The sequence below is a fragment of the Pararge aegeria genome, chromosome 5, assembly GCF_905163445.1.
Source record: "Pararge aegeria chromosome 5, ilParAegt1.1, whole genome shotgun sequence".
Lineage (NCBI taxonomy): Eukaryota > Metazoa > Arthropoda > Insecta > Lepidoptera > Nymphalidae > Pararge > Pararge aegeria.
Window position 1 is genome coordinate 17,040,457 of NC_053184.1, and position 109,992 is coordinate 17,150,448.

At 36.5% G+C, this 109,992-nt stretch overlaps 3 protein-coding genes across 5 annotated transcripts; 2 read left to right on the forward strand and 1 right to left on the reverse strand.

Annotated features, from left to right (window-relative positions):
- The first annotated feature begins 7,806 nt into the window (after positions 1–7,806).
- Positions 7,807–59,734, forward strand: LOC120623775 (nose resistant to fluoxetine protein 6-like). Its single transcript, XM_039889999.1, has 12 exons — positions 7,807–8,189; positions 20,489–20,700; positions 31,884–32,077; positions 33,097–33,361; positions 34,763–34,923; positions 43,394–43,562; positions 47,957–48,150; positions 51,938–52,067; positions 52,630–52,819; positions 54,366–54,508; positions 57,684–57,780; positions 59,539–59,734. The coding sequence occupies exons 1-12, from the start codon at positions 7,883–7,885 to the stop codon at positions 59,568–59,570; spliced, it is 2,094 nt and encodes a 697-aa protein (XP_039745933.1). The 5' UTR covers positions 7,807–7,882; the 3' UTR covers positions 59,571–59,734.
- A 1,228-nt stretch (positions 59,735–60,962) lies between these two features.
- Positions 60,963–80,449, reverse strand: LOC120623794. 3 transcript variants are annotated; one of them, XM_039890036.1, is made up of 8 exons: positions 80,327–80,449; positions 74,184–74,716; positions 67,748–67,941; positions 66,649–66,805; positions 65,750–65,915; positions 65,011–65,198; positions 63,909–64,091; positions 60,963–61,805 (listed from the first exon to the last, which is right to left on the reverse strand). In XM_039890036.1, exons 2-8 carry the CDS (start codon positions 74,343–74,345, stop codon positions 61,632–61,634), a joined length of 1,224 nt encoding a protein of 407 aa, XP_039745970.1. In that variant the 5' UTR covers positions 74,346–74,716; positions 80,327–80,449; the 3' UTR covers positions 60,963–61,631. The 3 variants fall into 3 exon arrangements, with proteins under 3 accessions (XP_039745970.1, XP_039745972.1, XP_039745971.1); XM_039890038.1 differs by having other exon boundaries at positions 74,184–74,320; positions 80,327–80,437; XM_039890037.1 differs by having other exon boundaries at positions 74,184–74,711; positions 80,327–80,437.
- Positions 80,450–90,856: 10,407 nt separating this feature from the next.
- Positions 90,857–97,682, forward strand: LOC120623686 (TNF receptor-associated factor 6-like). The gene is made up of 7 exons (XM_039889858.1): positions 90,857–91,421; positions 91,808–91,959; positions 92,335–92,456; positions 93,156–93,349; positions 93,630–93,790; positions 95,037–95,291; positions 96,416–97,682. Exons 1-7 carry the CDS (start codon positions 91,380–91,382, stop codon positions 96,741–96,743), a joined length of 1,254 nt encoding a protein of 417 aa, XP_039745792.1. The 5' UTR covers positions 90,857–91,379; the 3' UTR covers positions 96,744–97,682.
- The last annotated feature ends 12,310 nt before the right edge of the window (positions 97,683–109,992 follow it).

Here is a 109,992-nt window from a genome sequence, read left to right on the forward strand (position 1 = left end):
GATTTACCATTATGTCCGTGTCCTCGAAGGAGGCACCCTCGGGTCGACGCCCCCTACTTCCCCCCGATGTCCGAGCCCTGGGGCTCCTTTCAATGCGAACTCTCGCGCTCGACCCACTCCCCCGGCGACGCCGTAGCAACCCCTCAAGTTGTTATCGGCAAGTGACCATCCGAAAATTGATTTATTTTAAGCGGGAATCTACAAGAGTATAGAATTTGAAACCCATACATAATACTCGAAATACTTATTTAAACACACGCTCTTGTAAGAGTATAACGAAGTGGTTTCTATAGACGGTGGTATCCAATAGACGTCTTACACTTGTTGTTCCTTTTAGGATTAATACAGCTCCTGGGTGAATTAAAATAACTTTTAGAGCCAAAGTAACGATAACAGTTTAAGCCCTTAAAATAACGACCTATTCGATAAACTCTGCGCCGGCCTTTTTTTGGTTAATTAATTCGTGCGCAATGGCTTACATTATTCTTTATTAAAATTTAAATTTATAACGCGGCTCTTTGCAAATTGAGTTTGCTCGTTGCTGGTTTTATTTTTCTCGATCTCTCTGGCCCAGTGGTGAGGACTATGGTCTTATAAGTGGGAGGTCACGGGTTCGACCCCCGTGCCCTGATTTACGTATATCGCGTCTATACCCTAATCAATGTCTATACGTGACTATATCGCTTATAGACACTGATTAGGGGTACCTTTGAGCTAAATAATATATCTATAATAATACTTCACAGGCTATATATACTTATCTGTGAAACCAAAAACCTAATAGTGTTGAAAAAGGATGTTCCATTAACTATAGGTGTATTACATAAAGGTGAAATTATAAGGACATACACAGTTTTCGGTATCGATCTATACCGCAGCTTTCACAGGTTAGGATTTATACGTATACGTCACTTTCTGAGTATGTAACAACTTATCTATTGATTTCTCAGTCCATTTTCCAGTGAGCACGATCCAAATAGTTAGTTAAGATAACAGTGTACGAAGTAACTTTTGATTCCGTATTAAGAAGCACATTTAAAGTTGTTATTACGCGTTTTATTGCAGAGCGAGTTTTGCGTTACGCTCATGACGATTGTTGGTTCGGACACTTCAACCTACCTACCTAACCTAACCTAACTGTTTGAGTAAACCATTGTCATAGTTTTACTGAAAGAAACCAGATTAACTCATAACATCAAATGCAAAATTAAAATCATGTGACTCTTGTCACTTCATCAGGTACACGTCGCGTAGCGTAGGTAATATGCGAGTGTCGGTCTTTTATCTTCAATAGGGTTGTCATTGTATGGAAAAATAAATATGCTTCTTTTGATTAATTATTTTTACAGGGTTATTCCTTATAAAATATCCTTGCATATCCTTCAATATTATTTCGTGATTCTGTTACACGTTGTATGGACCATCGGTTTACCTGACCGATTTCGCATCGGTGGTTAATCTCCAGAAACATTTTTACAACTACGCTGGAGATAATATAGTGCACAAGTGTGTGCACAAACACCGGTGCACTCTCTTTTCCCTTACTCTCATAGTCCGATGAGACAGAAGATCCAATACGACCGGAAAGATATCAAGCAAGGAAACGACAGCTTAACGTGTTCTCAGAGGCACCGGGGAATTACCGCCAATTTTCAAAATCCGGGCTGCTACTAAGAGCTTCTTAATAGACAAACCCAAGACTTACTGGCCTGACCTGGGATCGTTCCCGGGTCAGGCCAGTAACCCAGAACCACGTAATCTGCAGTCGAACATGATCACCACTAGACCAATTAGTACATATAGATATCCGGGTATAGTAAAAGGGGGAAACTAAAACTGCTAAAACTAGTTTTAAAGGTTTAAGTGTGTTTATTTGACATTTAAACTTAGAATTGTGATATAATAACTAATACAATGATTTAATATAACACTATAAATCTCAGAACATTATTTTGTATAATTGATAACGATTAAGATTATTATCAATGTAATTTCATGTTTAAATTTTGCATGTTTATGTAGATATAACTTTATATCCTAAATACCAATAACTAACTCATATTTAGCTAAATTTATATTTCATTTCATTTCATTTAATAAGCTTAACTACGACGATACCCCTAAACACAAACCATAATTAAAATAGAGTTTCTACTTGATAAATTTAATAATAATAACCTTTATTATTAAGTATCTAAATACTTGGACCTTGCTCACGAAATTACCGCCATGTGGAAAGTTGAGTCGACCGTTATTGTCCCGATCGGCGTTTCAGTCAATGGTCTTCTCACGAAAAGCTTCGACCAACATATTAAGAAGCTTTCGCTTGATTGTTGGATCAAGGGTCGGATTCAGAAGGCAGTAGTCCTTGAAACAGCGCGTATTGTAAGGATGTTCCTCACTCTGGAGCCCTGACCGCCGGTTGCTTGGGCATTCAAAAGCCCCGCAAGCGGAGGGTGGATGTTTTTTTTATAGCGTTTTTTATTTTTTAAGCATTGTTAATGAAAAAGAATAAATGATAGAAGTACAAAAATAACCTTTATTAAACATCTTACAAAATATATATTGAAGGTTACAAAAATAATAATATGAAAGTTATCCTAATCTGAAGTTACTAAGGAGTTCGAAGAGGCGAGAAATAAATTACGCGGAGATGCAGAGCGTCTTACGAAGGTAAATTTGGTGCGCCAAATGTTGGAGAGTACAGATGGGTAGAGTAGGGGTGCAACAATGCTTCAGAACATTATGCGAAAACCAGTATAGGACTAATGAGATCGGCAAAAGGCAGACGAAGTCTGATCAGACAGCCGACTTCCTGAAGACAAGCGTATTGCGGTTCCGGGTACCACATCACGTCGTCTAAAACTCCGTTGCGCGGATATTGAAAGACAAATGGGGAAAAAATAGCGAAGCCATCCTGTAGAAGCTGTTTGCTTTTCCGGGATAAAAAGAAGTCTATGAGCTATGCCAGACTATATTGTAGGTATCTCTGCCAAATTTTAGCCAAATCGGTTCATTCGTAGTGGCGTTTAATAAAAAATTTCATCCCATATCCCGGAGGAAACTTATTGTTTATCGGGATAAAAAGTATCCTGTATGTTGACCCGGGATATCAGCTACCACTGTACCAAATTTTATTTAAATCCATTCTGTAGTTTTCACGTGATGCCCGGACAGACAGACAGACAAAAATTAATAAAAATCTGTTTTGGACTCAGTATCGATTATAAAGCTTCCCCCGGTCAAAATTTTCAAAATATATTAAATGTACAGAAATCTTCCAGTTACAGTTTTATTATAAGTATCTTCTTCCATGTAAAACGCTGCCTCTCTTTCTTTCTTTTATCTTGTCTGGGACACCATTCGGTTATATCCTTAGCCCATTTTTCTTTGTTGCTCCTCTGGAAGGCTTTGGCCGTGGCTAGTTACCACCCTACCGACAAAGACGTGCCGCTAAGCGATTTAGTGTTTAGGTTCGATGTCGCGTAGAAACCGATTACCCTGACAGGTTAGCCCGCTGCCATATTAGACTGCATAGTCACTTACCACCAGGTGAGACTGCCGTGAAGGGCTAACTTGTAGTGGAATAAAAAAATCAACGCGATAATTATAGCCAACCCCTAAATAAAATTGCCATGCCCTCCATCTTTTTGTAAGTGTGTTTATTCACTGTCCCATAGATTATTTGGGTTCAATAGACCACATATATAGTGCATTGTTATGTCTACAACGTATCCACGGGTAAGATATTATTTCCAAGTGTATTTATAGTCTCATACTTCAGTCCATTAGCGAGAGACTTTTGCTAACTTGGAAGCGAGTTTAGCTGGTTTGCCAGACGATACAAGTACGCTAGGCAAGTTTAAGTGTATTTCAGATTGTTAATATAATAAAACGATGCACCAACACTTGCCAACATCTTTAGCATGTTGGATACACCGGTTTTCATCTTAAAAGGTTAAGGTCAGTATTATTTTGACGTTTTATATAAACTCTTACTCAGAACAAAGTAGTAGAAGAAGCGGTATTTCTGAAAGAGAGAAGAGTAAAGAAAATAAATGCAATATGTGAGAATGGAACGACACAAGAAGGAGAAGAGAATTGAACGCTGGTTCTGTCAGAATTTTCATATAACCTCAGAGCGTGTATAAAATTATGAATTTAAATTTAGAACCAAACATTTCGAATCACAAAAGATTGTATTGACCCCCCACGCAAAAACGACGGGTTTTTATAAGTTTGACGGGGCTGTGTGTGGCATCGTAACTTCCGAACGGATAAACCGATTTTGATTTTGTTTTATTCGTTTGAAAGGTGTATTCATTCGTAGGAGTTTTAATATGGAACTCAATGTTGCCTAGCAGAAATCGCTACTAAGCGATAAGGCCGCCTTTTGTATTCTACTTCGCTCTTTGCTTCTTTCCATTCTCTTCGCTAATTTCTATTCTTCTATTTATTTTCCTTACTTTATACAGTACAGCACCCGTTAAAAGAAAATGAATGGTGACATTCTCATATGCCGTCACCACACGGCATCTATACATATAGGTACAGAAATTTATAACAATATATTATTCGTCTTGATTCGAAGTCGTTGGGTTTATATCCTTCATCATTACCGATTTGTATAGGTAATATTACCTATATATATCGCTAACATAAAGCCCGGGATCTAGGGCGCCCAAATCACGATTAAAAAATAAAAAACTTAGGATACAGAAGCCCGGTTGACTCACACTCGCATTATATGCATATTTGAGATTTCAAGTAATTTATCTAAAACGCTGAAGACAGGGACGCCACTGTCTAGTTGCTGCCCCGGTACGAACAAATCATATATCCCTGGTAACACTACGTAGTACGTATTAATATAAGTGCGTGAAAATAAAGGCTCCAGCTTCGAGTACCCGAGTAGTCATTTTAATTCCAGAACCCTAGCTCGAAACAATAATATACTTGAGATTGCATTCAAACGCATGACAAAAAGTCAGTTAAAGAATTCACCCGCTTAATGATTCGATCATTAACCATGCAACGCACAGTTCCCACATCAGCACTCTATGAATGAAATACGATGTGATGCAATTTAATACCATACATTATTACAAACGTCTGCAATTAGCGTTTATATGAAGAAAATTGCTATTTTCAGTAAAACATTCATAAAAAAACCAAATGAACTAATTTGGGCAGGAATGCTCTAAATCGTCTAAGTCGTGTCTATAATGATTTTGCTTTCGCAAATAGCAATATTGATCTATTATGTCAAAGGCCGAATGGTTTTAAACGTGCTATTATTTCTGCTTTGTCAAGCAATCCGGACTGCACTTTTGGATTATAATTTTTAGTTTTATTTTTTTAGTTTTCTTATTGTAATATTGCTTTTTTTTACTTCCTGTATTTTTATTCTAGTTTGTAGTGTTAATATGGGTAATGTTGTGTGCACCTTTAAGTGGCTAGTCCCCTGGCTAGTGGCTAGTAGCTGGTAGTCCCTAGTGGGTACCCTGTGCATACCTCTATGCACGCCACTGCTAGTCACACTGATTAGAAACAAAATATTTGTAATTTTCCATAATTATGTATTGTAAACAAGCTGTCGGTGTTCCTTTAACAAATACATAATAATAAAATAAAATTTAAACTGCCTATTTCATAATACTCAGTTTAGTTTTTTTGGCTACAGGTTAGCCCTCGACTGCAATCTCACCTGTACTGACTGTGCAAAATGATTTTACACAGTTTGTCAAATCTAAATCCCCAGAGTTCTGTCGTAAAGGTATAAATGAACTTCAGTTCAGGCAGCAAAGTATGGATAATGACGGTAAATATTATTAGGATTGCTATCCCCAGCAGCACGCACTCAGGTTTTATCTAATCATTTTATGCATACTGTGCCAAAAAATCCGAGCGTGCTGTGGTCGGTGACTGCCGAGTAGCATTCTGATCTTTACGGACTATAGCGGGGCACATAAGGCGCGTGGGTGAAGTTTGATTTTTTATTTGCTTTATACCCCCTCTTAACTGATAATGCAGTTTAATATAGTACGGGCTAACCTGTTAGAGCTATGGCAGTTACATTAGACCCTAATCGGTTTCTACGCGACATCGTACCGGAACGCTACATCGCTTACGCACGTCTTTGTCGGTAGTATGGTAACTAGTCACGGCTGATGTCTCAAACTAGACCAGGGGATCCCTTCCGGGGATCGAACCCGGGGTCTCCCACTTAAAACCACAGCGCTCACCTGCGCCAGGCAGGTCGTCAAAGGCATAGCTTAAAAACCGGAAAACCTACAAATATGATAGGTACTTATACCTCACAACAGACAAAAGGTCAGATAATTAGAAAACAATAAATTTAAATTGCTTTAAAGTCCAAAGGAGTTGGTTACCATCAAAACTACAGGTGAAGCGTATAAAAACGGACGAAGATTACGGGAAACAACTAGTTTATGTATAGTAGGTACTTAATATAGTATATATTAATCGTAGTAATTAGTGAACAGTGTGATTGCTCGCATTGTTAAATTGATATTAAATTATTGTGATGATCGACACGCTGTGACCCCATTAATTTGTTATCCTGACACGGATAAAATTTATAAAAAAAACCTCGTGAGAAACGGCACGTAGAACCTATTCGTGTTACATAACAAGTTATCATATTGTTATATAGATATAGATTATTGTTATATATTGAAGATGTGATAGCCTAATGGGTAAGACTTCAACTTCGCTTTCGGTAGGGCTAGTCAGAATCCCAGCACTTCTAACTTTTCTAAGTTAAGTGCGTTTTAAGCAATAAAGCTACCTGAAAGTTCTCCATAATGTTTTAAAAGGTGTGTGGAGTCCACCAATCTACTCTGGCATCGTGGTGGACTACAGCCCTATAAGCTCATGTGGGGGGAAACCCTGTAGTGGGCCGGTAATAGGTTGATATGTTGAAGATGATCATGAAAACTAAGTAAACTTACTAACTTAATTTAATTAGTTTCCAACAGATCATTTTTTAAACGATTAACAATTAATATGGAAGTTTAACAAAAAGGATCTTACCTAACATCATTATCATCGCTGCAGCCTTTTAAAGTCACAGGCACAGGCGTTTAGAGCTACAGACCCACTACGCACTACGCTACAGATCCAATAAAAAAAAATTCAACAGAAAAACACATTACCTTACAATTTATGAGATGACCCGGGATTCGAGCCCTGGTCCTCGTGATCCGTAGTTAAACATCGTAACGACTAGGCCAATGGGGACTTAATTCAAGGCTAATTTTAATTATTCAGAAAAAAAAATCATTATTAAAAAAGGGCGGTTCTAAATTTGTTTGCTTTTTCTAAACCTACGACCTCAAAATCAATTTAAAACGGTAATTAATCTATAATTATAAAAAGTTACTGCTAGGTACTCGTTAAATCTGTAAAGTATAGCGCTATTTTTAGACCTATCAATTTTGTATAGCTTAGAGAATTGTCTACTACAGATTTATTGGCACCAGTGTTAAATTAAATATTGGATAATGTGATTACAAACTCAACGAAACAAAATCAGTAGTAGTTACAAAAAGTAAGGTTACACCAAAAATGTATTCGATATTTTGGCATTGTTATCTCAGAAGCACCAGACTTAATTTGAACTATTTTCGGTTTCAACGTATTAACATTTTTACCATACCAATTTATATTATACCCAAGGATTTTTTTCGTAAATAAGTAGGTAGGTTTTTAAAAAAGACCAAAATTACCCAACCCATTGTGTCGCAGCGATGTATCGGACAGATGTCAGTGCCATAGGGTTATTGTTCAAGTGCGATGCTGATGTTTATACGTGTTAATACTAAGTTGGCGCTTACGAGGCATCATTGCTGTTGCAAACATGGCTACGCGCGCCGGCGTGCTCGTATGCTTAACCGGGCTTCTGTGTTGCGCTTGCGCAGCTCGCGAGTGTATCGAACTTACGATCGATGACAATATCCTTGCGGACTCCATTTTCAATGGGACAATATTGAAAGTTACCGCGAAAAATGAGAGTTACGATGAAAGTGCTAGGTTCAACGTTTTGGGACTATGGGACAAGTTTCCGAGGATCATGGTGCCGGTCAATGGGACCAGTGAACAGTGTCGGAGGGATAGTCGGCTGTTTTTGGATAGCCTTGATCAGCTGGAGTTATGGGCGTTACGAAGTAAATATCTTTTCTTTTATTTAGGATAATTGACAGATGGCGTAAAAGTTATGAATTTATACAGGTTTAGTTGTTTGATTGATTTGTCCTATACTATAAATTTGTTAAATAATTACCAACTAATAAAATTGTCTAGAACCGTTAAAAACAATGTCGCGTAAATGAACAAACTACTGAAACACTAATTTCACTTTAGAAGTAATTAGGGCATTAATTGAAGGATTACATATTTTGTTACCTCCCGTTAAAAACACTAGGTCGTCGAAAACTCTTATGTTATGTTTTTTAAATTCGTTTGGTCGCCTACCTTTAAAATTAGCAAAGTGTTCCAATGCGTTGTTTAAACACTGCACTTACAATATAATTACAGATTTATTTTTACATAAAATTAACTCCGACTGACATAATTTATAAAATAAATAGTTACTAATTGAACCGTTGTAAAAATACCCTATTTTTATTTGCCCTTCTAACGAATGATTAAATCATTTGTTATTCGTTCACGAATTGAAAAGTATCACTCTGGTATAGCCCTCACAAAATCTGTAAAACTCCCAAGATGCGTATTAAATATGCGGAGTTACCAAGACAATTATATTTTAAATTGTTACGGTGTTTTCATACATTTTCAATTTAATTCAATTCTCGCTTTTATGGCGTGTTGCTGTACCAAATAAGTACATTTTACTACATACATTTTAATAACCATGAATACTTCAATTACTTCAATGTCCAATTTTGTTTTTCGATTACTTTGGGATAGGCAAAGGTCGACAGTCGTACAGCCTATTCAGTCGTATACTCACATTTATCTTAGAATACGTAAAATTTCTTAAAGCATAGGTTTTTTTACTACAAGTTAACCATTAACTGCAATCTCATCTTCTAGTAAGTGATAATGCAGTCTATGATGGAAGCGGGATAACCTGTTGGGGCAAATAGCCCTGCAAATATTTGTTTCTACAGGACGTCGTCATCATACCGATACGCTAAATTGTTTGGTTGTACATAGTATAATGAAAACCGAAATAATACTTTACAGACTTTAGAGGTGCATTATAAACTGTCTCTGAGACTAATCTATGAAACTGAAAACCTAATAGTTTATCAATAAACCACTACCATAGTCTTTACTGAGAGAAATCAGATACAAATAATGTGTCATTAGTAAAATACATGTAATTTTGTTGGTAGTCCTAGTATAAATAAATAAATAAAATAAATGGAAATAACCCTAACATCATATGCAAAATTAAAACCATGTGACTACTGTCACTTTATAAGGTACGCGTAGCGTAGGTACTATGCGCGTGATGGTCTTTTTTTTCAATAAAGTTGTCATATGTAAACACTTCGAATGTTTTGAATTCGTTTGAACGGAAAAATAAGTATGCTTCTTTTGATTTAATATTTTTTCAAGGGTGATTGCTTATGAAATATACTTATGTATCCTTCAATATTATTTCATAATTCTGTTTAACGTAAAATTTTCAAAATGTCATAAGATAAATAGCTTTTATTTATTCTTTTAAATAATTGTTTTATAAATATAACCTAAAATAAACTTTTTAAAGCTAAATAAAATCAAAAACGTCTTCGAAACTACACATAGGGAAGACACTGTCTCTAGTTACACGTTGTATAATATACAAAACCCTATACCAAGTTCAATGAATTATAATATAATAATAATAATAATAATTGGAAACATTTGGTGTTGTCCTTTAATTAGTTCCATCCAACATCGCCGAAAAATTACCCATTATATACTATATTTCAACTTAAAAATAATCATTCAAATGCTCAGATTAGACATACATTTGTTTTTTATCGTAAACAGTATATTTTGAACCATAATTTTTTATGCTGGTACATAACTCGTTTTTGTTTTTTTAAACCAATTAAGTACCTATCTTCTATTTTTACGCTTGTGCCATCAAACTTTTTTAAAAACAAACCTTCAGTACGTACCTTCATACCTACCTGTTTGCCGGCCGGTTTCGAATTCCAAGGGAATTAATAATATATCTTGCGTTATAACAATAGCCATAATAAAAATACGTTCGTCATAAGATTTAGATTTTCCTTGAAATCTTCCATTTTAATTTATCTATATCAGATTTTTTTTAAATCATTTAACTCAATTATCTTTAATTCTTATTATTATTTTTTTTTTTATTTTGAATCGCATAAACCTGTGGATGATCCTTTAAATCTCATATTTTTTAAATCTCAACCGCCAAATTCCGTGCTTGGTTACACGAGGTCGCTGGCTCGAATTCCGAATAATAAATAGGTGGGCAAGAATCGGATTAAAGCTTACTCAAAAAATTGTAATACCAGAATTAAGACCAGGGTTGTCAAATCATATACTTGGGAGAGCTATTTAAGCCAAGTCCTGGCTATTATAATTATTTGAATCCCACCAAACCGTGTTGGAGCAGTAGAGGTTTAAAGATCCTACGTAGACGGCCAATGTCTATGTGATGAACATGAATGTTTTTCATTGTCTTTATCAGTATATAATAATAATAATAATATCTTATTACAGAAAAACGTCTACATTTGTATACGTTTTTCTTATTATTATTGTATTATGAAGAGATAGATTCGTGTGAAACCCTGTCTCCTGCGGTAGTTTAAACTATGTTACAGGAGGCAGTGTCTTCCCTATATCTATGGTCTTGATAACAAACGTTTGACAAATTAACAGACGGGATAGAATAAATAAAAAAAGAATGATATAAATTCTTGAGGCGTGGGTGTGCGCGTGTATGTATGTGTGTGTGTGCGCGTGTGTTTGTGGGTAAATTATGTTTGTAAAATAGGTAAATATTTATCAGTTATCTTAGTACCCATATCACAAGTTTCACTTACTTTGGCGATAGATGGCGATGTGTGTACTGTCGTAATATATTTATTATTATTATGTGCGAGGAGGCCTGTGTAAAGTCGTACTGGATTAATAAGCTGGACCATGATGAGTTGTATATGCCTGTATCTACTCTCGTATCGTAAAATTCGACTTCAAAGCGAGTTTATGTTGATTACTGACATACTTTTCAAACACTTGTAAGTAACATATTAAATCAATGCATGTCCCAAACGAACTTTAAAATATAATCATATACCTAAAACACTTTTCCTTTAATAAAACTGATAATAGGTTTTTTTTTTTTAATTACGATACAGCTAATCAAAAAAGTTAATGTCACCAAAGAGATTCCATAATTTGTAGTTTAAAGAAACGCTTATTCGCGGGGCACGTTATTTAAATTATAAAAAAAAAAATTACCGACATGATGACTAATTTTGATTCAATTAATTAAATATCTTATTTTCTCATAAAAAGAGCTATCTGCCAATTATCTTTGTTCATAGCTAAAGAATAATAATATTAGTATTTGGTTACACAAAACTGAGCATATAGTTTGAAATTAATTAAAACTTGTTAAACGCAAACAACAAATGCAGATAGAATAAGTGCCGTGCGGCTTTTCACGTGTCATGGCGGATCGCTAGATTTTGCAGTTTTATATTACCAAATACTTACCTGGGGCAGTTAACAAAGACTCTAATCTGTCTATAATATATTATTAGAGAACACAAACACATCTTTATATATATTATATTTCTTGTGTGCGTGTGTATGTCACTGAACTCCTCCTAAACGGCCGGACCGATTTGAATGAATTTTTCGGGATGCGTTTGGGTGCGTGTGGGTCATCTCCAAGCGGCCAATCGGCCGGTCGGGGGTACGGGCCTCCAGGCAACGCCTCCTTACCCGGGTCATATTCACAGGGCAGCTATGCTGCCCTGGTATTTGTTGTTTTAGCCCCTGTCTAGGGGCTAGGGCCCGCCATCATTGGCTTTGGGCCTGTTGGTTTGTCGTGTCCGTGAAATGTCAGCGTCACTGTCAGCGTAGTCGTCGTCGGCGCGCGCGGGGGTTATTAATTCCGATGGGCCTTGAGTCATCGATGTCACCATTTGTGCCTCCGCGTTGTCGCGCTGGCGGGGGTGATTGGAGGAGCTCTCGAGGTAGTGGACGCCCTGTTATAGGTCTGTCCAACGCTGGGGCTATTCCGTGGAGGTGTTCGCACGGCCCGTAGTCTGCGTGAGCGAACATGCGGCGTGCGATTGTGCGGACGAAATCCTCCACGGTAGGCGTCCTGGTGTCTCGATGGATGACGTCATTTCTGACGTACCTTGGAGCTCCTACAATCAGGCGCAGGCACTTGTTCTGCTGAACCTGTAGCCGGTCTTTTTGGTGGGCCGAGCAGAGGGCAAACTACGTTACGAGTACGTGAGGCGTGAGCGGATATATGCTCCGTAGATCCTCAGTTTGGTCCTTATTGGAAGTCTGGAACTTAGGACTTGGTGCAACATCGACGTTTGGGTGGCACCCTGGATGGTTTAGATTCACAAATCAGCCCGACAGATGGCGCTGGGGTCCGCTAGTATTGTATACAAATGTCTTCACCTATATATTTTTTTATGTAGGTACTATTTATTAGCGCGGGATTTTTTTTTCAATTTTTATTTGTTTATCTATTTTGAACAACAATCTCTATGTCGACATCGTCCTAAGACAGAAAATTTGGAAAATACTCGACCTGACATCAATTTATTTTTTTGTTTTAAGAAAATACCCAAGAAGAGTCCGTCACTTCTTTTGGCTGCATTTATACACGCATGTGGTGGAGAGTGGCTAGTTTTATTGTTATTGATTGTTGTTCTTATGTTTATGTTTACTCACTAAAATAATTGTATTTTTTTCGTACTAAATCTAATGTAACTTTTATTTTGTTTATTAAGAAGTATAGTATATACGTAATTTTGTCATTTTTCATCATATCAACCCATTACCGGTCCACTGCAGTGCACGGGTCTCCTTCCACATTGAAAAGGCGTTAAGGCCGTAGTCCACCACGCTTGACCAGTGCGGGTTGGTGGACTTCACACTCGTTTGAGAACCTTATGGAGAACTCTCAGGGATGCAGGTTTCCTTCACTGTTGATGCAAGTGATATTTTAATTGCTTAAAACTCACATAACTTATATATATTCTACTTCTTTCTGTTTTTCATATGTTTCTGTTTTTATTATTTTTTATATCTGTTAATGTTGTGGTATACAAAAAAAGAGTTTAATAAATATTAAATAACTTAGAAAAGTTAGAGGTGCGTCATGGGATTCGAACTCGCCCCCCGGCACGTGAAGTCGAAGTCCTAACCACTGGGCTATCACCGTTTGTCATTTTTATTTCGTAACAATTGCATAATCTACTGTATTACAACTGTATTTTTTTGTTTAGTAATCAAATGGGAGTCGAATTTTTCAATCGGTTTCCAATTTGCTCCAGTCGCTTAAAAATGTTCTGAACATATAGAAGATTATATGTCACGATCTCGAATTAAATTATTGAAGGTCACCTTTTTTAGTCATTGGTGCCAATTGTTATCATGTTAATGACCTACTGCTAAGCTTTAGCTCTTCTTTAAGGCTGCTCATAAAAAAAGGCCAAAATGGTACGGCATCCATGTAGTACCTAATAACTGAAAAATAATTATAAATCTACATTAAATAATTAATTTGGTTTTGCACGCCTCATAAGCGAAGCGTTTAATAAAGAATAAAAAATGACAGTTTAAGTTTGAGAATCACTCGGTGTGTGTAAACTGACTGTAATACCCACCATTACTCTCAGTTTACACACACCGACTACCGAGTGATTCTCCAAATTAAAATGACACTTTTTTATTCTTTATTGCTTTTATTAGTGAATATAAAAAGACAATTGTTGAGAAAAAACACTATTTTTAACACTCATGGTATTTTTAAATCTCTTTTTATTATTTAAACTAATTTAAAAAATGTTAACAAAGTTCTGTCTTGGACGTCCGTGTTTCTGTTTGTGCGGATCCCGTATCTTGTGGTCACGATAACGAGCGAAACTAACTACTTCACTTATCAAGTTGGTTTTTTTATAGGTTTGAGTGTTTTGTGGAATATAAGCCTATTACTTTTAACGGTATAATTAGATGTAGTTTAATTATTATTTACAAATAATCTCCTAGATTTTCCAACTATTAGTTATTATACTCGACCATTTTGGTCATACATCTTCATTTTTCTAGAAATCTTTTACGGTTCAGGCCATTGAACTTTGGAACGCTCTGCCGCTAGATATTCGTGAGGACTATCAGCACCTTTAATAAACGACTGAAGGATCACTATTTGTCTATTTCTGTCAAACATTGATATAATAACGAGTAGAAAAAATCATGATAAGGGCCATGATTTTTTCTCCTGTTACTTTTATGCTCGTTTCACTAAACCTAGGCATAGCCTAAATTATTATTATTTATTTATTCAAACAAAAATATAACATATTTTTTAGGTTCTTCGACTTGTCAGGGTACTGCATTCCTCTTAAATTACATATTAGGTACTTAAATACTAAAATAAAACTAAACAACAGTCATCATGCTCGCAACGTAGGTAGGTATGCGAGAAAACATATTGTTGGTATATTGTTGGTATTGTTGGTTGGTTGGGTGTTCTGCAACTTAAATAGTATCAGAACATATTGCGTAGTTCGAAAAAGTAAGCAAATGAATAGCCAACGACTTAGGCGATGTCTATAGAAAAAATCGTTTCGCTTAAGTGATATATACCTAATGGTTAACGGTTCAGGAATACTTAGGGATCTACTTAGATTTTGCGTTACGTATTTAGGCATTGCCTTGTTCTTCGTTAGAAAAAACCGGCATAATAGTTGTAATTACGAGCATTCTTTAGGTATAATTATATGCGCTTTAACCCCAAAGTAAGCGTATCTTGTGTTATGGGTACTAAGATGACTGATGAATATTTTTATGAATAATACCTATACCTAAATACTTATAACATACATATAAACACCCAGACACTGAAAAACGTAAATGTTCATCACACAAACATTGTCCAGTTGAGGGAATCGAACCCATGGCCTTCAGAAAGCAGGGTCGCTGCCCGCTTCGCCAATCGGCCGTCTTATAATAATACCTTTCATGGTATTATTTGTGAAAAAGTATAGCACTATTTTGGGCAGCGATTTTAGAGACCGCCCTGTAATGGGCCGGTAAAGATGATGATAGGAAATATACATGAATGAAACCGTTTATTAGAGGAAATAAATATGGCGTAATCTAAAATAATATATTCTATGCAAGAGGAGACAAATGTGCGTCACAATGCTAACATAGCTGATCTGATCCACCGCACATCAAAAAGTGCATTGAAACTTAGACGGATGGTCAAACAGACACGGTTAAAAAACTGATTAAAATAAGCCCTCTGCCCTTAAATAAATAAGTACGAGAATTAACACCTCTATTGCAAAAGAACCAATGCTTTTTCTGGATTTATTTGAATTATAATGATGATCAATTTTTAACTTAACTTATACACCATGTTTGTCTGTTTGAAAGTGTGTCAAGGTCTCTGCAGTAACCTATTCGATTCATTTTTATTTGTGTTTATTGTACACATGTAAGATTTGCTATCTAATTGGCGACAACACGAAAATATTCCTTTGAAATTCAAAGCCTCTTATTGTTATAAGCTACTTAAGTAAGAGCCTGTTCGGTCTTGTATTTACGTGTACGACTGCAGATCACGAAATCTGAGGTTCAATTAGTCGGGCCAAAAATGTATGGGTATTTAATATTTTTTGACGAGAAAGTGGTAAATCACTGAATTCAAATCGGGTGGGCAGCGTTCGGAAAGCTTCGCGAATCTGCTCATCCGAAAATCTTCATTGTCTGAAGACCGAATTTTTCGAACGGTGCTTGTTGCGTTTTTGTTTTTAAAGCATATTTTTAAGTTTTATATTCATGTAAAAAATCAGGTGTAGTTTAAAAAAAAACATTTTAAATTAAGTTTTGTTTAGATGCAGTCCTTAAATGTTTTAAACTTGCGATAAATTCTACATTAATCTCGCGGACTATTTCGTAGGTAATAATGAGTAGGGACTTTTAGGGATTTTTTTTTTCATCATCAATAGTTTTCTGAGCTCTCGCCAAGTAATGAAATACTTTGCTGCTTTGGGTTACATTATTCAAATCTTCTAAAGTCTACAATTTTTTTTACATAAATTATAGCCTATGTTACTTCGTGATAGTTTAGCTTGCTTTTGGCCAAGAATCGGTTAGAATGGGTCAAGAACTTACAAAGCCTACAATGGGTACAAAAAAAACAAACAAAATAATTATTCCTCTTCGTAATATGAGTATAGAAAGGTTCTATATAAGGTATTAATATACTGTAGGATAAATAAATGTTTGACGTACTTTAGCTGCGTTGAAAGATGACACTGTAAGCAAGTTCACTTAATGAATGCTATCAATATTATCCTGAATGATTAACACTAGTTCAATCGAAATTGGCATTGAAATGTGTTAAGGCACGTGTAGAAAAGATCACGTAGTTAAGATCAAGCCACACTACGAGCACTGAAAGCCTTGCCGAAATGAGGGATGGCGCTCTTTAACGACTAAATATATTATTTTGATATAAACCCCCAATACTTAACCGTTTTTAAGCGATCGCAGGAATCATACCTAGGACATCGTTATTAAATAGGCGTCGGCTACAGACTCGTCAAGTTTAATACAGTTATACAAATAAAATAAAATCTAAAACGTCTTCGAAACCACCGCAGCGAGGCACAGTTCCTAAGATGCTGGCAAGCGGCAGTATTGCCCCTTTGGATGGCCAAACTAATTCGTTGGCCAAGGTAACTGGCCGCTCTAGGATCACCGGTAGACTCGATAACCCTTTGCGATAATTCTTTGAAAAGAGCTCGTGCCTCCGGACCCTACGGTCCCAAAGTCTCTACTCCAAAAGGTACAAAAATGAAGCTGCTATCCAGGTTGTCATATTTACGCTTCTTATTTATTACCTAGAATAAATATTATTTATTTCTTATCAAGATAAATTAAATATATCATTAAAGTTTATTATTTTGTCACGCTTCAAAAATAACCTGAATGGGCACTAAAGGGTCCGAATTCATTACAATAGGCAAGGTACCTGCTAAAATCTAAAAAAAAAATGCAGAACAAAAAAAGCTTTGTTAAGTTAAAAGTGTATAAGTGCGTCGCGATTAGTAGACTAATACTGTAAGTTTCCATTACTTTAATTAATATAACATGAATATGGTAGTAAAACTATATATACTTATATGTATATTATGAGTCTGTGTCTGTCACTGATTGTTTCTGATTTTGATGTAGTTTTTTTTTTTGATAGGTAAATTAATCGGGAGTGTTCCTAGTAGAAGTAAAAAAACAAACACATTTTCATATTTATAATATTAGTTAGGATCATCGTATCAACTAAAGGATTATAATGCGATTATAATCGTTTAAGCCCACCATCCCGCATAGGCGTAGCGTAGAGGGTCAATGCCTTAAAAACGAGACTGACTACCAGGAAACTGGTGGTTATAATGATGATGATGAGGCCAATGTACCATTCACAACCGACGAGTATGGGCCTGCCACCGTAAAAACTGCATGAACCCATCGTATTCTATCTTTGTAAAAACCACAAAAGTAATTTTTGAGATAAATTAATCTATTCAAACGGTACATGTAATATCGGTACTTATTTAGTTTATTTTACCTGTGCGTAATTGAAATAATAATGATATTTAAACATTTTTTTAAACCAATACAAGTTAGCCCTGCAATCTCACGTGAGCTATGATCACTCTAAGATAGTAACGGGCTAACCTGTTAGGGGTATGGTAGTTATAGTAAACCCATACCTCTAGTCAGCTTGTAAGCCATCTCGCACCGTAACGCTAAATCGCTTAGCGGCACGTTTTTGTCGGGTTTTTTGGTAACTATCCACAGCCAAAGCCAGACCAGGCCAGGCCATAAAAATCCTAAATTTATAAATTCCCCTGCTGAAAATCGAACAGGGGACCTCCTTCTTAAAACTACAGCGCTAATCGTTACTACCCAACGACAAACACCCAACATCACGATGTCGCGAAGAAAAGTTTCGGGATATGGGTTTGAAATAACTGCCATACTCACAGGTTAGTCCGCTACCATCTTAGACTGAATCATCACTTACCACCAGGTTGAGCTAGCAGTCAAGGGGTAACTTGCATTAGAAAAAAAGAAAACAAAAAACTCAGAACCCTAAGCGACAACTCAAGGAAAAAAAAATCTTGAAACAAAAGAGTCTGTCTCAATGTATGTTTATTCTGTGCACAGAGTGTAAACGAAGTCAACCACTCAAGTCACGCCAATCTCGACAGTCAGCTGGTCGCATTACGCATTCAGAGCTCACTCGCTAGAATTTCACCATCGACGTAATAAGGTTCAATGTTAGCGTGCAACGTTCAAAAACTTGTTCGAACGTTATTGGATGCGCGATCGTAACCTTGACTTTCATGGTTTTCTTTGTCTGCACGGGTTTGCATACACGCATACCTTTTGGAAATTTAGTAGTGGCAGAGCTTTTTGTGACAGAGCTCGTCCCAGGCAGTTTAACCGGCATGCACCATTTCTTTATTCCGAATGGTAATTACGTAAATAGCAACTGGCTTGCAACGGGCGTAAATCTCGCGATCTTTGCTGTCGAACGTCACTTTTGCATACCAAAAAAACACAAAAGTGACGTTTGATAGCAAAGATTGCAAGATTCACGCATGTCGCAATCTAGTCGTGAGATACGTAATCTCCCTGCCGGTTTGAAGAGCGTGGTTGCCGATATAATTACAGGCACATGAGGTTTAACTAGGCCTGCATTTACGCATACCGTTTGGAAAGTAAGTAGTGGTAGAACTGTTTGTGACAGAACCCGTCCGTGATGGTAATACCGCAAAGCAGCATTACTGTTCCGATCTGAAACGCGTGGTTGCCGATGTAATTACAGGCACATGAGGTTTAACTAGGCCTGCATTTACGCATACCGTTTGGAAAGTAAGTAGTGGTAGAACTGTTTGTGACAGAACCCGTCCGTGATGGTAATACCGCAAAGCAGCATTACTGTTCCGGTCTGAAGAGCGTGGTTGCCGGTGTAATTACAGGCCAATGAGGCTTGACACCTACGTCTTCGGTTGCTGGACACGGGGCAACACTTTGCAGGACGTGTTCCTTACTTGTCTTGTGAAGTGTTACTCTATTTATAAGCGATGATTTTCCACTTGAAAACAGATGGGTCAACGGCTTGGTCGGTCAATTATTAATCTTCAAAAAAACTGACCCATTTGACTTATATACAATGTTCTCAAAGGCGTGTGCGGTCCACCAATCCGCACTCAAAGTCAAAGTCAAAATCAAAAATATCTTTATTCAAGTAGGCCCATAGGTGGCACTTTTGATGCGTACATAAGAATTAAACGGTAGTGAGATGATGGCGATAACAACATTCGTAAACTTAAAACTAAAGCTACGAGGGTTCCAAACGCGTCCTGGTCTAAGAAGAAGCCCACAACAAACTTAGCCGGGGTTTTTTTTTTGATATCACCATCTCACAATTTCATTTAAAATTATTAGAAGAGCAACCTGATTAGAGCAATAATTTACTCCCAAGCTTTTTTATCGTTTACGTAGTCCTTTATACGATTATAGGACTTCTCTATAAGCTTACGTTTAATACAAACTTTGAACTTTTTAAGAGACATCTCCAAGATGTCAATGGGTCAACTCGTCCTGTGGACTACGTTCTTAACCCTTCTAGTTCTAAGAGAACCCCTTCTCTTTCAATGGGCCCGTAATGGGTTGATAATAATGATGATGATGTCTTACGTCCCTAAAATAGGGAACATAATTCTGAAACAAGTACGCCAATAATATTAAAATAATACTGCTTTATCAACGTTATTAACTTCCATGAAAGACTGATTTAACTCAAATATCATGAAGGCGTTCTGCAACTCACTCATAATTTAGCCAAACAAACTTGGAAAAAGATAACAAAGAACTGCTCTGCGTTCACGCAAGAACATCTACTATCCCAATATTATCTACGGCAAAGACGCACATTTTAACTGTTCTTGTTGTTTTCCTGAAACTCCTCCGTTTTATTTTACTCCCACCCCCATGAATCATATCTAAAACTCTCGCAGTACACACAAGTAGTTCCAAAACAAGATTGACCTTTTATCTTTAATCTTATAAGAGTGCTTTTGTTGACTCATCTCACAACAAGACAACGAAGCGAGTTTGGATTAAAATGGGCAAACTTTGTCGTAGTTCTTAAGATAAGCTATAATCTAATCGCAAATATTTGTTCCAGTGTTCGACGCAACGGCCAAGCCTCCGTCCGGCATACTAAGCGGCAATGGCAACCAATACGGGGACTTCGACGAATGTTTGGGAATCGATGGAGCGGTGCGCGGAAAATATTGTTTGGCGTCACTGCAAGTTAATATTGGCGGAGAAATGGGACACGACCATTTGGACTATTTGATACATAGCGGGCATTATATCAGAAGCAATGTCACAGATGTAAGTATAAAGGATATTTGTCGATAAAGTGTGACCGGAAAAACAACTTCAGTTATAACGTAGATGTTACGCAGTAGTGCCCTGAGTAACAATATTTTTTTTTTTTTTCAGTAATAAATACTACTTACAGTAAGATAAATAACATACATACCGTTAAACTGTAGAACAGTTGTTGACGGAATCGACTCTTATAATATAGCGTAGTAATAAATTATTACATGCTAAAAGGATTTCGACTTATAAGTAGGTAGATAGTATATAAAATAGTTACGCTACTAGCATATACAGGTCCCTCATAAAAACAGCTCTAAGCCTATTTTTTGGCTCCTTTTTGAAGACTTACTGTCTACTATACTTAACGACACAAATGCAAAGACATATTTTGTGTTCCTAAACTTATTAACACTAGCGGACCCGCGCGACTTCGGCCGCGAATTACTTAAAAAAATAGTCGTTTGGACATACGACTATTTTTATATATTTTTATTATATATAAATGATTCCGAGATTTCAATATAATTGAATCCTAGCTAGATCGATTAACCGCCCCCGAAACCCCCCTGTATACAAAATTTCATGAAAATCGTTGGACCCGATTCTGAGATTCTAATTTTATATATACAAGGTATAAGATAAGATAAGATAACATGCGTGCCCTATAAGCCTATAACCTAAGACGATCTCACATCAGTAAGCGCAGCGTTTGTCGACTCGACCCTCAACGAGGTGAGTAGACGAAATCAGGCGAGTCGATGGAATCCGCTAGAAACCAGCGACCCAAGACTATTGACTTAGCCCCCGTGCCTTGAAGACTTATGTCTCTGTCGTTAGTGACCGTCTTCTTGATATCGTGATGATAGTTTAAGCCTTTCTTAAAATACGTTCTGAACAAAAGTTTTTTGAACTCCGCACACACAATGTGACGGTCGCAATTATTCTGTCTAGTAAGTCCATAAGAGGGGCGGCTTAGCTTCGAATTTCTAGATATTGTGGACACTGTTTTAAGTTCCGATACTGAGTAGGTGTCTTTTTTTTATTCCTCTACAAGTTAGTCCTTGACTGCAAACTCACCTGGTGGTAAGTGATGATGCATTCTAAAATGGTAGCGAGCTAACCTGTTAGGGAGTATGGTAGTCATACCCCTAATCGGTTTCTACGCGACATCGCACCGGAACACTAAATCGCTTAGCGGCACGTCTTTACTAGCCAAGGCCAAAGCCTCCCACCAGACCAGACCAGAGACAATTAAGAAATTATAAATTCGCAAATTGTCTCCACCGGGAATCGAACCCAGTGTCTAGCGTTCAATTTTTAATAACAACCAGCTTCTAGTATATCGAGGCCTCAAGTCTACTAGTGCAATTTTGTCTCAATGGACGATCAATTATATCAAAGTACTAATTTAAAAAAAACTGTATATTAAAAGAAGTATATCGTGAACAATCAACCGTTCACGTTTTTTTTCGTAAATTATTAATTAAATACTCGGGCGCGTTATCTTGTGTTATAATAGTAGTAATTTTGAAATATTAGGATAATATCTTCGCTTCTAAATCACAAAGGAAAAAAAAATGTATGTAGTTGGCTGCTTGGAATGGCTTAGTTAGTATACACATTTCGTCATGATCTCATTCATCGAATACAACTACATAAATAGGGTTTCGTGCCAAGAGGATAAAAATGGAAACCTCATGGTTTATCCTCCCTACTTTATCCGTCCGTCCAGACAAACAGACATACTTGACGTTTCAAAAGTTCTTATATAGTAAGCCTATTTGAGATAAATGAATTTTGAATTTTGATGTGAAATTTAGAACAGTTTATAATACTTTTCTGTGACAGAACTTGTCTAGGGAAGCCTTAGCGTCAGGTTGATGGAGACACAGGATTCTCTAGGAAGTTATCAAAATCATATCGATCCATTACCGGCCCACAACAGGGCACAGGTCTCCTCCCACAATAAGAAGGGGTTAAGGCCGTAGTGTACCACGCTCAGTGGCGTGCATTGAGGGTATGCAAAGGGTATGGAGATGACATAAAATGAAGAAAATCTCTAGTACAAGTTATAAAACACTTAAGGATAGGCATTGTAAGAGTTAGAAAAGCCTGCCCGTATTTATAAGGATTTTTTTCAATATAGGTATATTTATCCACGTTTACCTGAGCTAGCAACCAAAAGCTAATCACGATAATATAAATAACACAGTTACTATTCGTTCATGAAACATTTGGCAACAAAGCTAGTTTGGACAGTGCATAATATATCTATTAAACAATCCGTTCGGATGTGCAGCCCATTCCAATAGATCATACCGATTGTATTATAAGTACTTAGTGTTATGGCCGCATAATTATTTCATTTATGACGTCCTATACCGTGTTCTTAAGAGCGTGACATGAGCCAATCCAAACTGAGAATGATACGTTCCTAACGAAAATGCGGTCTAAAATATGCTATTCGCGAGAACTTCTTTTAAATCGAAATAAAATCTTATCACAGAATTAAGAATGTACAGAAAACGTTACAATGTTTACACGAATAATATTGAAGCTCAATAACCACTCCACTTAAGTAGCGTCTCCCCAACAGGCTGTTAGTCACATCATTCCATTAAGAAGTTAACAGTATTTAACCTCTAATTTTCTAATTGTTCACCATAAAATGGGGAGATGGAAAAGTTTGCGAGCTAGCAACACGGATGTGTTTCCACTGTTTTTGGACGCAATGACGTCCTATACCGTGTTCTTAAGAGCGTGCCATGAGCGAATCCGAACTTAAAATGATTCGTACCAAACGAAAATGCGATCTAAATTATGCTACTCGGGAACACGAGCTGAGAAAGTCACATTGCACTGCACATAATGGCTTAATGAAGGTTATGTATGTTCTTAATTCTGAGAATCTAATCGATCTGGGCTAGTAGGTAATAATACTGCCATGCTGCCAAGGCAGCATTGGTGTGTTTCAGCATTGCTGAGTTCCAATCTAACTGCAAGACTGACTACAATTTACTATCAGACATAAATCAACAATGCCTGTTATATGTTATTAGTATTCCATACTCATATTTGGTGTTCACAGTCGTTCAATACTAACTGGTAGATCATTGTGATGGGTCTACGCACAAGAACCTTATTTGTTGTCATGCAGACGGACATCCTAATGAATTATTTAAGAATTGGGTCGTCCCGATGACTAAAGGTACAGCAAAATTCTTTAGACAGTCAAATTTACACAGTAATCTGGTATAAGCGATATCGAATAATGGGCATCTACAGCTGTACATATGTGTTTTCGATGGGTATAACGATTTACAGATTGAAAGATCGTGTACTGCGTTTCTAACATTTCTCTCTCCATCGCCCGCTGAGTGATTCTGAGCCTTCTTATGAGGCCCATATCAAGGCTTATACCATACTTATGCAGGGGAAATAAATGCATCACAATAAGTCAAATTATTATAGTTAGACTAATTGTGATGTATTTATTTGTGTGATAGTCCTAAAACGCAAGGTCACAAAACAATAAGATCTTAGTGAAATGCACACTTTTCTTCATTAGAAACGCATATTTCTTTTTGATAGTCGTTTGCTAAATTTCACCATTCGGAATCAAAATAGGGTATATGACCTCAAGCGTCCGGTGAGACTTAGCATTTCACGTGGGTAATGTTACGTTAGCTTACGTGATCTGGTTAAAGACCTGAGAGGATAAACACACAGAAGGTCAAAGACAGCAGTAGTTAATAAAACTAATCCGGTTCAACGTGATGCAGGGATTCCTCGGAGTTTAAATGTCGGGAAATTCACCCACATTTTCCACTTAATTCTAAGTCCCCTGTAATATTACGGTGGCAACTATCTCGTATTATTATTACTCATGGGTCTTAAACTCAATTTATAAAGCTTTTCATTTAATTTGGAAAAACGACAGTTTTTTTTTATTATTTTTCTGTTTTTGAGACGGTATGTTTCCCACGTGGTCCAATTTTCATCCGGGCAAGATCTGTAGAAGGAATCTGGAGAAATTGAGGGAACTCTTCAAATATTATAGGTAGTAGTTACCTAAGCACTATTTGGTCAATGATCACGGATGGTCTCAGGAACTACACAATAAATAATAACTACACAATAATATAAGTATTATAGTAGTACACAATAATATGTATTTAATATAACATATATATTATTTTAACCCCTGTGCCCATCCTCGGAGGGTTGATAAAACTGAGAAAAATGTCTAGAAATGTGCGGGCAATGTGACGCGGTATGTCAGAGAATGGAAGTTTATAAAGGATAAATTTATGTACCAGAAGTTTTACACGGAGTTCACGATGAACAGTTGAGAATACTGTATAAAACCACAAGATGCTAATTTACCGTTTAACTTGCTGAGTAAAAAACCGAATTAAGAAACAACTCAGATCCTTGAAATTGGGTTATATTCATAAAAAACTCATAACAACGTGTTCAACAACTATGTTCAACATAGTTTTTTTTATTCAAATAAACCTATAGGCAATAGACAATTTATAAGCGGATGTAATTTTTTTCCATTGTAGTGATATAGAAAAACAAATAAATAAATATATTACGACAACACACATCGCCACCTAGCCTCAAAGTAAGCGTAGCTTGTGTTATGGGCACTAAGATAACCGATTAATAATTTATGATTAACTAGCTGTTGCCCGAGACTTCGTCTGCGTTTGATTTTGTTTTTTGATGTGGCATTAAATTTAGTTGTAGATCTAAAAAAAAAATATCGCTATTCAGTATGGCTATGCCTTAAATGAGGTGTTTGCTTCTGTCCGTTTAGGAGTTCTGTCCTCTGGGCAAAATTAAACACATTTTATAACCTCTATAGTACAAAAATAATAATTCAAATCGGTTATAATTTGTCGGAGTTATGGTGTAAAATAGTCAAACACTCATCCCCTCTGCCAAAAGAACCGAGCTTTATGTCAAGATAAAAAGTATCCTATATTACTTCTAACACTTCCAATAATATGTGTACAAAGTTTCATGAGGATCGGTTAAGTAGTTATTGCGTGAAAGCGTAACAAACAAAGTTACATTGACAAATATAATATTAAAAGGGATAGGGATAGGGATATACATAAATACTTATAATATACAGATTAACACCCAGACACAGAAAACATTCATGTTTATTACACAAAAATTTCCCGGTGGTGAAAATCGAACCCACGGCCTGGCACTCGCAAAGCAGGGTCACTGCCAATCAGCCGCCAAGAGATGATGGTGATAACTGAGCTCGCTGGTTAAAAGCTGGAGCTATGAGTACTTTGAGGAAAAAAACGGACACCGAACATATATTTTCACATAGGTATTTTCTTGGGAATGAAAATGCGAGGAAAGGAAAAAATTACATTATCACCATTATCGTTATCAGCCCATTGAGCTGCTCTTCAAATTGAGTTGTGAGATCAGTCGGTGAAAAATCCTACGTTACTGGTATCTTCTTGAATTCCAAATAGGTATTTCTGGTCCACTCTCTCATATAGTCAATCCACTTCTTCCTCTGTCTCCAAAACACTTTCCCTATAATTCTGCCTTCAAGGGTCTATAGGTGACCGAAAAACGTAACCTTCCTTTGTTTGACGGTTGTCACCAATACTTGAGCATTTGCTCCACGATATTTCAAACATGCCTCATAGTTACCAAATCTCAAATCGACGATTATAAATAAAAATTTAACAAAAAGTATACAATTTGGCGGCCTTATCGCTACATAGCGATCTCTTCCTGGTAACCAATACGTTAAACACAGCTCAAGAAGAGAGAGAGAGAGCAGTGATATTTTATTTGCTAAAATTTAAAACGCAGATATTTCTGAAAAGTAAAAGTTGAATGCCGGGCATCGAACTCTGTCCCCCCAAGGCTCTGGCCACCAGGTTATCCCCACGTTGTACATGAACTAAATAATTATATTCAACTCACAAATGCTTAATCTGTAATGTACATCATTAGTTGTTTTAGCATGTCTTGGAATTGTATGCTAATGAACATAAGTCTTCCGCGGACGAGATGTGGATGAGATTTTATCGACTGAGATTATACCATTACCTAGTAGGTATAGTTACAAGCGGTCATTGTCTTCTTAATGCAAGAGTTTTTTGTTCTATGAAACAACTAGTGAGCTCTTAACTGCAATCTCACTAGGTAAGATGATGGAAGTGGGCTAACCTTAACCGGTTAGGAAGTCGTATCGTAGTCGTAAACCAATACCCCTAATCCGCTTCAACACGGCATCGTACCGGAACCCTAGATCAATTGTCGGTACGGCCAAAGCCACTCACCAGACGAGACCAGAGAAAATTCTGATATTATAAATTCCCAATTTCCCCTGCCGAGGATTTTGAAAACTTTGGGAATGGGGACATTTAACAATAATAAATTGTTAAATGTCCCCATATACAGACAAAGCCAATATTCGATACGTATAAAATTTACAAAATTAAACAATATACATTACAGGCTTATATCAAATGTAAATAAAACAGAATACAATAGAAATATATCGATAGCATGTCATCATTAAAATAACAACTTAATTATTGCAAAAATAAAACTAAAAATCCCTACTTCCCTATCCATACTAATATTATAAATGTCAATGTAAGTTTGTTTGTTACGCTTTCACGTAAAAACTACTAAACCGATCCTCATGAAACTTTGTACACATATTCTTGGAAGTGTTAGTAGTAATATAGGATACTTTTTATCCCGACATTAAGCTCGGTTCCTTTGGGAGAGGGGGATGAAAGTGTTTGAAGACTTTACTCCATAACTCCGACAAATTATAACCGATTTAAATAATAATTTTTGTACTATAGACGTTATAATATGTGTTTAATTTTGCCCAAACTTTGCGTAGATCTGAATGTGGTTGGAGATAGAGGACAGAACTCCTCAGCGGAAAGCAGCAAACCCCTCATTTAAGGCTTAGCGATACTGAATACTTGAATTTTTTTTAGAACTACAACTAAATTGAATGCCACATCAAAAAACAAAATCAAACGAAGACGAAGTCGCGGGCAACAGATAGTATTAGTATAAATTTAAATATCTCGATATTTCAGCTAAAAACATAACTTCAAAGATGAATTTGTCACAATTTAATCATCATCATCATATCAACCCTTTACAACACACTACAAGGCTGTTTCACGCTACCCAAATGCGGATAGGTTGGCTCAGTGGCGTGCACTGCATACATGCATAAAACCACTGCATACTACGCTTCAGAGTCTATCAGGGTTTTGGAAACAATAGAATCAAACTAAGATATCGATTCTTGACTAAGCAGTAGCGGTGTGTATATTTCACAAGTGTAATAAAACATTGCTTCACCAAAAAACCTTGTAAACCCGTAGTGCTTTTTTTCGTTGTTTCATATTAAATAAATAAATAATAAATAAATATACTACGACAATACACACACCGCCATCTAGCCCCAAAGTAAGCGTAGCTTGTGTTATGGGTACTAAGATGACTGATGAATATTTTTATGAATAATATACATAAATACTTATAATACATATAAACACCCAGACACTGACAAACATTCATGCTAATCACACAAACATTTTCCAGTTGTGGGAATCGAACCCACGGCCCTCGGCTCAGAAAGCAGGGTTGCTGCAAACTGCGCCAATCGGCTGTCAAATAAATAAAAAGCAATATTGTTGCTTTTTAATGCATACCCTGGTCAAAAACTCTTTGCACGAATCTTTAAGGACGTTATGAAGAATTCTCAGGCACACTGGTAGCTAGCGATGTTATCCTCCACCGTTGAAGCAACTGATATTTAAATGCTTAAATTGAAAACACACATAACTCCGAAAAGTAGAGGTGCATGCCGGGGACGGAACTCTGTCCCCCCGAAAGAGGACCGAAGCCATAACCTCAAGGCTATCACTGCTTCATTGATACGCAATTGAATACTACACTAAAACTGTTAGAATTATATCACTACAGTTCCATTTTTGATTAATTCGAGTTGGTCATATCCTAGTATCATTTGAAGCTGCTTCCACTCAAATACGCTTTGTCATAATGAGCGTTTAATTCTTTAGTTAAGGTGAAATATTATTATCGAGTTTTTTAAACAGAAGAGAATCTTTTGTTATGTCATGATTACGATTAAAACTTCGCACCACATGGTGACGACTAAAGATGAATCGCTTGTTGGTAAGGCCAGAGCCTTCCACCAGACGAGACCAGAAAAAAAAATTCAGATTCAGATTTTCTGTATTGAAAATTTTCAACTTGGTTATATTTTTGTTTGTTGAAATTTTAACTCTCTGCCAGCTTTATTATGCATGAGATACAGGCCACTGGCAGAATGTCGTATTAGTAATATTCTCGTTGGTTAGGATGCGGATCTTTAAAAAGGCGCAGGCAGAATTTTAATAGCGTGTACATATCTCATATCTTTAAACGAGCAATTTTTGTATATATATAAATGGAATCCCGGAATATGCTTTAACGATTTTCATGAAATTATCATATATTTTCAATTATAATTATTTCATATTATTATTATTTTATTAATTATAATTATTATACAGGGGGTTTCGGGGGCGATAAATCGATCTGGCTAGGATTCATTTTTAGAAAATGTCATTTTATTTGTGTCTTCCGGTAATATAACCTATTTGGTGCAGACGAAGTTGCACGGGTAAGCTAGTAACATTAATTATGGCACCACCGAATTAAGAACATACAGAAACCGTGTACACGACTAATATTGAAGCATCAAAAAACCACTACTTTGGTAGTGTTTCTAAAACATGCGGTTAGTCACTTCATTTAGCAGTTGGCAGTAATTATTTTACCTCCAGTGTCCCTCAAAAAAAAAAAAGTTTTTGACCTTTTTCGTTTCGTTTGCGTTTTCTCTGTTTTTGGACACAGACTGAATGAGGATTCTGTATTTTCTTAATTCCGTGAATGGCAATATTTAAGCGAATTTTAGGTCAAGCCCGCAATTAAGAACTGAGGACCTCGTGAACCGTAGTTGAACATGCTAACCACCAGACCAACGTTATGTTTGTTATAAAGGATAGGTATAACTTTTGTGTCAGCAAATAAATAAATATAAGCCGCATAAAACGAGAGCCGTGCTCAAACTTGTATCATCTGGATCTTGATCACGCAAATTCCAAGGTCCGACCATTCGTTAATATTCCGTGGAGGAGCTCAACCGTCCACATTGTCAGCTTATTTGGTCCCTGACTTTATTTCAATTACAATTCTTATTGTGTAATACAATGGCCCTTGACCGAAGCGGGGGACTGAGTGCAGCTGTTTACTGGAAGGCTTGCACTGAATGCAATTCCCACTCCATCCTAATTTGTACTACAAAGCACAAAGGAGATGTTAATTACGGGTGTGCGAAGTCGAAGTTTTGAACCTACTATCGAATAATCTTCAATAAAATAAAATAAACCCGTCTGCGATATCTGATATCTTTATTAAATTCATTGAAGAACTGAAAAGATAGAAACAAGTTTTTTTTGAAAAATCTTATTTGACTTATACTCCAATTAAACTATGTGGGATAGGAAAGTTTTAATTTACCGGTATCTCAGAGTAAATAACCTGTCAAATATAGCTCTTTGTTTTTCCAGCTAAGTTATTGAACGATTTTTAAAGAACATGAATACATAAATTTACTATTAATATTTCTAAACATAAATTGGTGGTTTATACCACGATAAAAAAAAACATCTGTCGCTTTTGTCAGCCGCAGTCCTAGAGTGGAGACCCCGAAAAAGCAATCGTAATGTGGGACGCCCTGCAGCACGAATGAGGAAGGCGGAGGACCGGGTATGATGCAGTGGCGTGCATAGAGGGTATACACAGAGTATGCAGATGATATAAAATCAAAATTCAAAATTCATTTATTTCAAGTAGGCCTAATATAAGCACTTTTGAAACGTCAAGTCTGTCTGTTTGTAGTGACGCTACCACCAGTTCGGAAGGCAGATTCTCCCGAGAAGAAGCCGGCAAGAAACTCAGCAAAAATGAAGATAATCTCCAGTACGAGTAATAAATACTTTAGGGTAGGCTTGTTATCACTCTTAAAATGACAAGTTACGTTTTACGTTTTTTTCTCCTTACGTTTTTTAAAACTCGTACTAGAGATTTCATCATTTTATTTCATCTGCATACCCGGTGCATAAGGGTCTATGTACGCCACTGACGTGAAGGCGCTTCTTGATAAAGGTCTATGTTCAGTATTGGACGTCCGCAGGCTGAAATGATGAATGCTAAGCGACATTGAATTAAACGGTTTCACTACTTAACCGATTGAATATCGGAACCTTAACTTAAATCTTAACTATAGTAGGCCAACGGTGAAGGAAAACGCTGACCCAGTGCGGATTGGTGGACTACAGATGCCTTTGAGAACATTACGTAGAACTCTCAGGCATGCAGTGGCGTGCATAGAGGATATGTACAGGGTTTCCACTAAGCGAGCCGATGATATAAAATCCCTACTAATATTATAAATGTGAATGTAAGTTTGTTTGTTACCCTTTCACGCGAAAACTACTAAATCGATTTTCATGAAACTTTTGATACATATTCTTGGAGGTATTAGAAATAATATAGTATAGGTTTCATTGAAAAAAAAATTATGTAAGAAAAAATCTCAAAATCTCATTTATTACTATAGGTGTAGACTATGTAGCAGAACGCTGCCTCCCAAAATAACGCGGGCGAAGCCGCAGGGCACATCTAGTATATAATAAAGATAAAATAGGCATGGTAAAAGTTATAAAAAGCCTACCCTTAAGTTTTTATAACTCGTTTTGGAGATTTTCTTCATTTTACGTGACCTGCGTGCCCTGTGCATACCCTCTATGCACGATACTGCATGCCTGAGAGTTCTACGTAATGTTCTCAAAGGCGTCTGAAGTCCACCAATCCGCACTGGGCCAGCGTGGTGAACTACGTCTTAACCCCTTTTCATTGTGGAAGGAGACCCGTGCTCTGTGGGCCGTTAATGGGTCGATAGGATGATACTAGGCTACGATTAATGACAAAAATCGGTTGGAAATATGTACAAGAGTCTTAGCGCGGCTATCTTTGTACCATACATTTTGTTCCTTCACGAATAAAAACTTATTAAATAGGCTATATCTTTCCAGATGGGCCATCGACTTCCGAGGTATTCCAGTATTCTGTGGGGGGTATGTATACCAAGTACATGCAGCAGCTTCGATTTGGAAGACGAGCTGTCATATAAACTGTCAGATCTGGGTATCTCTGTGAGAGTTCAAAACACTATGTGCACCATCAAGGACGTGAAAAGACCATATTCTTTTGGAAAAACGTTGTCAATGTAAGTACTGGCGAAGTGCGGGTTGGTGGATTCAAAATCGGTCCAATCATTGTGGCGTAATAGAGGAACGAACATTCAAACATACTAACTTTCATAGTTATACATATATAGTTATTTCATTGACATGTTGTTCTGAATATTTAATCAAAAAATCTGGGCATATCCGCCATACTGCAAAAAATATGTTCGCGGAAAAAAAATTGTTTATCATTTGACTTAAGATTTTTGCGCATTTATTTGCAAAATAAATTTATCAATGCTATTGTGACCGAGATTTTTTTTTGTTTCACTACAAGTTATCCTTAACTGCAATCTCACCTGTTAGTTAGTGATGATGCAGTCTAAGTTGGCAGCGGTCTAACCTGTTAGGGCGTATGGTAGTCATACCCCTAATCCGCATCGGAACACTAAATCACTTCGCGGCACGTCTGTGTCGGTAGAGTGGTAACTAGCTAGGGCGAAAGCCGTCCACCAGATCAGATCAGAGAAAATTAAGAAATTATAACTTCCTTAATTAAGAAGGCTCAGAGTCACTCAGCGGGCGATGGAAAGAGCTATGTTAGGAGTATCTCTACGTGATCAAACAAGAAACGAGGAGAAGCTTAGAAGAACTAGAGTTACCGACATAGCTCAACGAGTCGTGAAGCTAAAGTGGGAATGGGCGGGGCACATAGCTCGGAGAACCGATGAACGTTGGGGTTCCAAGTAATTGGAGTGGCAACCCTGCACCAGTAAGCGCAGCGTTGGTCTGCTCCCAACCAGGTGGACAAACGATATCAAATGAGTCGAGGGGAGGCGCTGGATACAAGCAGCCCAGAATCGTGGAGTTTGGAACGCCCTACAAAAGACCCATGTCCAGCAGTGGACGGTTCAGTTGATTTGATGATGATGACGATGATGATGAAATTACCAAATTACGGGGAATCAAACCCGGGACCTCCTACTTAAATTCACAGCGCTCACCGTTGCGCCAGGGAGGTCGTCGAATGCTTTTTTTAAGTCCGTTATTTCTGTTTCAGCACTTTTTTTTTAGCAATTATCCTATTGTTGAGTTTGGGGACAATGCTAGACGACGGAAAGGAAGGCGGAACAAACTTCGAGAAACTTCTCAACGCGTTTTCTTTGAAACGCAATTTGAGAAAAGTATTCGACTTGACAGACTCCCCGAGCAGAGTTCAAGGAGTTGACGCGTTCCGGGGACTAAATGCTTTTGCTCTGCTCGTTGCGCATAAATCCATGGCGATGGCTCACAATCCTTATGTGAACAAGACTAGCTACTCTGAGGTATGTAATTCCCATGGCACGATATATTTCTCCCAACGTAAAAGTTGCTCTCAACTTTGCAAACTACCTATGAATCCGATAGTGTCCATAGACGTATAACGGATGCGCTAACGTCCGCAATTATTAAAAAAAAAAATCTATACCAAAATCTTCGAATTGCAGACTGAATATAATTGTGTTATCCTTTTCCTACTTCTCTCTGTAGTTGAGGATACTAAATTTAAACTGACATCTGAAGATTTTGAATTAGATTTATTACTACCCTCGGGCGTAATATAACTTCACTAGTTGTTGCCCGCGACTTCGTCTGCGTTTGATTTTGTTTTTTGATGTGGCATTACATTTAGTTGTAGTTCTAAAAAAAATTAAAGTATTCAGTATCGCTAAGCCTTAAATGAGGGGTTTGCTGCTGTCCGCTGAGGAGTTCTGTCCTCTATCTCCAACCACATTCAGATCTACACAAAGTTTGGGCAAAATTAAAGACATATTATAACCTCTATAGTACAAAAATAATGATTTAAATCGCTTATAATTTGTCGGAGTTATGGTGTAAAATCTTCAAACACTTTCATCTCCCTCTCCCAAAGAAACCGAAAAAATTAAATAAATTAATTAGTTAAGAAAACATTTAAACATATTTCAAAGAATAAAGCAACTTGCGACTTGGTTTTCTGTCCAATGAATACTGGAGAAGACTGAAATCCAGCGCACTGCATGAGACTTAATTTGAAACCATTGTCTATATTTTCAAGGCATTGTTTCATGAATAGATAATTGTACTCGCAATAGTGTATGGCGATGAAGGTTTATTAATATTATCATCATCATCACCCCATTACCAGCCCACTACTGGGCACGGGTCTCATTTAAATTGCTTAAATAAAAACGCACATAACTCCAAAAAGTCACTAGTGCGTGCCTGAGCTCGAACTCGGTCTCCACGAAAGGGTAAGCCAAAGCCTTACCCAAGGCTATCACCGCTTCGCATTAATATATTTATTGTTAAATACAGTCCCACAAAATCTTCCACCCGAAGAGTTCCATCAATTTACGCTGTACCTAGTACCTAAGTCCAAACGAACGTAAAGAGATTCCAACCTATAACATCAACTCAATAATTATCGCATAACTAAATACCTCTTAAAAGCACACGCAAATCAAGCCGGAACTAAAGTCACACCTCCATCTCAAACACTCACTGTAGTTAGTAATAAAAGGTACTCATATTTCCGGCTATTACTGCTGTTTTAAACCACCTTGACCCTCTTAAGCCTTTATACCATCGTAAAAATGCGTCGGTATGCTTCAAATTAAAAACACGTATATTGTTAGGCTTCAAAACCATCACCGTACACCATTTGAACCTTTTATGAGTGGTGTAAAGAGTTTAATAATCCTCAGGTATTCGGGATGCCATGGGCAGTCATCGGCCGTTCAGCAATAGTTTACACGGACAGCTTTCTGTACCTCAGCGGATTTCTGAACGCGCACAACCTTCTTCAGGAGTTAGAGAGAAAAGGTACCATTGATATGAAGAGCAGACTGCTGACAAGATGGTTCAGGTGAGTGTAGAAGCCAGTAGTTTTTAACCAAAACAGAACATAGACAATATATGCGTTTATGGTTTGTGACTAGAACATAGACAATAAATGCGTCTATGGTTTGTGACTGTGGTTTTGTAGATTACTTCATCATCTTCGTTAACAATCCAAAGCTTACACACCCTTTCTAACATTATTGCGAAACTGATTTTGTTTGTTCGAACTAAACATATTACCCGCGTCGTAGTCGGCAATGAATTTTTGATTTCTCATTTAATAAAATAAACCGGGGTCGCCTAAGCCTATCTCCAGCAGGTTCCGGGCAAATGCTAAACTTCAAAATTGGTTTCATGGTTTATATGTTACCATGTCATACACAGATACAGAATTCACACTTATTTTTTTGTTAACTACATCTGAATTATAATAGCGACTGAAACAAAATAATATTTAAAAAATCATGAAATCATCTTCATTTGAAAATAATGTTAGTTATTAGTAGATCGGTCATGAATTCTAGCAGGCCTATCTGCAGCAGCCGCCAGGCAAATTTACAACCTAGTATAAGTTTTTATAATAAATTACAACAAAAAGAAATACACAAAACTATTGTAAAACAGACCTTAAGATTGTAACAACATCTTACAACGGATGTTGGTTGAGACATAAGGTATAGAAGCAATACTTATTTCAGAAAATTAAGAAATTGGACTTAAAAGTGATGTCATAAAATGCACCAAATTGAAATAAACATTGACCTTTAAAAATTGACGAAAATCTTAATTAAAAAAATCTAATTTTGTAATATCGTTGAATCATCTTTGAAGTCATTAAGAAATCCCCGTATCTTAAATGCGCACGTGTTGTTTAGGTATTTCTATAATCTAATTGCCTTTTAATGACTATAAAATGATACTTTATATTTAGTGCGAGGGCAAATCTTAGGCCGTAAATCCGTAGACTATAGCGAAGGTAATAAAGCGTTATATGGAAGCTTCTATGATTTGGTTGCTGGTTTGTTCCTTTAAGGGTTCCGAAAAAATTGGAACCAAAATATGTTGTCTTTCTTTCTGTCCGTCCGTCTATCCATCTGTACGTTTGAGTTTAACCGCACTCAATCTTAGAGATTGCTTGAGGTGCTTACTAAGTTTAAACATGAAATCAATCGGAGATGTGGTTTTAGAACTGCAATAAAAAGATAAAGGCTTTTCGTATGTCCGTACAAAAATCGACGGTTGTATCCCAAAACCTACAACAGACAAAAGTTTATCTAAATTCTTTCTTTATCTTCGGTTGAAAAGTTACCTAGGTCATAATTAATTAAAACACCTAGGTTAGCATGTTAGTGCCGTAAATCGGCACCTAGCTTTGGGTATGAATAAAATATTCGAACTCAATCTTTTTACTATGCACCCCGCTGTCCAATATAAGTCATGCAGCAACGGAACAAAGAATACATATGATTTTTTAATACTGTACAATATTCAGGGTAATTTTCGAACGTAAGCAATGTTTTAATAAAGGATTTAGCGAGCAGTTAAAAATTATGTTTTATAACATAAAACATTATAGTTTTTACTACAATAAATCGATTAGGAAATTCCCATAAAAAGTCCTTATTTATATAAACGCAAGGTCACTCGCTCGGGGCATTCGAAACGTAAGTTCATTAAACCTTTATGAATACCTACATAGTGTTTAATATGAGACTTGTAGTGTTGCTCACACTTTATGTATTTGATGTGGGAATCACAACAAAAAAATCATAAATTAAGAATTTATTGTAGATAACAAATCCTAACCACCTCTGAAAGCATTGCCAAGTTTTATAAGTAAAGTATTTATAGAAACCACAACGCACTCAGTATGTTTAAAGGAAAAATTAAACCAAATTATTTATCTTTATTTTGTTGAGAAGTAGATAAATTTTCGTTCTCTTATGATAAAGAATAAAGAATTTGCATGGTAACAAATTAAAAAATTTGAAAGTGATTTGATGATAATTTTGTCCTTTTACAAAAAACCAAATTAATTCTCACATTTTGAAGATTAATAATTTTTTTTCAAAGTTTAGAAGTAAGTAACCTCAGTTTTACGTTTTTTAAATTTTTTAAAGAGCTTTCTTTACGGTTTTAAGAAAGTTGTATTCATTGAAACGCGCGTCTAATGCGCGGTAAAATATCGTAGTGCGCGGACATAGATCTCGCACAGGCTTCGTGAGAGATCTAATCTAAATTGTCAGATGGATACAATAACGGGATTATATCCTTCGGTACATCAGTGGGACGCACTTAACCGTGAACGATAAACCCATGCATGCGGGATTATTGCAAGGAATTGAAACTAAAGTACTTAATTGAGCTATGTTCTCGGGATATATGGGCTGCTTTGGGCTGCATAGCAGCTGAGAAATGGAGTAGGAATACTGAACAATTAAACAATTTCAATCGCAAGACCGATAAGTGGCGGTATAACCACTTCAATTTGGCTAGACTGAGTAAATGTCACAGACCGGTGTCGGGCAGCAGCGACGCCGGTGCGATAAGTCTAGCCCTGCAATGACCAACCCGCCTGCCCAGCTTGGTCACTATCGGTCAAATCTTTGTGAGATGGAGAAAAGGAAGCCACAGCCCCTAGTCCTCGACAGCCCCGCTATTCCTGGCTCTGGCAGCGGTTATGGTATCAGCGGGGCAGGGGTGTCAAGAATCTCCGGACGGATGACATCAGGCGAGTCGCTGGGAGCCGCTGGAGGCAAGCGGTCCAGGACCGTGTATTGTGGAACTCCCTACAAAAGACCTATGTCCAGCAGTGGACGTCGATTGGTTGACATGATGATGATGAATCGCAAGACGTGCCGCTAAGCGATCCAGAGTCCCGGTACGATGACGCGTAGAAACCGATCAGGGGCATGGGTATAATTTAGCTGCCACATTCCTAACAGGGTAGCCCGCTACCATCAGATGAGATTGCAGTCAAGGGCTTACGTATAGTTAGCATGTTCAACGAATCAATTCCTGGCTGGGGTCCTGTATTGTTAGCAAGCTCTCTTAGCAAAATATCGTCAAGTCCAGCTTGGCTGTGAACCCTTGCTAGTAGTTAAAGCTTTTTTTACTAGCTGTAATAACTAGAAATACCTTTTTAGTACTAGTTTGGTAAGATAGGTCTCGAAAGTATTTAATTTGTTTGGTTTTTTGTTACTTATGTTCTTGACGGTTTGATTTTCTACATATACAGTTTGCATTATATGTTACTTTGTAACCTGGAACAATACTGGGTATCGTACTGTAGGATTTAAAATTTAAAGATACGTAATTTTTAGTTACACAAAATGTTGTACGACTTTACATACATAGCAATATTAATATGAAATACATATGATATTTTCGGTGAAAGAATATAACTAAAATTAAGTCTCAACAATGCATTTTTACCGCACCTTACAGTAACCGCAAAACCGCAACAGTTAACACGCGGCGATTTAAAGCAACCGATAATTTAATAGGATGCAATAGAATATAATTTATTGCGCAGTTTTGTATTATGAAAGTTGTGGTTTGCGGTGGCGAGAAAAAACGACAGTTAGTTCCTTGAATCACAAAAAACGCTTGCGGTTATTCAGTAGTGCGAGCAATAAATATATGAGTTATCAATAAAGCATGACAGATGAATCGTATATTTTATGTAAACACTCGATAACTCAAGACCAACGGGAGGTAATAATTTTATGTTAACATTGTTTATTTATTATAAGCATCGTTGTATATTGTGGTGAATTACGTGTATCGCCTTTTTTTTTTTTATTGTTATAACTGACGGATCAAGCAGATGGTCCACCTGATAGTAAGTGTAAAACCTTCGCCCATAAATAGAGTAACACTTCGCAGGGCAGGCGAGGAACACGTTTTTTTTTTTTTTTTTTTTTTTTTAAAGTATATAGACAAGTGCTTGACTGCAATCACACCTGATGGTAAATGATGATGCAGCCTAAGATGAAGCGCGCTTGCCTAGAAGATGCCTATTCACTCTTGATTTGAAGGTACCCAGATTATAGGTATCAGGGAAGACGGAAGATGGGAGGGCATTCCAGGCCTTTGCGGTGCGGATCAGAAAGGAAGAAGCAAAACGCTTCGTACGTGTTGATGGTATTTCAACCACGTAACGGTGCAGATTCTTTCGGTGCCTCGCAGTTCGATGGTAGAAAGGAGATGGTTTGACCAAATCGAATAGCTCCTGAGCACACTCTCCGAAATGTATCTTGTAGAAAACAGCCAGACAAGCAACCTTGCGCCGGTGTTCAAGGCTTTGAAGTCTACTGACTACAAGGTCGTTGCCAATGAGTCTCCTAGCACGACGATCCACCGAATCCAAAGCATCGAGCTGGTACTTGGCAGAGCCATCCCATAAATGGCTGCAGTACTCCATGCACGACCGAACCTGAGCTTGGTACAGGGTTAGAAGCTGTTCTGGCGTGAAGTAGCGCTTAACTTTGTTGAGGATGCCAAGTTTTTTGCCAGCAGTTTTAGCTTTGGACTCGATGCATTGTCCAAAGTTTAGATTGGACGAAATGCTGATACCTAGGAGCTCAATACTATTCGTGATTGGCACAGATACATTTCGGAAAGTCGGAGTTAGGGGGAACGGACTCCGTTTGGCGGAAAACAAACACGCTTGGATTTTGGAAGCATTAAACTGTACCAGATTAGTGTCACCCCAATCGGACACCTCGCTTAAGGCCAGATTAACGCGTTCCACCAAGGCCTCTCTGAGCACAAGAGTTTCTTCTCCACTAGCTCGTGGACTGGACATGTATCTAACCGTCACAGTGCTGTCATCTGCATACCCAAAGATGCCGGGTTTTAACAGATCATTTATATGCAGCAGGAAGAGCGTAGCGGAAAGAACCGATCCCTGAGGGACACCAGCGTTGATGGCCATTAGGTCAGACGAGGACCCATCGACGACAACCCGAAAAAATCGTCCACTCAAGAAATCAGCGATCCAGTTGCAAAAACTAATGGGTAACCCGTAGGCTGGAAGCTTGTGCAGAAGACTTTCATGCCAGACACGGTCAAAAGCTTTCGATACATCGAGTGAAACGGCGAGCGCTTCACCGTGCTTATCCATGGCTTCACCCCAGATGTGCGTGGCATACACTAAAAGATCCCCTGTTGACCGATTTCGTCGAAAACCGTACTGACGGTCTGACAGGAGTTCGTTGTTTTCTAGGTATGCCAGAAGTCTGTTATTAAGTACACGCTCCAGACTTTTACATAATAAAGAGGTGATAGCAATTGGTCTGTAGTTAGATGGGCCGGCACGGCTACCCTTTTTTGGAACAGGTTGCACGTTGGCAATCTTCCAAGCTTTCGGGACCTGAGTGGTTTTAAGGGAGAGGCGGTATAAACGTGTTAGAATAGGAGACAATTCGGGAGCACAGGTTTTAAGAACCACTGCTGGAATACCGTCTGGACCACTGGCTTTATTCACATCCAGATTGCGGAGCACTTTTAAAACCTCACACTGTCGAATGCGTATCTCTGGCATGACAGAGTCACAAAAAGGTATGGTTGGTGGTGAGGCACTTCCTGAATCTAGCTGTGAATTAGCTGCAAACAGAGATCCTAAGAGGTTAGCTTTATCTGTTGCAGTAAAAGCCAGAGACCCGTCAGGTTTCAAAAGGGGTGGCAGCGAAGGACGGCAAAAATTCGTTTCGATGGACTTCGAAAGGGACCAAAAAGCTTTACTACCACGTGGATAAGAAGCTAATTTTGCCCCGATACGTATGGTGCGACTAAAACGAGCTCTTTTTAGTACCTTCTTGTAGGACTTGGCGGCTGAGTTAAAAGCTCTCTTCTTGGCGGTGATATCCGGAGCTTTTTTTGAACGGGCTTCAGCCCACGCTGCAAACGCTGTATCTTTATGCGCCTCGGCTTGGGCACACTCAGCGTTATACCACCGTGGAACCCTGCCATCGAGTGATACGTCAGCGAATGGAATAAAGTATTCCATGGCTTGCATTATGACCTCCGATAAAGCTTTTTCACTGCTCGACGGATCATTAGACGAGAAGCATACTTGCCGCCAAGGAAAAGATGCAAAAAAATGCCGCATCTCGTCCCAATCTGCTGACTTGTATCGCCACACCCGTCTGATTCCAGTAGAACCGGAGTCCAGGGGGTGATAGTTTGACACTGACCTAACCAAACAGTGATCAGAAGTGCCCAAGGGAGCTCTAACTGATACTGAAAAACGGTCTGGGTCGGTAGTCAGCAGAAGGTCTAGGCAATTAGGTGTGTGGCCGTCGATATCAGGTACCCGTGTTGCCTCTTGGACTAGCTGAGAGAGATCTAGCGATAAGGCAAATTTAAGCGCCTCTCTCCCGGCGTGGTCGGTGTTCTGGTATGGGAATAGCCAGTCCTGGTGGTGAGCGTTAAAGTCACCCAGAAAAACCATTTGGGCAGTCGGATACCGACGCTGTACGGTGTCAGCCGTTTCACTGAGATACTGAAACATCCGCGTCGTCTCCTGGTCACCACTATGTGAGCGATAAGTACAGGCGTAAACAATCTGATCCGTACCTGTATCCAATAGACACCACATGATTGAGAAGTTGGGTACCTCCAAGTTACGGAGACGCCGGCAACAGACGTCATTACGTGCGAACATACAGACCCCGGCACGAGGTTTAAAATTATGCTCAAGTGAATACCCTGGGTACTGAAGATACGCTACATCTGTTGGAACCCCAATTTGTGTCTCCGTAAGAAAAAGTAAATGCGGCCTCTCAGTCTCCAGATGATGGTGGACTGCACAGAGATTAGAGTGTATTCCTCTTATATTTGAGAAATGCACTTTTAAGGAGAGGAGGTGCAACCGCTGTGTATACTTACTTTTCTTCATTTTGCGTGTCATTTGATGTAAAGGGTGAATAGGAAAAGGGATGGCAGTTGTACGAGGCGCGACGTTTGTAGACTCCTCAATCCACGAAGATACCACACTAAAAGGAAGACTCGACTGGAGACTGCGGGGACGCCCGAACCCCCCTGGGAATCACCATCGGGCCCTCTCTCTGGTCGTCAACCAGCACGATGGAAGCCATCCCAGGATTTTTCGCTAGTTGGCGGGGCAGCCTTTCATAGGTGACGAACCTATTAGTTGGGCCCCCTACTACCTGCGGTCGGCCAGCGGTGCACCGTGCTTCGGATCCCGCTAGCCTCCAAATCGAGGCGTCCAGTGTAGTTACCCCGTGGATCGGATCCTGTCATTAAACGCAACGCAACTGTACATACCCATCCCCTTTAGATAAGCTACTACGAGCATCGTTCCGGAACACGACAAATCGCATCAGTCAACTGACACAATCAGTCATTTTGCGGCGCGGTTTTGCTCGCAGGGTGGTAATTCTAGCCACGGCCGAAGCCTACCACCTAAGAAAATGATACTCGTTTAGCACCACCCAGGGGCCATGTGTAGGGTAACAAGGGTTAAAACCTAATTTCGGTAATTCCTACGGACGCGAGTACCAACGACCCCCAAACGTCCACACGTCTTGCAACGTGCCGTCATGTGTCCACAACCTGAGGCGTAGGTGTTAAGCCTCATGTGCCTGAAACCACACCGTCATCAAGGTCCTTTTAGACCGGCAGGGTGGTTACGTATCTGGCCCTTTCAGACCGGCAGGGTGGTTACGTATCTGGCCCTTTCAGACCGGCAGGGTGGTTACGTATCTGGCCCTTTCAGACCGGCAGGGTGGTTACGTATCTGGCCCTCTCAGACTGGCAGGGTAGTTACGTATCTGGCCCTTTCAGACCGGCAGGGTGGTTACGTATCTGGCCCTTTCAGACCGGCAGGGTGGTTACGTATCTGGCCCTTTCAGACCGGCAGGGTGGTTAAGTATCTGGCGACAGGCTTCCGACAGGCGTTAATCTTGCTATCGCCGCTGTCAAACGTCACTTTTCCATACAATAAATAAACAAAAGTGACTTCGGGGTGGTCAATAACAAAAAATTGCATATAATACAGGTCGTTCGAAAAGAGTAGTCTGCAAACATTTTGTACAAATAGAAGCCAGACTTAGGAACCAAAGGAGATATTGTGTCATATACCGCGTTCTTAGAACCAACACACAAGAACTCATCAAACCTTTTTATTTTTGGCCCACTGCAAGTTAATTAGCCATCTTTAATTAGTTAGCTGTAATGCAATTATACCTGTAAGTACATAAAAATGCAGGCTAAGGTCAGGTTCGATGCAGGATATCATCGGTCAACTTACGCACTTATAATGTTATCAAGTTCTGACCGCACTTTTGCAGATTTTTTCATACAAAAGTTTGTATGAATTTAGATTTCTTGCAGCAATAAGACCATCTTTGCATGCCTATTTTTTTTGCTACGTTCCGTTTTGCGTGCAATAAAATGTTCTTCATCATCTTCACTTGAAACTTCTATTCATTCTCAAGTTAGTTTTTAATGAACACTTTTTTTTCTAGACTGTTCCCGATGTTTCTAAGTTTAATGCTGTTTTGCACCTACATCCTTCCTGACGTCAATAATGGCCCCCAGTGGAACTTAGTGGTGGAGGAGCACAGTCGAGTCTGTGAAAAGAACATGTGGAAGAGTTTCCTATTCATACACAATTACTTCGGCTTTGAGGAGATGGTGAGTTTTTCAACCTAATATGATCTATACCTACTACCTTTATTTTCTTTTTTTAACTCCAAAGTTAGCCCATGAATACTATCGCGGGAGGTTGACAAAAACTTTTTTTCCCGGAACTTATCGATGGACTTGTCGATAACCCCTCTTAACAGTTATAAAGCTTGATTAGATTTTAGATCTACAATCTAAAGTTTATTTAAAAAGAAAATGGAATTTTGTTTCGCACTAAAAACATTTAGACCGTATTCCTATTACATTTTTACCTTCATATAATTAATATTAAAATAAACACATTTTTACTATATTTGAAGGTAGAATAACCTGTTTTTAAAAAAAACAACATGTTAGATCTATGAACGCTTACACCTAACGGTGATGGTGATAACTGCATTCGTTAACTTAAAACTAAAACTAGGAGGGTTCCAAACGCGCACTGGTCTAAGAAGACCCGACATCAAATTTAGACGAAAAAAACTTAGCCGGGACAACATAACATACATTTTAACGGTACCCATCAATAAAATACTCATAATTTGACTAGTAATTGCATTGCTGAACGATTATGTCGCCAAGATTTTCAGCGAATTTCAAACGTAATGCATACAGCTTGGTTAAGTTTATAAGCGATTTAAAGAATTATATTTTTAGGAGTCACTTTTACGCTGACCTTCCGAAAATCTAGCGAATTGAATTCACCAAGTACAAGAATGCTATTTATTATCTAACAATACACTTCATTGAACAATACCTACTCATTGAGTAGTAATTATTGAAATAGTTCCCATGGCGTTATATAACTAATGCCGCGTTGCATGTATGTCACCCAGATATTAAACACTAGAAAATACTTGTGAGTTTGCCCACTTGGAAACGGTTTAAGAGACTCACAGAGTTTATTAAAAGTTATAATAGTATACTCGGCACAGCTCGGAGTACCGATGGACGTTAGGAAATCAAAGTGCTGGAATGGCGACCGTCTTCGCCGGCGAAGACTCTGTGTTTGTTGCGTGTGTGTACTCTGAACATTCATTTTTGGAAGTTGTATATATAGGCATTCTTTGTGAACACTTCGCTAGCGCGATGCAGGATTTTTGTGGCGCCATCTAGTTCTGTAATGTGGCGACCGCTTCGACTATATATAACTATATAGTATGCAGGACCTTGGAATTTAGAAACGAAAATATTGCCGTTTTAGGCAAATTGTATGCTTTGTTATAACAAATTACCGAAATAATTCTCTGAGATGTCTCTCAATAAATTCAAAATTTATATAAAACGTAAGCTTATAGAAATATTGGCTGTGAATTGCTCTCTTTCATAGCTAAATATTAATTGACTGTGATGATGGTGATAACAAAAAAGAATAACCCGACTAAGTTTGTTGTTAGCGCGTTAGAAGGCGCGAGTTTGGATAGCTTTAAGGTAATGAACGTAGTTATCACCATCACCTCACAATTCTAAACATCAGAATGCTTCATAAGTGCCTGTGATAGGCGTACGTGAATAAAGATTTTTAAATCTGAATATAATTTGATATGATACGATTCCCCAGGTTATTTTGGACCAAAAGCCAAAAGCTTAAACAATGTGTTCAAACACATTTTTATAAATCGTGATTGCTTTAAAATTGATGAAATTCTTAAAGACAAGGCTGCTTGGAAGCAGGCTTCGCTCTCATCTCTCAAAAGATAGAAAATTTAAAACATTGTAAACTATAAAATTATGTTGAAAAAGAGCAATCTGCTGAGTTTCCTGCCGGCTCTTCTCGGTGGAATCTGCCTTCCGAACCGGTGGTAGTCACTACAAGCAGACTGACTTGACGTTTCAAAAGTGCTTATAAACTGGGCCTTCATGAATAAAGAATTTTTGGATCTGATAAACAGTTGTGCATCAGACATGACCGTTGAATCTTGTTATATATACATATTTTTTGTAATGAAGATATGCTACTATGCGAAGTGCACGTTTTTGCTGAACTCGCACTTTGGAGATCATTGTGTTCAAGTCAGTGCGCCCCAATTACTGATATGAGATGAATGAATGTAGGTTAAGTGATACGGTAAGATATCTCGGTAATTAATGCATCATCTAACCTGCCACAGTTCAAATTCTCTTTCTTCTATATTTTTATTCTTGAAAGACTACGATAATCTTGAATGATAGAGAGGAAAGTATGCTATCACCTCATCTTCATCATCATCAATATCACTTCAATCGATTGACGTCGACGTTTGTAGGGTGTTCCAAAGCCACGGTCCGGGGCCGCTTAATGTCGGCTACGAGAAACTCGTTTAATGTCCTCTGTCAACCACGTTGGACCGACCAACGCTACGAGTGCCTGTACACGGTCGCCATTCCATATAATAGATCTTTTGGTCCCAACGTCCATCGGTTCTCTGAGCTATGTGCCCGGCCCATTGCCAGTAGCTAGAATGAAGAATATAGTCGAGTCGTAGTTCTGAATCAAGGCTGTGGGTTCGAGTCCCACAACTGAATCGGTTTTCAGTGTCTGGGTGCTTATTTGCATATTATAAGTATGTATGTTATCTGTCATCTTAGTACCCATAACACTATCTACGCTTACTTTGGGGCTAGATGGCGGTGTGTGTATTCGAAATTCTAACCACTGGGCTATCACCGCTTCACTATAATAATAAATTCTATCGGCTAATCCAAAGCAAGGTCCATCGAATGCATTAGTGTGGTTGTAATCAGGTACCAGGCTCCCATGAATATTAAAGATAATACGATTTTGTATTATAATTCCCTAAGCAAGGGATCAAAATAATATTTAGTAAATACCGCATCGTCAGGGAGCAAATCTCAACAAAAGGTATCGGGTGCGCCTCCCACAAGGGTATTTTACTGGGTCAAGCTAACCTAACCCCTTAACCCTAAATATTTCATTTCACATTATTTTCGGAGATTATTTATCGTCTACTCGGGAAAACTCTCAGTGTAATCTATACTCCATAGCGGTCTCTATATTAAAGGCATATCAATGACGTAAATTAGTATCTAGGTTTTTTTTTAAATTTAATTTATCAGCGATATGACTATATACAGGCCTTTTTCTCTCATAAGAGATAATGTTATAGTGCGTAGAACTACTATCTATGACGCGGTATTACAATATTGTTTCAACACTGATCCAATGAGTCTTGGTGGGCTGATGGTCAGTGGCGAGCACTTCATACACGCACAAAAGCACTGCCTACCCAAATTATTTTATATAGCTTATATTAGAGAGAAATTGTATGCAATGTATCTGCTTTATGCGTACCCTTGACTCGTTGACGTTGACTTTAACTCTGACTATAAGCGGTATCTTGCGACTTCGTCCGAGTATAAGTCAACCTTAAAAGATAGACGTATGCTGTCTACGTAGTTTTTTAAAACTTTGAAAGGGGAATAACTTTGTCATACATGATTTTATCGATAATTTAACCGTTTACGCAGCGGAAGCTCTCAAAAGAAAAAAAAACTCCGATTTGTAACATTCAGGATTAGTGCTATGCTTCTATTGATCTTAGCGTGATTATATATAGCCTGAAGGCTTCCTCGATAAATAGGCTATCGAACACTGAAATAACTTTTAAAATCGAACCCGTAGTTCCTGAGAACATCGCTTTCAAAACAAACAAACTCTTCCGCTACAACATATCTTCAGGCAACATCAGGTGATTTTTCTAATCTAATATTATGTGATGTTGCCTTAAGGTGTGCATAGGTCTTTCCTCACATAAAGATAGCCTGACTTTTGAGTTGATGATGATTATTTATAAAAAGCATGACTAGTATAAAACGTAAAAGTGTCCCCTTTTTTATTTAAATTTCTATTAAACGTCGCTTGGTTAGGGTGAGAAGGAAGGAAAACCAACAAACAAATAGACAAACGCACTTTCACTTTTAAAATATTTGTAAGGATTATATAATAATTATCGTGCGTTTGAAATGCAGTTAGCTGGTAATTTTTACTTGAAGGGAACACAATTCGTTCCTTGATTTGACCAGTAGTGAAATCAATAGTTTTTATTTTATTGTTTACCCGTAAATGTTTTTTCATATGGTGTGGTCACGCATAGGCGGGACTTACAGCAATTATAGGACAACAATTTGTCACACCCGAACACTAATTCCTACTTACTATAATAATACTATCCTAAATCAATCGACATTAATGTATTTTTATATCTTATTTGCATTAATATGTGATATATATTTATTTATTGCACCACCAATCTCTTTTCTACGTTTTTTTATGTAGGGATAAGGCCACCAAATTGTACTCTCTTGCTCTAAGTTTATATCTCTGTATATACTTTTTTCTTTGGTGTACAATAAGTGTATTCATTCATTCATTAAACGTCAAAAAATGTGCTTTAACTTCTCAGTGCTTAACCCACACACACCAAATCGGCATGGACATGCAACTCTACGTGGCCACGCTGCCTCTCATGTTAGTGCTGTGGAAGTTCAGGACCCTGGGATTAACCCTGATACTGGGCGTCGCCACAGCGTCTACTATTCTCAGATACCTCGCGATCCAGTGGTACGACATCAGCATGTTCGTGTATTATGGAATTTCGTAAGTATTCAATTGCAACGCATTTTTTATCTTCTCCTCGATTTCAGAGATTGTCTGTCAAAAATGATAGCACGTGGATGACCAAATTTTGTTTTTATCAGTTTTGCATTGCCTGAAAAAACGAATAAAACTAAGTTTTCCAAAAATGAAACCTAGAACAATATAGCGCCCCGTAACCCCTGCACACTAAATTTCAGGATAATTGTTGGAGCCGTTTCTGAGATTCAGATAAATATATGTTGATACATATATACAAGAATTACTAGTTTAAAGGTATTAGATAGATAGGTATTTTTGCAGTTAGGCCCAAAGGAAACAATCCATATTCGAGTGGTAATTTTGCTTAAGTCGATAAATACAATTTTATGACGCAATTACTCTACACCACGTACTTAGTGTTTGTATTCTCCTCTTTATGAAAACTTCATGAGACATTAACTTCAAAAATTACCTTTATAATATGAGAACCGACCAAAATCAGTTCTGTAAACAGGACCATTATAAAGCTTTAATAAATAAATGGTAACATCACAGATGCTACAACAAATATTGTCTCACGTGTCGCTGGTCTCTGCCAACATGTCCGGCAAATATCATATAATTAATTCACTAAATCCTAAATCACAACATACTATACAAACAATGTAATCGGTCGGAATGTTCAGTCCGTAAAAATAATACACAAATCAAAATAATTCCTATTTGTTTTGTTTTATAAAACGATAATAAAGAGAATAAAGCGAGCGTCACTTCGTCTTTGTTTCTGCGTGCTTGGCGGCGTATAAGTTTGCGTCCTGCGTGCAAACAACCACGAGACATTCTCTAACCCGTTCTTCTTATGTTCTGTTTTTAAATTTGTTATGATTGATGCAAACACTCGTGAATACACAGAGCAACACTTCCCAGGACATGCAATGAACTCTTCCTGCTACCCTGTTTACATCAATTTAATGTATTGAGCCTCATGGGCCCGTAATTACACCGGCAACCACGCCCTTCAAACCGGAAGACAGCAATACTGCTTCGCGTCAGAAATAGTGGTAAAACTTCCCCGGACGAGATCTGTCACTGAAACTTTAGTACTACTCTTGCTCGAATGTACGCTTCTTGTGATTGGTCTATCGCTGGGGGGCAACCTTTCACACCGCTTATGACGCAAGTTTGACGCCGCTATTTAGCGCTCGCTTTATCCTCTTTGTTATCATTTTATCAAACAAAACAAAGTAAGCTTAACATTCTAAAAACAATAGATACGTTCAAAAACGACTACAGTTGAGATCTATCGAGCTTTAACTTTTCAGAGTTATGCGAATTACAGGTGAAGGTAAATATAGTGTGAGAACCTGCATGCCGGGAAGCTCTTCATAACGTTTTCAAAAGCGTGGGAATTCTACCAAACCGCACTAGGCCAGCGTAGTGGACAACGGAACGGAATAATTGACTTTTTGATCCCTGTAGGTGGACCCGGTAAAGGGTGTATAATGGTGAATCTTTGATTTGGAATTTATAGACGTATCATGCTAAGTCTAGAAGAATCTTTTTACTAAAAAGAAACAAATGAATCAGAATAATAAACGTTATATTATTATATATCTATATGTAGGTATATATGCAAATATATATGTTCATTTATATGCACCACCTCTCTCTTCTTGAGCTGTGTTTAACGCCTTTGGTTGCCTGGAAGAGATCGCTATGTAGCGATAAGGCCGCCATATTGTATACTTTCTGTTAAATTTTTATTTATAATTTTACTGTGTTTTTATTTGGTTTAAAATAAAAGTGTATTCATTCATTCATTCAATCATAATACTAGCGAACCCCAGCGCCATCTGTCGGGCTGATTTGTGACCTAAACCATCCAGGGTGCCACCCAAACGCACAAAAAAAAATCATGCAAATCGGTCCAGCTTTTTAGGAAGAGTTCAGAGACATACACACGTACAGTTAAATTATATATATAAAGATTTATCCCATAAATAGTTTGCTTGTTTTTAAATATAAAATTATGACGAATAAACGCTTTCATTGCTAGTGGTTTCTTACTGATCAACTTTTCTGCCGCCATCGCAGACGCAGTGTAGACGCCTTCTGTGTGTCCTGCACCACAGAATTAAGAATATAGATACGTGTATACGGACACGACTAACATTGAAGAACCAAAAACCAATCCACTTAGTAGTACTTCTCGAACAGGCAGTTAGTCACTTCATTTTATCAGTAGACAGTATTATTTTAACCTCTAATGTTCTAAACGTTTACCATGAAATGGGGAAAATTAAAAAAAAAGTTTGAGAGCTAGCAACTTTCCACGGGTGTGAAGTGAGATGTGCGCGGGGCGTTTTTACTGTTTTTGTACAAAATGCACTGCATGTAATAATGTTATAATGGCTGAATGAATGTTCTATATGTTCTTAATTCTGTGGTTTTCACTTAACTCTATACTCATTTCCGTTTTGCGGGTATTTACGCCCTCAAAAATATCGAACTCTGTTTTTATAACAATTATGAATTTCGTTTTTGCGATACTTGAAGTATATCTTTTTATACCTATTATCGAGAGTGAACACAAATTATTACTAATATTTTAATAAGAGTTAAGAGTTAAATACCATATTGTTGACCGAGAGCGTCCGGGTCCAATTATTTATTATATTTGTACAAAAAACTAATATTTGAGTCATGAGGATTAGTTTGTTAACACAACGTGCTAGTAGAATAAAATAAACAGTGGCGTTGCTTGTATTATTTATCTATCTTGTGGTTATACCTTAAACATAGTATTTACTGAGTAACTTTTGGGTTATACCGCAATACGTAGGTATTATAATGAAAATGTTAAATAGCAATATGAATCCGACTTTGACCAACTGTGACAAAGTTAGTGAAGGTATTTTTGGTTGGTACTTTTGTATCTACGAGTATGTATGAGTTCCTGATCGGTTTAAATTTGAAACTATGTTTTTATATACAACGTGTAAATGAAAACCGAAATAATACTTCACATGCTTTAGAGGTACTGTTTCTGAGAGTTATCTGGTAAACCGAAAACCTAATAATAACCGAAAGACTAAACTACAGGATTTTCCTACGATCACCACGCTGGTAGTAGTAGCACAGAGGACACTGCTGCCCGCTCTCCGTTATATTCCCGTAGTCGCCTCATACGTGACCCACGAGACAACTGTATTCTCAACGGCCACCACCACACGGCAGTCCGTCCCTTCATACTTCAACAAATAACAAAATAAACAAAAGTTAAAAAAATGGGTCCCATTTTCCCATGGGTAAACACGTTTTTCTCAAGTATTCAAATAACATTAGAAAAAACAATATGCAAAATATCACATTTATGAACTAAATGAACTAAAAAAACTTTAATTTCAACAAAAACAAATGTAACATTATTTTTGTTGAAATTATTTTTTTTTTTCTCTAGAAAATTAATAAGAAAATCCATTAATGTTCTCTCGGTTAAATTTCGAACATATAGCGCGACAACAGTGTTGTATGAATATTAGTATGTTTTTATAGTCTACGTTTTTTTTAATTGCCAGGATTGCTTTTAATTTCTGATCTTCTTTAAAAGAACTGCCGCTTGGTAACGTTACGATTGAATACTCATTGGTCGCGCGGTTGAATCTATACTCTTCAAGCAATTGTCTCACTTTCGGACCTCGACAACACTGTAATATTGCTTTAGCGTTTTGGCTTCTCTTTAATAACGCAGGAACCCTTCATGTGCAAGTTCAGGTCACAAATAATATTTGTATTTTTTAATTTTCAGAGTTCAGAAACTACTGGACGCAGCGAGGTATTCATACATTCTGCCGACGCATCGCGCCACAATATATTTAATCGGTGTTATTATGGCATATTTCATTAAATCCAAACAATCCCGCATTAATCTCAGTAACGTGAGTATATTAGAGTGGTTTAATTTTTAAATAATATCCTATTGAATTTACCATTATTTACCTATTTATTCATTAACTGCCTTGTTAGTGTTTCATTTCATATATTTATTTGAGGTTCTTTTAACAGGCCTTGTTATTTACTCACCATGTATATGGCTAATCTGTGTAAAGCCTGAAGGAAAAGGCTGTTGTTGTATTTTTAGATATGCCCTCTGTGTCGCTGTTCGGACAGGCAAAGATCATAGACTGTACAGCCTATTCAGTCGTATAATTTATTCTTGAATATTTCCTGTGGATTGCCGGGTGTTGCCGAAAATTGTTACACTCAATTATTCGCTTAAAGAAAATATGACGCTTTGCGACTGACTACATGAGTGGATTAAAAATTGTATAATATAATTAAAAACGACCAATTTTAGTGGTTCAAAATCTATTTCATGTTGTCAAGTAGTTATTGTCACTTTGTATCCAGAAATTCTCTATAAAACCCAGAGTTTTACTGTGAAATCTATAAGATGGTCGTAACTGGAAATCTATAGTAACACTACTCTTACATTTCCAGACCCAAGTGAGACTAGTCTGGGCAGTATGCTTCGCGTTGGGTGCGTTCACGATCGTCAGCCCGTACCAGCAGGGCCTCGAGGGCTACCAATACGAGCATTTTGACGCGGCTATGTTCGCCGCCTTCACGCCGATACTGTGGGGCTTGTTCATGTGCATCGCCCATTGGTGCATTTGTAATGATTATGCTGGTAAGAATAATAAATAAATAATAAATATACTACGACAATACACACATCGCCATCTAGCCCCAAAGTAAGCGTAGCTTGTGTTATTGGTACTAAGATAGCTGATGAATATTTTTATGAATATAATACTTTATAATATACATATAAACACCCAGACACTGAAAAACAATCATGTTCATATCACAAACATTTTCCAGTTGTGGGAATCGAACCCACTGCCTTGGACTCAGAAAGCAGGGTCGCTGCCCACTGCGCGATTCGGCCGTCAAAGAATATTTGCTATGTTATTATATCAGTAAAATATTGAATTAATAATATTTTTTTAATTGTTTGTCTTGCGGAAAATAGTAAATTTATAAATTAAAATGCAATTAAAAAATTCAGAACCGGCAGTATTTGATCCTGCGGCTTTCCGGCGGAAATTTAGTGCACAACCAAAAAACTTTTTTTTTTTGGTTGTGCAATAAATTTCTACCAAAGGCGGACTTAATGCTAAAGCATTTTCTACCAGCCAACCTACGGACGTGCGAGAAAAACGAGTTGCCAAAAACTTTAGGAGGAGAACATAATAAATACGTATAATATATGCATAATATATATATATATCTTATATCTTTAAACGAGCAATTCTTGTATATATTTAATTGGAATCTCGGACTCGGCTCCAGCGATTTTCATGAAATTTAGTATACAGGGGGTTTCGGGGGCGATAAATCGACCTAGCTAGGATTCATTTTTAGAAAATGTAATTTTATTTGTGTATTCCGGTAATAACCGATTTGGTGCAACGAAGTTGCACGGGTCAGCTAGTATATATTTATATATACAATTTATAGACATAAGTGTACATGAATGTGACCGTGTATATAATATGTCGAGTTTTTCATACATTAATATGACTATACCCCTTCTATGGCCTCAAGCAGTGGCGTGCACTTCATACATGCACAAAAGCACTGCATAACCAAATTATTTTATATATAACTCTTGTTAGAGGGCAATTTTCACATTTTATGCCATGTACCTGCTTTATGCATACCCTGGTCAAAAACCCTGTGCACGCCACTGGCCTCAAGGTGTAGACACAAATTTCATCCGTACCTCGAAGCCTGGTATAATTATACCAGAGCTTAAACGGTCACTTTCAAATTATAACACAATCTCCAGTGCTCCCTCAAATTTACGATTTGGAGTTATTTAAGTACCTCCCCGGCGGAAGTCGTGATAGCGCATTAAGCAGGAGCTCGACTTCACTTTCGGGGGGCCGAGTTCGAATCCCAGCACCGAGCACACACCTCTAACTTTTCTATGTGCGTATTAAGTAAATAAAATATCACTTGCTTCAAAGTTGAAGGAAATCGCCGTGAGGAAACCTGCATACCAGAGAGTTCTACATAATGTTCTCAAAGGTATGTGGAGTACACCAATCAACACTGGGCCAGCGTGGTGGACTACGGCCTTAACCCGATTATGATGACGACTATTTTCCAAACAGTCTGCATTAGCATAAAAGTATTTTTGATCCTAAGAAAATTAATTGTGTTGTCAGGTATAGGCACGTGGTTTGTTGAGTCGTTGATGTTCAAGTTCTTCAACAAGATCGCGTACGGCGTGTACCTCACCCAGTTCCCCATCTTCTTCTACAACGTGGGCGTGCAGAGACATTCGGAACACTACACGCCACTGTTACTGGTAAGTTTTAACTTCTTTTTTGAAAGAAGAATGAATGAGCTGACGAAAGAATGAATGTCAATTACACTACACCAAAGATAAATAAAATTTGACGAAGAGGAAAACTGTATATAATTAGGCGGCATTATCGAATTCGCCAAATACATCCTACTATCCTACTTACCTACCTATCCTATCGTAAAGCTAGCATAGACAAGAGACTTTTTTTTAATCTCTATATCCACTAACGAGGGATTAAATTTACTTGTTTCCCTGCCAAAGTATAGCAACACGGAACAGAGTTTACCTCCGTTTAATATGACACTCAAAGAGTTTTGAAATCTTCCACGTTTTTCTGAAGAATGCATCTTATATTTAATCCATATTTGAGGGCAATAGAACTAAATGAAAACACAACCAATAGTATATTTATAATAATAAAAGCCGTTGCCCGCGGCTTTGTAAGCGGTTTTTGGTTTTTCATGAATCCTGCGGGAACCGTACATTTTCTCGGGATAATAAGCCCATGTGTAATTCTAGGGTATAAACTATCTCCAATCCAAAATTCATACAAATTGGTTCAGTAGTTTCTGCGTGAAAGAGTTACAAACATCCACCCAACCAAACATACCAACTTTCGCACAATATTATATTATTAAGATAGTAGGATGTATCTGGCGAGTTTTTCTGAGGATATTGTACATAAAACTATTAGACAGTTTTATAAATATAATCATCTGCAAACTATTAGCTTGCGAGACACAGGTCTCCTCTTTCACCAAGGATACGCTGATCCAAGGCAGCTTGGGCAGCATTAAAGATTAGATACACTATACACATCAACCGACTACGGTTTAAAGTACGCATTATGAAAATTAAGCTTAATTTGCTATCCTCAAGAGATGTTGACTTTACAATGAATAATTGTTAAGACTTAACAATTATTCTTTGTAAAACCTCCTGTTACTCCGGTTTCGGAGCGAAACGTGCGCAGAGGGTACAGCAGTAGCCGAAGATCTGTTTGGTGTAGAGTATAAGGATTGTAGAAATTTATTTATATTTTAGCTTTTCAAGGGAAACAAACAGTAATATTTTTATATCACATAAACCAATGAAGTTTCCACAACTTAATTAAATCAAAACAAAAAAGGAAAACAAAAACTTTAAAGCTTATAATACTTATTTTGCCATAATAAATTTCCTAAAAGTGCCAATTTCGACATGAAAAATGTCGCAGTCTCACAATATTTGCTGTTGAAAGCATTGAACGCACGAGAAAAAAAGTTATTTGCCGAATACCTTGTCTTCCATCTAGCCCACGCAAAGGGAGGTTTACGCCTTGCATTTAACCTACGACATGCAAAATTGATATTACTCAGAAGAAGTGTAATATATTAATTTATAAATTACACCATACAGATTCTCCTGCTTTTCGCGGGGTATAGCAAATTAAGCTTAATTTTCATAATATATCATGGATTTCTGCAAATTAACGCCAGCTTCTATACAAAATTTAAAGTAGGTACCTAATCTTCGAAGTGCGGAAGTTAACAATGCAGATATACCAACTAAAACCTTTTTTAACCGGCCTCTATAAATATTTTAACCTTCGATCAATAATGATCGAAGTTTAACTTGAACGAGGACAAGAGCATTTTTGTAAAAAAAACATATAATTGAATTACGACTCAAGGCCCACTTAAGAAAACGTTCACACTTTGGATAAGTGGACAAAATCTTAAAAATCTCCCTTTTCACTAAATGATACTTGTAATAGTGGTTACAGCCGACATGCATGTATAAATTAAACAAAAGCATACCTCCATAATATAATATGAAAATCAAGCTTAATTTGCTATACTCCGCGAACAGCAGAAGAATCTGTTGAATCTGGTGTATCATCGGCCATGTACCCTCCACGCACGTTTCGCTCCGAAACCGGAGCATCCTCAGGAGATGTGGACTTTACAATGAATAATTGTCACTTAACAATTATTCATTGTAAAGTCAGTCATGCTGTTCGCGGAGTATAGCAAATTAAGCTTGATTTTCACAATATAAAAGCATACCTTTGACGACCTAACTCATGGCGCAGAGGTGAGCAAGTGGTTTTAAGTGAGATTTCCCGGGTACATCCCCGGCGGAAGCAATTTGCAAATTAATCATTTCTGAATTTTCTCTGATCTGGCCTAGCGGAAGGCTTTGGTAACCACCATACCGACAAAGATGTGCCACAAAGCGATTTGGCGTTCGGGTAACATTTAGCGTAGAAACCGATCGGGAATATGGGTTTAATATAACTGCCATACCCCTAACAGGTTAGCCTGCCAGCATCTTACGCTGCATCATTTCTTACCAGCTGGTGAGTTGCAGTCTAGGGCAAACTTGTAGTAAGAAAACTAAATTGACCTATTAACCAGGACAGGTCGGGACTTTCCTTTTCGTTTGGTTTCCCGTAATGCTCAGGTCCCAGGTTATTACTAAACATCATCATACTCCGCCTAATAACTCGCGGGACACGTACTTCTTTAAACGAGATACGGAATTAGACCATTGACCCACCCCGCTGCTACAATATGGAATTGAGGGCTTAACAGATCAAATCATTTTCATTTCACGAAACCTCTTTGAACGCGTAAACAATGTACCCACATTTTAGAATACTTCTTGCAAATAAATTTTTTTATTTATTTATTTATCTTTATATATATATATATATCAATATATATATTATATAGGTATACATTGCAAAATACCTATGTGTAATTGTAAAACAATCCAATTGTCAATTGACTACTGAACTAGTATAAACTGTGTTTCAGTAGTCAGCCTCCCCCAATTATACAGGTAAAATTACACAACGAGCAAATAGTGAGAAATTTTAACAATTAAAAATTTAAAATAAAATTTATAATTTCTTGTGTGCGTGTATATGTCACTGAACTTCTCCTGAACAGCTAGACCGATTTGAGTGAGTTTTTAGGTATTCATTTGGGTGGCGCCCTGGATGGTTTAGATTCACATCTGATAGCTGGCGCCCGACAGATGGCGCTGGGGTCCGCTAGTTTATTTATAACAATAGATCCTCTTGTAAGATAGAAGTGTCTTGTTCTGAGCAGTGGGAAATGTAAACGTGGATGATGAAAGATGATGAACGAGGATCCTTTTTAAAATTACTTATGTTATTTAATTTCAGTTCCACGTCCCAGAAATGGCGGCAGTGTTTCTAATATCAATTTTGGCCACAGTAGCAATCGAAATGCCATTCAACCAAGTGTATAGGATATATTTTGGTAAGTATTGTCCTTATTTATTTATTTTATTTATACTCTTTATTTGCACACAAATAAAAATACAAAAAAAGAATAAAAGAAAACACAGACAGAAGAAGTATACAAAAGGCGGCCTTATCGCTTTGTAGCGATCTCTTCCAGGCAACCTTAGGATAAGGAAATAAATATAGCTCGGATGATCTAGGGACATTGGGGTCCCACGGAGCTGGAGTGGCGACCTCAAAGGTGGTTCATCAATAGCCTATAACAGTCTACTGCTGGACTAAACACCTCTCGCAAGGAAGGGTTTGCCCATAATCACCACGCTTGACAGGTGGGGTTGGTGGTCACAGTATACAACATGTAACCGAATTACGTTACGAATAAATAATTTTGAAGGATGCATAAGTATATCATCCTTATGCATCCTTATAAATTCATAAGGAATCATCCTGTAAAAATATAAAATCAAAAGAAACATTTATTTTTCAAAAAACTAATTCAAAACAACCCTATTGAAGATAAAAGACCGACACGCGCATAGTACCTACGCTCCGCAACGCGTACCTAATAAAGTGACAGGAGTCACATGATTTTAATTTTGCATGTGATGTTTGGGCTGTATCTAATTTATTTCAGTAAAAACTATGGCAGTTCTTTACTGAAAAATATAAGGTTTTCGGTTTCACTGATAAGTCGCAGAGACCGTACAAAATGTACGTCTAAAGCCTGTGAAGTATCATTTCGTTTATATTTACACGTTATATAAACGTTGTTTACACATAGTAGTAGCACAGGGGACACTGCTGTCCGTTTTCCGTCATATTCCTCAGTCCCCTCGTAAGACAACTTTATCCTGATCTGCCGTCACCACAAGGCATGGAAACGCATATACGTCAAAAAACGTGTTGCGGGAATGCAAGCGGCATAAAACCGTAACGTGTGGAAATCCCTAGAAAATACCTAAGTCCAGCAGTGGTGGGCGTCCTGTCATGATGTCATGATGTCAAACTTCTATGTGCCAATATAATCTAAATCCGTTTCACACAAACTTCTATGTGCCAATATAATCTAAATCCGTTTCACACAAACTTTAATATGCCAATACAATCTAAAGACGTTTAACACAAACTTCTATATGCCAATATAATCTAAAGACGTTTGACACAAACTTCTTTGTGCCAATATGATCTCAAGACGTTTGACACAAATTTCTATGTGCCAATATAATCTAAAGCCGTTTGACACAAACTTCTATGTGCCAATATAAACTAAAGACGTTTGACACAAACTTCTATGTGTCAATGTAATCTAAAGACGTTTAAGTACGGTACGGTACATTCAGTAGGCAAGTAGGCAATTTCGAATTAAATTATGACCTGGATCATACACAACCATTTCGCTGGTCATCCTTCTCAGTCTTCCAGAAAGTTTACGATGTAGATGACTTGGTTATCTTTATTTATCTTTAATGATCTTAATATGATTGCAGTCATGTGTCAAAAGCAGTACCTATTTTATTTATACTCTTCCATTGAAGCTACCTAAATAAATTCAGAAAATTGGAACTGAAAAGCGAACATTTTCTACAGGAAGAACGTTTAATTTTCCTATTGTCACACAAATGCTAGGATGGATTAATTTAATTAGTTTTACTGACTTATCTACTCGCTTAATTTACAACGACCTTTATTAACTTAGCTAAAAGATAAAAACGCTAAAATAAGCTAACCTAACCTAACCTATTCTATTTTTTTTTTATTTTTTTTTTACTTTCAGGAAAATCACAGACGAAGCTAAAAGAAAAATGAGGAGAAAGAAAACATGACTGAATTATAATTATTATGTTTAAGCCCAACATCACGTATTTAGTTTGTATTATTTGACTATTTTTGTACCATATTAAGTGTAGGACAAATCGTATTATGTAAGAAGAAAATAATAAAGGAAAAATAAATGACATTACTTTTGGTAAGTTTTATTTTGTAATTTACACATAACCTATACAGTTAGATAACCACAATACTTCATATAAAGAGATCAGGGTATCAAGAACATATTTTAATTAAATTATTATTTATCTTAAAATAAATCTATCAATATTTTATATCTCACTATGTACAAAATAAATACTATCTTGGTACAAACACCCTAAGAGATTCGGCTATGCCCATCAATAATTAATTATTATTGAAGTAATCCCGAATATTATGATTTTCGGTAATCGTCTTATCATCATATCAACCCATTACCAACCCACTGGCCCACAGGGCACGTGGTCACCTGCCACAATGTATTCCACCGCGATGGCCCAGTGCGGATTGGTGGACTCCACACACCTTTGAGAACATTATGTAGAACTCTGTAGGTTTCCTCACGATGTTTTCCTTCACCGTTTAAGCAAGTGCTATTTTAATTGCTTGTAAAAACACGCGTAACTTAGAAAAGTTAGAGGTGCGTGCCGAGATTCGAACTCGGCCCTACTATCACTATAACTTTCGATAATCGTCTAATGCCTCATAAATTAATTGACTTTGTTCTGGATCAGAGTTATAGCACCATCGACAATTCAATGTTTGTGCTCTTTAAACAAGTTTAAACGCATCGCGTCGTCTAGCAAATTTTTTACATAAACAACGTTCGTGCACAGTTGCGCTTTTAAACACCTTTGATAGAGTTTTTTAAACATTCGACAATCTTCTAAACTTTGCCCAATACTACTCGTAACTAGATTAGACTAACGAGAACCATAGAAACTTCATCATTAGTGCTCTTTAGACAGATGTAGATGCATCTATATATATAAAAGGCAAAGGTGGCTGACTGACTGAATGATCTATCAACGCACAGCTCTAACCACTTGACGGATCGGGCTGATATTTTGCACACACATAGTTATTACAAAGTAGGCATCCGCTAAGAAAAGATTTTTGAAAATTCCAACCCTAAGAGGTTTAAATGGGGGATGAAAGTTTATATAAAATTAATTTTTAAGTTACATTGATGAAACTTTGATTTTAGGTTTTCGATTAAAAATAAAGAAATAGGTGTTTCACAAATTTTAAAAATGCCATCTCCATCAAATGGGGAATGGAATTTTCTGATTTTCTAAGTAATTTACGTTCATATTTTTCTAATTGCAGCGAGACATTTTTTTAAACCTTTGTAGTTAAAATTTACCAAATCAAAAATTGAACTTAACTTGAACGAAGCCGCGGGCAAAAGCTAGGCATCTATGTAGATGACACACATTTACATAAAAATCTTCAGGGCAAATTTGCTTTTTTAAATACATGGACCTTTCATGGGGCTTTGAGGACACATTATATTATTATTCTAGAGACAAACTAATCCCACGTATACTATGTATCCAAAGCATTCTGGTTTTTACATGTAAAAATATGCAATAGAAACACACTTATCGTATGAAACGCAATCACACGCAAATTGGTGCAGCGTCAAGCGACCCTGCTTTCTGAGTCCAAAGCTGTGGGTTCGATTACCACAACTGGAAAATATTTGTGATATGAACATGAATGTTTTTCAGAGTCAGGGTGTAACATTTTGTATAAGTATTTATGTAGTCATCTTATAACCCACTCACTAGTGCTGATTAGTACCCGTAACAAATAATGTCCAGATCGACATGGGAGGGTGGAGGGGATGTTCGTAGATTATGCTACTCGTGTGACCAGTTATTCCTTAGAACTTACACGTAGCACGTCATAGACAAATAGTCTATTGAAAAATTACAGCTATGTCTGATGTCAACTAACATTGGAAACACGGGACAAGGTTACACACCAATTCTCCCACCTTGAGACCAATTTTTCTCTAGCTTTAATCTTAATATAATGGAAGGTAAATTACCGTCAACTATTCGTGATTTGTTTAGTACAATTAAAGCCAGGTCTACACTGGCATTTTATCTGTCCATTACTATCTCTAGTAAGCCAGGAGCCACTGGAACACGGGCCCTGTGTGTAGAGGATATGGCAGGCTCCGCTGAATATGGCTGTTCCTTTTCGAGACGTACATGATGACATCTGAAAGTGATTTAAAGATTTCTGATAAACTAAACAGGAAACTGCTTATTATTTCTCACCTAAAAAGAACAGATCTTCATATTTAAGTACGTAGATAATATATAAGGATACACAGTGGCGTGCATCTCATAGATGCAAATAAGCAGTACATACCCTGACCTCAGGGCCTCTCAGACCATAAGGACGACTTAAAATTGAAAAATTGAAAAAAAATTAAACAATTTATAGAAAACTATAAAAGCGCCATCTAGTTAAAACCGGCCGAACTTCTATGTAAATCAATGGACAAGTCCCGTGTCATGGTTTAGAACTAAAATAGACAAACTGCATAATATTTCGACTATATTTTAATTTTGAGTTGTAAACAGTATCCCTAAATAAAAAGTAACGCTTTAAATATAATTTAAATCTCATAAAATTAGCTGGGGTTTTCACGATTAAGTATCCATTGCCGGGCAAATCGTTTATTCGTCGCTCGAATTAATGCGCCGCGCCGCCGCGGTCTCCATAGAAGCACGGCGATTGAATGCATCTGTCGTTACTTGTGTGCACCAGCACACAAGGAAGATCTGGTGTGTAGTGATATAATCGCGTGCGTGCTTACACAATATTTGGCTCTTTCTATGTGTGCGAGTTTTCCAGGTTTCCAGTATAGGGGTTTCGCTTGTGTGCAAATCTTAAAAGCACTGCTTACGGAAATTTGAAATCCAAATGTATGCTTTGTTTTTTTATAAGCACAAGTAATTTGCTTTGTTTGTTATTGTTTTAAACGGCAATAATTCTTTTTTGTAGTTAAAAAATTTATCAATGAATTTTATTACATTCAAGATCTTTAGAAATTTATAAGTACCTAATTTGTTCAAAAAGTATATTAAAATAACCAAATTAAAAGTTGCCGAATTATGTTAAATAAATTATTAACGTATACCAGGTGCCATTGGTAACTGATGAAGTAATATTCTTCAAATGACAACTTTTAATAGCATTTGTGTACTAAGAAAATATTACGGACATATTTTGACTATGATATTCTCATTATCGCTGGCGATCGCTCAGCGCCATTATTGTTTACCTTTTACCTTCTGTCATAACAACTTATATTCACCGAATTAGAATTAGGTAATTACTGTTTTTTTCGTTTGCTGTACGGTTGTTTGTAAATAGTTACAATTATTATTGTTAACATGACAGTGTACTGTTTGTAAATTATTGTGAGGAATATTCTTAGTGTAAGAAAGTTCTTATATTCGGCGTGTGATCTGATGGTTCAGTGTGCTTGGAAAATGTAGGTAAGTTTAGAGCTAATTCTTAACTAACGTTTAATTGAGATTATTCGTAAAGGAAGGAATGCACCTACAAGGAGCGGCACGTAAAAAGAGCTCTGACTGACTTACAGAAACAGGCGAATAGCAGTGATCAATGTTTTGTTTCATTACTTATTTATAATAATACCTATGTTTGTTTATTGTTTACACTAAAAAACATTATTTAATGTAATTGCCGCAATGGCAGACAATTTTAAAAACTCGCTAGTCGGTCGTCTCAGAGCTTACTATACCTACTGGAAATAGGAGATGATGAGAAGATCTACATGGGTATCACAAACAATGTTAGGTTAGGTACCTACTCACAAATAAAATTTTACAGTAACTTCAAAATAGCATGTTCAGTACCTATTTTTTTTTATGCATACCCTGACCGAAAACCCTATGCACGCCACTGAGGATACAATAACATTAATTCATTAATTCAAGGTCATTAGCGTTATGAAAATATAATAAAATAATATTAAGCTGAGGAATTAATAAAATCAATAAATAAACAATTGTTCAAACAGCCCGAAACTCTTAAATATAGAGCAATAAAATTTACTAAATGTTTTAAATTAACATAAAAAAAATCTGGAAGAAGAAATACTTGACCTCGATTATAAGGGCTGAACCTTAGCTTGATGCTGCGGTCGAAACCCAGTACTCACCTAGATCGGACGACCTTAAGAAAAGGCTTGCCATACCCAGGCAACCTTCAGGACCTTCAAAAGACATCTTACAAACATAAAATTAAAGTTTCTTACAATTTTTTTGCTTAGCTGGAGACAATTACCTCTTTCCTAGCACAGTGTTGGTTCTCACAAACACAAACTCCGTTATGGCTAAGTCCATCCAACGCTGGTCTCGCATCGAAGTCAAAAGCCAGATGCTCCCCAACTCGGCAAGGTTCAGCTGCACCAGGTCGATAGCATCGTCGCCTCTCTGGAACGTACAAGCGACCCCTTCCGCAAGGTACCTGGAAATGAAAATACTGGTATTAAGTGCTTGTGGAAATGAGGATATCATGTAGATTTCGTAAATGGAATACTGTACAAAAGTCTTCAGAGGTTTTATTTTAAAATTCATGTAATGTCTTTGAGGGCCGGCCTGGCGGTCCTAGAAGAAGAACTGATAGGTGACATCTCATTTATCTTATAGGTAACCACTAATTATACTCGAGAATAATAAGTGGTTACTAGTATTATACTTTAGTATAATAGAGGACAGTGTAGATAACACTTATCTCTTTTGTTATCATTGGACAGGGTGTTGTCACATTTGCTTCTTACCTCCAATTGATTGACGCTTTTTTGGCGTTGTTAGTTAAGAAACTGGAATACAAGGTTTCAAGGAACTAAAATTAGCTTTACTAAACAATCTGCAATAATTGTCCCAGACTTAATCGTATGCCAAATGGGTATAAGACTAAGAACAATGAATAAAATTCTATTGTACAAAGATTTACTGAATTGACAGGTCCAAAATAGTGTTCTCCTTTTCACAGTGATTTCTAAAGAAAAGGGTCGAACAATTCTTGGACTTCATCATTTCAGTTTAATTTAGAGATTTATATCATCTTAGGTAAGTACAAGATTTAATCTGTCATTTATATGATAGCCAGTTTAGTGGTAATTTCACAGATATTCTATAGTTAGTTCATCTGAGGATAATATTATAGTCCTTCGAGGTGATAATAGAGGTCAGTGCTCCGTGAGCAGACCAAAGAGAAAGAGCAGTGGCGTAAAACTGAAATAGTGAAGTTCTTAAACGATCCTAAAGTTCCTAGAGGGAAGAAGGAGGACAATCACTAAATCTCTCCAACAATGAAAGTTAAAGGCGCTGCACAGAGGAGGTCAATATTATGAGTATGTAGATTAATCTTTTCAAGTTCTTACCTTGACACATCGTCCACCTCTTGAAATCATTTCATCCTGCCCACAAGGCCCTCTCGTATAGAGCCTGTAGCAAGCCCCGTCTGGTGCGCGTGCGTGGAAGTTCTTGCATTTGCACTCAGCGCGTGACCCGTTGCCTGACACTTCGGTTATCCCGAATACGTGACCTTTGGCGCAGGGGCCAAGTGAATCTGGAACGTTAAAAATTTGGTTCAAAAAGTTTTCTCGAGTAAATTGATTCTGTATTTAAAGGGAGTCTTATGCGGTACCTAATGTGTCACAAATAGTGGGTAATATAACGTGTGTATCAATATCATTGAGAACCAAGTTCTAAGCTCGCAAAGTTTACTATTAAAAAATTATTTATTTCACGTTTTACAAATATAAATGCAAAAACCCTTTACTTCAAGTAGGTCTTGCTTTTAGGCACGTTTGAAACGTCAAATTTGTTGAGACTGTTTGTCTTGACGCTGGGTGTCCAACCCAAAAAAGCTGAATCCGGGTACAATTTCTGATAAATTTTACCCTCTTACAAGGGATAAATTTTATCCCCTAACAAGGGATAAAATTTACGTGACTACCTGCGAAAGTATAGCAACAGGTTTATAACTTGGATACTATTCCCCCTTGTACGCCATTACTCGGAGAGTTGATAAAGCTGTGGGAGAAAATAAAGTCTTGTCCTAATCCGGGGGAGAAATTATATGTGCATGATTGAAGATGGTAAATAATTATACATTACCAAGTTCATAGCACCCAGAAGTGTCGTTATGGTACTGTGGCAGTTGGGGTTCACAGCCGCAGCGGGCCCCGGGCAAGAACAACTGTCCGCGTTCACACGGTCCTCGAGAGTAGTGAGCGTAGCAGCTGCCGTCTACTTCCCAATAGTGAGGACTATCTGGTAAGCACTGGAACGTGAGAGAGCTGGTGGTATACAAATTGTTTTATTTACGCAACTTATAAATTATTTTCATGAGCTTCCCAAAATTGGTCCTTACGTCTAGTGACCCAAGAGCTGGCGCTTATTTAGCCCAACGGCTAAGTCTAGCTATACAAAGGGGCAATAGCGCCAGCATTTTGGGTACCATGCCCATAAGTGAACAGTTAGACGGCTTATATTTTTTGGTAATAATATTAACAATAAATTTTAGTTTGTTATTATTATTTCCGTAGAAAAGTATATTTTTTGTTAGTTCATTAATAAAATTATTAACCTTACCTAATTAATAACAAATCCTACATCCACAATACAAATTAATTCAATCACTCCCTGCTGCCCTGCGTCTGAGGTATCATAAAGTTGGTATCTGACTTTCTAGTGAAAGAATTTGAATTGTTAGTTACTTCGTACATCGTTTCCGTATATCAAATCGAATGGAAGGGCGAAAAACTGAAGACCTTTAGCTTTAGTATAAGATTGCAATCGAGAATTGGTTTTCATTATCCTGTTTTTTGTTTTCTAGCGGCAACTGAAATACTTCATCTGTGAGAATTTCAACTGACCAACTTATAAAGTACAGCCTGCTGACCGACGGACCGACAGACATACGGATGTGTAGCGGAGACTTAGTAATAAAAATTACAGCCACAAAATACACAATCCAATTTACAATATCAACAAGCAATAGCAAATTCACTAACCGTGCAATAAGCGAGTCCGTCACCCCCCAAATCCAATATGGTGCCAGGATAGCATGGACCCTGAGTCAGCCTGTAGTAGCAGCGACCGTCAGGCGGCCAGTAGAGCAAGGACTCGTCCGCGCATTGCTGCGGCCTCACGCACATACCTTGCCGTTCACTGGAATACAAAGCAGGTTAAAATATTAGTCATGCTAACACCATTACTAGGTATTTCGGCTTTGATGGTAAAACCGTGGTATTCTATGAGTCAAGACTTCGATATTTAGCACATAGAAATAGAGACATTTTGTAATACCTTCTTTGGAAAATTGAAACATATTATTATGAAATATAACTACAAATAAAATTTAATAAAATTCATATGTATTTCGGTATAGGCCAAATAGCAAAATAGCTTTTTAACCGACTTATATAAATATAATCTAATGTTGTAACGACTTAGAATAATTTAGAAGGTATGTTTCTCAGGTGTTGGATAGAGTTTCTATCTATATCTATACAAATATTTTGTTTGTTTGTTTGTCTGTACCCAATAGGCTCCGAAAGTACTGGACCCATGGATGGATTTCTTCGCCAAAAGTAATATTAAGTAATATTGGCTATAATTTATTTAAAAAAAGGAGATCCTCAAGAAAATTGCAATAATGTAACCCATATATATATATATATATATATATGTATATACATTTATACATATATATATAACAATTATAGTTAAGTCGTAATAGCAGCTTTCGTGTTAAAAAGTTTTATTAGATCGCCGGTAGAAACAAAAATGGGTGACAATAGTACCAAGTGTTATTTATTTGTATCATCAAGAGTATCTTAATAGCAGTCAAACACTTTTTAATTCATTCCAATCGGAAATTTAATGTAGAAGTTATCGAGAGCTAACAATAAGTACTATGCCTACTAACAAATCGTAGTTGAAAAAGTGGAAGCCGCGGGCAACAACAAGTACCTATTCATATATATATATATATAATTTGAGAAAAATTGCTCAATGGTACTATCCTCCAGGCAATTAGAATCTAGCTAATTAGAAGACTCCAGTGAGAGTGATAGTGATATCAAACTTCGTCTCTAGATGCTTACCTACCCTCGCATGTTAAAGGACTCTTCGACCGGTGCGAAGTACTCGCCAGCTCGGCAAGGTCCCCGCTCGAAAAGCTTATGGCACGTTTTCGTGTGGGGCAGCTGGGCTGTGCCAGGAGGGCACTTGCACTCCGCGACCGTCCGCCCGCCTAAGCGCCCTGGACTCAGCTCTTGGGTTTCTGGACATGGGTGGCCTTTCTGAAATAAAAGTATACTTTTGACATTATTCTTGTCCACGTCTCTGGCGCAATGGTAAATGCTGTGGGTTATAAATGGGAAGCCCCAGGTGCGATCCCTGGCAGGGTTAAGCTAGTTACCACCATACCTATTATTAGGAAGCTATTTTGCTTTCCAGTAAGATTCAGCATAGAAATTCAAAAATTCAAAATTCATTTATTTCAAATGGGCCTAATATAAGCACTTTTGAAACGTCAATTATATCTGTTTGTAGTGACTCTAGCACCGGTTCGTAAGGCAGGTTATATTAACCGAGAAGAAGCCGGCAAGAAACTCAGAAGTTGCTCTTTTCCAACATCATTTTACAATTTAACGATCTTTGTTCTATCTTGTGTGAGCTGAAAGCGGTGCGGCTTGGTTCCAGGCAACCTTGTCATTAAAAAACCGATTACTACATGGTTTATAGCTGTCATAACCTTTACAGGTTAGTCCGGTATCATCTAAGACTGCATAATACTTATCATTAGGAGAGATGGTTGTCAAGGCCTAGTTAGTAAACCGGAACAGAAAAATACGGTATTTTCTGTTTCATTCTAAGGATAAAAGCACTATTTCAAACAATAACGAGATCAGAGAGGATATAAACACAACATTAGATGAGATGTTTATGTTACCAACGATGCAGTTTGTAATTTAAGAGCGTAGTGTTCGTATCCTCTTTGATCCTCTTGAGATTGTAGCTCTGTTTGTAAATGGTGCGATTGGACGCGAGATCACATCAGCTATTAAATAATTTAACGCGGTGTGATGGCGCAGTTATGAGCGCTATGGTATCATAGGTGGGAGGTCTCGGGGTCAATCCCCAGTGTATTCCATTTTTGAGAAATTTATTATTTCTGAATTTTCTCTGGTCTGGTCTGGTGGCATTCATTGGCCCTGGGTAGATAACGATAGAAACGCGTCGCCAAGCGATTTAACGTTCCAGTATGATGCTCCATACCAAACACAGCTCTACTACTACTTTTAACTCAGTACTACTTTTATTTTTATTTCACGAAGCTACTTTGATTTTCGACTACGAATTATTGACGTATAACTTGATTCTTCCAGCGATAAGATGAACCCGAATAGACGGACAAAAAAATCATCCTAAAAGGATTCCATTATTCCATTATGCGATTCGGAATTCAGAACCCAAAAAATAAATAAAATGACAAATATGTAGTTAGATGGTCCATTATATAATAGGTATAGTTTACTTCATATAGGGAAGTAATTAAATACATTTTTGTGTAATCTTAATCCTACATTCGTATACCGGAAATCACGTACGAGGCACACCAAGTGTCAAGCAATTGTCTCCTCTTATACACACACATAAAGTTGAGAATTACGTGAATCATTATTTTGACAACTGATTTAATCTGCCATTAAACGGTGCACGATGTGAATGAAAATATTTATATGGCTACTGCTTTACGTGCAGGGAATAGCTTTGTTAAAAATAGTACTTGTAATGAAAATAACACTTAAATATATCATCTTCATTATCTCATCAACCCATTACCGACCCGGGTAGACTCATGAATGAAAGAATGAATGAATACACTTTTATTGTAAACCAAAGAAAGAAGTAGTTACAGAGATATAAATACATATCAAGAGAGTACAATTTGGTGGCCTTATCGCTACATAGCGATCTCTTCCAGGCAACCAATGGCGTAAAAGGAAAAAACATAGAAAAGAGGACTCATGTGTCCGTAACCACCACAACGTAAACCGGAACCAAGTCATTCAGAAAGGAACACAGCATTGCAACAATGCTGTTTAGCGGCAGAAATAAGCATGGTGATGAGTACTTCTCAGCTGGGCTACAGCGGGCAGGAGACAAAAATTATACCCACCAATTATGTCCCCTAACTATAGGATGGACCTAAGGATAGGATAGGATACAACTAGCGTGTCCACTTGCTAAAGTACGGGAACATGGAATAGAAGATGTTTACCACCGTTTATTATTGAACATAACATATTATTTGTATATTATTTCTCTGAGAGTTGATAAAGCTGTGGGAGAAGACAAATTTTTATCCTTTCCGCGAAGACATAATTGGCTCATGCTTGTCATGCTGGACGAGCTCTGTCACAAAACGTTCTACTTCTTTTCTAGCCTCTTGTGGTATTTCGACTAAGTTAAAAGAGAGAGTGAGTGTAGTGTAGTGGGCTGCTAATCCGGTAATGATGATGTCTCTTCTTCTTTTTCCCCTGGGCTTGTCTCCGTACTTGTTCGGCCGGAACTTTCCGTTGTAAGTTGTGCCACTGGACCAGCTCCCCGTTGGGTCAATCCAGCCAGCAGGGCTCACTCCAGAAGCTTAGCAGGTCGCCGAGGGTGTCTCATCAACCATCACTCTTTCTGCCATCTCCTAACAGGTATCAGATATTTCTCCGAAATAATGAACAAATAATACCTACTCCTATATTATAACGAATTACCTGGGCGCTGTGGTTTTAATCTGAAAGTCCCGAAGAATCTTGAGAATCTTGTGCATCAATGCTCGGAGAGCTAATAAAACTGTGGGAGAAGTTGATTTTTTTTTTCTCAGGGAGAAAAATGTCTTTTGACCGTGTAGGTCAAAAATATTGATTTCATTTGTAGCGGGATTACGTACAACATAATTCGCACCATTATATGAATACTATTAAAATATGATATCATAATACGCTAGAAGCAACGACAGTACTATTTTATATGTATGCTAGGCCATGTCGCGTCGTGAACTGTAAGAATGACCGCACGCTCAACAAATTGTCTTACGATAAACAATAACTAAATAAATGAGCCTTATCTTGAAGGGCATTAGATCTACGTGGCAGATATCAAAGCATCAGGTCTACGCAGTGATGAGCCAAACTACGTAACTTAGAAAACTGCGTAACTAACTTATCAAATTACATTTCCGTACCGTCTCTCCATACGAGTACATTGCAAGGTAGGTTTGCTGGTAGGTCAATTGTTATGTTTCTTTGCTAATCCACTTAAATTTGACATTATCGTTTTTTTATTTGTAAGTATGTTTAAGCGGTTATAGCGTGGTAGTTAAGACCTCGGTCTCACCTTTGAGGGCCGGAGTTTGATCACCGACACAAAACTTACTTTTCGATGCTATGTGCGTTTTCAAGCCATTAAATATCACTTACGTTAACGATAAAGGAAAACATCTTTAGTAAACCTGCATGTCTGGCAGTTTTCTTTTTTTTTACCACCATACACATATCGCTATCCAGTCCCAAAGTGAGCGTAGCTTCCGTTATAGATACTAAGATGACGGATGAATATTTTTATGAATAAAATACATAAGTACATACAATATGTATTTTGTTAAGTTTATTTTAATTGTAATGGAAGAGTGGAGTCTTCTGACACAGGGGTAGCAATAGTACTCTTAAAAGAAGGCTTCAGCGATATATTGATACCACTTTGTTTGTTACCGAAATAAACTATTTTATTTTTTTTATTTGGTTAGCGTACTGCGCATATTATGTTTGGTAAATATTTTTTTAGTAGGTTTTGCCTTGGTAAGTAATGATAACTGTATCATGTACCCAAACACGCTAATACTGAGCAGTCTCAGTTTTATAGGAATGGCAGTTATAACAGACAGAGGCCTATGCGACATCGTACCGGCGGAATGCCTTATCGCTAGGCGGGATATCTCTTTCGGTAGGGTGGTAACTAGCCCCGGTTGAAGCCTACCGGACCAGTGAAGATTCATCATTATCATCCCATTTTACTTTACTTAAATAAAAAACGCCCATAACTCCGTAAAGTTCGATGCACGTAATATATATACTATATAATATATATATATATAATATATATATATATAATATATATACTACGACAATACACACATCGCCATCTAGCCCCAAAGTAAGCGTAGCTTGTGTTATGGGTACTGAGATAGCTGATGAATATTTTTTTATGAATATAATACACATAAATACTTATAATATACAGATAAACACCCAGACACTGAAAAACATTCATGTTCATCACACCAACATTTTCCACTTGTGGGAATCGAACCCACGGCCTTGGACTCAGAAAGCAGGGTCGCTGCCCACTGCGCCACTCGGCCGTCACACACGAGCGCACGTGCCGGGATTTAACTCGGTCCCTCCGAAAAGGAAGCTAAGCCCTAACCATCGCCTATTGATCCGGAGGTAAAGATACAGAAAGCATATATACAGAGCTCCAGAGTCTCCGAGCAGCCGCGGTTTAATACGTCCAATTAAACATCCGAGCCATCATTAGTAGGTACCTATTGTAAGCCTTAGTACAAGAGTTGCTTTCTCGCATCCGAGGAGTCGTTTTCGCATGATATAGACTTTATAAATATCGTCAATGTAAAATGGACCCCATTATTTAGTTTTAGAATTGCAAATCCTGTACATCGATATTTGTTTTAACAATGTTCTGCCAAATCCCGAGTTAAAGAATTCAGGCAAATTCGAGCTTCACGACAATGGGAAGAGCTATTTTACTCCGATCTTCTAGTGTTTCCATCCTTGAAAGCGACTCCTCGAGCAAGAAAATCTTGTACTAAGCTTACTTATGTACTATCTGTCGGTACGGTTGGTCTGAGTGAGCAGACCGTGACCGACTGGCGACTGATCCGTGACTTCGCTCGCTGACCCACTGCACTTATATGCGTGTCTCTCAAACATAACTCATTGTCTGTCTGTTGTGCTGAAGTTGCAACAGTTGTTTTTTACGAACGTAATCGTTGATTATATCACTGTATTATGAATGAGTCCCACGCGTTGATCTCGAAGCATTGCTGCAAGGAGACCTAGATCCAGTCACCCCATACCTAAGTTACTGTGTTTTTATATCAAGTAGTTCACAGTTGGTAAAAAGAGAAATATTATTAAAACTATTAACTATAATCAGAAGGGGGAAAACTATTTGTCACCTAGTAAGACAAGGTGAATTTATTACGAATATAATTGATGGAAAAATAGAGGCGAAGAGGGCGTTAAAGACCGGAGGTTGTATGGGACGAATAAAACGAAAGGTTAAGGTGCAGCTTATGTGCCAAAGAGTTCTAGTGGGAACGTAATAACATACAGACAATAGGTGAGGCATCCATGAGGATTTACCCCTCAAAACAAGAGGCATATTAAGAGATGAAATAGATGGCCATGGATGTGAGTCAAAGAAGAAGAAGAAGAGTTCTCAGTAGCAGCTAGGAGTAGGCACTGTAAAACGCGCTTTGATTGCACATTGATTTTAGAAAAGTCCACGTAGATTTGAGTAACAGTAGAGCTTCTCGTGACAGAGCTCGTCCGAGGAAGTACCATGGTCACTAAAACAAAATGTGTAATGTGTTCTCATTCTCTCGACTTTAAAAAAGGTAGGAGGTGACTCTATTCAACCTAATGCTTTTTTGTTTGTTACACGCTTTATATTAGCTTCACTTGTATGTTTGTTTGTAACCGACTTCTTTGGGCGCGATTTTGACCCACTTTAAACGGAGAGATATCTTTCAAACTTTGTAGACATATCGAGGACCGATGACAATACACTAATCTGAAAAGATTATTCCAATTTTCACTATAAAAACTATGATTTTTTACTAATTACTACAGCGCCATCTAGACCCAAATGTAAAAAACCTATGCCGTTCGCGTACCTAACAAATTCCACAGAAAACATTAAGCTACTAGATGGTAGAGGGCGTTAGCTATTACTTTTTAATTGCCTGTTTTAAATAATAATTAGAACTTGCATTTCGAGAGACGGGCACACTGAATAAAAAAAAATATTTTATCTCTTTAAATAATTAATTGGTAACCCATCCAGGGTTACCGATTAATTTTGCTCTAATAAAAATAATAGATCAAGAAAAACTAAAAAAAATCGAAATTAGTTTAGTTTTTTATACCAAGCGTGTTTTTTTAGTTTGTTTGAACTATTTAATTATTCGCAGATAACTTCATCGTTTTGTAAAATTTAAAAACTACTGGAACTCTCCTTGCTTCTGTATAATAAGGTGTACGAAGTATATGATCTTTACCCAGTAACTTTTTACGTTTTACTTGGCACCGACTTAAAAAATTTGTGGAAATTATTTATTTCTTGCTTTTAATTTGTATAACAAAGTTCTTTTTTGTCAAAAAAGTTATCGAGTTTCAAATCACAAGGATTTTAAAGAAAATTTACTTCGTGTTATATAACTTTAAATATTAAAGTAACCAACCTTGTAAATAGTATAGCATTTCCCATCCGAAGGCCAGTACAGCATCAGCCAGCCGCGCGGATGCGACGCGCAGGGGTTCCTTCTGACATCCGCCCAGGGTGGCGGAAGCACTGCAGCATGACCTCCACATAGCAGTGCTGCTATCCACAACCAGGAAGCCATTATTGAAGACGCGTTTTCCAGAACAAACTTCTTTATTCACATTTTGCTTTTAAGAAACTATACTGCCTGCTATAGCGTGACTAGTAAACACCATTTTAATATATTTATCTTACCACTATGTGTTTCAAAAGTTACATAATTCACATAATCTCATTTGGATCACTGTTTCAATGTTGCTCACTTATGTCACCATAATCAGATTTTTATTTTATTTTAAACACTATGCTATTTATTTTAATTATCCTTTATTTAATTTTAATCGTTCGCTTCATTCGTTTGTCATTAATATTTATATCCTTATTTTCTTATAACCAAGATTCACTTTCAAATGATCAAAAGTCGTTGCTACTCCGTCGGCTCCTCGATCTACTCTGATAATTTTTTTAATGAAAGAAAAATATAATTTTTTGTAAAAGGCATTTTTGGTTAGTATATTAGTAGCACGTAGTTTTTTTTTAAATAGTTTTATTTATATATAAATTATACGATCGATAATTTTGTCTAGTGTGATGTGGCCGTGACCACACTAGACGTACTGCCTAGATAGATTTAGCGTTCCGGTAAGATTTCGCATAAAAACCAAGCAGGGTTATTTATTTAATATACTATTATATATATATAACCGCCCCTTACAGATTAGCTCGCTACCGTCTCAGATGAGATTACAGAGAGATTAAATGAGATCGGCAAAAGGCAGACGAGGTCTGACCAGTCAGCCCCCTTTCTGAAGCCATGCGTATTGCGGTTCCGGGACGGACGGTCGGGGTATGTAGGAGGTTTCAGTCCGTAGGTCACAGAGTGTTGTATTCAGCGAAGTCGGGCATGTTAAGAGGTATTAACTGAACTGTATTAACGTCCATGAGGATGTCTTCCTACAAGGGAAATAAAAATAACCTATGATATTCTCAGTCCATTGGACTCTATGCTTAAAATCTGTTAACTGGCTGCTCTTTGGCATATAAGGCTAGGGCGTGAACGAAGGACAAACAAACGCTTTCGCATAGTAATATTAGTTGCGATTGCCAAGAATCGTGCAAGAGAACAATACCGAATGTCTATTTCTTATTCCATCATCTATTAAAGCCTATTTAGTAACAGTACATGGCCGCAATCGCCCGCACGCGCAAATTGCTACAATGTGGTGTAACGGTTTATGGGTTACCGTTTGATTCGCCGCCAGCTGGGCTGAATGACGAAATATATTTTCCATCTATAAAGCTAGCTTCTATAGAAATTTACGGTGATGTCACACACAGACACACACACATACACACCCACACAATAATATCAAATTATATTGTTTATAACGATTATAATTATCAAGTGGCCCAAAGAGTATAAAGAATTATTTTTTAATTACGTGAAACTAGACTAGGTAATTAAGTACATTACACAATGTTGCTGTGGCCTACTGACTCAAAAATATAGACTAGATTTATCGATGCCGGAAAACTTATTAGTGCATTATTCTGAGTGCTGCTAAATTAAGTTCTTTAAAAATCTATGTAGTTCTTCATTGAGAAAACAAACTTCATTATTCTTTATCATATCTCTCATTAACAGTTCCCCATTTTACACGATTCAGTAAAATTATCTCAATACTTTTGTCGTTTCTCGTTTTCTTTTTAAAATGTTTGGGTTAAATAAAACATAGTTACCTACTATTTAATATTATGTAGCTATTACTGAGTATTTTGGTTATTTATTTTTTTATTATAATACCTCCAGTATTTGGACAAATACTATCGATATTATTGTAGATATTTTCTTATTTCCCTTTAGATAAATATAGTTCTTAAGCTATTATTGAAGGGCTTTCGGATTTTTTGTTTTTTTTTTGGGTTTCCCAAAATATTTTTTAAAACCCAAAGTAACAGACAAAGCACAGACGAAGTCGCGCGCATCGGCTAGTTCTGACCACTACAAATGTAATGCCTACTGAATTAAAATTATCACAGTGACTCCATGGCAGATTTAAAGCTTATTTACAAAGTATAATGTAACTGTTATACAATAAATTCCGTTTCCAGCCAAGTTTAGTAATCGCAAAAGTAAGTCAGTATTCTAATTTACATGTATTAACATCTTTTCTATTTGCATACGAAGTTGCAACAAAGATGATATGAAAAAGAAACTGAGTTTTGTGTAGAATACGATAGTATTACCGAATATGTAGAATTTATACTAACGATATGGGTCTCACAGAAGGCTCAGAGTCGCTCAGCGGGCGATGGAGAGAGCTATGGTCGGAGTAGCTTTACGTGATCAAATCAGAAATTAGGAGATCCGTAGAAGGATCAGTACCTATTACCGACAAAGTTCAGCGATTTGCAAAGCTAAATGGGCGGGCCGCATATCTCGGAGAACCGGGTTCTAAGGTGCTGGAATGGCGACCCCGCACAGGTAAACGCGGCGTTTGTCCGCCCCCAACGATATGAGCCGACTACATCAAACGAGTCGCTGGGAGCCGCTGGAAACAATCCACGGTACTGCGTGGATTTTGGAACTCCCTACAAAAGACCTATGTCCAGCAGTGGACTTCAATCAGTTGAAGTGATGATGATTCTATCATAATTAATTACTATTTCAACTTTCATCCTAAAGGGATTAAATTTTGGGGGTGAAAGTTATATGAAAGTCCGTCGTTATTCAAATTAAATCTATGAATTTTTGATTAAGGTTAGGTTGACAGTTAAAATAGTACCTAATACTGTTTCAGGATTTCTAAAATTAACCCTCAATTAGGGTTTTAATTGGGGGTGATAGTTTATTTATTAGAACGCGATAAACTCTGATTTGAAAATATTTTATGCTTAGATAGCCCAATTCTTGAGTTAAGTAGGAGATTGAGACGACGCGGGGGGTCGGGGTATATTGTGTGGGTTAGCGGAAGAAATTTTCTATGTGTAACAAAAGCAGAAGTTCTACGCAGACGTAGCCGCTAGTAATTAATTAAATGTAATGAAATGCGAACGCTAACGAAATCTTAGTAATAACTAGGTTTGGTTTAGCAGCCTAAAATCTAAAAGGAGTTTTCTCATCCTGTCCTCAAATTATTACCATCCTGCCATTTTTTTCTACTTAGTTTAGGGTAAGCCTGCCTGCATTAATATTTATATTTATGCAATATTTGATTGAACTTATGTTAATTATGATATAGCTATTTATATCGAATAATAATAATTATATATATATATATATATATATATATATATATTTGGTAACTATGACCCATCTACACTATTATATACAGAATAATTAAAAACTAAACTAAATTTATATCCCACCTAGGGGCACAGGCCTCCTATCTCATAAGAGACAGAGATTTAGAGCTTTCAAAGAATAGTTTAAAATTATTATACCTAGATACGTTCTCTTTATCACTATGGCAGAATCAAATTTTCGTGAACGTTTTGATACAATAAATATTAGAATCATAGAATGTTATCAACAATATCAACTGCTTCTCTAATGCCACAAAAAGTAACAATAAAATTAAATGAAATGGATAAGAAGGTATTTACGTAACACTTCCATGAGGTAAGTTTAAGATTTAGGTATTAAAAATAAATAACTATGTATCTTAAACCGCGTTTCATATAATCACCACAAAGATTTGATCCAAAGTGTTATAGTATATTTAGTTATATTTTTTAAACTATTGGTGGACCGTGGTGGGATTCGAACTCGGCTCCCCGAAAGTGAAGTCGAGCTCCTACTCCGAATGCGCTATCACCGCTTCTATGTATACCTAATAAATTATAATGTATTCTACACCAAGTTAAAAAACATTATTATTATATATTCGTGCAAAATTTTCGTCTCTTCATTTGGGTTGACAAAAAGCTCACGAATATAAAACAAAATGAATTTATTTCATTCAAGAATTTACCCTAGAAAAATACCCTTCGTTTTTTTTATCATATATAAAATGAATTGAATGATTGAAAACTTTTACGTGTTTTTTGTTACTTTGAAAAAATACAGACACATTTGGTGAGAATTTCAACCACAAGATACGTATCTAATACCAGTTTATTCTTATCATTATTTAGATTTCCACCGCATTTTCATCATCTAAACAGTTCACCCATTAACTTAATATTAGTATTAATTAACTAAACTTGCTATGTTGCCTATCTAACATCGCGAATACCTACCACTAATTAATCTTTTTTTGTACTAAAAGTTTAATGTTAAATAAATAATTTATCTTAACTTGGTGCAGTCACCTTGAGATAATTATCCCGTAACAATTCAATGTCAAGAAAAACATTTTCGCACGAGTTAAATTACCCGTAAAAATACTCTTAAACCAAATAGGTAGTACATCTATGATAAACCACTACGGGGCACTGGTACGGGCGTACGATTTATTTGATTCCGGAAAATTCAATGGTTTTCACAGGATTTCAAATTACCTAAAACCTCACAATTCAAAATGTATTTATTACAAAATTTATTTATATCAAGTAAGCCTATTTGATAAGCAATTTTGAAACGTTAATTCAATCTGTTTGTAGTAACTGTATCACCGGTTCGGAAGGCAGATTCTAACGAGAAGAGCTGACAAGAAACTCAGCAGACTGCTCTTTCTCAACATCATTTTACAGTTAACAATCTTTAGAATTTTCTATCTTGGGACATATGAGAGCGGAGTAGTCCATTTCCTAGTAGCCTTGTAGAGTAGAGTAGTTTAGCTAGAAATTAATTCAAGAAACAGTCCGTTTAAAAAAAACGTGTGTGTTCGCGTTTTATAGTCCGAGTATAACTCTTGATACCTCTCGATAAGATACATAGCTAACACGGGTGAAATTGCGGGGCACAGCTAGCATTTTCATGGTCGTGGATATACCTGTTAGGCATCATCATCATCTCATGATACCGCGTTCACTGTCGTCATTCAGCGCGCTATTGGATAGCAATGCTCAATGGGGTCTACTCCATGACGTGCGGCATACATGATACATATACTACAATGCGGGCCGATACTGAGAGTTTTCGACAGAAACATCGAAAAACTAATAACTCTTGGCCCGACCAGGGAATAGAACACAAGATCTATAGCATCTAAATGAGTAGCAGAACATGCTAGCTATAAGAATTGTATAATTTAAAACTCATCGTAATAAGATTGCCCACTCCACTCAAATTACTATACAGTAAGAAAAGCCCTGAAAACCTCTAAATTAGTCGGAAATATCCCGACCAAAACATAAGTGGGTAAAGCTAAACAATCCGTATCTTATTATTATCACTAAGTTTGTTAAATACCTAAACAAAGTTAAAATTACGTTAAAAAGTAAGTAAAGAAAATATTACCTAAAAATATAAAATAATAAATCCTTATCCTTATCTCTACATAATATTGTAAATGAAAAATTTTGTATGTTTGTCTTTCCTTCACCCCCTAACTTCACGACACCTTTTTCAAGGTAACAGTTAACTTGATTATTTTTATATCGTTCTATTAAAGTAACTAATGCCCATTTTCACGAAACCAAGACGTTGCCTATATCGATCACCTAATGATTTCACCAACTGTTATAATATAACTATTTATGAATGGTTGATGTATGCCTAGGAATCTTCTTAGATAAGGCGTTACTTATTTAGGCATTGCCTTGTTTGTCGTTAATGAAAACGTACAGAGTTATATTTATAAGGAGTAACTTTTCAGTAATTTTAATAATTTAACTTTTTATATCATAATAAATCCAACAGGGTTATGTGTGAACAAATCAAGTTGATTTTTAACATAGAGTTAGTTAAAAGGAAGGGGGTGCTACTTTTTGTTCCAAAATATCATACAGATCCCACGGGATTTGTAAAAAATACCGCAATAAATGTGGACCAACGCGAGCGACAGCTATTTTAAAATAAAGAAATATGTATTTCACCGTTTTTGGAAAATGATACAGTGTATGGATTTAGTAAATAATAATACGAAGTTAGTAATAAATAAAGCATCACTTAACTACCTTTATCCGTTTTAAGTAACGTTTAAGTAACTGTTTACAAAAGGTTCGATCAAATAAAGCCTATATCACGATACACGTGCGGACGCTATTCACGCAGACGCACGTACGGGCGTCACGTATCACGGCTAAACATTTACTGAGTGAGTACTGAGTGCGGAGTGCTTTGAGCTTTGGAGAGGAGTTCATATTGCTGCTATTTCGTGTCGCTATAACGATGGCAAGATGGTGTGATAGCGATTTACTATAGGTATGGATACAAATGGTATGTATGCCCTTGGAACCTGAAAGAGTTCAGACGGTTATATCCTAACCAAAACACGTAGTATAACAATTAATGAATTAACGTATTATCAGAAATCTCTTACGATTTATTAAATAGTAAAGAAATCAAAAGAATAATCACATTTTTAAGTTTCTTTTGATTCCTTAGTAGAAATCTTATATTTATTACTTAATTATATCAGTAGTACAGACCTAAAGTAGGTCAAAAAGAATTGAGTATCTCGAAAAAAAAAGTTACTCAGGGGTTACCATAGGCCGGACAGCTCTGAGCTTAGGAGTTCAATATTACTGCTATTGCGTATAGCGCCATAGCGGTCGCCTTAGCAAGACGGTAAGATAGAGATGTAAACGATGATTAACATCTAATAATAGTATATAGTATCTAAATAAAACACTTAGTCAAGTAGATTCAAGCTAGGTTTCCCAGACTAAAACAGAGTACGGTCAGATTTCTTCACAAAAAGAAACTTTTGCTAATTGTGCTCAAAGCATTTTAGCTAAAATCCAAGAAAAAAGTTACATCTCTGAAATCTGTGGACAGAGTCGAGTCGTTTGATTCTGTCCGGCGCGGCTCAGATATTATCGTCGAGCGTTGGCCGCCATATTTGATTACATCATGTGTTAAAGCTACATGAACAGCAATTGCCTCTGCCGTTCATATCTTGCCGCTCGTAAATTTGAGGCCTTAGTTAAAAGTGACTACGAGATCTCCGTTCCGCAAACGTTTTAACGTTAAACCCTAAGAGGCTAAGATAATGATAAAAAAATTGAGTTTATGAAAAGTAACTGAGTTGTTATTGCAATACGTAATTGCGTCCTTTCTTTTAACAAAGTAAACATGTCTTATCTCAGTGATGAAATGTTGATTTTGATCGTTAGCACGTTACACCTTTACCTTTTTATATTTCCCTTTTACAACACGTTACACACGTCTTACAAAAATACAAGGTACAGAATTACTGGGAACTTTGAACTCAGTTTAAGTAATGTTATTAATAGGTCCATTATATCTTACTTGTATTATTATGTAAACAAGATTTTTATTACTTTTTAGTATAAAGTGTGTACACATATATTAAAGCAAGTGACCCGTTCTCATTGTGGGAGGAGACACGTGCCCTGCAGTGGGCCGGTAATGGGTTGATATGAAGATTAAATAAAGTATTTTATGATATACGATGTGGCCTTCGCATCAGTTATATGTTGTGGTCTTCGCTTAACATAGGCATAAAGTGTGGACTTCGTTTTAGTTATACGGTTTAGCCTTCATTAAGATGATACGGTGTGGCCATTCGCTTTAGCTATACGATGTGTTCCTCGCTTTTGTTGTACGTTGTGGCCTTCGCTTAAGTTATACGGTGTGGCTTTTGCTTAAACTATCGCACCGAGAAAGAGAGATAGTATAGAGAGTGTAGAGATTGACTTAACAACTAACCATTGCCTAATGTTCTCAACCCGGAATCGAACCGAGGGCTGCCTGGGAAACTTCTATGATTACTTATTCGCACCACTACGCTAGCTTTACATTTCACTTTTAATGTGGTGTATTATTATCTATGTCATTTATTTTCAAATTATTAAATGAATGAATGAATGAATATACTTTTATTGCACACCACAAAAAGTACATAGAAAAAAAAGAAAAGTATAACAAAACAACGTATACAATTTGGCGTAGGTATTACTATGTAGAATCTTGTTATTATGTAGATATATTGTGTATTTTAAGTAGAGGTCCTGAAAGCCATGTTTGCTAATTCACAACACAATAGCTTTCGAACGTAATCCCGCAATATCTCGTACCGTTAGATCAAAGCTTGTAATCAATACACCGACTTTGAATACAGCCGACGACCACCGTTATCAAAAAGCTTATAGACCAAGAGACTGCAGTTAAACATCCTATGATATATATCAAGCGGTGCGCGTCTTTGGTGCGCAGGGCGCGGAATAGTTGTGAAGAATATGGCATCGCGGCTAGACTGGACTGTCATTACCTCCGGCATTGCTGTGATAGGCACATTTCAATACTAATAATAAATAATAATAAATAAATATTATACGACAATTTACAAATTGCCATCTAATCCCAAAGTAAGCGTAGCTTGTGTTATGGGTACTAAGATAACTGATGAATAATATGCATAAATACTTATAATATAAACACCTAGACACTGTAAACATTCATGTTCATCACACAAATATTGTCCAGTTGTGGGAATCGAACCCACGGTCTGGACTCAGAAAGCAGGGTCGCTGCCCACTGCGCCAATCGGCTGTCGAACCAATGACGGTATTAATTTAATACATTTATTTATATACTTACCAAAACCTAGAACATCCGGCAGGCGTTGTACCTACTGCACTAAAAACAAAATAACTGTAGGTACGTAAAAACAGACAACAGATCTCTGCTTAAGATTTATTATTACGGGCCCTAGAGATTTATTTTATTTATTTAATAAACTTTATTGCATGATACAGGAAATACACACAGCAGGGCTAGAATGGACAAAAATTATATCCCCCGACTATATCCTGACAAGAGATATAATTAACGGGTCCACCTGCTAAAGTACGGAGAATAGGAGAAGTTTACCCCCGTTTATTATTACACATATATTATTTGGATATTATTTCCACTTGTGCGCCAGTGCTCCGAGAGTTGATTAAGCTGTGGGAGAAGATACATTAATATCGTTTCCCCGGGGATATAATTGTCCCATGTCCATGCTAGCCGTGCAGGAACACTTACTTAAACATAATGATGTGCAAAAGGTGTTAAGTATGTACTTCAATCTTAGATCTACCTTAAACAACGATTTAATTTCCTTGACCCGTGTCCGTCTCACGGATCTCAGCGATCTGCTAGGGAGAATATTATTATTCTGAGAATCTCAGAATGATTAAATGTAAGTCTCAAAGTTACTCGCGGAATCCTCCACAATAAATGCTGCAACGCTGCGGAATGCACTCCCTGACGATATTCGTCGCTCTAAATCCTTAGCTATTTTCAAAAGCCGTGTTAGGCATCACTTTTGTCATTATAATTATGTTGTTCGTATATGTGCATTTATATATCGATAGTAAATATACATAAATATTTACAATTGTATATCTTATTTTTTTTTCTTTTAATAATTTATAATGTTAGTTATTAGTAGTATGTACTTTAGTGTGTTAATGTATGTATTGTTTATTGTAATTGCGATGGCCGTCTCTCATGTATATTCCTATCTTTAAGGTTACCTCGCAGAGATCACTTTTTGCCTTTTGCTTCTAATCTTTTTAGGTATATTTTTATTTCTTCTTTATACTACGAAAAAAGAGGTTTAAATAAATAAAAGTGATCTCTTACAGGCTACCTTAACTAATGGAATAAGGCAATGAGTGACGGGAACTCGCAATTCTATACATAAAATTTACACATTAAAAAATATATAGAGATGTACAAAACTTATCTACAGCTAAGTTCTAGAAACCGACTCTCTCTCTATTAAAGCCCCACCACAGCTTCGTTACCGTCATTACACGGTGACGATGGTCGGTGACGCAAGACAGTCTATGCGAGGGTCCCGTTAATCCAAGTTGATCGACCCTGATCGCCCGCACTCTATAAAAACCGATACCTGTAATAAGCTCGGGCAACTACAACTTACGTGACAGTTGATACAGAGTACTTACGCGATGTAGAGTAAATCGCGCAGTGCTTTACAACCTCAAAAGAAGCACGAACAATTTATAGTACAAATTATATTTGTACGAGAGGGCTGCAGTCATTATATAGATCCCATAGCGCTATGGCTTGTACTTTGACTGTTGAGACAGAGTACTTATGCAATTAAAGTGAATCGCGCTATGCCCTACAACTTTAGTGCTTGTTAGGAGCAAGCACTGAAAGTTTATAGTTAACATTTTTTTTTAAATATACCTTACTTAAGTACAAGAGAGACTCAGGTTGTACAAGAGCGCTACAGTCATTATACAGCTACAATATAGCGATTTGGATTTTATCATATACATTATAGTTATATATATTATTAAAATTTACATAACATGCTGCATTGTCGTATTAGGATAACTTTTTCCTGTAATGACAAAAATGTAAGATGGGGAATAAATAAATAAATAAAATAATGTCGCTATGGCTTATACTTTGAGTCTTTGACAGTCTGACTGGGCAGACTGGTAAAAAAAAAACCGTTGCTAAAGGACAATGAAGTTTTTACTTATGGAATGGATTTTCGATCCCTCGACTCACGTAGCCAGTTTTAGAGAACATTTTTTTGTGTATTCCACAGATATATTCGCAATAAGTAAGTATATCTTATTAAATAGTAATCAGTCTTGATGGAAAACTATCCTTAATGGATTTTGTTATATTTGGCAGACAAAACTATAACTAGGATGGATGTACGGGACTTAAATAAATAAGGAATAGTTTTTCACATCAAAATGTGTTATTATACACCGGGAGATCACTTGACACCAAATTTGGCTCAAATATATAATCAGATTGCTGATTCCAGTGCAGTTCTCTATAAAATAAACATATTCCTACGTCGGTACGAAATATCTTCACGTCTTCCTTAAAATGCGTCTCACGCGCGCCTCATTTGTGAGCATCCTCGTTAGGATCTGATTAGAACTAACGAGCTGTCCAAGTCGAGATGCGCTCCGTGAATCGATAGATGACATCGATAAATTGAAACGCCATTAGGCCGTGCATTTCTTGTAGTTTATGTTTGCTCCTCGTAGAATATCAAAAGTTACATATCTCAATCAGCACGTGACGAGACATTACATACCAGATACTTTATTTGTTATATCAAAAGGAAGTTACACATCTCAATCAGGAAGTAACATATCGACAGGAAACATATTCCCTTCAGAGAAGAAATAAAATCTTTAGCTTCTCCCATAGTTTTATCCACTCTCCAAGCAAACGCTGACACACTTCTCCTATTCTCCGTTGTTATGCTTTTGGCAAACGGAGAAGTAATATCCCTTTTCAGTGGATATGTATTCGTGTTTTCCTAATCTTAAGGTTGCCTGGCAGGGATCGCTACTAAGCGATAAGGCCGCCTTTTGTATTCTGCTTCTCTCTTTGTTTTTCTATTCTTCTTTTGTGCGAAAATAAAGAGTATAACTAAATGAATGCTCTCTTTGTTTCTTCAACTTATAGTGGTGTGCAAATAAAAAGTATAAATAAAATAAATAAATAATGGAAGGATATTCCTGCCAGCCGTGCAGTTGCGAAGCAGAAGTTTCAAACGGGCAACAAAGTCGAAGGCAATATAATAGTCTGTTACTAGACATTTTCTACCAGGCATGAAATTACGCCTATTACGTATATATTATCCTTTTTGATTCTATTGTGCAATAAAGAATTAAAACAAGCAAACTAGCTATGATAGGAATCGCCAACCAACATTAACGAAGCGGGGTCTAAACTCTAACATCGTCAGACCTAATCAGAGACGTAGTGAGTGCCAAAATAATGACGTTCCTTAAAAAATATCGGTGAAAGTATTTTATCAAATATATTCTTTGGAGAACAGTGCTCCACTGAAACTGTTTAGTAATCGCAAAGTTATGTGAGCGATGTCACGTGCAAAATAAATCCATGTGAAGCGAACCACGTATACCGACCTGCCTGCTCATATTACGGTAATTTTAAAGGACTTTATTCGATTTTATAACACATACTGAGTTTGCATGCATGTACTTGAACGTTATGAAAAAAAAAATTGGTTTCGTGCGATTTGGAATTGAAATTTTTCAAATTTTTCTTTATTTCACTACTAAGTATTAGTTAGCCTAATATCTCACCTGCTGGTAAAGTGATGGTGTAGTCTTAGATGGTCACGGGCTAACTTTTTTGGAATATGGGAGTTATATTAAGCCCCTACCCCAAATTGATTTGGAACCCCCTGGAACGCTAAATCGCTTAGCGGCACGTCTTCGTCGGTATCGTGAGTCTCTTATGAGACAACAATCATAGTATATACATTATTATAATTGAACATAAACCCATAAAAATCAAGTTGATTGGTTGCATAGTTAGAGCGCTAAGCGAGGACAAACAAACAGACATACTTTCGCGTTTTTAAAAACAAGAAGAAACACTTTATTGCACGCAAAATATAAAGTAATACAAATTATTGCAACTCATAAAAACATAAATAAAACATGAAATCCTTCTTAGAACTACTTTCGCCAAACGTTGTCTGGGAGAGATCGCTTGAACGATAAGGCCGCCTCTGCACACTTTAACTAACTTTTATGGGTTTATCTATAGTGTTTATTTTTGTATTTCGTTTTTTATTGTGCAATAAAGAATTAAATAGTAATAATAATAATTAGAGGCGGCCTTATTGATGCAAGCAATCTCTTACAAGCAACCTTTGTATGAAAGAACCTGTGGTAAGAGAGCGATAATAATATAACTAAGGATGGTAACTTATTCATAGCACATTTTATGCGGTTCTTCCGAGGGCAACGAATATTTACTACCTATTATGTACCGTTACGTAATCATAGTAAAGCACTCCGTAGTAAATTACGTAAGTGGCGCGCGAGATTCATTTAAATTGCAAATCTGCGGTGCTACATTTAACTATAGCAATGATATACTTGTTTTAAAGTTGGTTAATACTTTTTAGTCGCCATGTTTACTAGCTGGACTCCATTTTTTTTGACACTAGATATATAAACTGTCAGTTTCCACGTACCTAGAACACGTGAAGTAAAACGTGTGGGAAATGCTGCTTCTAAACGACCCGAAACCAAAAGAAGACAAGTAACAGACCCAAAATCTAAATTTGGAATCCGTTCGAATTTGTACACAACTAACCCAGAAATGGAGTGGTATGTTTTCAGTATATATGTATTTTTTTGTGTTCCACCTACATAATTAAAGAAGTATGCAAAACCACTCCACTTTAGATTTGTTTCTCAAACAAACGTTTAGTCGCTACAAACCATTTAGCAGTTAACAGTAATTATTTTACCTCTATTGTGATGGGAAGTTCCCACCATAAAATGGGAAAAGGAGAAAAAAAATTGTAAACTAGGAATACACCGCGGGTGTAAAGTGAAACGTGCGCGGGGCGTTTTCACAATTTTCGGAAACAATGCACTGCATACAATAATGGCTGAATGAGGATTATGTATGTTCTTAATTCAATGGTTCCACCATAACTTTTAATAAATATCTGAACAAATTTGGACCATATCGTTAGAAGGACACTTTAGGCTATAAATGACTTGAAAAAAGTCAAAACGACTGTGTGGTGCCAAACATGAACTTTCTTACAGTATTGGGTAGACGACGTGTTTATTTATTTTATAAAATACGTATTTCTTGCAACCATATTTATTTCGTTTCGTTTTTTTTTTTAATTTCTCTATAACTGGTTAATGTTAGGGAACGGTAGCATCGAACGAAATCCATTTCTGTTTAGTAACTGATTTCCTCGTCTTAGTGTTGACAGGGTTGATTGACCACTAATCTTCGATGCGGCTGAAAGGGCAACGTTCAGGCATAAGTTATTTCTAATAACCCATTTTAGACCCCGCGTGCAAAGTACACGATCAAGAAACCGATTAAAACCGTATAAAAATATATTTTGTTGTAGAGATAACAACTACATTAATTGTTATCTCTAAACTGGTTTCAAGCTCTATTAAAAATAGTGCTATTCTTTCATTATGAAAGTACAGAAAAGGATATCACTACAATTTACGTAACAATGTAAACGAATATGTATCTCATTTATCGTCATCGTCATGACTGGGAGACGATTTTTATTTTAAATCCCATGGGAGCCATTTATTTTTCTGGGTTCTGGTCTAAAATTTATCCTTTCTAAGTATGCAATATATCTCTTTTTGCGTTAAAAGGTAACAACAATAGTTACTTTTAATAAGTTACATTTATGGAGTTTGTCAAATCTAAATAATTAATCTAGTAGGTATAAGCTTGAGGACTTACTTCGTTAACAAGATGTCGTTAAATATAGAATGTTTCAAATGATAAAAATGAGATAATCTTTGGTTATTTAAGATGTTACATAAGATGATACAATTCAATGTTATAAGCCAATTAAATGTTACGCGATGTTATTAATTTCTATGCTAACCAGTGAGATATCTCACGTGGCCGACTTTGATAAATTACAGGTGGGTACATGAGGGTACTCCGTACTTATTACCTTTCTACTAGGAATACCAGATACCAGATACCAGAAATTTATAGGGTTAGGTTTTTTATAATAATAATTAATTGACGGACCAAGCAGATGGCCCCACCTGATGGTATGAGGAAAACCATCGACTATAAACAGAGTACAGCTTGGCAGGGCATGCAAGGAACACGTTCTTTAAAGCGCTGCTTTGTTTCCAGAAAGCTGGAGCGTAGGCGTGTGCAATAACGCCAGCAACTACGCCTGTTTAGGCTGGAACACACCGTTGCTGCTTAACAGCAGAAATAACCTTACCAGTAGTACTCTAGATGAACTATGGCACAAAAAGCTACTCTACTACAGAAGGTAGATAAAGAGTTACATATACCTCTAGTCTAGTAGTTAGTATGCTCGACTACGACTCAAGTTCCTGGGTTCGATACCCCGGTCTGACCATTCAATGTGGGCTCGAAATTAAGATATAGGCATTATCTATCCCCGTGCCTCGTAGAGTAAAAAGGCACTTGCCCAGCATTGGGAGATTTAAAGGCAAATGGTAAAAGAGTATCTCCTCAGTTTCACAGAAAATATTTCATCCTACGAACTAAACTTCTTTGCCTGCGCTTACAATTACAGCAAGACAAAAGTGAGCGAGTAAAATTTACTCAATATTTTAGAACTTTAAATAATGTTTTAGTCGAAATGGTGCATCATACCCTCGACCTGAAAAGGCAAACTTGCTCTAACTATTGTTAACACAGTAGTTAGAGCATTTTATTTAATCCACTACATGTTAGCCCTTGACTGCAATGCCACCTGCTGGTATGATTCAGTCGAAGCAGACCAGAAGAAATTCAGAAATAATTAATTCCCAAAACTTATTCCTGACCCCGGCCGATCTGCAATCGAATTCAGACCTCCGTCTTAAAACCAAAGTGCTCTCGGCTCTGCGATAAAGTACTGTTATATTATATTATATTCTCGAACTCTTTATCTCTTCTGTGTGATGATAATTATATCTCAGTATCTACTCAGAAAATAGGTACTTAGTATTCACAAACGCTCTCTGAAAGTGCAGTTCATCAATCCATTTGGATTACAAGAAGCTATTGTTATAAATATTTAGGTACGAGAGAAAAATAAACAAAGGATGTATCGCAGTTGCCAAAAATGTTAACACTTGGAGGCTCAACACTTTGTATGCGGTTCGGTCTTCCTTTCCCTGGAAGTACCTACTGTCGTATTGACTGCAGTGATAATAAATGTTGGAACATTTATTACAACCACGCAGCCCAAGGATTTCGCTTTATGATTCAACGGAGTGTATGGCGTAATTTTTGGCATGCTTTCTGCGTAGGCGTCATCGTTATGTTTGGGTGGAATTTGTGTTGAAAGGAGCTATGGGGATGCGCTCGACCGCTACAGTAGGAAGATCTTCCTCCAAGCTGGTGTTTAAGCTCGGGGACCGAAGTTCAACCATTCATCTTAGGAAGTTGTCCCTTTGTTTATGGTATGATTTGTGATAACTTCGATACCGCGACGCAGAATCTTGTGGCGCCATCTAGTAAGGTGAAGTGGAGACAGTCACAGAATAAGCTATCTTAATATAGCTATTCGCATTTAGATTTAAATCTTCGTTAATATTTATCATTGATCTTTTACTAATTCAATCAACAAATAAATCAGAGTCATCTGTTAGAATACGCATGAAATTTTGTCTCGTGGAAGGCTTTGGTCGTAGTTACTGCACCCTACCGACAAAGACGTTCCGCGTCAGTATAATATCAATCGGTGTTACGAATTAAATTATGTGCGTTCCGCAAAGCGATTTATGGATCCAGTTCTATGTATCGTAGAAACCGTATAGAGGTACGGTTGTAATTTAACTGCCTTTGTTCTATACAGTTTAATTTAATAAACCTACTCCACGAAAAGCAAGAGAATCTGAACGGTGAAATTTATAATTTCTTCAATTTTTATATTTAACACCAAACAGAACTTCCCGTAGACTGCGTAAATCTTTCACAGTGTTCTCTATATATATATTTTTTTTTTAATACAGAGAAAATGCCTGAAGCATTCCACTCCGCTAGAGAAAACGAAGTAGTTATGTGGAACTTGCACAACTAAAACTCTGTGTGTTCATCGACAGAACTATAAGTGAGAGAACAGGATTCACTTGCGTATTCACCGCACTATATATAACTCTGGTTTCGTTTTCTAAACGTTTACATCTTTGTCTTTAGACGCTGGAGCATCCCAAAATGTTCACTTTACAAAGAACTATTATAAAGTTACTTAACAATAATTGTTATGTAACACTTTTGAAGAAAACCATGAAGGTATACATATAGGCATGAAACAACTCTTTTTCAATTCTTTCCTACACAACACATGAAAAGTAAAAATTCACGTTCCTTTCGACGTTATTATCCTAGAATTGTCTCGCTATCATCTGTCAATGTCATCGGTCATGTCAATGTGTCATTTTTACATATTTAGCATAAGCGATTTGCATGTTTTGGTTACTCATTCAAAGCTAAAAACAGTTTTATAAATGAAAGAACACTGAGTAATCGAAGGACATGGATTCAAACAAAATAAAAAGTGCAACGGAAGGAATTGCAGTAAGTATAGGTTTCCAATTATTTTCTCGGAATTAATGGATATAAGTAAAAAAGAAACCCCACACAGTAAGGTTGTGGAGGTCACAAAATAAGAATGAGTGATTGGTCGACTACCTATTCTAAATTTTAAGATAATAACACGCGCTTTAAATACTATAAGTACTTATGTTCTACGGCAAAAAAAATGGTACCTTAATCTGTGTTCTATGCTTAACTCGGCGAACTAGAGTTAATTGGAAGTATTCCAGCACCTTGGGACTCCAATCTGGCGTCTGAAAAGCGTAGTAGCATATACTCAGCTTTACTACACAGGTGTTATACCAAGTTTACTAAGGTCGAAAAGTTATTGAATAGTTTGTAAACTTTTACATATCTATATTTTGTAGCCAATGGGTATAACTTCATTGAACGAGACAGTACTAAGCAACCAGCCAGAGTCCAGATATGAGTGTCCTGTATGTCTCAATTGGTTACGGGATCCTGTCATAACCACATGTGGACACAAGTTCTGCAAGGGCTGCATTACCTCTTGGTTACAGTAAGTAAAGTTTGAATCCCAGAATGCACTTTTCTAAGTTATGTGTGTATCTAAAATATCACTTGCTTCAACAGTAAGAAAACATCAAAAGCAAACCTGCATGCCTTATAGATCTCTTTAATGTTCTCAAAGACCAGCCACTGGCCTTAAAAGTCTTAACCCCTTTTCATTGTAGAAGAAGACCCGTGCCCCGTAGTGGGCCCATAATGGTATGATATGATGATGACATGTCTCAAAACTACCTTAATGTGGGTTGGAACCTTTTTCTTTAACTATGTCCAAATAATACTCTTAATTGTTTAGGTTAGATACGTATAAAATTATCACTTATAAATTCTTTACCTCTTATAACTATGTCGTAATTTTTTCTTACAGAAACAGTGGCCATTGTCCCATAGACAACATAAATCTCAGCATGAAAGTTGATATTTTCCCTGACAATTACACTAAAAGGGAAATTCAAGAGCAACGGATGTCATGTCCATTTGCAGCTAAAGGTGAATATGAGATTAAATACTATTTTGTCTATTGTCTGTGATTGTGAAGATGCTTGTTAGGCTAAAGCTCCGGCTGTAGAAAAAAGGAGCTGTAAAACAAGGTGCATAAATTTAATTTTACTCTGATGTTACATTTTCTAAATATACAGGCATCACCCTTTGATACAAATATTTTACACTGCAAGAGTGCTTCAGTAGCCTCCTATCATAACATATTGGCACTGAGCACATTTGAATCCTGAAGGTTCCAAAGTTATAGGTAGCTTTTAAATTAACAAATTCAATTATCACCATAATTACTACAATTTTTTTATGTATGCATCAAAAGTGCCATTTATAGTATTATAGTTGACAAAAGCGGTGATAGCCCAGTGGACAGGACTTTGACTTCCAGGGGGGGTGAGTTCGAATCCCAGCAGGCACCTAACTTTTATAAGTTATACGTTTTAAGCAATTAAAATATAACTTGTTTTGACGGTGAAGGAAAACATCTGCATGCCTGAGAGTTATCATTAATGTTCTAAAAGACGTTTGGACATTTGGACATCCACCAACCTGCACTAGATCAGTGTGGAGGACTACGGCCAAACATACAGTCCTGTAGTGGGCGGGTAATGGGTTGATATGATGATGATGAAGTTGACAAAAACAAAAAGTAACATATTAAATCAATGAAAAGACCGGTTAATTTCTTTCCAGGTTGTGCCGTCAAAGTAACCCCATTAGATTTGGATGGGCATATAACAATATGCGAGTTCAACCAACCAGATGTCTCCACCCACGCCGAAGTGAGAGTGCCATGCTCATTCCATGCTGTTGGATGTAAAGATACTTTCGATAGCCAGGAAGATATGAATACTCACTTGCATAATGATATACAGAACCATATGAGCGTGAGTTCAGATTACTTTCTTTTTTTAATTAATGGCAATGGATTGAAGTCCTCTAAGACCTTGAGTTTCTTAATCTTCTGTGATATCTGAAGTTCATTTTTTAATTCAAGACAGTATTTTGACACATTCAGATATGTAACTCTAAGAATATTTTGCAACCTGATTTTTAAAGTAAAAAATCTAATTTTATATATTTTAAAAAGTGTACAATTGGGAGAACTTCAGCGGAAGATCTCCCAACGCTGCGCTTTTCAACTTATTTTCCTAATATTTTTTCTAGTATTTAATGAACGCATACTCAAAGATCCAAATAGACAGTGACATATCGAACGCCAGTATCGATGCGAAGGAGCAAGAGGCTATGAGCTTATGGGAAGCTCCGGATAAAAATGGTGCACAAGCCTCAGCCGCGCCTCTGAATAACACGAGCGCACTTATTAGGTAAAGCACTTATTACTTAAACTTAGAATTTCGAATAGGCAAAGAAAAGTAAAGTCAAAGCCAAATATTTTTTAATTGAAATAGGCACTTTTAATTCATACATTACATACTCGTATATTGTAGTGAGATGTTGGCGATAACTACTTTCTTGAACTTAAAACTAAAGCTGTGACTGTTCCAAACGCGCCCTGATCTTAGAGGAGGTAAACTTAGCCGGGTATTCTTTTTGTAATCACCATCTCACATTGTTATTTAAAACTATTTAAAAGCAGCCCGTTTTTAACTATAATTCCACTTAACTTAAACCACTGTTTAATCGTTTATGTAATCCTTTATGACTTTACTATAAGCTTACATTAATTAATACAAAGTTTGAACTTTTCAAAAAACATATCCAAGATATCATCCGGTAAGGAAATACATCCTTAAAGATATATTTATATATATCGCTTAAATCAGTAAATATTTAGCCAGTTTTTAAAACTATTTTGTCTGCATTTATCAACTAATGCTTACCCTTCATATGGTCTTGATGGAATATATTAACTAAAATACATAATTTATGTATGGCCTTATTTGAAAATGGGTGATAGCTTTGCGGGTAAGACTTCCGCTTACCCGAAACGTAAGCGGCAGCGAGTTCCAGGGGGGGCGAGTCTTCGGCACGCATCACCAACTTTATGGAGTTATGTGCATTTTAAGCATTTGTCTTTGACTTTACAATGAATAATTGTTAAGTTATCATCATCATTGTAAAGTCAACATCTCCTGAGGATGCTCCGGTTTCGTAGCGAAACGTGCGTAGAGTGTTCATGGCCGTAGATCTGTTTGGTGTGGAGTATAAGGATTGAAGAAATTATAAATTACACCATACAGATTTTCCCGCTTATCGCGGAGTACCTATAGCAAATTAATCTCAATTTTCATAATACATCATGGAATTCCGAAACACTTTATTGCACTATAACATAGAGGAAAAAAAACAGTAAACAATGTAGAAATGCAAAGGCGGCCTTATTGCTGCAAGCAATCTCTTACAGGCAACATTTGTAGACAGGACTTTACAGCAAGAGAACGGGATAGTGCCAAGAGGCAGCCATACCGATTGTCCTGATTTTCGCGGAGTGTAGCCAATTAAACTTAATTTTCATAATATATAATGGAATTCCGCAAAGTAATGCCTGCTTCTATCCAATATTTGAAAAATGGACAACATAATACTGTGGTTCCGATTTCTTCCTCGCAGAGCACTTTACGAGAGAGTTGTGGTGTTAGAACAGAGAAACCGTGAGCAAGATATAGTAATCGCAAACATGTCCAAGCAGCTGTCAGCTCTATCCGTGGCCAAGATGAAACAGAGTAACGATATGCTGCTACGGTACTGCATGGGCAACTATATGTGGAAGATAGACAACTTCAAGGCGCGATGCGACGCCATGTTGAAAGACCACTTCAAGATGCTTTACAGCCCAGGCTTCTATACTTCGCCGAATGGTTACAGGTACGTTTCACCTTAATAGTAGGATAGTAGGATATACAAAATGTTGTATATCCTACTATCCTACTATCCTACTTCCTACTAAATATAATATAATGTATAATATCTAAACTTATATAGTAAAACTGTAACTGGAAGATTTAATAATAATAAACTTTATTATTATTTTCTATGCATTTAATATATATTAGATACTTTATAATCGATACTGATATCATTCATGTAATATGTTTTTTAATTTTGGTGTAATGGTGTTTGGTGTAATTTGTTCGCCAACTTAAACGAGGGTTCCAAACGAGCCCTGGTCTAAGAAGAGTCCACGGCCAACTTAGCTGGGTATTTTTTTATTATCACCATCTCACAGTTAATTCATATATGAAGTTAGAGCAATTCATACCCAAGCTTTTTTATCGTTTAAGTAATCCCTAATATTGTAATAGGATATTCTATAAGCTTACGTTTTATGTATTTATTTAGAGCCATCTCAAAGATTTCATTCGGTATTTTTTTTATAAAATAATATACAATTACCCTGGAACGAATTACCAAATCGCTTACTTTAATTTATGCTATTAAAATAACCGGTGAAGGAAAATATCGTGAGGAAACCTGCATTCCTATGGTTTCTCCATAATGTTCTCAAAGGTTTGTGAAGTCCAACCATCCGCACTGGGCCAGCGTGATGGACTACGGCCTTAACCCCCTCTCATTGTAGGAGGAGGATTAGTTACTCAATTAATTGTACGGCACATTCAGATCATTTAAAAAAAATATATAACATACGATAATTCACACATAGCCATCTAGCCCCAAAGTAATCGTAGCTTGTGTTATGGGTACTAAGATAACTAATGAATATTCAAAGTCAAAGTCAAATACTTCTTTATTCAAATAGGCACATAGATGGCACTTTTGATGCGTTATTATATACAAAATGTGTACATAGCAGTATGTACACATTTTGGATGTATGGATAATATAAATAAATACTTATAATGTACAGATAAACACCCAGATACTGAAAAATATTCATGCTCATCACACACACATTTTCCAGTTGTGGGAATCGAGCCCACGGCATTGGACCCAGAAAGTTGCCCGTCAGAAAATCACTCCTTTACTTCCAGATTCTGCGTCCGGCTGAACATATCCCCGCAGAACCCACTCTTCTTCGCCCTCCACGTGCATCTAATGAAGACTGAATACGACGATTGCCTCGAATGGCCCTTCAACGGACGCATCTCCTTCGCGACTATCAACCAATACGACCCGGAAATGACGCAAAGAGACACCATGATGTCCAATTCCAACCTCGTAGCGTTTAGGAAGCCGACATCGGAGATTTGCGTTCGCGGTTTCGGCTATACCGAGTACGCGGTCGTCAGCGACGTGGTCAGGAACGGTTTCGTCAAAGACGATGTACTGATAATAAGAGTTAATATTAGGTGTGTATGACAGGAGGAGTGATTTTTTTGTTATTACTTTCGACCTGTTTTAGTCCCATGGCTGTCGTAGTCCCAAGTTTTTTTTTTCTTTTTCTTTCGTCACACAGATTTAAGAACATACAGAACCCTCGATTAGCCATTATTACATGCAGTGCATTGTGTCCAAATCAGTAACTCGCCCCAGTCTCACCTCACACCTACAGAGTGTTGCCAACTCTCAAACTTTCCCTTTTTCCCATTTTATGGTAAACGTTTAGAACATAAGAGGTAAAATAATTACTGTCAACTGCTAAACGGAATAATGTTACCAAACGCCTGTTCGAGAACCACTACTAAAGTATTTGATGCTTCAATATTAGTCCTGTAAACGGTTTCTGTAAGTTCTTAGCCATCGAACTTTCATAAATACCTGTGTTCCAAATCATTTTTCTATGTAACTTTTTTAATAACTTAACATTTAACTATGACATGATTTTTTTACTTGAAAGTAAATCAGGAGTAGATAGCTGAACTGTCATTTAAAAGAACACTTTCCTAGAAACCGTACATTCCATATTATTATTGGAGGATATTCCGATTGTACCTCAAAATCAGTACTTATCTTTGTATAACTTGCAATGGAAAGTCACTGTTTAACAGTATAAGATTCACTGTTTGTAAATTATTCTAGTACTAAGTCAAAGTTTTGTACTTAAAACACTGTAACTGAGTCCGTCCGACTTTTAGTATTCAATTATATTTTTAGAATAAGAATAAGATAGATGAGTTTATTTAAAAAAAACAGTATTTTTATAATCTCTGTAAGATCTGTTACCATAAATTTATTTTTAAGAAAATTAAAACTCTATTAGAGCACAAATTATATGATTTTATCGAAGTACTCTTTAAACATTCCATCTTCTTACTATTATACTATCGTAAGTCATAAAAGTCTTATAATGTATGTAATCTTTTCGTTACTTTTTAGTGTAAAGCTTTTACAATGTAATAATAAAATACCACAATCTGTAGGTATCTATATATTACTATACTAATCTTTATTATAAAGAGGAAAGATTTGTATGTTTGATTATTTTTAATCGAAAAATTACTCTGAACGAAACGATTGTAACCATTCATTTACCAAAAGCTATTTTATAGAAAGGCTAAATTTGATTTCAGTAATTATATAATTTTCAACCTGAAATAATTGTATTTGCAAGGTGTCGTTGTGGATAAAGTAACTGCTGCACTCCCTATACGATTTGTAAAACGCAATTGCTGTACAAAAAAAATATTAATCTTAAGTAGATGAAAAGGTGGACGACACTTTGTACTTATCTCTTAAAAATAAGTCACATTAACGCATTTTATGTAGTTATAAAAAACCGCCGTCATTTTTAGTCATCTATTATTAATGCTTACAAAAAAAAACAATTTATTTATAAGCCAAGCCAATCTTCTGTAGACAACCTCGCTTATTGGGCATGTTATTTGGTCTCATAGTTCAAAAAATAATATGACGGGACGTACGGAAGGGTAAGGTATTCGCGTAGCCAATATAACAAAGAAATCGCGGGGCTATTACGTAAATAATGAAAATCTTATTTAAGTTTATTTGTTTTAATTAATTGTAATACCTACTCTTGTTTGCTTTTTATTTTCTCCCATTAAAAAGTAATATAAAAAATGGTTTACCTGCATTATAAGACAGGATAGAAAAATATTATATTATATTATGCCTACGTAATTTTTTTTATAGTTATAAGTAGTTAAGTATAAATGGTGCCTTATATATTCTTTTCATGTTATTAAATTTTTATCTTGTTACTATATTTTCTATTGAATAAATATTTTTCATTTATTTAGAACAGTTTGAAATAAAATTATAAATATAACCTAAAATAAACTATTTAAAAACTAAATAATATCTAAAACGTCCTCGAAACCACCGCAGCGAGGCACAGTTCCCAAGATGCTGGCAGCATTGCCCCTTTGGATGGCCAAACTAATACGTTGGCCAAGGTAACTGCCCGCTCTAGGATCACCGGTAGACTCGATAACCCTTTTCGATAATTCTTTGAAAAGGGCTCTTGCCTCCGGACCCCACGGTCCCAAAGTCTCTACTCCAAAAGGCCAATAATGAAGCTGCTATCCAGGTTTTCATATTTACGCCTCTTGGCCTGCTCGGCACTGGAAGCAGCCGCACCTACCATCGACGAAGTGGCCTGGATGTGTGATGCAGCTAGGGTATCAACACAAGTTGCATCCCACAGAAGTGACCTTCCAAGCCTCTAAGGTATGAGCGTCATACCATCAGGTCTCTTGCCATCGCTCCGCGCCAAACCAATAGGTTCTAATACAGCTGGTACGTGAGCGGTAGCTAGAGAACGTCGGATGATGTCGTTGATGGTGCTATGGCGAGAGAAGCGACCAGCGCTTCTTGAACAGGAGAGTCCATGGTGACCGTAGGTGTCAACGCTGTCACCGCAGTGGCATCGATGAGGCTGAATTATAGAGGCGCCAAGCCTAAGACCAATCACCACCGATAGAGTAGTTTGGTCTAACATAGTGCCCAGGTTAGCTGAAGGGAGAGCATGTAGCCAGTAGCCGGACTCCTTAGCAGAGAGAGCGAGAAGACGAGCACGGTCTCTTTTAGATGGCATTTGGTCTAAAAGTGTGTCAAAAGCTTTTTTGCAAATAATGTCCCACTGTCTCTGTGAAGAAAAAGAAACCGGCAAAATACTGGGACTAAGAGCCGACCAACTATTTCTTGCCTCTGCCAAGTATGACACTTCTAAGGAACCCAAAGAATTGGATATAATTTTTTGAAAAAGAGTGTGTACCGCCATACCCTATCGGAAGTGAGGCCTGGGTCCATGCCTGATTACTTATGGGACAATTTAAAATATTAACAAGAATATCTTTTATATAATTATCCGATTTTTCTATTAAAAAATTAAATTTCCAAAGAGGTGAGCATCTAAGAAAATACGTAAATTTTGGAACAAATAAACAAAAGCGAATAATGGTTAGAGCCATATGTGGATTAATTTCGAAAAGACGATCGGAAGTGTTGCTAAATTTGGAATAAATTGTGTATTTCAACAACCTTCTTTCATTTTTATTGTCGTTTTATAACCAATGAGACAAACTATTTGATTTGCTGTGTAATTTTAGGGCATATATAATATTTTATATATATAAATATAACTACAAATTGGATATCGTAATTAATGGACAATAGTAATCACTCTCCATTCATTTGCCCTCAATTTATGTCTTAAAAATACTACGATATGTATGCAAGTGCGTTTGTTTATTTGTACATGTTAACCGCTAAAACAATGCTGGCGAAACTTGGCATACATATATTTTTAATCTAAGAACAGAAATTACATTTTCATATGACATTAAAATAAAACATGTCCGATTTTATAATTTTTTATTATGTTATTCAAGAATTAGAAAACATTGACTTACAAATTAAGTCTTATAATAAAATATAGGAATATTACTTATTATCTAAAATATTGTAACGCTCAAATTCATATCACATTCAACCATCACGTTTTTCCTTCAAATTTTATTTGTAAGTACCTTTGACACCCCTTCCTACAAATTACTTTAGGAATACTTAAAAAGTATACGTAAATTACGAAAAGCTATGAAAGAATATACTTTTTTAAATTAAATTTGGGATATTCTTACCAAATTTCTTATTAGTTTGTAGATAAAGACATTGTCCTACAACTCTACTGTATGATATACTTTTTATGTGAGATTGCTTGTTAAATAACATTTTTACTTAATGTAAAATGTTATATTTTATTAATTAAATGAATTCTCAGAGATATATAGATTTTATTAAAAAGTTCTTTCGGGAATTAGACAATATTATTTCAGGCAATTTATTTTAAAGGGTATTTTGGGGATAAGTGTTTGGTTAGTTGAAGGATTATAGTTGTTACATTGCTGCGCTATTATTTCAAGAATGGCTATTCATGCAAAGACTTGTATATTTGAAAAAAGTTTGAGTACTAAAATAGGAAATAAGAATATACTACTAAAATAAGACTTAATTACTTGAAAAAAAAAAGTTTAATAATATTATATGGCTTTTACATTTTGACCAGGCTAACCACTCTAGGCAAAGTTTGGTAGTAAATTAAAATAAATAACAAAACACACTTCGAAAAAACGCACAATAAACTAAATAGGCGAATAATGTAAATAGCTTCCTAAAATTAAATTAAATCTTGCTAAAGTAACACGTGCCGATATAAAAATATAATCATGATATTTTAATAAAAGGAAATTATAAATATAATATTCATACCTTATTTTAACAGAACATCAAATGAAACTGGCTAAATTGACCGAACTAAAATTAAAATCATTTATGTCTCTCATTTTGGACTTAACCCATGACCACAATAGACTCTTAAGAATTCTTATCTGTCCAGGACTCTTAAGAATTTAAAATAAGTTTATATACAAGTAGCCAAACTTATTTTAAATTCTAAAGAGGAACGCCGGATTCGCTTACTAAAATCTAAACGCAACCTTATTGTTCACTTCAATTTCTAGCATTTAGTACATAAAGCGAATGATATATAATATGGTGCGATTAGCAATTTATAGACGGTACAGTATTCGTCTTCAAAAATTTTAGATAAATAATTGTGCAAATTTAGTTATTCAGTAACTTATTAACAAAGTTTTTTGTATTATTTGAGAAGCTTAGTTACGTCCAGAGGCGGAGTTTTCAAAAGTTCTTATAAGCTAATTTGGGGCATTCGCAATGTTTTCAAGTCATCCTCTCCCATAAAAGTCAATTAATTATTTATAGTATGTGTATGATCGAATCAACGCAATTGCGTACTTACAACTACCTTAAAAAATTAGCTTCATTTAGGTGTGATTATTATACTTTTGTGCCATATACGTAAACTTGCTTTGCGTTGTTTTTATAATTTTTTAATGGCAATATTTACCCTAATAATATTTTGTTTATGGTAACCACTCATGTTTACCAATGATCTTAGATTGGATATAAACGAGAAATACTCCAAAATTAACTTTAATTACCTCTATACGTGTTGATCAAAATAAATCATTTCTTTTAATTAATTATAATATTTCGTTAAATTCTAGACTGCAAAGCATTTTTCTGATCAACCAGAAAATCTTACACAATTTTAGTTAACTACCAATTTTGACTAACACATTTAAAATTTGGCATATTTTGGGTAATTTTTAATGTCCGTTCGGTGGTTTCTTGTAAATATTTCCTTAGTTAAATGAACATACAAAATCTACGATTACATATACATAATATTGTTCATTACATTTTATAAGATTAAAATTTTATTACACACATTATGAAATTGACGCCAACAACCAACAATAATAAGAAAAGTAATTATTTAAAAAGTAAACTAATTTCAAATGGAATAAAGGAAGACTTTGTGAAGCGAAGCAAGGAAATATTGCAAAAAATACTATATTTTTCAAATATAGGCAACGGTCAATAACACGTGTACTTTTATCTCTATCCCACGCTCCCAACTGTTTCGCACTCTCGCTCGCACAGTCGCTGACCGCCTCCCATAAGTTACTTAAAAAATAATAAAATGTCTCTCCAATCGGAATGTTTTGCGACTATTGTACCAATAAATTAAAAAAAAATCTTACTGGTAAGATAAATTCAGCGTCAAAGTACTTATGAACACGATCCGTCACGAATCAAAAAGCCTATAACCTAAATCATATCACAGTTACGGTAAATGAAATGCACGTTCACATCTTCACGTGTTCTACAAAGATATCAAAACCTATTTAGTTTATTAAAATACAAACATAACATATTGTTTGTTATATATATGCTGTGGCTGTAAAGCAAGCTAGCATTTATAAACAATGAGCACTAAGCTTAATTTGCTATAATCCGCGAAAAGCCGCAGAATCTGTATCATCCTCAGGAGATGTTGACTCTACAATCAACTATAAGTCTTAGAAATTGGTCATTTCAAAGATTGAAGAAATTATAAAATACATCGTACAGATTGTCCTGCTTTTCGCGGAATATAGCAAATTAAGCTCGATACTCATTGTATATCATGGAATGCCGCAAAGTAATGCCAGCATCTATATTAGTGTAATTATTACCCATTAGTGTAAATTGTGATTTGAAAACTTACAAACATAAGGAAATATTAAATTAATCTGAACGGAAATTACAAAAAATAAACATAGATATTTTGCTTATCATTTTTATACAGGGTTAAATAAAAAATAAGCCAGGAAGCTTTCGGCTCTATCATTAAAACTAACAACTTTTGTTCAATTTCTTTTCAAAATTCAGTATTGTAATTGTAGATATAAGTTTGCTCGCGTGGTCGGCGCGGCCAAAGGTCCTTGGTCCGTTGCTATAGCAACCGCATGCGCCGCCCGCGCCGCGTTAGCCCGAATAACTCTACCCGTGTGCTGAGTGCGAGATTTTCCATCTATTCTATCGCGTAAAAGTTAACTATGATTTGTATGGCGTCGAAAGAGCGCCATCTCTGGTCCGCCAACACGCGATCGAATAGTTGGAAGATCTCGCACTCAGCACACCAATCCCGGCACAGTCCGCTTGCGACCGACGGCACTATAAGACGTGAGCGGTCTATTGCATTAAAGTTGTGTTAAGAGTTAAACCGTATTAATTTTTTTCATACAAATTAATAAATCATTTCTGTACAGTAAAATTACACTGTGGACAAAATAAATGTGATTCGACTAAGTCGCCTAGTCGGGTCAGTGACCGCACGGTAGAGTTTTGGTTCGCACGCTGTTACTGATGTTACATGACAGAGTAGTAACAAATAGAGTCTACAAAAGTATATCAAGTGTAGTATTGAATATTTAATATTTTACAAAGTATTGACCTAAAACAAAAGTTGTTAGTTTTAAATGTAAACAGCTACAGGCCCAAAAGCTGGTATTTTTGGACTTGTATATAAGAGTAATTAAGTTAAGTTTTTTTTCTTTCTTCATAATGAAATTCAAATTTATATAGACTAACTAAATGTAACAAAAACCTAAGTCTTTGAACATACTAGTTCCAATATTATTATAATTTGTACAACGATTCAGATAACCGTATTTGATGGTACCATAAAGGTAAAGTAACAACTGAACAATTATTAGATAGTGATGAAACTACCTTATTTATCTATATTAAAAATATATATAATCCTACCCCAAAAGGCAAAAAAAATTGTATTCTGAAAATATGACAATCGCTATTAAAATAATAGTAAATAAATAAATATACTACGACAATACATACATCGTCATCTAGCCCCAATGTTAGCGTAGCTTGTGTTATGGGTAGTAAGATAACTGATGAATATTTTTATGAATAATATACATATATACTTATAAAGTACAGATAAACACCCAGACACTGACAAAACATTAATGTTTAACACACAACATTCTCCAGTTGTTGAAATCGAACCCACGGCCTTGGACTCGGAAAGCAGGGTCGCTGCCCACTGCGCTAATCGGTGTCAATCGGTGTCAATAAAACAATGGTACCGACAACTGCGAATTTAAAAAAAAATCGAGCCACTTTATTTTACAAAATATGATGACTCGATATTTAGACAAACGGAATCAACGACACTATTACTTTTTAATATTTTTAACATTACTAAATAATTAAAACGAAACATCAGAATTCTTAATATAAAGCTTAATTGTTATATTCAACTTAGGCGCAGTATAAAAATATCATTATACATTACATGTTACTTACAGACTCACTTATCATTATCTCCGACGTTCATTTTCCTTTATAATTATTTTTTGTTGATTTATCAATTTATATTGATAGAATATCAACTTAATTCTAGTTAAAGTACTTACTCTCTCGTTTTACTCATTTGACAGATACCCAAAGCATTGGTGATGATACTGTTTTAGAAAAATCTGAAAACTAAACTAAATTGACAAGTCTACCCATTTAGTTTATAGTTTGCTCTTTTCCCACTCTATAGAGCAGAATGCGCGATCGCTATTTTTTGAAATGTAAATTTAGTTTAGTTGACAGTTCCATGCACAACAGAATTGGAACCATTATCTGTTGTTTTAGAGAACTGTCACATTAGTAAATAACCTATGACTTATATCAATAGAAGCGTTCTCAGTATCAAAATGTATTTGATTACATAATTTTGAAACTTTTTCAACTTTAGAAATGAATGCACAGTCTATCTGGAATATGTAGTAATATAATTAATTATAAATTTTAATCCTTAAATATAACACTGAAGGGATAAATAAATGATAAATCCACAATATAAGTTCCAATATAGTAATGATAATATAATAAATAGTTCGTGAGCTTCTAACCTTTCCGATAAAACATTTTGCTGCCGCCAACACACTTAAATTCAACCAAGACCAACTATCAAAACTTCAAAATTGAGGGCTACCATACAATCATAAACATCACAGATTAATATAGTCATTCCAGGCCGAATAAACTCAAATTTATGGGTCCTGGATCCCTTAGAAGTTAACACAACAGAGCCGCCGTGTGTGCGGGTACGCAAATTTATCTCGAATTTGCACTTATTCAGATCCCCACTATTTCATGATGCATAAACTAACATAAAACTTATAAGGTAATAAATGTGATATTTCATAATGCTACTTGTCCTATTCACACAATGGGATGCACATCGTAATTATAAGTTTCGAAATTAAAAAAATATGCAAAGGACTTTTTGTTTTCTGAGTGTTGTAAAATAAACATTTTAAAACCCTTCAAGAAAACACAAATCGAGGCTTCAATTGGATTCTATTTTTGTTATATCGTTTAAAAATGGATATGCTTTTTCCGAAATTATACCTAATATCCAATAAACAGCCGTTGAAAATTTGTGGGACCTAAGTTTACTTATGTATGAGAACGATTTACTTTTCACAGTAGCCCTAAATCTAAATCCAAACACCAATACCACACAACGCACTACACAATATTGCGATGCAATTGAGGTCCGAATAGGCAGCAAATGTTAGCCAATCCTCAGAGGGAGCTGCTAGAGTCTCCCGGGAAGTGCATGAGATTGTCCCCGCTGCAGCTAGGAGTTGGCGAGGATGGAGGATCCAGTGAGGCCCGGGAAGCTGAGCTGAAACTGCTCGAGCTCAACTCCTCAGGCTCCGCTTCGAACCTGCCTGCTATTCCTGAAAAAATAAAGTGTTTTAAAATTAGGAGTAGAGCTTCCGGGAAAGTATCAGCGTTTTTTTTATATGCATATAGAAGAGCGCTTGATGGTAACTGATGAGGCAGCCTAAGGGGGAGCGCGCTTGCCTAGAAGATGCCTATTCACTCTTGATTTCAAGGTACTCATATTGTCGGTACTAGGGAAAATGGAAGCTGGAAGGGCATTCCAGAGCCTTGCGGTGCGAATCAGAAACGAACATGCAAAGCGCTTCGTGGTATATCAACCATCGAACCCCGCGCTTCGATTTCTGCTGCCAAGCAGAATTGCTGTGTTGCGGTCAGAAGTGATTGCTGGTGTAATACCAGGTACAAGAAACTAAGCACCTAAGCTTCAAGTTGATGGACACATGGCGGCACTTTATAAGACGTGCTGTGTGTTCGATGCTGCTTAGTCCGTAAATGAGTACTAAAACATAGTATGAAGTGGAATAGGAAAAAAAACCTCATTTTTTATCATCATACAGGACGTCTCTTTTATTGTTATTAAGCACTTACACCGAGCAGTTTGCTGGTTGGTAGTACTAAAGCGAAAGTGTGTCTGTTTGTTGGTTACCTGTGTTTGGTTCTATCAACGGATCTTAATAGATAGAAAGAGACGGACATACGATATTTCCAGTCCACTAAAATAACGCTTCCTTCTTAATGGCCGTTCTAAACTAAGCGCAAAGCAGCGCAAAGAACTAGAGCTACACCAATACATACAGCTCGTTCTTTAATTTGCACAGGTAAGCTAGTTGCACGAGCTATGTCCATACTTAACTTGTGCAAATAGCCTACCTGTGCAAACAGGTAGTTCGCACGAAATTAGGGATATTTTGTTAGGACAACTAGTTGCTTCTCAGCCGTATTTAATTAACCTTATATTTTAACCAGTTATTAATAAAAATAACCGTTCAATTAAAACCGTTTGAAACCTGGTTCAAACTCACACCGTACTGCAAAGCGGATATAAAGATATGGCCACTGTTTTTCGGTAGTTATAAAATGAAAAGACAATAAATGGTTGTTGAAATGTCATTTTTTTAATTTTCCTAAAGATTTTTAAACACTCCATAACATCATCAACACATGTACTTTTACAGTGGTGCCAAATCTAATAAATTTGTCTACGTTACAATAATATATTCAGATTATTTCGATTACAATAAAGATAAAATAATATCATGGAGTTAAAACGGTGTACAATAATTTTTAGCTTAGATCGATATTGTAAAATTTCAAAAATAAATTATAAACTTTTTTTGGTAATTCAAAAAGACCTCGGTAGTTATTTTTAGAATCTTAAGCTGCAATTAATAATATCTAAGTTTATATAAATGGACACAATATTAAATAATTTAATTAATTCATTTAATATTGTATCTGATAAATTTACTTCATTTAAGGCCTTTTGCGCAAAAGAGGAAGTGATGTAGTTATTAATTAGAAAGATTATATTATTAATAATCATTGTATGAGAAAACAATTTTATGTTTCTTATAACGTGCCCGAATATCTATAACAACTCTTTTTAGAATACGAAACCCTATTATATTAAGAATCCTTTGGTAAGCCAAGATATCTGGTAAATTTGGTTTTTTAATTTTTTTTCCAATTTATTCGAATACCTCATTAAATTTGGTAAAGAATAAATTAAATTTATAGTTACAGTTTAAGAACATAAAATTATTCTCAATAAATTTTAATTTTTTAACAGTTAATTTAAATTTTACGTTTTTTACAATAGAACAGGTGATTTCATCATGAAAAATATAAAAATTATAACTTAAAAAAGTGATCTGTCAAGACGATATTTTTTTTTTTTTCATTAAAATGTTATGCAAAGATTTTAATTGTAGATATGTTCGTAGATATGTTAATCTAAATAATAAATAAATATTACAAAGAGTACTAAATAATATAATAAAACGTATTCTTTCTACATCCGCTTGTCTCATATCACGGTGGACGCAATTCGCCAATGTGAAATAGAATCTTTGACATATCTACAATTTAAATCTATGTCAATATGCACCTGTTAGTACCACAAAAACATATACTCTTAACATTTTTTGATAATTAAAATACATGGTAAATAAAACTTAAAATAACTATGTTATTTGAAATATAAAATGTATATACAATGCACCAGTGCATTGGCTATTAAACAAAATAATTATCATTAAAAATTGGCCTAAACGCAGGTTACCCTTGTGTCATAAACAAAATTAGATAGAAAAATAAATATTTGTCATGATTCAACGTAATAAGACTAAGTCATAAGAATAACTAATACGAATACGAATCGAACTAAATACGAATCTAATACGCTATATCGAAATACGGTCACGATATTAGCGTATCTACCGTTTCGTTTATGTTTAACAAGATATCAGGAAGGGCAGTCGCCTCCTACACACGTAAGAGTGCCAGAAAAACGTGCAAGGACCAACTGACTTCATGATGAGCCCCGACTAATGCCCTACTGTGACAGGTTAATGGTTTACGACTAAGTCATAACCGTGGCCGCGTAATGATTGAGTCTACACGTTCCGTTGCTGTCCGAAAGCTTTGATTTTGCTGCCAATATACTAACTTCATCTTCATTCTCAACCCATTACCGGCCCACTACAGGGCACGGGTCAGAATGAGAAGGGTTTAAGGCTGTACCAGTGCGAATTGGTAGACTTCACTCGCATTGTAATAGCTTAAATTCCCGCAGGCGAAGCTCTAACCTAAATATGAGGGTGTGGGATCTTGTCTTAAAATTTAATAAAACTATCACGAAGTCTGATGTTACAGTAAATCATGTTTCTACACCATTACACACTTTCCTAATCTGATAAATAACTAGTAGACAACATATAAAATAATGAATTGGTGACAGCCCTAACGCGAACCATAGGGCGACTGAGGGGTGGTGCGGGCTGAGAAGCAGGTGTTTATGCCACGGCGTTAGGGCAGGCACAAACGAGATTCCATTCTATACTTAGTTATTCTTATGACTAAAAAAATATGTAAACAAAACATAATAAATAATACGCGTTGCGAACGATTTTAAACAGAATTTGTACATTAAGACAGCAGTAGGTCACGGTATTACATACCAAAAATGAAATGACTTTGTCATAATTATTATTATGGAACTTTTAACTCAACATAGCAAATAATACTGAGGTATTCTATACAATATGTTACATACATTTATACAGGTGTTTAGTACAGACTATATTTATAGTTTAATCTATTGAAAATTGTTAATATTATATTAACAATTATAGGTATAGGTTTTATGAAGTTTAAAATCTCCGGCAAATAATACCTTAAACGGATGGAACATCGACTGTTCATCAAACAGTCGAACAGTCGATGATATACAGAGCAAACAGTCGATGTTCCATACAGACAATAATATCAGGGCGTGATCGTCAGTGTTTTGGGAGAAGCAGAGAAAAAAACTTTGTCTTGAATTAACTTTAACATGTTTTTATGGTCGACTTGTTTACGACTATCCGTATTATCATAGATGCATAGAAAAAATGATTTGTTTTTCTTTTTTAAAAACATTTAAAATTATTTTAATCTAAAAATCAAAATTTTGGCTATTGGTATATATTTATAACTCACGAAGTTTCTACACACTACATGCATAACATTAATAAACCAGAACACTGACGCCGATTTCCCTGACACGTGCTTATGCATTCGAATCATTCTAGAAAATTAAACTATTAGATAGATATTGAAGTATCTAATTGTACATGAAAACACCATTTAAAAAGAAATATGGATCGCCTATAATAAATACGATTTAAAAAAAAAATTGAATATTAATTAAGAATATATTTTTCATCTCAATTTTAAGATGGAGGAATGCTGATGGTTTCAAGTACTGACTAATAATATCAAATGAAATGTTTAGACTAGATTTAAGTGAGTATGTTCAGAACAATAGGGTACACAGTTACGTTTATAGCTGGGTATTTCACACTTATTTGATGTGCACAATAAATATTATTTT

Bases quoted from the DNA above. Each gene is read 5' to 3' on its own strand.
- LOC120623775 (XM_039889999.1), top strand. From the start codon at position 7,883: ATGGCTACGCGCGCCGGCGTGCTCGTATGCTTAACCGGGCTTCTGTGT. The intron at 8,190-20,488 runs GTAAATATCTTT...TATTTGTTCCAG, and splicing joins GGAGTTATGGGCGTTACGAA to TGTTCGACGCAACGGCCAAG. The intron at 32,078-33,096 runs GTAAGTACTGGC...TTTCTGTTTCAG, and splicing joins TTTGGAAAAACGTTGTCAAT to CACTTTTTTTTTAGCAATTA.
- LOC120623794 (XM_039890036.1), bottom strand. From the start codon at position 74,345: ATGGCTTCCTGGTTGTGGATAGCAGCACTGCTATGTGGAGGTCATGCT. The intron at 65,199-65,749 runs GTAATGTATAAT...TTAACGTTCCAG, and splicing joins TTCTGGGTGCTATGAACTTG to ATTCACTTGGCCCCTGCGCC. The intron at 64,092-65,010 runs GTAAGAACTTGA...TTTCATTTCCAG, and splicing joins GAGGTGGACGATGTGTCAAG to GTACCTTGCGGAAGGGGTCG.
- LOC120623686 (XM_039889858.1), top strand. From the start codon at position 91,380: ATGGATTCAAACAAAATAAAAAGTGCAACGGAAGGAATTGCA. The intron at 91,422-91,807 runs GTAAGTATAGGT...TATATTTTGTAG, and splicing joins GTGCAACGGAAGGAATTGCA to CCAATGGGTATAACTTCATT. The intron at 93,350-93,629 runs GTGAGTTCAGAT...TATTTTTTCTAG, and splicing joins ATATACAGAACCATATGAGC to TATTTAATGAACGCATACTC.